Here is a 121896-nt window from a genome sequence, read left to right on the forward strand (position 1 = left end):
ATTTCCCCCAAGGGGATGAGCTCATTCCTCTATTGCGAATAATGTATCTTGATCGTACAAATTTTATGATCAAAACTGTTCAATTTCTTAATCTTCAGTTGAACACCGCTACAAAAAGTCATTTCAATCAAAGATCATATAGTCATACAAATGTATAGAACAAATTGACGATATAAGTACCAAGTAATATATTCATGGCTCATTGATACGTTTGAATGATTAAATGATCTCCAATTCGAACAATGTTTGAAGGACCAAAATGATGAGTTGGGTCAATTTAGGGATCATTTGTCATAAAAATCATGGTCATATCACTAGTTGTCTTAAAATATACAGTATTCTATTTCCTTTATCTTTTTTTCACCAATTACTATTAGACTGAACATTGTTTATAAAATAAAAGGAAAATTTATAATATTGAATATTAATGGAAAAAAGTTCACATGCATGTTTAATTTTGTAAATACATAAGTATTGTTGCCCTTAAAAATGTTTTCATTTTCTCGTCCTTTGATAGTACTCTTCTTGCTAATGATAAAAAATAAACATCTTAACCCTTTGTGGTGTTGAAATGAATATAACTTTGATTCCTTCACTTTACATGATTAAGGTGCGGTTTTAAGGGAAATTGCATTTTCTCTTTAAATAACCGATAAAGTAATTTACACTAAATTCATCTAAATCATGGAAAATAAGTAGGTTTGAACGTGGGACATAATGTTTTGGAGAGGAATGTGTTACATACGTTTATAGTTAGTAGGGCTGCTCCTCATATTGCCAAATGGTTTTATGCTGTAGTCTCAACTTATTTTTCTAACTTTAGAGAAGTTTATCTATCGTGTCCTGTTCAATTTGTGTTGTCCACGTGATGGAACCTCAACTTCCTACAGAATAATCTATCAACCAGGGCAATCCACACTTCAATTTTATTTTCTTAATTTTGTCATTGTTTTTTTTATAGTAATTTTGGTCAATGTGGTAACTAATTAGATGAAATTCAGAATTTCATTTTGAAAAGCCGTATGTTTTGGAAGCTAGTTTCCTTTCTTCTAATTGTTTGTTTTCATGATAAATTTGAATTTTAAAGATTTTAACTCTTAGTTTGGAATGACTTCATTTCTTGTTTGAAAATTAAATATTTTAGGTTATAGACATTATTTCCAACAGCTCTTGAGTAAAATTCATGAGTTAAAAAAAATGGTTGTGATTTGAAAGAAAGAAATTTTTACAATTGTGCTTAATTTGCTAACAAAACAAAACATGTAACCAAAATTTAAAAGGGTTCATTAGATATTGGTCCTAAAACATCATGATTTTTAAACATAAATCCACATATAATTAAACATCTAACAAAAACCCAAACGTCAAATAAACTGCCACATAAGAATACTAAGTAACCTACTAATACAAATTATTTACAATTTTTGCCACAACCCACACTTGAAAATTAGCTTCAATCAAGGGCCTGAAAATCTGATTAATCATCCGAACGTTTTATTTATTTATTTATTTTTAATTTCTACAACAATCTAGTGCATTACTTTAAATCATGACTACATTACAACTCGGTGTAAATTATTCTCCTTATATATAATAGTTAAACATCCCTACTTTACCTATATAAATAATATCGCCCTATAATCTGTAATTTACCTACAATATGTAAATAAAATATACCTGTATATAATATGGACACATTGTAATGGTAAATTGGAATTTTTATCTCCAATATGGTATATAAACCTTTATTTACCTGCAATTTTTATCCCCTTTAATTTATATATTTTTACTTTGACAACAAATTTTTTTATATATTTTAAAGTACAATAATTTACCTATATATAATATGGACACGTTGTAATGGTAAATTGGAATTCGAGAGCCAAACTAACCAACAAATCCCTACATTTATATGCAAAATATTATTTTTGTAAAATCATTAATTCCCCCTTACAATTTGCATAGAATTAACTGTGTACATTAAACATTCAATAAGGGTGTTTTAGGCATCCGAAAAATTTTAAATGGGTAAAGTTAAACATAATTAATGAATTTCCTTATGTAGAGTCTAGTCAATGGGTTTTATTCGAGCAAAAAATTTACGTCGGGTTTTATGTGGAGAAAATTATGTTCCAGAGGCTAAAGTCATATATTTTCAGAAATTATAATCGAGACAAAACATAATGACAGGAAAAGAATTCACCCCCAAGATAATACATTACACCAAAAGAAACACATGAAACATGAAAATGACTTCAATGTGAAAAAATAAAATAAAAAACGCAATAAAATTTACGGGCGCGCAAAAAGGAAAATCATGCATATTTCTTTATTTATTTATTTATTTTTAACAAATCATGCATTATTTCTTAAAGAAATAATTTCACATGATTTCATCGCCAAAGAAAATATGCAATAAAGTTAAGGATTTCCTTTCACACAAAAGGAAAATGTCAATTTTCGAGCTTCTAAGTCAAGAACCCTAAATACTACTGTATAGTACAAGCTGTAAAAAACATTTAGCTATTTTCTTTGGCAAATAATAATAACAAAATGTGAAAGTGCCAACACAGGTTGGGTTCAATTGGTAAGGTCCTTACTTGTTTGTCGCCCCACTAAGGTTCGAATTCCACCGTCAACAATTTTGTATTGGTGGGCGATTTTGTAAAAACAAACAAAGAGGGCACGTACCTCTCAGTAAGTTCTCAAAGAGGCTTGTGATATGCTCTAGAGATGGAGATGCGGTAGTCTCCCCTCCCCCTAAACTTTTGTTCACTAAAAAAAAAAGTGAAAATGAAATGTCTTTTACACAAGATATTTAATGGTATGAATAGTACAAGCTCAAAAAAAAAAACGAAAGGGAGTACTTCATTAATGCTTTATTCTTATTATTTCCCATTTGATGCTTGCAACCACACATGATGAACTAAATACCCTCACCAGGTTGCTATTTTCTCCTATTTACTGGTTTATATCTCCAAGGTTGAGATTGGGACTATACCAAAAATATTTAAAGTCCTGCTTCAAATTGCAAGGGGTGCATACGTATGTGCATGTTAATCAGCTAGCAAATAATACCATATTTCTTTAATTTTGGTATTTCTTTTGGCTTCTGTACTATGGTAACATATTCAATACCCTGGACAAAATATATATTAGTGATATTAGTAGATAGGAAGTTCTTGAAAGAGTTTCTTAATTTGGTTTCGAGACAAAATCTCCACCTAACTGACTTGGAATTTAAATGGGAATAACAGCTCATTTTCCCATTTCCTAGTAGTGAGGGTGACTTGCTTCGGATCTATGCTAATCTATTTATATTGGATCACATTACTGCCCAAATACTTTTGCTTACTGTAAATGTCCTTAGGATTTCTTCATATAGCTACTCTGCAAAATTATCTTTTGTTCATATGCTAATGAATGGTATATCTATTGCTTGTGTAGTATTAACAGAGTCACTGTGTCCAGTATTATTAGTGGAAAACTTGCATGAGCTATACATAAGAACCAGTGAAACAAAAGTGGCGTAATGTGATAGTTATTATGTTAACGAATTAATTAATGAATAGACATCTTCCAAAAATGCTTCAAATAATTAGTTAGAGAGATCGAATTATTTGGGCAACTTTTTCCAAGGACTTAATCTAATGAGGGATGAATGTATTGCACAAGTAAGCAACAAAAGGGCATCGTTTAGATTCTAGTGGCTTGTTCCACAAGGAAAACTATGCTCTTTAAGAACAATATTTTAAACTATCCCAATTCACAACCATAATTAAGATTGTGCTATACATTTTAGCTGATGAGCATTGTCGAGATTCCTTATTAATTTGTAATCTGACTAATTCATAAATGAATACAAAAAAATCAAAGTTACACCCTAAAATTAATTAATTTATGTACTCTGTGTAGTTTATTTTCATCCATGGAAAAGAAAAACAATATATAAAATTAAAACGCACACAGAAAAACAAACAAGTAGTGGTACTACTAGTGTTTTTCAGTAGAAGGAAACAAACAGAGACAACCGTTGTACAGTACATATTTTTCCATAAAGTTTTGCAAGAGACTGAGACAAAACACAAATCCCGACATCAAATGGTGAACAATATTTTAGCATCTTTATGATGATTTGAGTTGTATAAGTTGTATGAGATTCGTTAAGTCCACTATCAAGCTAAAATATATTCTGACCCCATATTGTGTTCTCACACATGCAATAACAGATTGATTAAAACCCATCAATCCTAACTGAATTATTGTTGAAAGAGAAAAATGAATGCTCCTCCCATGTCCAATCTTCTTCACTTGATAAAACTCTGTACATTTTACAATTACCCCACACACCTAAAACTAAGCCACCTACCATCTCTCTCTTTCTATCTGTCAATCTCTCTCAGTAATTTTTTTATGTATCTGAAATACGGACTCATGACATAATTATTTTGCTCAAATTATAATATTTAGAATTATTTTTTACTAATATACTCTAGAAGTGAAACATATCAACAATATCCTTCACTCTTCTTATAACACGTAAAATGATACACTAAGTGACTTGTGTTTCTAGCATCCATAAAAATTTCTCCGCTCTCTCGAACATAAGACTAGAGGAAAGGTACAAAAGATGGGGAAAGAAAGATGGGAGTCTAACTAGTAACTACCATCTTGATATGTCATAGCGAGGGTTGCTTCAAGGTCTCACATAGAGAGTAGCGGGGGAATTAAACATGCTTTTTCGAACGATTCGGTTTGCCATTTTAAAGCCATGAAAGTTTTGGTAGTGCTGCCTTTGAATGATGAATACTGTGATTCGAATAAGGCACAGGGAAGTGACCCATGTTTGATTCCTAGTTGTAGACCTTCCTCAACTTAGTATATACATCACTAGCCTATCATGTTATTGCTTTATTTTTGAAATGACCCCCATTCATGATTAGATATCTCATTCAATCCTACTATACCATACTGTACCCTGATTTTTCATCAGGCTAGCTAGCTCCTTTTCCCATCAGAACCACATTTCAAACTGTTGCTTATATAATCAACCAATTAGGTCCCACAAGTTCATAATCTCACATGATCAAAATCATATACATATATTATTCAGACCAAGTATATATATGTACATATATATTGCAGCTACTCCATGCATATAATTAATTTGGTTTTTTTTCTTTCAAAAAATACTTATATTATTCACTCTCATACTGTCGTCTTCCACTTCTTCTAAAGCATTTTTACGGTAATAATTTTTTAAGTGCAAAATAATAAACTGAGATGTAAATATCAATAACGTAGAAAGAAAAAAGCCCAATCAAGTAAATTTAGTGGCCTTCAGATTGCTCCTTTTGCCTGCTCAATGTCACGAATAGGGAGGTTCCCCTTTATTCATTAAGAAAAACAAGATATAATTTAAACTTTCATGGATGCATAGAGATAACTCTCTCTCTCTCTCTCTCAAATCAATGGCACTGAAAATAAGCAAGATGTATATATTAAAGTAGAGCTGCAACTGCAGTAAGCAATGCCACCTGCAAATTCCATGGATATATCATTTTCTTTCTGCATATTATGAGGCAGAAGCTGAACACTATTCATCAAACCTTATCACCTGATCGCACATACACTGAATCAGATTTCACCTATCTCATCACCCCACCTGTCTAGACCAACAAACAAATGCATTAACAAAAGCTTATGCACCCCCTAACTGATACCATATATTCCTCACGCGTGTGGCAGAAAAGTTAAAACACTAAAGGAGGAGACAAAATTGCTGTGAACCAACTTATTAGTTTGCTGCTACCATTTGTTTTCCTTTGAACGAATTAAAACGAAAATTTACATCCCAAAAATAGCGGACAGACATTGCTGTGAACCAACTTATTAGTTTGCTGCTACCATTTGTTTTCCTTTGAACGAATTAAAACGAAAATTTACATCCCAAAAATAGCGGCTTTCTTGCTCGTGACAGTGGTTTAACTTTCAGAATCAAGAATGCGTTCCCAATGCTCATAAAATTTCTCCGTACATATATTGGTCAAACTCAATAACATAATTTCACATTTGCATACTGAATCCTACTAAAAATTTTGACTAAAATTGGCCTCATTTGCATTCCAAAAGATTATCCCACCATCATCATCATGAGAATTAATTTCAACACTCAAAATCTCTCTCTAAGAATAGTAGCAATTAATTAAGTAATCAATTATTAAAATAACTATATATATATATATTGTTATTACAGATGAAGATCCAAACTCACATGATCTTGCACACTCGCCATCGACGAGTCATACACGTACCGCCCTTGATGACCACCGGACGATCCACTACCGACCACGGACGCCTTCATTTCCTCCCCGCCGGAGAACAAATTCATCGAACGGTCACGATTGGAATTAGGGTTAGTACCTTGAACGGCTGGGATCCGCCACAAGGCCAAGGGGCTCCCATTTATGGGAGCTGATTGTGTGCCGTACGTACCACCAGAGCTTCCATAAAACCTAGCATGATGATGCTGATGGTGATGAGCACTAGTTATAGTAGAGCTAGAGTTACTAATATTCCATGATGGATAGTTAGGACTGGGATGATGATGAACTGAGGAGCCAAGTCTTGTGTAGTTCATCAAGCCGTACACGTGGTGTGCGTCATGAGATAGGCCTCCGGCATGCACCATGGCCGACTGGAGGTGTTCGCGTTTCGCGTGCTGGCGCTCTCTCTTGTGCGCGTTCTGGTGTCCCCCAAGGGCTTGGGAGGTTGGGAAGTTTCGGCAGCAGTAATGGCATTCGAATCTCCTGCTGCTCTCGCTTCCGTTTTGGTTGTTGTTATTATTTTTGTTGCTGCTGTTGTTGATGATGGTGTTTGTGTTGGTGTTGGTACTGTTCCTTTTTGTGTCTTCGGACGCATTGGTGTAATCAGGGGACTCAGAGTCGTCAGTAGTGGTGTCGGCGCCAAATTCTATGCCGAAGAGCCGAATGCCCTTTTCTTTGTTGAGTGGAGGGGCGGGGCGGATGAAGGGTAGCTGAGAGAAAGACTCTACGTTCATGAAGTCCTGAGTCTCTCTCTCAACCTTGTCCATGAAAAATTGGAGAAAGGAGTAGTTGTTTTGGGTGTGGTGAGAAATTTTGAGGATCAGGAGGAGAAAATGGGGAAATTGGAAGAAGGAAAATGAGAAGGGAGGAGGAGAACGGGGTGGTGGTGGGTGGGGGTGGGGGAGGGGAGGGGAGGGGAGGGGAAGGGAAGGAGAAGGGGGGAAATGTGATGTATGTAGGGGTCATTAGGGATGATGTGGGGTCTATAAAAGTGGGGTGAGAGTCTGAATGATGATGGACAACTGGGGCTGACCCATCTGAGAGTGAAGCCTGACAAGGCCACAAGATTGAGAGTGGCTTTGGCTTCTCAAAGTACCATGCACCATTGCTTCCTTTCACTTGTTTTTTTGGTTTATTTGATGGGGGAAACTTGGGAAAGTTGTTAACATACGCAAACACTTTTTCATATTTTTATAATCCACCCATCATCCTCTGGCTATCTAATTATTCAAAGAAGGAACAAATAATATTGTCAATTTGCCATTATGTTTACCCAGTTGTGATAAAAATTAAAGATATTTCACTATCGTACTACTTACCAATTAATAAACTGATAATTAATGAGTACCAACACCATGATCGGAATGTTGATACATGATGCATCAATAAATAATCTCGTGCATAATAAATCCTTGAACTCATGAAATAAGATTAATCAAGATGTTCAAATTGATAGGCCACTGGCTAGGGTGGTAGAGCAAGAAACAAAGCTAGCTTTAGGATGGATAGTCCTGTAAGAGAAACTATCTTTCTCAAAACGTTGTTTCTCACTCTTCAAATTTAGGTGGCGTAGGTTTTTTCCTTTGAGGGTGTGTTTGTTTGGTTCCCTATCTTTCACTGGATTGGAATATTAGACTAATTATTAGTGTAGTCTTGCGTTTGTTCTGTGCTAGGACTAAGTTATAGTGAGATTAAATGGGTCTTGGTTGGACCAACTCCTTCACTAGAGAGACTTAGCGTCTTTCTCTGCTCTCTATTCTCACAAACACCGAGAGTCACCATCACCTACACTCGCCAACTCCAGAGAGATTACACCACCAGACCACCACCACTCTCTCCTCGCCCCAAACCCAAAATCACAAATCAGATCAGAGAACCCACGAACTCCGATCATATTCTCGCTCAAGTCCGCAATTACAGGTGATGACCATGGCGAACACCCCTTTCGAGTCTCCATTTGAAAAATCAATTAATAATCTTGTATCTTTATTTTTTCTGATGGTGTTTCTTCTTCGTGATCACTATCTTCATGTTCAAGTTGATCACCTTGTCTTTCTTCTTCCACAACTTTCTTACTTGGCTATGCAATCATCTTCCCCATGCTCCACCATTTGAACATCTTCCTTCAATTTCATGTGACTTTCATCGAATGCCACATCTCTACTTACTATAATCTTGTTCAATTCGGGACACCAAAGTCTGAAGCCTTTCACACCACTATTAAATCCCATAAAGACAACTTTCTTGGCTCATATGGATTCGGTTTGTTTTCCTTCACGTGAAAGTAGGCATTGCATCCAAACACTCGTAGCTTATCGTAGTCCTAAGCTGGTTCTCCAGACCACACTTTAATGGGTATTCTACCCTCCAATGTTGTTGATTGTAGTCGATTAAGCACATGACATGCATAGCTCAAAGCTTCTACCCAAAATCTCTTTGGCAGCTTAGCTTGAGATAGCATGCAACGAACTTTCTCGAGTAAGATCCTATTTAGTCTCTCTGCAATCCCATTCTGCTATAGAGTATGTCTAACACTAAAATGCCGAGTAATCCTCTCATTTTTACACACTTTGAAGAAAGGATCAGAGGTATATTCCCCTCCATTGTCACTTCTCAGTATATTAATCTTATTTCCAGTCTTGTTATCCATCATGTTCTTCTATTCTAGAAAGATGTCATGAACCTCGTCTTTTTGTTTCATCATATATATATCCATGATCTATGGGAGTAGTCATCAATAAAAGATACAAACCATCTTTTTCCACCTAAGGAATCATTCTTTGCAGGCCCCCAAACATCAAAGTGAACATAGTACAAAATCCCTTTCGTTTAATTAATAGTTGAGCCAAATTTCACCTTTGCTTGTTTGCCAAGAACGCATTGCTGACATAACTCTATCTTTCCAATTTTTGCTCTTTTTAAACACCTTTGCTTGATCAATCCTTGCAATGCTTTTTCTCCTACATGTCCCAACATCATATGCCATAATGCAGACAAGTCACTTTTATCACTTTGCACCTCATCAGCTACCATAGTCACTCCATTTTCCAAAGTGTTTCCTTGTAGCATATAGAGTAAGCCATTCTAAGGCCCTTTCATTATGACAAGTGCTCATTTAGCAACTTTGAGCACGTTGTTACCGGAGTAAAACTTGTAGCCTTGTGACTCAAGAGTGCCTAGTGAGATCAAATTTTTCTTCAGATTTGGGACGTACCTTACACTATTCAATTCTCAAATCACACCATCATGATGCTTGATCCTCATGCTTCCAATTCCTTGAGTTGTACATGGGTTATCATCTCCCATATACATAGTTCCATTCATAATTTTGAAGCTTGAAAACCAATGCCTTTGAGAAGTCATGTGATGGGTACAACCTGTGTCGAGCACCCACTATTTCATATAATCCACAGTGCTCGATGCAATTAGGCAATAGACAAATTCCTCATCCTCAACTTCAACCACATTTGCTTCTGAGTCATCATTCTTCTTTCTAGTCTTTTCTTTGATTTTAGGGCAGTCCTTATGTCTTTTTTCATGACAAAAAGCACACTCATCTTTGTCCAACAATTTCCTATTCTTTGAGACTCATGTAGTACGAGACCTACTATTTTTCCTGTTTGAATCTTTCTTTTCTTTTGATTTCCCTCTCACCATCAAAGCTGCAGAGTTATTCCTTTCTTACATGTCAATGTGTCTAACCTCATGATTCATAAGAGCACTTAAGATTTCATCATACTTAATTGTCTCTCTGCCATAAATCTAAGTAGTCACGAAAGGCTATAGGATTCAGGCAATGAGTTCATTAGGATCAAGGCCTTGTCTTCATCTTTCATTATCTCTTCAAGATTTGCTAGTTCAACTAGAAGCTTATTAAACTCTTCTAGATGGCCAATCATCTTCGTGCCCTCTTTGTACTGGAACTTATACAACTTGCTCTTGAGATGCAATCGATTCTCTGCACTCTTCTTCATATATTTTGTCTCCAATGCAGCCCACAATTCCTTTGCGGAAATTATGTTCATCACACCATACTTCTGTTGTTTTCCCAGGCATAGCCGAATTGTAGAACATGCATGAGCATTCAATATTTTCCATTCTTCTTTTTTTTTTTTCAAAAACGGCATGTCTCCTAACACAACAACCAAACCTTGTTATACCAGGACATTTCGAACCTCACACTGCCACATAGCAAAGTTGTTCATTCCATCAAATTTCTCAATTTCAAACCTAGCACTCTGAATTGTTGTCTTGGTTCCACTAGTGCCAGACTTTTCTTTAACATCATCACCACCAGTAGAATCACCAGTCTTCATCAATGCTTGATAGTCACAACCCACATAAGAACCTAAGCTCTTAATACCACTTGTTGTAAACTAAACAAAAAAACAATCAAGCAACAAATAAAATATAATGATTTCAGAGTTCCTTCAATATAAGAGTACTTCTCTAATAACGGAAGTTTTATTGGTTACCAACAAATACAAGAGAACTCACGAACACAAAGTGTTCTCAAGTATACAAACTTATGCCTCTCAAAAACTCTCACACACAAAACTCTATCCCACATCCATCTATTTATACTAATAGATGTCATGGGTTTACACAAAGTTCCTAGAATATAGGAAGCCAAATCCTATACTAAAACCAAATCCCAAACCAACTAGCAAACACAAATCCAAATATCTTGCGTCCAAGATATCCTAATCCTTGTTTGATTCTTGTTTTAGTTTAGTCATGTTGATTTAATGCCAAATCCAATAGAAGCTACAAGAAAGGGAAGGGAATGAGTGACAAAGGAAAGGAAAGGCAATGATAGAGGGAAGAGAGAGTCAGACAAGAATATTAGAAACTTTCATAGTTAAAAATAAAAAATAAATCCTAGCTAGTCTGTCAAAAGTATTTATACTGTTTTAAGCATTTATGGGATAAAACGAGCGTGTATTTGACACCTTTTGGAATTAAGCAAATAAACACATGTAAAACGCTACTATGATATTAATAATGAGTACTTGAAAGATTAAAAGCTTAATTTGTGTCAAAAGTACACAATTTTTCTATTTGGATTGTATTTGCATTGTTTTAAGCATTCATGGAATAAAATAAGCGTGTGTTTGAGATCATTTGGAACTTAAGCAAATAAGCACAGAAAATACGCTACTAAGATATTAAGAATTAGTAATCAAAGGATCAAAAGCTTATTTAGTGTCAAAAGTACACAATTTTTTTTTTCCGAGTGTATTTGCATTGTTTTAAGCATTCATAGGATAAAACAAGCGTGTATTTGACACCCTTTGGAACTTAAGCAAATAAACAAATATAATACGCTATTAAGACATTAAGAATGATTACTCGAAACATCAAAAGCTTAATTTTTGTCAAAAATACATAGTTTTTCTATTTTGAGTGTATTTGCACTGTTTTAAACATTCATAGAATAAAACAAGCATGTGTTTAACAATTCTAGTACTGCTTAGTCCTTGCCAAGCCAGTCCAACTTAGTCCCTAAAACTAATCCAATCCGAGATAATCCGGTGCAACAAGCGCAACCTGAGTGTACTTCCTTGCTCTCGTACATATTTATCTCAAATCCGAATTATCTATTTAGATAAGGACTTCTCCCACTTTGGACTAACGATCAAATCTAACAAGTTTTGGGACTAAATATGGACGACGGAGTGTACTGCTACTTATGGGTTTTCTTTTGTGGATATTTATGCGAATTTATAAGGCAATGTACGTTTTATTTCAGTTTATCATTTTAATGATTAAGAAAAACCGTACGAGTTTCCTGCCCTTTGAACTTGGGTGAAATCATTCATCTAAATTGCAATAAGGGTGGATCATATTGTTTTAGCCAAATTGATTAAGGGTTGGTTTGAGATTGAGGTGCTTTAAAATAAAATTTACAAAAAAAAACAACTTATTTAAAAATGGAACATCAAATGTGTTTGGTAAAACAAAATAAAATTTTGTTTTTTTTTTTAACTGATGTTAGTTACAGTAGAAAAGCATAGAAAAAAGAAGGTTATGAAAATTCTGAAACATCAAATGTGTTTGGTAAAACAAAACAAACAAAACAATGGCACCCCCACATATTTTACAAAACTACAATCATTACCCTTACATTATTCTCTTTGACAATTATTATATCATGTTAAATATAATATCCTTTATAGTAACATATTCGCATCAATATATATAAAAGTTTATTGAACACTAAGACACAATTTTTTTTTTCTTAAAAGCATTTTTACAAAAAAAAAATAAAAAAAATATTACCAAACACTCAACTTTATTGTGCATCTTTTTATTCTCATATCACAGCAGAAGCAATTTTTTTAAAAACACAGCAATATCAAACTAGTCATAAATCTATGTCTTTATAAAACAATCAAGTATTGAAATTTTCCATTTTTGATTTTAAAAAAAAAAAAAAAAACCTGAACAGTGAAGTTTCGAAGTGAAAAATAAATAAAAATAAAAATAAAAAGTAACCATTAATTTTAAAGATCTGAAGGTTGTAGGATGGCCCCACTTTTTTTGTTGCAAGAGTGATCTAGAACAATATATGAACATTGTTGCACTCATGCAACAATATAATTATAGGAGCAAGTAGTGAATTGTCAAGTAATTAGGGTCTTCTTTCCTAACCCATGAGTTATGGATTCAAAATTTTTTAGTGCCTCTTAGTAATTAATATTAGTATAAAATATCGCTTATATTTAAAAAATTGGTGCCGTTGCCAAGGACTGATTTCAATCCCCTCTAATTGCTTGCTTTGTAAACTCTATCTATTTTTGTCTTCTTAGTTTAGATTTTTCATTTACAATTTAGTTTGTTTTGATTTTCAGTTCGTAACCAAGATGTATGGTGAATGTCTGTTATGTGCTAAAATTGGCCATCCCCTTCAATTATGCCCAAGGAGAGATGAGTTTCCTACATTTGTTCGAGAGCACTCACACTGCATGTGTTTCTCTAACCAAGGGCCACTGTAACCATTGCCAAATACATACAGCCCCGCTTGGAGAAACTCTCATCATGACTCTTGGAACAACATACAAGCTCCAAATCAAACATTTGCACCTCCCCCACAGCAGACCCCTTTGACACTTCGCTGGAGGACACTTTGGATCTACTTGCTCAAAGCACTTCACAATTTTAACAATCAACGAGTAGCATAATTCAAGAACACTCCATTGCACTTACCAAGTTGGAAATTCAATTGGGGTAGATTATTCAAGCGTTAAATGAACAACCATGTGGTGATGGTCAAGATGTGAACGGTCAACAATAATTGGGATCTAGATGTGCTGATATACATAGAGAAGTTCTTGAATTTGAAGCTCTTTCCCAATCTTCTAATTTGCTTGAATTTTTCTCGAAAGTTATGTTGGATTCTCCCTGTTGTTTTACATCTTTACAGGTACCATCTTTGGAGTCTTTTGGAGATGATTTGCTACCATATGAAGAGAAAAACAAATTAAAGTTGGATGATGAATCATTGCTGCCCATTCACCATAAGAAAAAAGATTCGGAGCTAGGCGATGAGATTGTTGCCTTGAAAGAATTTCATTCATCCATTGAAATCATTGGTCCAGCCACACCTTCAACAATTTTCAAGGATATGTTTATTCGTAAGGATAGACGAAAACACCATCACAATCAAGTCCTTGTGGAAATTCAACACACCGTATTCAAAGTCCCTCAAAAGAAACCACTTTTTCCGACCAAGGTTCGGAGGTACCTTAACTTCCTGCCACCCTAGGTGTTCATCTATCATGGTACCATGTCTTGCCTAGACATTAAATAAAGCGCTTGTTAGGAGGCAACCTAGCTTGGTTTGTGTTCTTTCCTTTTATTTTGTGTCTTTAGTTTTTGTTTTATTTCATTCTATGCTTACTCTGCCTTCCTGCATTGCTGCATTCCATTCATTTTTTTTTACGCATCAAGGACAATGCTTAGTTTAGGTTTGGGGGTGTTGGATTGAAATTTTCTGTTTGTTTTTAGTTTTGGTTAAGTTTGCTTTTGCTTACTAATGTGAATGTATAGGAGGGCTATGTTTACAAACAAAACTTCAAAGTTGTCATGAAAAAGTTTCATATCTTATTTTCTTTTCGAAGCTGTTACTCTTGAATTATGATAGTAAAAGTATCATGCTCAAATTATAGAAGAAGAATAGTGGAGACTACCCAAGTGAGCTATTTGAGCCTATTTGCTTCTTCAATAGGGTTTAAAGGGTTTCTACTCCTATCTTTTTCTTTCAATTTCACTTTAAATGATCTCATTATTTCTCTTTGATTGAATGATAAGAATAATCCTATGTTGCAGATACCATATGGTTATTATCACCTATGAATGAACTCATTGAGACAATGTTAGGCTATGCATGTTTTTAACCACCAAATGGCTTTATTCCCAACCCTTGGTACCCTTGTTGTAGCCAAACACTTTTAACCTTATTCTTTCATCACCTACAACAAACTCTACCCATCTTAGCCCATTACAGCCATACCTTATAGTTTGGAGAATACCAAAGTGATGAAGACAAAGATAGATTGAGCTCTAGATTAAGAATGTGACGTGTACCGAGGTAACATGTGTTGGAATTGCAAAACAAGAAAGAAAAAAAAAGTTTCAAAAAAAGAAAAAAAATGAATAAAGAAGATACAATTTCCAAATCTTTCACTATCTCACGTGTGTCCTGGTAACCAAGAACAAACAACGAAGATTAATTCAAAAGGAGAGCTTGCTAGTTTCACAACAAAGACGCTTTGCTATGTCCCAGGCTCTAGTATTTCCTATCCATTCTTTTGTAGCCCCTAGACTAAGCCTTACATTACAACCTTGTGAAATACCTAGCTGATCTTTGGGGATATATCCATGGGTGCTGGTAAGTATGTGTGTTACCCATATTCTTAGTGTTTGATTCCTTTCATGAGATATATTCAGAAATTGTGCTTTTATTTCATATTCCATATGTGAGAATTTTGATTCCCTTTTACATAACTTCACTCACATATGTTTGATGAGAGACAAAACCTTAGGATCTAAGTGAAAATTCAAGTGACAATCTGTGAGAATTAGAGTTGAGGCAAATTCTATCTTCAGTATTTGAGTATGGTGCTTTTGAAGCCATGAGTCATGGAGCAATACTTTTACACTACACACATGATATGATTCTTTGAAGTGGCAATGTTTTGTTTGATGATATGACTAAGCATTCATTGGTTCTTATTAGTTTGTTTCAAGTGAGTTTTAACCAATTTATTTATCGAGTCTGTAGATGTTTGTGGGCGTCATCGCTGTAAACCCTCAGGAGACACAACTCCTCCTACTAGGGACACCTAGAGGTTTAAAGGCTTGTTGCACATGCTCAGTGCAATCGTTTAGCCAGCGAAAGTGGTCTAGTTAGATTTTTCTTTGTTTTGTTTGTTTTCAGTTTTAGTTTTGCTCGAGGACAACCAAAAACTAGGTTTGGGGGTATTTGATAACTCATATATTTCATACATTTATACCATCCATTCCTAGTCCATTTGTGATATTTTTGAGTTAAACTAGTTGCATTTTACCCTCTTTTGTGTTAGTGTTCAACTAATCGTATTTTGGAGCTCAGTTGAGGACAGATAAGGCAAAATGGTGCTAAAAGTGGAGAATTGAATAAGGATGCTATGTAGACACAGAATTAAAAGTGGAAACTGAATATGGTGATGAATATGGCTCTTTATAAGACCAATAACAGCAAAAAAAAAAAATGTGGGAATTAAATGCCCAATTACTGGGATGTATTGGCAATCTGTAATAGCCTCTTTAACCTTATAAAACCGAGAGTTTCAACCAGTTTTACACAAGCTTCCCCTTGGAGGTTGCCTAGAGCTCTCTCTCTTCTCTTTCATTAGCCTTTCTTCCAAAAACAAAACCCTTTCTCCATTCACCAACCACTGCCACTGAAGAAACCACGCAGTTGCGTTGTTCTTGGAGAAGTTCAACATCAGAATAGCTTCAAGGGGGTTTCTTCTGAACTTTAATTTCACTCATGTTGTTCTTGAAATTTATATATTCTGTAATCATGCTATGTAATTAAGTTCATAGCTGGGAATTTCGATGTAGTCTTGCAAACCTACTCTATGTTATTAAGTTAAAGTATTCAAATTACCAATATGTGTTCTTATTTCATTCACTAATTTTATAGTATAATTTGTTTGTTAATCTTAATGTTTGATCACCATTAGGGCTGCTTATGAATTATTTGATCAAGGTTATAGTACACATCATGCTTAATTTTGGTGGACATGTGAATGAATGAAGAAACTGCTATGCATACATCATGCCATGTGATTTCTTTTGTTCTTTGAAGTTTTCTTGTTCTGAATGGATTCTTATTTGCTAATCTAAGTTGAACATCACAACTAGGTTGCAAATTACGAGTACTTGATCACAACCACACATCAAATGGATGATCATAAATGAGTAAAACGAACCCTAGTTGCAGATTGGAAAGTTGAATGCGTTTTGACTTAATTTTCATGGAATTGGCTTGTAATGGTGAAATTAGTATTTATCGCATCCCGGTCCGGGCCCCCACCACATCTCGGGCTCAACTCCACCGTAGCACGATATTGTTCGCTTTGGGGCCCGACCACGCCCTCACGGTTTTGTTTCTGGGAACTCACATGAAAACTTCCCAATGGGTCACCCATCATAGAATTGCTCTTGTGCGAACTCGCTTAACTTCGGAGTTCCGATGGAACCCAAAGCCAGTGAGCTCCCAAAAGGCCTCGCTCTAGGTAGAGATGAGAATATACATATAAGGCTTAGAGGATCCACTCCCCTGGGCGATGTGGGATGTTACAATCCACCCCCCTTAGGGGCCCGACATCCTCGTCGACACACTTCTGGCCAAGGATTGGCTCTGATACCAAATTGTCACATCCCGACCCAGGCCCCCACCACATCCCGGGCTCGACTCCACTGTATCACGATATTGTCAGCTTTGGGCCCTGACCACGCCCTCACGGTTTTGTTTTTGGGAACTCACATGAGAACTTCTCAATGGGTTACTCATCATAGGATTGCTCTCGCACGAACTTGCTTAACTTCGGAGTTCCGATGAAACCTTAAGCCAATGAGCTCCCAAAAGGCCTTGTGCTAGGTAGAAATGAGAATATACATATAAGGCTTAGAGGATCCACTCCCCTGAACGATGTGGGATGTTACAATATCCCTAGTTCCATTCCCATTATTTCTGAATCAACCTATCATTTATCTTTATCTTTCTTGCATTTTTAAGTTATTTAAGTTTTCAGTTGAAAAATCTAAATCCAGTGTGCATTTTCATTGTTTAGTTTGGGTTCACATAAAGCTAGTAATTTGTAGAGGTCTAATTAGTCCTTGTGGTTCGATACCCTTACTTGTGTCATTATACTATCCTTATATTTGCACTTGAAAGGAACACAACAAAAATATAGATATTTATAGCAGTATAATGATAAATGGAAAAATAAACCAACTACATTCTGTGTGAAACTCAAAACTATATAGTTCAAGCATGCCACTCCAAATCCGAAGCAGTAAAATAGTGAGAAAAAAAAACTCTATATATATCATAAATGAACAAAAAAAGTGTAAAAAATATAGCATTTTTTTAGAACCAAAATAACTCGAAATAGTTGAAAATTATAGCACACAAAACAAACGGAACACAAAAGTACGAATATATTACTTAAATAAGTGAAAACAAAATAAACACTCAGAGTCGCTGAGAAGGTTAACTACATCTTAATAGATTAAGGAATATAAATTTTTGACCTAAAAGAAAATTAATCATTATCCTATAAAAATTCATAACATACTAATAAATCAAAAAGCTAATTAATAAACTTTTCCAACAGATCGAAGGCCACCAAATAACTTTAAGAATTTCTCTTATAGTTTTTTTCTATCTTGGGTATACGAAAGATTATTTAGAAAAAATGGGGCAACTACTTTTATTCCAGTCATTTTATACAAAGTGAAAGAAATATAATGCATGAAAAGTGGTTTTCTTAGTAGTGATTGATTGATTTATAGTTCAAGTGCGGTTAATATAAACCTCTAGTCTTCTAAGATGATATTGATTGATTGCGGTCAATATAACACAACATGTTATACTGCATGGGTTTAATTTGACATATATATTCTTATGTTATGGAGTTGAAGTCTTTTTTTTTATTTCTTTTTTTTTTGTTGACAATGAGATATAAGTTGAAAGAAAAAAAAAGATTACATAACAATATCACGATGCCACGAGATTCCAGTTGTATTTGCAATTAGTAATCGACAACAAGAATGAAAAACTTGCTCAAAAAATACTAGATTCAGATTGGATGAAAAACCCAAGCGAGTCAAAATCATCAACAACAAAAAATTCACGGTAAATATGTCAAATTTCAAAACCAACTTTAATGCATAAGAACACGACAATTCAATATTAAAGTTCCAAGAGAGTGATTATCCACTTTTGCATTTAAAATCACTTTAAAACATGTGTAATGCTCACCTAAGATCCTCATTTTGATGACCTGTGAGGTCTTCTTTCATTTAAACCCTTAGATTAGTTTGACGGTGGTTAATCAATCTTATATTATCTCTGTTACACCCTTAATGAAGAATAATCTCGATTCTAATAAAAAAACTCGCAAGTGAAACCCTTATGTCTTCTTCTACTCGTTTGTCTCCCCTCCCTCCCCCTCCCCCTCCCCCTCCTCCCTCGCACCATATGAGCTTTTTGCGTGAGGAGCAGTGCAGATATTAGTATTTAAGATTAAGAATATTATTGGCCAAACAAGGAAAGATCACCTCATTAATATTAGATTGCTTTTCAGATTCGATGATAACAAAAGCGTTGAGTGCTCAACAGCAAACGCAAAAACAATCTGTAGTTTAGTACCTAGTGATCGAAAGTCAACAAACTTTTGCATCATACAGAAGGCTGAATACCTCTCGCGTCCGACCTACAGCTCAAAACATTTGACGCGTATGGGAAAAAGACGGAAGGGGAAGGGAGAGGGAAGGGATGAAGGGAAAAGAGACAGGTAGGGGAGAGAGGGGTTCAAGATTATTATTAACACAGATAATATAAGGTTATTGATTAATCTACTGTTAGATTAATTTAAGAGTTTCAATGAAAGATGACCTCACAAATGCTCAAAATGAGGATCTTAGGGTACGCATTACGGTTAAAACATATAGTGAGAGAAGAAGAAAGAAAACACAGGTTATTCTAGTAACGTAAAAACATAGAGAATCCTAGGACCGGTTTTTGGCTGTATCGTATAGAAACATGTTTTCTTAAATTAATCATGTGTACAAAGGTCAAAAACCCCAAGACCAGTTTTTGACTAATTACAACTTATTTCTTTATATACAAGGAAATTTGAGGAGAAGAATTTGTAGATCTATGAAGGAAGTTGAGATTTCACCATAAAACCACATCAGGAAAAGAGGAATTTGAGTTCATAACTAGAGGAAGCTGAGGTTCCACCATACAACTTATTTCTTCATTGTATCAGAGCAGGTTGTTTTATGTGTGAAGCTCAACTGCCATGCGCGCTCCATGTCACCTCATTTGTGTTGTTAACGTGTTAGGCTTAAAAATTCGCCATGCATGATAGGACATGTTGAGAGTATAAACCCCACACTGGGGAAAGAAGAAACATCACATGTTATTAGAAGTAATTTGGCTATTCCCCAAATTTCTAATTGGTTTTATGAAGGAACCCAACTTTCTTCATGGTATAAGAATAAGTTGGCCACGTCGTCCAATTTTTGTTGTCCACATGTTTGACTTGAAAATCCACTACATGTGATGAGGTGTGTGAATAAATCCCACATTGATGGGAGAAAGGACCTCGCATGAGCTTACAAGGAGTTGATCCATATTGCCAATTGGCCAGTTTTATAGTAGAACCTTAGCTTTCTTCATGGTATCAGCGTAGGTTGTCCTAGTGTGAAGCCCAACGGCCACACACGTTCCACGTCATCCTATTTGTGTTGTCTATGTGTTAGGCTTGAAAATTCGCCACACGTAATGGGGTGTGTTGAGAGTATGAATCTCACATTGGAGAAAAATGAACATTGCATGTAATTAGGCTACTTCCCATTTCAATTAATTTTGTGGTGAAACCTCAACTTTCTTTAGATTCAGCTCTAGCAAATGTAATGTATATTTCTTAATACAAAAAGAAATGTAAGAAGAAGAATTCGAAGATGAGGACTGGACTGGAACACACACACGCGCTACAAAGCTCTTAAATACTATTATAGAACACTGTACAGACCCAATTTTCAGTAAACTCTTTTCTCTTCGATCTGTCTCTTCTCATCACTTGCGTGTACGTGTACCCAGTCACCATGGCACCTCCTTGTTAAGTTTATTTTGTTAAAGTGTGGAAGAGAAAGAAATGACCCTACTTTGTTGGTAACTCTCTTTCTCTCTCTCTCTCTCTCTCCAGGACCAGGTACTCGTAGTTGATGTTGGTTCTTAATAGCTTTGTTGGTTGTTTTATATATGTTGCAGGCAATGCTGTAATAGTGGTCCTCACAAAATGTTAAGAAGATTACACAAATTGAAAGAGCTATTAGAATAAATTGGTATATATGTAATTTAAGTTGACACTTATTATTCTTCCTTTCCCACTTCATAATAAAGTTTAAAATTCCGACTTTTGATTGTTTTCCACTATTGGATGTTTAATTATTTTATTTTTTTCCCTTTGTGAAAGGGAAAAAAAACAAAAAAAAAATAATTTGGCTAAATAATTTTCTATTTGAATGCTTTTAAGGTACAATCCTTCCCCGAGCCCAACATCAAGATACTGCGGATCGGATTTGAGGTGAAAATATGTCTAAAGCTAGAGTCTAGGTTTAGGATATAAGCTTTGATTTTTGTTTTTATGAAAGGCTTAGGATAGCGTTAGACTTTGCATTCGAGGTTTGGTGTTTTAGAGATTCTTTACAGAAAACAATTTTTTGTGTTGCCACAATTAATTCTATATACAAAAAGAAAAACAAATTTCAGATTATGAACAAATGAATGAGTCAATATCTTTTAAAGGAGAGAGGATATATATAGAGTTTTTAAGGTGTGAGCAGTGTTTCCATATGTTTCAACACAAATTTTTATTTTTTCTGGTTGTTGTAGTACGGATTTTTCATCCCCCCTCCCTTTAACCATTCGTTTAGCTAGGTCAAAAGTTAATGTCCCCTCTTTTCATAAGGTATTCGTGTATGCGTGTGCCTGAGAGTCACACACAGGCTTCACCTTAATTAATTCGTTGTTGTTATGGATGGTTTTAAGGGTTCTGATCAATGCCTGTGACTATAAATTTACTTGAGTTTAATCAGAAAGAGTTTTAGTGATATAATTTTGCTAGTTGCTTCTGGCTTCTTCTGCAAAAATTTCAGTCTGCTGCATTCGTGCATGGCAGCAAGCTTGACTTGATCGCGTTGCAATTATTAATTTCCAGCCCCAACTCAACTGCCTCTCTCTTCTTTCATAATTCTACCTCTTTTTGCCAATTTCCCAACACAAATCTCTCTCTCTCTTTATCTCTCTCTCTCTCTCTCTACATATATATAATAATATATTATCTTTCATTTTCTTTGTTGAGATTTTAAGTAGTGCTACTTCTCACTGTCAATTAGTTTATGATGAAATTGTAACTTTTTATGATATCAAAGCATGCTATCTACGTGTTGAGACCAAAGGTACACATGGTCATCTAATATATGTTGTTCACATGTTAAGTATAAATGATCTTGCATAGAAAGGAACGTGCTAATGATAATGTGAATCCCACATCAAGAAATTATTTAATAGACCTTACATGTTCTTATAAGCAATTTGAATCCTCATATTATCAATTAGTTTTATAGAACATCAACTTATTCTTTGATTTTTAATAACACCGATCTCAAAGAGGGACCCATCTCCAACTCAACATGTTCGAAACCCACATCTGTTCCTCTAAACCCTAATAACCACAATAAAAACAACCCTTCATTCACATAAGCTTCTTGTTTGCCATTAAAGTGATGGTCATAGAGGAAGGGGACCATGCGAGTTGAATGCAAACTGCACCACTTCTATCATGTCCCTTGTAAAGTAGATAATTCATCTGATGCCAACCCAAGCCAATTGCCTTTTTTCATTGCCCCATGATGTAGCAACGTCGCATGCGACGTATCATAAATCTAAAGGGCATTTGATAAGAATGCATTTGACAAACCCCTTCCATAACCAGCATTATGATATTTGACCTAAAATACGGTAGCAGTGTAATCAATTAAATTTGGGTGAATTTGGATAAAAGCTAGTTTCACTTCTAAGTTCTAAGTGTACTATTTAACTAAACTATTTAACCCGCTAATAATTGGGCGGCTCAGAATATATATACAGGCCTTTTAAAGAAGGGATCCCCATTTTATTCAAAAAATAGGGATTAGTTGTGCCACCCACTCTGCATCGAACTTCAACGATCCGAACCATATATTTTGTAAGTCTCGATTCATAGATCATCTTGCAAAAATTCAATTCAATCCAAAATCATTTGCCTATTTAATTATCACGATGAAATTTTAATGTTTTCTTGGAATAGAGGTGCCTCAATTATTTCTAATTTGCCTAATATTTTGTAAGGATGACCTATGAGGTGCAACTTAAAAAATAAATGGTTCGGATCGTTAAATTTCGATATGGTGTGGGCCCCACAACTAATCCCTATTTTTATAAAATAAATAAATAAAATAGGGATCCCATCCCTTAAAAGCCTCCTTATTATCTATATGCACGGCCTGATACTTTTGTTTAGGTTTAGACCATCTACGAAGGAGATAACAAATATGCTAAAGAGGACTAAGACATTCAGGTGTTCTCCAATAGATATGTCATATATGATGTGGCAGTTGAGTTATTTAATTTGACTTATTGCTTTCTAGCTGTCTTTTTCTTTATAGCAAACAAAGAATGAGTCAAATATATTTAATTTATTTTTTAATGCATGGGTCCCATTAACAACCAATAGAATAAAATCTAAAATTTAATTTAATTATTTTTTAACAGTTAATGTAACTATAGACCCAATAAAATAATAAAATAAATATTTGACACATACATTGGAAAGGACAAGGATTGTCTTCTCTCCACTTCCGGTGCCCTTCCCGTGCCCTCCTATTTTGTGTGGTCACGGTTAAGCCACGTCAACATTTTATATTGTTTTTTTATAGATATAATAAGACAAAAATGAATAGTAATATAAAATGTTGACGTGGTTTAACCGTGACCACACAAACAGGAGGGCACGGGGAGGGCACCAGAAGTGGAGGGCAGACAATCCTTGTCCCATTGGAAAAGAAGTCGATTTAACACTTGTATTCAATCTGCCACATCAGCCATCAAATAAAATTTTGACATATTATATTATATTTGACATCTCTTTTGGAGATTCTCTTAGGGTTTAGGGTTTTAGTGTAAAATAGGGAGAGTATTTTTGGAGGCAACATGTGAGGAGATGAATGGGAATTGGATTAACTATGCCCTCCGGTGATCCAAATCTAAATTTGAGGTATTCTGTTATAGATTTGAGAAAATTTTGATTTCTTACATTCATTTCCATTACACGTTATTTTATTCTCTTTTATTTTTATTTTTTTTTATCCTCTTTAATTGATAAAGAGATTTTTTTTTTTTTTGCAGGAGATTATAACATCTCATAAATGTTAATTACCCAAACGTTGTTATTAGGTTGTGTGAAATTTGACAATCAATCAACAAACCTCAGAAATGAATCTCTTTTTTCATTCTTTGATTGATACCTTAAACGAATAATATGATGGACCAAATTAACCAACAACATGTGACCATGAATGAGTCCAAATCTGGTTATTGCCACCAACAAATGGGTCACCATCCTGAGAAACCCTAATTCTCTTTAAGCAGTAAATAAGAATTGGACCGGCTTGGTGTCTTCATATTACATGAGAGCTCTCTCTCTCTCTCTCTCTCTCTACCAGCCGCGTTGTGTAAATTGTCTGTTGTGGCACAAGGAGGAAGAGAAGAGAAGGGTCACTATCCTGTTGTTCCTTATTTCTCTTTCCCATTAGGTGGCTGGAATGTGACATTGCCTGAGAACTGTACTGTCTTGGGCCTCCCAAACTTTACTCTTTCACAAATAACACCATCCAATATACATCCCAGCTCCTGCAACATATGTGTTGCCATGTATGGACCAAATGGATAGATAGAGATATCTAGAGTGGTATCATGTGTCCCTTTAACCAAGGCTTGTTTGGATGCGACATTCGTAGTTTTGGTCATTATGTTTGTAGAAAATTTGATGTTCCACACATTTAACAAAATTTGATTGTGGCATATGTGGGCATTATTGAACGTTTCAAAATAATAGATCAAGACTATTTCGGTCAATTTAGATTTTGAGTATTCAGGTGTACCCATGTATATTGATTGAAGGGTTTCGTATTTCATGTGCAATTAGCCTTAGCAATTTTCGCCGACACGTAGAACAATAATTAACAAATAAAGGTTCATCATTTGATAACCATTTTAGTATTTGGTTTTCAGCTGTTACGAAAAAGGGAAAAATATATAGGAGAATTAATTATGTGATATAGAAGAGTAAAGAAAGAATGGAGGAGAGATGTAAATGATTATACAAGGAAAGGTGTCCAATTAAAATCTAATAATCAAAGTTATTTTTGTTTTGAAGATTGTTTTCATTCATTTTTCTTTATTTCTTCTTCTTCTCACCCCTCATTTCCACATATACTTTCTCTTATCAGACTCAAAACAAAATAGTTATTCCTCATTTTCATAATATACTTTCTCCATATCAAAGCACAAAAAAAATGAAAACTAAAACTCAAAACAAAATAATTATTGAACAGGCTCTAAAATAAATAAGATGTTGATTGCTTTCAATTTTTTTCACTTTTTGCGTTGGTAATGGATGAGTTAACAGGACATATTCAAGATGATATTCCTTGGTGTATGCTTTTCGCAGACGATATAGTGTTGATAGATGAAACTCAGGAAGGGGTAAATGCAAAGCTTAACCTTTGGAGAGAAGTGTTGGAATCTAAAGGTCTTCGCCTAAGCCGATCAAAGACAGAATATATGGAGTGCAAGTTCAGTGCAAATGGAGGCCAAAACGAGTTAGGGGTGAGGATCGGAGATCAAGAAATACCAAAGAGTGACCGTTTTCGTTACCTAGGATCTATCTTGCAAAAGAACGGAGAATTAGATGGAGATCTCAACCATAGAATACAAGCTGGATGGATGAAGTGGAAGAGTGCATCCGGCGTGTTGTGTGACCGCCGTATGCCACTGAAGCTCAGGGAAAAATTTTATAAGACGGCAATAAGGTCGGCGATGCTGTATGGCACAGAATGTTGGGCGGTGAAGCATCAACACGTACACAAAATGGGTGTAGCGGAGATGAGGATGCTTCGTTGGATGTGTGGGCACACGAGAAAGGATAAGATTAGGAATGAGGATATCCGGGGTAAAGTAGGAGTAGCCGAAATTGAAGGAAAGATGAGAGAAAATCGGTTACGGTGGTTTGGACATGTGCAAAGAAGGCCTACTGACGCTCCGATTAGAAGATGCGACTATGGGACAGAGGTTCAGGGCCGAAGGGGTAGAGGAAGACCTAGGAAAACTTTGGAAGAGACCCTAAGAAAAGACTTAGAGTACTTGGATCTAACGGAGGACATGACACAGGACAGAACACAATGGCGTTCTAAGATTCAAATAGCCGATCCCACTCAGTGACTTGGATTTTCCAAGTCTCCAACCGAGAAGTTTTCCTCACTCGGGAAATTAAGGGAACACTACCTCAACCTACATGCTCCACTCACAAAGCTTCAACAAAAGAAAATTCAAAGAACTTAGCGAAGAAGGCTTTGGTGTATTTAACACAATACGTTGAAATGAAGGAAAGCTTATTTATTGATATCCCCGATAAGTTACAAATATGTACATATACTTGAGTCAAAATAAACAAACAAGAGGGAGCCTTCACAAAGGTTGCTTAGGAGAAGTCTCAGCAGTCGGTAGAGCCCCAGAAAGAGAAGGCACCGGAGGGGGATCATTCGGAGCCTCAGTACTGGACAAAACCCTAGAAGGAGGAGGCATCAGAGGTTGATCATTTGGAGCTTCATTACGCGGTACAACCCCAGAAGACGAAGGCAATAAATGCCTTTGGAACAAACCCACAAATCTCTGATGATCAAGTAAAACCTGACCATCAGATTCCTTCATCTGGTCAAGCTTCATCTTCATGTTTGTAGCATAGTCATGTGCGAGCCGGTGCAACTGTTTATTCTCATGCTTGAGCCCTTTAATCTCCTGTTTGAGACTCATCACTTCAGCCGCCAATGATTCAACTTGGCGGGTTCGAGCAAATAGGCGTTGGGCCATATTAGACACAGAACCTGCACACTGAACACTGAGAGCCAGAGAATCCTTAACAGCCAACTCATCAGACCGTTTGGAAAGTAATCTGTTATCTTTGGGAGTGAGAAGGTTCCTGGCCACTACCGCAGCGGTCATATCATTCTTCATCACGGAATCCCCAACGGTAAGAGGACCAGTAGGGGAGACGAAAGATGGGCGCCATATGTTGTCTGGAGAAGGCGGGGCTGCCTCTTCAACAAGGTTCAAGTCAAAACGACGGTCGGAGGGGCCAGACATTTTCAAAGGTGTTGAAGAGATAAGAGGTCGGACAAATCAAGATCTTAGAAGTGCAAGAATGGAGCTTCTACTGGTGGATATTCAAGTGTGCTTTGGAACTTAATGTCAGCCCCTATAAAAATCTGCACTCGACGAAGCTTCAGAAATCGAAGAGGCGCCTGCTCAGAAATCGAAGAGGCGTTTGCTTTCTCAAAAGCTGGGCTGCTCAGAGACCACGAGGGTCGATCTCAGAAATCGAAGAGGCGTTTGCTTTCTCAAAAGCTGGGCTGCTCAGAGACCACGAGGGCCGATCTCAGAAATCGAATAGGCACCTATTTTTCCAGCCTTGTCAGCACCTGTCACACGCACACTCAGCTTTGCGGAAATTATGGGCATTCTGTCGAAGATTTCTGGCGAAGTAGAAAGCATATGAATCGTACTGTTCAATCACCCACTTCCCACACGCAACAGTAACTCATAGGTACCACAGATAACTTTGCCAAAGTTCTCTGACAAAGTTGAGACACGTGAAGCTTGCAGCTCCCGCTACATCGCTCTAACCAAGAAGGGTAAAAGAATTGCAAAGAAACAACACTAACAAAGTTTAGACACATAAATTTTGAAGGTCTAGCTACCATATTATTACCCACAAGGGTAAAGGAACAGTACCACTGTTGGATAATTGGAAAGTCCCGGTGTGTCAACCTCTGTGCTTTGTGGCAAGGTAGACTAGCAAACATGCCCAACCTTTACTCACATTCGAGAAAACACTCCCAACAGGATTGCTTGCTCCAAAATCGAAGAGGCACCGCCCTCTGAATCTCGAGAGCCAGACTCCCAACATGATTACTTTCTCAAAAATCGAAGAGAGGGTAAAGGAACAGTACCACTGCTGGATAATTGGAAAGTCCCTGTGTGTCAACCTTTGTGCTTCGTGGCAAGGTAGACTAGCAAACATGTCCAACCTTTACTCACATTCGAGAAAACACTCCCAACAAGATTGCTTGCTCCAAAATCGAAGAGGCATCGCCCTCCGAATCTCGAGAGCCAGACTCCCAACATGATTACTTTCTCAAAAATCGAAGAGAGGGTAAAGGAACAGTACCACTGCTGGATAATTGGAAAGTCCCTGTGTGTCAACCTCTATGCTTCGTGGCAAGGTAGACTAGCAAACATGCCCAACCTTTACTCACATTCGAGAAAACACTCCCAACAAGATTGCTTGCTCCAAAATCGAAGAGGCACCGCCCTCCGAATCTCGAGAGCCAGACTCCCAACATGATTACTTTCTCAAAAATTGAAGAGACACCGCTCTCCGAATCTCGAGAGCCAGACCCCCAGCAGGATTGCTTTCTCAAAAATCGAAGAGGCATCGTTCTCCGAATCTCGAGAGCCAGATCCCCGACAGGAGTGCTTGTTTGAAAACCGAAGAGGCACCACTTTCCCAACTTCAAGAGCTGGATCTCCTTGGATAAAGCTTGTCTGTAATCTTCACACGCAACATCAGCTTTCCAGATACCACAGACCACTTTTTCAAAGTGCTCTGACAGAGTTAAAACATGTGAAGCTGGCAGCTCCCACTACCGTGCTATGACCAAGCAGGGTAAAGGAATAGCATTATTACTTGATGTTAGGGAGACTCCTATATATGTGGACCTCCATCCCTAACGGACAGGCAAACCTGCAAAAATGCTCAACCCTTTCTCTTATCTGAGAGGGCACTCCCAACGAAGCCTTTCGAAATATTCAGCTTTCTTTCCCCCCGATAATACCTCTGTAAACAAGCTATACTAGAGCAAGAATATCTCATATCATCAGGGTTAAAATCAAGAGTATCCCATATCATGCTTTTTCCCTGTCTTTTCCTTTGGCCTTGTTTTTACCTGCAAGACAAGGAGAAAGAGAGCAATCAGTCAGCACTTGGAATCAAGCTTCCAGCCAGGTACTGACTGCCTGGAACCCCTTACCTGATTACTTACCTGGCATTGCTCTCGAGTACTCATCTTCAACATCTTATGCTTCCAGGGAAGATACCGCATCTGCCTGAGGAACAGATAGGGCAAGTGAGAAGGATACAAGGAAGCATGTGGAGACAAGCGTAACAGCACACGTGCCGATACATCCACTACTCTGTCAAAAGCAAAAGTATCCCATATCAGCAGGGTCGAACGTACTCTAGATTTGATGGACTTATTTTGACCCTCAAATTCTTCAGTCGGCCTTATACTCTGGAGGAAACCAGAAAACCCTCCAGCCTGGTTCAAGAATAAGCCTGTGGAAAGTTACTTCTTCAAAAGCAAAAGTATCCCATATCATCTCTTCTCATTTTTCTTCTCTTTATCCTTCATGCTGCCTGCAAGATAGGGAGAATGTGAACAATCAGCCGGAGCTCTGATTGCTTACCTTGTGTGTCACATCTTTCAGCAGATCCCCTAGCCCGGCGACTTGAGGGACTCCGACTACATGGTTTGTATCGCGCTTGACCAAACCTGAAACTACAAGTAAGCTTCAAGTGAAATTGATACATTACATTGTGCACCTCCACCAGTTACAGATACCACCCCTGGATGGAGGAAGAGTACTTCCAGAGAAGATGCCACATCTACCTATGAGACAGATAAGGCAAGTCAAGACGATACCACACTCCGGTACTTAGAAGTTTCGTGGTTACGAGATCATTCTCCCACAATATTTCCTAATGTCATTTGTACTAAATCATTCACTTGTACTCACTAAAGGAGAGCTCACTAAAGGAGAGCTTGAACCTATGTACTTGTGTAAATCCTTCACAATTAATGAGAACTCCTCTATTCCATGGACGTAGCCAATCTGGGTGAACCATGTACATCTTATGTTTGCTTTCCTATCTCTATCCATTTATATACTTATCCACACTAATGACCGGAGCAATCTAGCGAAGATCACAAAAAGTGACCGTTTTCGCTACCTAGGATCTATCTTGCAAGAGAACGGAGAATTAGATGGAGATCTCAACCATAGAATACAAGCTGGATGGATGAGGTGTAAGAGTGCATCCGGCGTGTTGTGTGACCGTCGTAGGCCACTGAAGCTCAAGGGAAAATTTTATAGGACGGCAATAAGGCCAGCGATGTTGTATGGCACAGAATGTTGGGCGGTGAAGCATCAACACGTACACAAAATGGGTGTAGCGGAGATGAGGATGCTTCGTGGGATGTATGGGCACACGAGAAAGGATAAGATTGGGAATGAGGATATCCGAGGTAAAGTAGGAGTAGCCAAAATTGAAGGAAATATGAGAGAAAATCGGTTCCGATGGTTCGAACATGTGCAAAGAAGGCCTACTGACGCTCCGGTTCGAAAATGTGACTACGGGACAGAGGTTCAGGGCCGAAGAGGTAAAGGAAGACCTAGGAAAACTTTGGAAGAGACCCTAAGAAAAGACTTGAGTACTTGGATCTAACGGATGACATGACACAAAACCGAGCGCAATGGCGTTCTAGGATTCATATAGCCGACCCCACTTAGTGGGAAAAGGCTTTGTTGTTGTTGTTGTTGTTGTATGAAAGCTATGTGAAGACTGAAGAGTGACGTTCTAATTAATGCGGACCTACAATTAGAACTAATAAATTTGAAAAACATATATTGCTAGAACTTTACTAGCAATGTAATTTCATCATAATTTTTTTTTTCTCAAAGAGAAGAATAATATTAAAGACAAATAAAAATGTTTATATCATAAGCTAGAGCATTAAACAATCACTCCGGTTCTAAAAAATCCCACATATGCCAACCACATGAATGTAATTTCATCCTAATTTGGATCATCTATTTGCAAATGTTCATTATTGGCCTATTTTTAATATTTAACTTAAACTTTTAAGACTATTTGTTATTCGACGTGGTATCATAACTAGACCTGGTATTCGTGTTGTGTTTTCCGTGTTCGTGTCATACCTGATATCTTAACGGGTCATGTCGTGTAACACCCGTTAAAATAAATGGGTAAAATGACCCAACCCGATAATATTAACAGGTAATATGACCCGACCCGTTACCCGTTAAGGAAAATATATTTTAAACCAATAAATAATCAAATAAAAAACATAATACTAAATAAGTATATACATTCCATATTATCACATCCAAAACATAAAAACGCAATTTTGTTTTAAGTATATTTTCGCTTACCTAAAGTCTTTAATAGTTTTTTAATTAATGTAGAAGTGTAAAAAAATATAGAAAAAATATATATAAACACTCGTAATGACAAGCTTTATAACTTTCATGAAGAGCTTAACTTCAAAATTCACCACTATAATCATATAAATCATAGATCAAAATTTAACTGTTAATTGTTGTTTACATTTATACTTCATTGTTCTCATCAAATTTCGTTTTTTTAGATTTTCTTTTTTGAAAACATGATCTATTAGAGGGTGCAGATGTATGAATGGTTTGGATCGTTGATATTATATTTAGAGTTTTACGGTTAGTGAAAATATTGCTTGATGTTTATAAAGTTTCTACAAATTATATGACATTGACTCATATTTCAGTTAACCGTAAATATCGAAACGTGATATCATCTTCTTACTTCCGCCAGATGATCATGTTTTCAAAAAATAAAATTTTAAAAATGAAATTTAGTAAGAATAATAAAGCGTAAATGACAATCGACGATTAAATAAATTTAAGGTTTCACTACTACAAAATTATCTATTGCTGGCGATCCAAAAACTTTTTTCAACGATCCAACCGTCAAACTTATTTGTACACATTCCGAGATCGCATACGTAAAAAAAAACATTCAGAGATTACGTAATGGAACAAAAGTTTTCAACGGTTATGAACGAAAAATCACAATTTAACGGTTATTTTATCTCCGATTTTGATGATTTTTTACAGATAGACTCCTCGACCTATAAGAATGTAATGAATAAATTTGATCTTTAATTTAAAGTATTTACACTAGTGGGTACCACAAAAACTTATTTTATACTTAATAGAAGTATAATATTAACTCTAAGTGTTTGTTTAATCTACTGTTTTGACACAATATGCATTCTACAAAAAAAATTTCAACGATCCAACCGTCAAACTTATTTGTACACATTCCGAGATCGCATACGTAAAAAATCATAAAAAACAAACATTCAGAGATTACGTAACGGAACAAAAGTTTTCGATGGTTATAAACAAAAAATCACAATTTAACGGTTATTTGATCTCCGATTTTGATGATTTTTTACAGATACACTCCTCGACCCTATAAGAAAGTAATGAATAAATTTGATCTTTAATTTAAAGTATTTACACTAGTGGATACCACAAAAACTTTTTTTATACTTAATTGAAGTATAATATTAACTTTAAGTGTTTGTTTAATCTACTATTTTGACGCAATATGCATTCTACGAAACTTTTTTTAACGATCCAACCATCAAACTTATTTGTACACATTTCGAGATTGCATACGTAAAAAATCGTAAAAAATAAACATTAAGAGATTACGTAACGGAACAAAAGTTTCCGACGGTTATAAACGAAAAATCACAATTTAACGGTTATTTTAACTCTGATTTTGATGATTGTTTTACAGATACACTCCTCGACCGTATAAGAATGTAATGAATAAATTTGATCTTTAATTTAAAGTATTTACACTAGTGGATACCACAAAAACTTATTTTATACTTAATAAAAGTATAATATTAACTCCAAGTATTTGTTTAATCTATCATTTTGACGCAATATGCATTCTACAAAACGTTTTTCAACGATCCAATCGTCAAACTTATTTGTACACATTCCAAGATCGCATACGTAAAAAATTGTAAAAAACAAACATTCATAGATTACATAATGGAACAAAAGTTTTTGACGATTATAAACGAAAAATCACAATTTAGCGGTTATTTTAGCTCCGATTTTGATGATTTTTTACAGATACACTCCTCGACCCTATAAGAATGTAATGAATAAATTTGATCTTTAATTTAAAGTATTTACACTAGTGGATAACTTATTTTATACTTAATAGAAGTATAATATTAACTCTAAGTGTTTGTTTAATATACCGTTTTGACGCAATATGCATTCTACGAAACTTTTTTCAACGATCCAACCGTCAAACTTATTTGTATACATTCCGAGATTGCAAACGTAAAAAATCGTAAAAAAACAAACATTCAGAGATTACGTAACGGAACAAAAGTTTTCGACGGTTATAAATGAAAAATCACAATTTAACGGTTATTTTAGCTTCGATTTTGATGATTTTGTATATATACACTCCTCGACCCTATAAGAATGTAATGAATAAATTTGATCTTTAATTTAAAGCATTTACATTTTTTTATATATGAGTGATTGTATATATATATTTTTACATTTTTTACACTTCTACAATAATTATTATTAATTTTATTAATTTTTCCCTCAAATAAAAAACATTATTCATGAGGGTTTGAAGGATTTTAAAAATCTAAACGATAATATAAGTGTAACAATTATCTATTCGTGGAGGAATAATGATAAATCACGAGTGTTTATATATTCTTTCGCATTTTTCATACTTGTATGTATGTCTTCTTAGTTCTTGCATATACAAATACTATACTAGTATATTTTAATTTTGGACAAGAATATGTTATGTAAAATTTATCCTAGTAATGATAATAAGGAACTCTCATAATAAAAATAAATAATGATTAAAACTTTTTTTTTATATTTTTTTATAATTTATATAGAACAATAATACAAAACTATATATTTAATATAGAATATATTGTATATGTTAATATGACTATTGTATTTTATAATAAATCTTTAAGTAATTAAACTTTAAAATTATTAAAATAATTTTTTTCTTAACGGGTCGAAACGGGTTACCCACGTGTTACCCGCGTGTATACCTGTTAAGAACCCGTTATTAACGGGTCACCCGATAGTGACCCGATAAGTTATCGTGTTAACCCGAAACCCGTTATTTTCGTGTCGTGTCAAAAACTGCCAGGTCTAATCATAACCTCATTTGGAAAGTCTTAAGGCTCTGTTTGACAAAAAATTCCCTAAAAAGTTGTTTCACTTTAAATTTAATTGTTAAAAATGTTTGGTAAAAATAATAATCTTCGTACAGCAGCTTTTAAAAGGAGCATGTTCAAACTTACTTTCATAATAAGAAAAGCAGAGCCTTTAATGAATTTTAAATCTCCAGTAACCTTAAATATGGCATCATTTACTCTCTTATGTTATATTCATCGATCTATTCTCCCACCACTAGCTTCTACTACCTACCACTGCTAGCCCTATACCACCACTACCACCACTATCGCTGATGCTATCATCCCACCACCATTACCACCACCATATCATCATCTCCCCATCACCACTGGCACCACCTCTACTCCTACCACCAATGCCAGCAGCAACTCCATCAACACCACCATCTCCGCCATCACCCCTTCCACTGCACCCCCACCATTGCCACCACCATCACAACAATCACCATCACCATCTTAAACACATCTTTTCCAACTTAGTCATTATGCACAACTAATTAAACAGTTTCACATAAATTTTTATCAAACATTGTGACACTGCTTTTCACACGCTAAACACGTTTGGTCTTAAACTCTCAACTTGCCACTTCTTCGTTGACTAATATGCACAGTGTAGGTTGTTCTCTCTTTCTCTCTCAAGCTTCTTTTCGAACTCCTGTTAGAAGTGAAAGTTATGTTCATTAATTTTATCGTACATACATGGTGAGGCTGGAGAAATACAAGCAGCTTGACTATATATATAGCCTGTATTTTTTTGAACTCAATAACTTTTTTGGGGAGAAGTCGTATAATGTAGTTGTATAGTATTTAATTGTTTGTAAGTAATGTGCTATATATTTTCTAATGTATGCCACATTATTATGGGTGTTACCTGTATGCATCCCAGACCCATGTGTTACATGATCCACATGTTTATCAGATAATCTAATATGAACTTTGCTCGACTCCTTATAAGTAAGAAGTTAATTCTCCGGCCATATTTGTAAGTCATAGTTCGATAATAACTATTAAACTTGCAAAAAGAAAAAAATGTATGCATATCTCGTTTGAAAGAAATTCCTGCAGTTGACTGCAGAGGATTTGAGCTTGGGATGATGATAGAAACGAAAACGGAAAAGGTGATAGCAGACATTCCCACCTATTTTCTCTTTGATCACATGTGACTTCCACCTTATAAGCTACAAAACCAGATCTATTAATTTAATGTTTGGAAGAGATATTTAATTTGGCAGAAGCTAGCAAACAGAAGACTGGAATATATAAGAAAAACCAATGCAAGTTGGCAGTGGAAATATGAAATCAGATAACCCCACCATGCATTATTTCAATTTTCTCTTAGTTTTAAGGGTATGAAAAAAATAAATTTAAAAAAGCAAAAAACAAACAAAAAAAGGCAAGCCAGTTATGCCTGGACCATATCAAATACATATCTAACATGCATGTATGGGGATTAGTAAGTCCTATGACCATGATGGATGGTGGAATTTATTTTTTTATATTTATATTTTCTACATGTAAGAGACTTAACTGTCTTATAAGGATGCAAGCTCCTTGAACTCTTTAGAATTAAAAGCTTGATGGGTTTGATATCATTGTTGTCTGAGACTTGAGGGTTTGGACCACCAAAAGAAAGGGCATCTTTTTCAGATGTGGGGGCATCTTTTAATTATGTGATATCCTTGGTCACTTTCTCTTTTCATTTATAAATTGATATATCATGTTTGAGCTGGGATTCAGTAGGCTCAAACACAGATATCAGAAGGAACTAAAACTTAGTTAATTAGAACCCTACATCTACTTTCTGTCCAGTGAGACAACGATATATGTCTAAACTAATTATTGAGTGTGAAATAGTGATATGAATTGCATATAAACATCAATTGAATTGGTGTATATATACAATTTCTCAATAGAAATATTTTCTTGTTTTATCAATTTCCTTGTAAATCAATTAAGGTTTACCATTTTCAATACACACTGACTTATTATAAATTAAATTGGTTATTGTTTTTATCAATGGGTGGATCTTCTAACATGCGGAGAAAATAAAAAGTATGACTAGGCAAATAGCTCGTTGGTTTAGTACACAATAGAATACTATAACTATTATTTGACACAATGAAAGAATTGCAAAAAAAAAAAAACCCTGCTAATGTGAATCTGATTATGGCATGACAAACATGTCCAATTATTGCACATGGTTATATTATATATGTGTGAATCGTTGGATAATTATATTATTTTTTGTTGGTTACTAGCATTAGCATATGGATATATATACTCGATCCTCATTTTATAGGGTGTATAAGGAAGTTTGATTTAGGGATACGAGTTATAATATATTGAATTTCTAACTTCTTATTTTCTCAAATGTTGAGATTTGCTTTCATGATTTACACGCAAGGGAATATAATGAAACAGTAGCAAACAACCAAAAAACAGAAGAGCTATGGAAGAAGAAGGAAACAGAGAAATGAGAATAAGATCTTTGCTTCTTTCAATCGAGTGAATTGCAAACCGAAAACTCAATACATGTTATATAGAGATGAAGAATAACAGACTCTTTCAACAACCCTTAACAACCTTAACAGGCTTTTGATGATGTAGCAATCCTAACAAACTTCTAATGATGTGGCATTAGTCAACTATTTTCAACAATAGTCACAAAAGACCTAATACATAATTTAGGAGAGAGTTCATCAACATTATTTTTTGAATACAAGATCTTCTTCCGCTCCAGCCACAAAAGGTATATAAGTTTACCACAAAAAGGCCTTCATTAAATCATATATCATTAACATGATATAAACATAAAATTACAGGCTCGTTTAATAATTGTTTCTGTGTTTTTTTTTTAGTTATTACTTTTTTTACTTGAGATTTGAAAGAAATGTATAGTAGAAAGAAGGATGAAGAAGAGTGGAGAAATGATGACATGATGAATGTACATTGAATAAATGTATACTGAAAAATACAGAAAATGAACACAAACAATCAAAAACTATTTAAGTTGTTTTCAGATTTGTTCTTTCATTAATTTTTCTATTTCTTATTCTCTCTCCCACCATCCTTCTTCATGTATCATTTGTCTTATACGTTAGAGTATGTGTTCAATGGTCTATGATTGTGACACTTGTCACAATCTTAGTGTTTTAGTTACTTAGACTAATAGCTTTGTAACTGCCTATATAAGGCAAATTGTTGTATTACTTGCAAGCTAACAAATCATATATTCAGAAGAAAAAAAATTCTTTCCATCTCTTCCTTCTCTCTACTTTCTCTCTCTAGTTCTTGCTTTCAATACAAAGATTACAGAGGTTATGTTCTTCGATTCATAAAGATTAACATGGTATCACTCGCCTTTCTTGCTGATTCGTGATCTTCGATCCTTCTTTCTTTCGCTTCTGTCCAATTCGACTTCTTCGTCTTCGGATTCTCTGATTGGACTCACATTTCTACATTTTTCTGAGTATTGTCTAGGGTTTGGTTGTCGATCGTTCACTTTGATCGATGCTTTGTCAAATTTTGTGTGTGATTCTCACACATTCAGTGTTTGTGATAATCTCTTACTGAAATTGGACTTCTGTTTCAAGCATCTGTAATCTTGATTGAACAATGGTGATTACATCTCAGCTTCAGCTGCTTCAATCCCCAGTTAAGGCTTTTATTTCTTTGATCTCGACCTCTATCAATGTCAAGCTTGATGACTCCAACTACCATAATTGGCACTTTCAGATGCAACTCTTGCTAGAAAACAATGGCATCATGGGGTTTATGGATGGTTCGAACCCTTGTCCATCTCAACATATCTCCCAAACTGGTGAATCTGGTATCAATCCTTCTAACTCTTCTACTTATGCTGAGAATGATGAATTTGTGGTTTAGAGAATGCATGATAGAGCTATAATGCAATTGATTACTGCAACTCTATCTCCTATAGCTATGTCATGTGCTATTGATAGTCAAAGCTCGAGAGATCTTTGGACTCATTTAAAAGAGCAATTTTCCACTGTCTCTAAAACTAGTATCTTTCAAATGAAATCTAACTTGCAGACAATTAAAAAGGGGTTGTTGATGTAAAAAATCAGCGAGGATTTTGGTACAACAGAAAGTGTTAAGTTTGTGACCTTCGCTAGATTGCTACGGTCACTATTGTGGATAAGTATGTAAATGGATAGAGACAGTGAAGCAAACACAAGATGTACGTGGTTCACCCAGATTGGCTACGTCCACGAAGTAAAGGAGTTCTCATTAATTGTGAAGGGTTTACACAAGTACATAGGTTCAAGCTCTCATTTAGTGAGTACTAGTAAATGATTTAGTACAAATGACATTAGGAAATATTGTGAGAGAATGATCTCTATTTATAGAAGAGAGTTTCTAGTTTCATTCTGACATTGACATGTGTCGTGTTATGATTGGCTTCTGATGTTGACAAGTGTCGCGCTATGATTGGCTTCTGATGTCGACACGTGTTGCACTGTGATTAACCTCCTGGTTGGAGGGAAACTCTTCTGGGTCCTTGACGGTATAACGTTGACCGGTGCTCAGTAGTTTCGGGATTGGTCAAGTATGGTACAAACAGTGATCCCCTAAGTTCCCGAGTGAGGGAAGCTCCTCGGTTGGGGACTTGCAAGATCCAAGCCATTAAGTAATCACAAAACTTCTAAGTACCAAAGTGTGGTATCATTTTCACTTGCCTTATCTGTCTCATACGTAGATGTGGCATCTTTTCTGGAAGTACTTTTCCTCCATTTAGGGGTGGTATCTTTAACTGATGAAGATGCACAAGGTAATGTATCAATTTCACTTGAAGCTTACTTGTAGTTTCGGGCTTGGTCAAGTGTGATACAAAACCCTATAGTAGGAGTCCCCCAAGTCACCGAGCTAGGAAATTTTCCAAAAGAGGTAATAGACAAGGTAAGCAATCAGACTTCCAAGCAAGCAACTTGGATCGAAGGTTCGACTTCGGCTTTCGGTTGATTGTTCACATTCTCCTTGTGTCGTAAACAACAACAAGGATAAGGAGAAGCAAATGGAGAAGAGATGATATAAAATACTTTTTCTTTTGAAGAAGTAATTTTCCACATGCTTATTCCTGAACTGGGCTGGAGGATTTTCTGGTTTCCTCCAGAGTATAAGGTCGACTCAAGAATTTGAGGGTCAAAACAAGTCCATCAAATCAAGAGTGCGTTCGACCTTGATGATATGGGATACTTTTGTTGTTGACGAAGTAATAGATGAATCGACACGTGTTCTATTGCGCTTGTCTCCACATGCTTCCTTGTATCCTTCTCACTTGCCCTATCTGTTCCTCAGGCAGATGTGGTATCTTTTCTTGAAGCATAAGATGTTGAAGATGAGTACTCGAGAGCAATGTCAGGTAAGTAATCAGGCAAGGGGTTCCAGGCAGTCAGTTCCTGACTAGAAGCTTGATTCCAAGTGCTGATTGATTGCTCTTTTTCTCCTTGTCTTGCAGGTAAGAACAAGGGCAAAAGAAAAGATAGGGAAAAAGCATGATATAGAATACTCTTGCTTTTGACCCTGATGATATGAGATACTCTTGCTCTAGTGTGGCTGCTTTGCATAGGTATTATTGGGGGGGCGGGGAAGAAAGCTAAGTATTTCGAGAGGCTTCGTTGGGAGTGCCCTCTCAAATACGAGGAAAGGTTGAGCATTTTTGTAGGTATGCCTGTCTATGGAGGATGGAGGTCGACATATATAAGAGTTTCCCTAACAACAAGTAGTAATGTTATTCCTTTACCCTTCTTGGTTGTAGCAATGTAGTGGGAGCTGCAAGCTTCACGTATTTTAACTTTGTCAGAGCACTTTGAAAAAGTGGTATGTGTTATCTGGAAAGCTGATGTTGCATGTGAAGATTGCAAACAAGCTTTATCCAAAGAAATCTGGCTCTCGAAGTCCAGAGAGCGATGCCTCTTCGGTTTTCGAACAAGCAATCATGTTGGGGATTTGGCTTTCGAGATTCGGAGAACGGTGCCTCTTCGATTTTTGAAAAAGCAATCCTGTTGGGAGTTTGGCTCTTGAGATTCGGAGAGCGGTGTCTCTTCAATTTTTAAGAAAGTAATCCTGTTGGGAGTCTGGCTCTCGAGATTCGGAGGGCAGTGCATCTTCGATTTTTTAGCAACTAATCCTGTTGGGAGTGTTTTCTCAAATGTGAGTAAAGGTTGGGCATTTTTTCCAGTCTACCTTGCCACAAAGCACGGGGTTGACACACATTGGGACTTTCTAGTTATCAAGCAGTGGTGCTGTTCCTTTACCCTTGTAGGTAATAGTATGGTAGCTGGACCTTCAAAATTTATGTGTCTAAACTTTGTCAGAGATCTTTGGCAAAGTTATATGTGGTACCCGAGGAACTGATGTTGCGTGCGGAAAGTGGTGCCTGTTCGGAATCCGGAGAGTGGTGCCTCTTCGATTTTTGAACCAACGGCCCTGTTGCCCTTTCTTTTATAAGGGCACCAATTGTGTGCAAGAAGTACATTCAAAGAGTTATTGCTTGTACGAATTTTCCTCTTACTTCAGAGATTTATTGCACCTCATTTCTCCTTCATCATTTCTGAGAATGTCTGGCCCATCCGACCGTTGTTTTGACTTGAACTTTGGTGAAGAGGCAGCCATCCCTTCTCAAGACAACATATGGTGCCCATCCTTCTTATCCCATATTGGTCCTCTTACCGTTGGGGACTCTGTGATGAAGAATGATATGACTGCTGCGGTGGTGGCCAAGAACCTTCTCACTCTCAAAGATAACAGACTACTTTCCAAACGGTCTGATGAGTTGGCTGTTAAGGATTCTCTGGCTCTTAGTGTTCAGTGTGTAGGTTCTGTGTCTAATATGGCCCAACGCCTATTTGCTAAAACCCGCCAAGTTGAATCATTGGCGGCTGAAGTGATAGTCTCAAACAGGAGATTAGAGGGCTCAAGCATGAGAATAAACAGTTGCATAGACTCGCACATGACTATGCTACAAACATGAAGAGGAAGTTCGACCAGCTGCAGGAATCTGATGGTCAGATTTTACTTGATCATCAGAGGTTTGTGGGTTTGTTTCAAATGCATTTATTGCCTTCATCTTCTGGGGCTGCACCACGTAATGAAGCTCCAAATAATCAACCTTTGGTGCCTCCTCCTTCTGGGGTTCTGCCTGGTACTGAGGCTCCGAATAATCACCCTCTGGTGCCTCCTCTTTCTGGGGCTCTGCCGACTGATAAGACTTCTCCTGAGCAACCTTTATGAAGGCTCCCTCTTGTTTGTTTATTTTGATTCATGTATATGTACATATTTGTAACTTATCAGAGATATCAATAAACAAGCTTTGCTTCATTTCAACATATTGTGTTAAATACACCAAGGCCTTCTTCACTAAGTTCTTTGAATTTTTCCTTTTGTTGAAGCTTGTATGTTGAAGCTTTGTGAGTAAAGCATGTAGGTTAAGGTAGTGCTCCCTTAATTTCCCGAGTGAGGAAAACTTCTCGGTTGGAGACTTGAAAAAATCCAAGTCACTGAGTGGTCATGAGACTTCTGAGTATCAAGGTGCAGTAGCATATGGTAGGAGTCCTCCAAGTCTCCAGTCGAGGGAGTGGACGAAAGAGGTGTCTTGCTAGTAGGCAAGTTTCCAAAGTAACAAAACTTCACCATTTTCCTTTCTAAGTGTAGCCCAAAACTCCTCATTCATATATATTTGTTATGAAAGTTGTTAGGCCCAAAGAAGAGGAGGCCTAGGCAATTTTTTTTTTTTTTTTTTTTTAATTTTCGAATTTTCGAATTTCTGAATTTTTGAATTTTCGAATTTCTGAAGAAAAAAAAAAAATATATATATATATATATATATATATATATTAAGCTTTATAGGTGAAGCTTTGATGTTGAAGCTTTGTTGGGTACCATGAATTGATTTTGCTTCACACTATCTTGATCAAGATAGCGTGAAGCTTTTGTAGGTGAAGCTTTTGTGTTGAAGCTTTGTAGGTGAAGCTTTTGTGGGTGAAGCTTTTGTGGTGGGTGAAGCTTTTGTGGGTGAAGCTTTTGTGGTGGGGGAAGCTTTTGTTGGTGAAACTTTGTTGGGCACCATGAATTGATTTTGCTTCACACTATCTTGATCAAGATAGTGTGAAGCTTTTGTAGGTGAAGCTTTCGTGTTGAAACTTTGTAGGTGAAGCTTTTGTGGGTGAAGCTTTTGTAGGTCAAGCTTTTGTGGGTCAAGCTTTTGTAGGTGAAGCTTTTTTGGGTCAAGCTTTTGTGGGTAAAGCTTTTGTCGGTGAAGCTTTTGTGGGTAAAGCTTTTGTAGGTGAAGCTTTTGTGGGTCAAGCTTTTGTGGGTCAAGCTTTTGTGGGTAAAGCTTTTGTGTTGAAGCTTTTGTGTTGAAGCTTTTGTGGGTGAAGCTTTTGTTGGTGAAGCTTTTATGGGTGAAGCTTTTGTAGGTGAAGCTATTGTGGGTGAAGCTTTTGTGTTGAAGCTTTGTAGGTGAAGCTTTGGAGTTGAAGCTTTGTAGGTGAAGCTTTGGAATTGAAGCTTTTGTTGGGTACCATGAATTGATTTTGCTTCACACTATCTTGATCAAGATAGTGTGAAGTTTTTGAGAATTTGTAGTTATCCTCCATTGATGAAGCTTTGTTGAATTTCCCTTTTTTTTTTTTTCTTGGGAAACTAGAAATTTGAAAATGTGGGAGAGATAACATATACAAATTTTGCTTCCACACTGTTGAGCAAGAGATTGCGATGCAAGCCACACCTTGTAGTAGTCAAAGGTTTGGATGAACCATATAAATTGAATTTGCTTCGAACAGTCTTGATTAAGAGTGTGTGAAGCTTTCTATGAGTTTTAATTGCCCTTCATTGATGAAGCTTTTGTTGGCACCATAAATTGGTTTTGCTTCACACTGTCTTGATCAAGAGTGTGTGAAGCTTTTGAGAATTATGGTTGCCCTCCATTGATGAAGTTCTTGTTGGCACCATAAATTGGTTTTGCTTCACACTGTCTTGATCAAGAGTGTGTGAAGCTTTTGAGAATTGTGGTTGAACTCCTTTGATGAAGCTCTTGTTGGCACCATAAATTGGTTTTGCTTCACATTGTCTTGATCAAAAGTGTGTGAAGCTTTTGAGAATTATGGTTGAACTCCTTTGATGAAGCTCTTGTTGGCACCATAAATTAGTTTTGCTTCACACTGTCTTGATCAAGAGTGTGTGAAGCTTTTGAGAATTGTGGTTGCCCTTCATTGATGAAGCTCTTGTTGGCACCATAAATTGGTTTTGCTTCACACTATCTTGATCAAGAGTGTGTGAAGCGTTTGAGAATTTTGATTGCCCTCCATTGATGAAGCTCTTGTTGGCATCATAAATTGGCTTTGCTTCACACTGTCTTGATCAAGAGTGTGTGAAGCTTTTGTACGAGTTGTGGTTGAACTCCTTTGATGAAGCTCTTGTTGGCACCATAAATTGGTTTTGCTTCACACTGTCTTGATCAAGAGTGTGTGAAGCTTTGTACGAGTTGTAGTGTTTGCATTGTTACAGTGGGGAAATGTCTGAAGCAGATGCAAAAGGGCTGAATAGCTTGATCTTTATATGCCATGCACTGAAGTTGTTGTTGGCTTGCAATAAGACTTTGTTGGTGACTATAAATCTTGTTGGGCATAAGTGCTCCCCTAGTTGAGTTGTCAAGCTTGAGGGTTTTTTATTATTTGTGAATGTTAGGAGTTCACATGTACAAGTTGTACCACTCGTATTCTGATAGGTGGAATGAACGGTGAGTTGCTTTCATCACTTGGTTGGTGGTACGAAAGTGAGTTCCTTCATCACCTTTCATCACATTTCATCACCTGGTTGGTGGCACGAGGATGAGTTCTTTCTTCACCTGGTTGGTGGCATGAATGGCAAGTTGCCAAATGATATTAGAGTACGGGTTGTACATTTCATCACCTGGTTGGTGGCATGAAGATGAGTTCCTTCTTCACCTGGTTAGTGGCATGAATGGAAAGTTGTCAAATGATATTAGAGTACTGGTTGTACATTTCATCACCTGGTTGGTGGCATGAAGGAGAGTACGAGTTGTACATTTCATCACCTGGTTGGTGGCATGAAGGAGAGTACGGGTTGTACATGAAGGAAATTTTGTGAAAAACATGTTCATTTAAGCAACATCTATGGCATGCAATTAACATTTAAAGGCGGAATCATGCTTGTATGCACTCAAAAACAAAACATTACCCATGAAATTCAAAGCCTAGTAGAAAGGTGAATCAAGACTCAACTCAAGAACAAAGTGAGTTGAGAGATTTTATACCTTTGTTGATTCCTCTTTGCATAAGCAAAGGCTAATCACCCAAGGAGATGGCCTTCATTCTTTGCTTCTTAGATCCATGGATTTCTTAGATGAGGATGGTTGAAGGATTCTCCAAGTTCCCAAAGTTGAGAACCTCTAATTTTTCCACACCAAGGATGGACTTGAAGAAGAGATAAGTGACCTAGAGGAAGTAAGATTGCTAGCTAAAATCCTCTAGGGTGGCCGGCCTCTTAGAAAGAAAGGGAGAGACATGTGTTCTCATCTTTTCTCTAAAAGAAAACCCTAATGAAGAAAAGGCTATAAAGTCATATTTATACCCACCTTCATTGGAGTGGCAAACTTGTAATAAGTCCAAAACCCACTCCTTTATCAATATGGCCGGCCATAGGGTGTTATTGGGCTGTTTGGGCCTTTGTGAATATTTAGTCATTAAGTTGTCATACAACTTAAGTCAATGGGCTTGACGTTCAAAGCCCAAAACTAACCCGAGGTCTTTAACGAACTTTATTCGTTTGATTAATTAACATATTAATTAATCCTTGCCATAAATAATTAAACCATTTAATTATCCTTACTCATCTCCGTTGTTTCTTCAATTTCTACCTTACACGGTGTACGATCCATTAGGTTCCTTTTAGCGAGGCAGTGGGCGTTTAGAACTCTTTCAAATCAATTGTGAATTGAAACTTACTTTCAATTCTCCCTTTAGTGTTTATACACGTTTAGGGCTTCCACAAACCATGAGTGACACCTAGCAGTATGTCATGGTTACCCAAGCTAATCAGAAGAGGTGGAGAACTTATTCAGTTCAGGATTACAATGCAATACGGTATTTCTCTAATACAATACTTTTGACCACATTGTTTGGTTTAATAGTTTAATCATGTCTACTATCCAATGTGATTCATTTACTTATATGATTACCTTGAATGTGATTTGGAACGACTTCCTAAATCTCATTCATACTCTAGCTAGAGATTCTTAATCATATAATAGAGTATTCTCCCTCAAACGGTTTGAAGGTTAGAGATCCCTTGTTGCGCATTCACTTGCCTTCATGGCTAGGTGACTTAACCCCAATTATGCCGTGGACACCCTCTGACAGAGTGACTTTGACATAGTCAAAGATCAAGGACCTAACCACAAGACAACTATGATGCCTTAGGTCAAATGACTACTTTGCATTATCCCAACCATGAGTTCTCATGTGACATGAGTATGAGAACTCCTCGTTGATCGTGTTCAGTGGACTCATTCTCTATTGAGCACCTACATGCTTGTCTTGGTGTCAATCACACCAATGACTCGAGACCAATCACTCTCCCTGAGAGAAGACACAACACGTACTGATCTTAACGGACTGTCAATGCCCAATTGGCAATCCTATGATCAGGAACGTTTAGGATATGTATACGAAAGAGAATGGTCTCATGAATCTAACTTCTTTAAATTACATATTCCTTGGACTTATCGTTTAAGCATATAACATTTATATGAGACGGCTTAAAACAATAATCTTTGCCCTTTAAATTAAACTATATTAGTTTAACATGTGAAATGTCCGTGAAGTATCATCATATGATTGGTTTTAGGGCACATTTCTAACAGTACATTTCATCACCTGGTTAATGGCATGAAGATGAATGCCTTCTTCTCATTTCATCACCTGGTTGGTGAGAATAAAGGCAAGGTGTCTAAGCACATCGTAGCAAGTGTCGAATGACACAAGGTATGTTGAACCCTTTCGAAACACAGTTGGCTTATGTATGGATGTGTTAGAATGTATGATGTTTATGTATGAATGTGTTGGAATGTATAATGTTTATGTATGAATGTGTTGAAATGTATGATGTTTATGTTGATTGATATGAGTGATGCTTATGAATGTTTTCCTATGCATGAAGGGATCCTTGCTTTTGATATGTGAACCATGTTGGTTGTAACACTTAGTATCACATACTTTGTGTCAGAGTACACATGTTGAAGCTCTGAGTTGGAGTATAAGGGTAGGTCAGCGTAGACTAAGTGTTCCAGTGCTAGGAACGCAAAAGACTCAGAAGAAGTTGTCTGAATTCCTTTTTCTTTAAATATTTGCCGAATGGCTTGTGTGACAAAAGATCTCAAGTGGTTAAGAGTCAAAACATCTGTAATGTGTATGCCTTCTTATAATAGCATTTCCTTCAATACCTAGTCCTCCACTTTGAAAGAGTGAGGCTTGGCCCCATAGTCATAATAGTCGACGGTACGTTCACCCCTGGTTGTCTTGATACGAACTTTTATCCTTCTTGTTGTAATGGGCTTATTGAGAGTAAAAATCCTTCCTCTTACCAAGAGACAGATACGTTTAGTGATTTAGTGAGTAGCTAAATGAGGCAGAAGATTATGCAATAGGTGTCTGAATGGCCAATATATCCTCACTTGGTAGAACTTGACTTCCACTTCCCACTTATTGATAGGGGTTAACCATATGGGGGTTCCCTTGGTATGTCCTTGCTTCGGCAGAGGCGTGGTTGTAAGCATGTGTCATCACCTCAGAGTAAGTCTTCCAAGTGTTGGCATTGATCATGTACTTCAAGAAATAATCACGTAGGCTTGCCGTGAAGGCCTTGAGGACGGTCTTGTCATCTGCCTCAGCGCAGCGAGAATACTCATGGCTGGAACAACCGGCATCCTCTTGTAGTGACTCATCCGGCTTCTGGCGAATAGTGTACAAGTCATCTGCAGAATACAAGCGATTAGTCTGGAAGATGTGTTGAAAGACAAACAGTTTCCTCAGTTCCTTAAATGGGTCTACTGTCTCAAGTGGAAGACGACAATACCAGTTTAAAGCTCCACTAAAGAGGGTGGAGGGGAAGAGAAAACATCACTCTTCGTCGGTGTGCATCCGATATGCCATGGTGGACTCAAAGAGGTTAAGGTGTTCAATTGGGTTCTCTCTTCCAGTATAGAGTTGCAAACCAAGCTTTTGTTTTATCTTCGCTTGAAATGGGGTGTCGAGGATCCTCCTTGTGAGAGGGCCAGGCCTGGGTTAGTTCTAGTCAGGTATCTCGGCCTGACGTTCGGCCTTCAACTTGTTTACTTCCTCAATGAGCTGTAGGACAAGGGGGTCTTGAGTGAAGTCATGTACCACTAGAATTTTCTTTCGTAAGTCTCTATCGCCTCTTGGAAGTAGGAAAGTTTGAGCAAGGGCATGTGATTTTTCCTTGGACTCGCCGTACTGACTTCTAGGGCGAGTCTGTTGGAATACCTCAGAGTCCCCTGTACCTTCATGTTCCTCTAGGACCTGTCATTCCTTCCCTAAATTGGCAGCTGGCCTAGGTCGTGGGAGGGGACCGAGTCTTTCAGAAACCCTTGGGTCATTGATCTTCGAGCATATGTGGATGAGATTCTCTCGACGTTGCTTTAGGAAGTTTTAGCAGTCACGATAAATGGCTTTCGATCCTTCCAACCCTTCTGCAAGGAGGTGTCTTCCTCCACTTCTCCTGCTTCAGGTCGAATCAGCTGGGTTGAGAGAAGTCTCATGTTGATCAATGTTTTGATGATTAGCTCGCTCCTCATCAGGGATACCCATGTCGAAAGAAGGTGACCCTCCGTGTTGGGGGGCACCCAGATGATGGTTGATGTCCACATGGGCAACGAGCTCGCGTGTTTGAGTACGCCTAGTTTCATGAAGCATCTCAAAGAGCTTCTCATACTGCTCCTGGAGGACCTCATTCTTCATTGCTATCTTGTTGTTCTGAGCTTCTAGCTCATCGACTTTAGCTTGAAGAGCAACCCTTTTTCCTTCATTCTTTCGTTGCTTCGCACTAGGTGCAAGATGGGTGTCATTCTGTGTGTTGTGGCTTCCTTCGCTCCCCATGTTGGATAGGGATGCCTGGTCAAAAGAGAGTGTACAAATGGTGGAAACCAGCTTGGCAAAGCTTAAGATAATGGGAATAAGTGTCGTTCCCACAGACGGCGCCAAATGTTGATGCACAAAATCAGCGAGGACTTTGGTACAACAGAAAGTGTTAAGTTTGTGACCTTCGCTAGATTGCTCCGGTCACTAGTGTGGATAAATATGTAAATGGATAGGAATAGGGAAGTAAACACAAGATGTACGTGGTTCACCCAGATTGGCTACGTCCACGGAGTAGATGAGTTCTCATTAATTGTGAAGGGTTTACACAAGTACATAAGTTCAAGCTCTCCTTTAGTGAGTACTAGTGAATGATTTAGTACAAATGACATTAGGAAATATTGTAAGAGAATGATCTCTATTTATAGAAGAGAGTTTCTAGTTTCATTCTGACATTGACACTGTCGTGTTGTGATTGGCTTCTGATGTTGACAAGTGTCGCGCTATGATTGACTTCTGATGTTGACAAGTGTCACGCTGTGATTGGCCTCCTGGTTGGAGGGAAACTCTTCTGTGTCTTTGACGGTATAACGTTGATCGGTGCTCAATAGTTTCAGGATTGGTCAAGTATGGTACAAACAGGGGTCATATTCTATTTCTCTATATCTGCACAGAATTAAAGAAGCTAGGGACTATTTGTCTGTTGTTGGAGTGTTCTTTCAAGATGAGGATATTGTCATACTAGCACTTAATGGTTTGCCTGTTGAATACAACATTTTCAAACGTGTCATAAGAGGTCATGAGAGTTTGATTTCTTTGAAAGATTTTCGGGCACAATTACTTGTTGAGGAAGCTATTGTTGAGAAGTCTTCTAATGCATCTTTCATGACTACCATGGTTGCTAGTTTTAATTCTAAAAGTTCATCACACTCACCACAATTTTATGGTAACACTCATGGTCAATCACAATTTTCTTCTGGAGGTTACAAACCTTATCATGGGAATAAAAATAAGGGTAAAGGCAAGTATCAGAGACCAGGATATTACAATCCCACACTTGTGTACTCGAATCAAGCACATGTTTTTCCTACTCCTGCACCTGGAATACTTGGTCATCCTCATATGACTCAAGTTGGTCAGTCATCCACACCTTTGATTCCTACTTGCTAATTATGTAACAGTGAAGGTCACACTGCTCCATTTTGTGGTGCAAAACCTCCAGATAGGAAAAATTGTAAGATTTGTGGTAAAACTAATCATGTGACTTAGTTCTATTTCTACAATGACAAAGGGCCTAACTACATTGGTTTTGCTAGTTCATCACATTCTCAGGTTTCTCATCAGGCATATGGGTTTCTCTCTGCACCTCTAAATTTTCACATGCAGCCTTCTCAGTCTCAGTTTTCATATCAAGGGTTACCACAGCAATCTGCATATCAGTTACAGCAATCTCTCATGCATGTTACGCACACTGTGTTTAATCCTGCACCTCAATCTGTAACTGCATCAGCACCTCCACAAGTTTAGTTAACTGATTCTGGAGCAACCAATCACATGATTGCTTACATGAGCAATTTATCTTCAGCATCACCTTATCCTACCAATGAGACTATACAAACTACTAATGGTGACAGTCTACAACTCTTTCATGTTGAAAATTTCATCATTCATACTCCAGCACATCTAATCAAATTGAATTATGTGTTATATGTTCCCAAGTTAACACAAAAATTATTGTCAGTACATAGGATTTGCCTTGATAATTAATGTTGTCTTATCTTTGATGCATTTTGTTTTGGATTCATGACAAGGCCACAGGGAGAATTCTCTACAAAGGATTGTGCAGTAATGGACTATACCATATTCATTCCCTTGCCTATGCCAAGCCTGGAACTTTACAAAGTCAATAACCTGCGAAAGCTTTTCTTGGACAGCTTGTTCAATCTCAAATTTGGCATCATAGGTTAGGTCATCCAACTAACAATGTTGTTTCCCTTATGTTAAATAAATTTAATGTGTCTAGTAACAACTCTCAGTCATATGTGTTATGTCATCATTGCCTTGAAGGAAAATTTAGCAAACTGTCATTTCCAACCCATGTCAATAAGTCTATTAAGCCTTTTGAAATTGTACATAGTGACTTGTAGGGTTTTGCACCTTGTCTATCTGTTGATGGTTACAAATATTATATAATCTTCATTGATGAATATAACACTGTTGGATTTTTCCATTGGTCAATAAATCCAATTTGTACTATACCTTTATTGCATTCTACTTCTTCATACTTAATCAATTCTATACTACAATTAAGATTTTGCAGAGTGATAGAGGTGGTGAATACATTAGTCATATGCTTCAATCTTTTCTAATGGAAACATAGGCATACTATTGAAACTGCCTTCTTGTATGGTATTTTGGAAGAAGAAGTATACATGGCTCAACCACCTAGGTTTTAGGATCCTATTCATCCCAATCTAGTGTGCAAACTTCACAAATCACTCTATGGCTTGAAGCAAGCTCCTAGAGCCTGGAATGATATATTCACTAAGTTTTTGCCTGAGTTGGGATTTGTCAATACATATTAAGATTTCTTTTTGTTTGTCAAATATGTTGATAATGAGATTGTGATTCTTCTGTTATATGTGGATGATATAATCATCACTAGGAATGCTACAAGTTCCATTCAACAAGTTATCAATGCTCTTACTTCTGAATTGATATCAAAGATTTGGGTCCACTACACTTTTTCTTTGAAATTCATATTACCAAGACTGGAAGTGGCTTGTTTCTATGTCAGACAAAGTATATTTAGGATTTATTGGTGAAAACTGAAATGCTTGAAGCCAAAGTCTATGATACACCCTGCCTTCCCTATAATAGACTTATTAAAGATGATGGAGATCCTTATGCAAATCCTGGTGCATATCGGAGTATTGTAGGAGGCTTACAGTAACTCACTTTTATTAGGCCTGACATTGCATTTTCAGTGCATCAAGTATGCCAATTTATGCAGAATCCTATGGTGGCTCATTATACTGCTATAAAACGGATTCTCAGGTACTTAAAAGGAACTTTGAATGTTCGTAAAGGAGATTTACAACTCAAGGTCTTTAGTGATGCTAATTGAACAGGGGATCCCAATGACAGGAGGTCCACTACTGGGTTAGTTGTGTTTTTAGGTAACAATCTCATCTCGTGGTCATCAAAGAAATAATAAACTATGTCTAGATCCTCTGCTGAAGCTCAATATAGAGCTATCTCTACAACTTCTGCTGAATTGGATTTGATTCAACAACTTCTTGCATTTCTACACATTCCCATGCCTGCAACTCTTGTTATGTTCTATGATAACTTGTTTACCATTGCATTGTCATTTAATCTAGTTCAACATCAAAAGACTAAGCATATTTAGATCGATGTGCATTTTGTTCGAGAAAGGGTAGCTCAGAAACAATTGTCAGTGCAATTTGTTTCCTCAAAAGAACAGTTTGTTGATATATTGACCAAAGGCTTAAGTGGTCCTTTATTTCAAACACATTGTATTAATCTCATGCTTGGTTGCTCAAAGCATGAGCTTGAGATGTTAGAGTATGTGTTCAATGGTCTATGATTGTGACACTTGTCATAATCTTAGTGTTTTAGTTAGTTAGACTAATAGCTTGGTAACTGCCTATATAAGGCAGATTGTTGTATTACTTACAAGCTAAGAAATCATATATTCAGAAAAAATCTTCTTTTCCACTCTTCCTTCTCTCTAATTTCTATCTCTAGTTCTTGCTTTCAATACAAAGATTACAGAGTTTATATTCTTTGATTCATGAAGATTAACATTATATACTTTCCCATATATCTGACACAAAAAATTAAAATTACAAGCTATAAAAACTAAATGTATATAACACAATCAATTAAACTAAAACCAACCAATTAATCGATTATGACACACATTAAACCATACTTAAAGAACTGGATGCAAATAGTCCAACCCAGTGTCTACACAACTTACCTAACCTTTCAAGGAAATGAAGTACAAAGGTTACAATCATTTTCATTTGCTAAAACTTATGTCTCGTAATTATACGTACAAGTCATAACTGTTTGGGTTTCCTTGTCTGAAAAATACACAACTTATAAATTCATACATAATTAGAGATGATCCAACAAAAAAGAAAAAAGAACTGTAGGAGCTTGCTAGGTTATATTTTTTTCAAATTTATATATGTTGTTTGAGTTGAGTTTGACATTAACTTTCCACAGCCATGAATAATGTTCCCTACATTTACTTCAATCACCGAAAAATTGGTCCATATCTTTAAATTAAAAGTGAAGTCATAATAGAAATTTACGGCTTAATTTTCATGTATTGCATAATTTGGTTTATAAGTACATACAATCTTTGTTCTCAAAGGAAAACAAAAAAAAGGACACAAGAGATATCCTTCCTAATAAAGAACTCTAATATTTACACAATATTTACATTCGTATTTCTAAAGATTACTCACGGCAACACTCCCCCTCAAGTTGGAGCATAGATGTCACACATGCCCAACTTGGCAAGTGAGGCGCTAAAAAACTTACTGCACACGGCATAAGTAAGAATATCCGCAAGTTGTTCTTTCAAGTTCACAAACGGTATTGACACAATCTTCTTCTCAAGCTTTTCCTTAATGAAGTGTCGATCAACCTCTACATGCTTCGTTCTGTCATGCTATACCGGGTTCTCTGCAATCTCTCATGCCAACTTATTGTCACAGTACAAATTTGTAGCCTTCTTCGGTTTGAAACCAAGACCCCAAAGCAACTTACGTAACCAAATAACTTCACACACTTCATACACCATACCTTTGATTTCGGCCTCCGCAGAAGACCTAGACACCACCTTTTGTTTCTTGCTCCTCCAAGTAACTAAATTTCCACCAACGAACCTAAAGTATCCAGAAGTATAACACATATCCATCACATTATCTGCCCAATCAGCATCCGTAAACTCCTCAATTTTTAAATGATCGGAATTTTTATATAAAATTCCTTTCCCCAGGGTCGACTTCAAATAAGCTAAAATCCACAAATCCACATAACAGCAGCCATATGATCCACCCTTGGTGACAAGGGCGGAGCTACCTAAGGCCAAGAGGGGGCATCCGCCCCCACTTAGATTTTTGGGCGATGAAAAAAATTGTCATGACAATTAAATTTTTGATTTTGGTTCCGAATATTCCACGTTTTCTAACCTAAATCAAACTCAATTGAACTGGAGGTTTCATAAATAGATTGGATTCAACTGATGAAGTATCATAACTTGATATAAAAAATTTACTCTGCAAAGTATTTTATATGAATTTACTTCATCCATTCGTTTGTGGCATTACAATTTAAAATTTAACTTTTTAATTTAGAGATTTTTCATTGTACCTGACCCTCAACAACTTTTTACTTGGTTGTTTTAGGACGCCCCCAATCAAAAATATTTCTAGCTCCGTCCTTGCTTGGTGAGTGCATAAATTGACTCACCACACTTAATGCATAGGCTATATCCGGACAGGTATGAGCTAAATAAATTAGTCTTGCTACCAATCTCTGATATCTGCCTTTATCTACTAGTTCCTGATCCGAATAAATTCCCAAGTGATGTTACTCCACAATATGAGTATCCACATGTTTACACCCAAGCATACATGTTTCCTTTAACAAATCAAGAACATATTTCCGTTGAGACAAGAAAATACCTTTGGATGAACGAGCAACCTCGACTCCAAAAAAATACTTTAAAGCACCCAAATTTTTCATCTTAAACTCGGCAGCAAGGTTTTTTTCCATTTTGACAATCTCATCTGAATCATCACTAGTTATTATCATATCATCCACATAAATAATTAAGGTTGTTACTTGACCATTTCTTCATTTCACAAATAGAGTATGATCAGAATGACTTTGATAATATCCATGCTTCCTCATGGCCTGAGTGAATCTCCCAAACCATGCACGAGGTGATTCCTTAAGCCCATAAAGTGACTTCCGTAATCAGTACACTCCTGTTTTTCCTCCAGTATCATATCCTAGAGGAAAATCCATATACACTTCCTCCTCCAGATGTCCATGAAGAAACGCATTTTTTACATCAAACTATTTCAATGGCCAATCCAAATTTGCAGCTAATGAGATAAGAACTCGTATCGTATTCATCTTAGTTACTGGATAAAACGTTTCCTGATAATCAACATCATACGTTTGAGTATATCCTTTTGCTACCAACCTTGCTTTGTACATGTCGAGTGATCCGTCAGCTTTGTATTTAACTGTAAAAACTCATTGGCACCCAACTGGTTTTTTCCCTTTCAGCAGCTCCACTACTTCCCATGTATTATTTTTCTGTAGTGCTCTCATCTCTTCATCCATTGCTTCAACCCATTCTCGATTCTTCAAACATCCTCCACTCGAGTTGGTACTTGAATAAACTCTACATTGTTCACCCAAGCTTGACGTTCAGGTGAAAGATTTTTACATGACACATAATTGGCTATTGCATACTTCACTTTTTCTTCCAGAGAAAACCTGTCAGGGGGTATACCACGATTTTTCCTTGGTGGCAACTTATATGTACTTATAACATCATTAGTTACATAAGCATCAATAGTACTTACCTCATGGATATTCAAAGAAGACGTATTGGACAACGACACTATCGAGTTAGAGAGGGGGGAAGCATCTTCGGCACATATCTCGGGACTGCTAGCTTCGGCAGTAGCTAGCTGAACACCAGCACAGGGACTCTCAGCACACCTTTCTTTGGCAATTAATGGTTGAACCCCTACAAATCGAGGCTCTGCTACATTAATTGGCAGGGCATTTTTAGTATCACGGTGCACTCCCTCTAAAGTAATTACGTCTTGTACATCCAACCACCCAAAAACACCATTAAGATCACAAATACTAGCATTTTCCCCCTTGTGATCGAAAGGTGACAATGCTGGAATATAAAAATATTCTGATTCAGAAAAGGTCTCATCCATAGTTACATACATGTGGCAGGTTTCAGGGTGGTAGCACTTATAACCTTTCTGTTGGGATGCAAATCCAACAAAGACACACTGAAAAGCACAAGGATCCAATTTAATGCGATTAATCCTATGGATATGAACATAAACAACACATCCAAACACCCAAGGAGTAAAAGTGTTGCTAGAGACAACAGGAACATGTTCCGTCATACTTGGAGTGGAGTACGGAATTCTACAACCCGTGATGGCATGCGATTAATTACATACACCACATAAGTGACAAGGTCCGGCCAAAAACTATTAGGTACGGACACACCAATAAGCAATGCATGAGCAGTTTCCAAAATATGATGATTTTTTCTCTCAACAACCCTATTTTGTTGTGGGGTATGAGGACAAGTTGTCTCATGGAGGATTCCTTGATCACGCAAAAACGAAGATAGCTCAGAGTTAACATATTCACCCCTATTATCATAACGGAGAACCTTAATAATGGAGGAATATTGTATAGCCACCATCTGAGAAAAAAGACCAAATAATCATACTAACATCACTTTTATGTTTCAACACATATACCCATGGCATACGAGTGCAATCATCAACAAAGTAACAAACCACTTAACCCTTGAAACGGTATTAACTGGCGAACGCCCCCAAACATTTGAATGCACAAGCTCAAACGGAAGCAATCTTTCATTCATACTAGGAGAAAAAGAAGCATGATGGCTCTTAGCAAGAATTCATACTTCACAATGTAAGTCTGATTCTTTTATTTCATGAAACAAACTAGGCAACATACGCCCTAAATAACCAAAAGAAGCATGTCTTAACCGACAATGCAACAACCAAACTTCTTTTAGATTACTTATACGGGATGCTCAAACTGCATTAGCACTACCAAGAACGACGTCATCAACATAATACAACCCTTCTCTCTTAGTGCCACGACCAATTATCTCCTTGGTTTGAATATCCCGAAGTAAACAAAAAAACAGATACATAAGTACAACACAATCCAATTGCTTAGTAACTTAGGGAATAAATAATAAATGATGAGACAATGATGAAACAAGCAAGCAGTGGTGAAGAGAGAGACGGCGTGAGGTTTACCGTGCCAGCCCCAATCACCACAGTAGTGATGCCATTCGTAATTGCCACACACTTTTGATAAGTCATTGCCATACATGAAAATAACTTTTTATCGAATGTAATATGATCAGTTGCACCATAGTCCATAATCCAACCTATATGGTGCTCAGTACTGGAGGCTAAAAGAACACGTCCAACAGTACCTATATTGGACGAGGATTCACTAGGATTGGTCCTAGTCAACAAAGTTTGACTCGGATCCCCTTGAGTATGCACGGCCTCCTTGTTACCAAGTGTTGCAGCTGCTGCGGATGCATGACTCCCACTGGCTCCATTAGTAGCACACTCCTTTGCATGTAATTTTTTCTTCAATTCCAGGAACCATTCAGGTTCTCCATGTTTTTTAAAACATGTATCTTCTGCATGATAGGTTTGCCCACAGAAAGTACACTTCAAATCATCTTTTTTTTCTCAAGTAAATGGGCGAGAATTTGTTGATGACGACGAGCTATAGGACCGGCTAGATGATGGTGGTCGTGACACCATAGCCACGGCGAGTGTTCCTCCTTGATTTCCCAACTGCACTACCTCCCATCATAGTAGCCTAGCATTGTGCTTCCCTCCTAGCAACAGAAAACACTTCCTCGACTGATGGTAAAGGTTGAGTTCTCAAAATATCACTACGCATTTTATCAAATATATCATCAAGTCCTGCTAGAAAAGCATACACACGGTCCAGTTGGATTTCTTCTCAAAGTTTCTTCAAGTCAATAGCACATTCCATCTTGATTGGTCTTCTTTGATTCAGTTCTTGGCAGACCGCTTTGAGATCGGCATAGTATACACCAATAGGCAGCCCCTCTTGTCCAAGTCGGAATGACTTTACCTTCAACTCATAAATCTGAGAGATATCAGACCCATCATAATACGTTCGAGCAACTTCTTCCCATACTTCTTTAGCGGTACGAAGATGGATGAAAATCCCCATGATGGTAGGATCCATGGAATTAATGAACCACCCTTTCACAATTGCATTCCCAGTCTCCCAAGTTTCATACTCAACACTATCTTCCTTGGGCTCTTTAATACTCCCTGTCACAAACCCTTTCTTACCACGCCCAGTGATTTGCATCTCCAATACTTTAGACCAAAGAGGATAATTTGATCCATTGAGTTTTACGGTATTTGGTACGTTTGAAGCATCACTCTGAATTACAACCGGACTCAAAATTGAATTGTTGGCCGAGCCATGCGACCCACCCTCCAATTTTAGCCCTGATCCTTCCTTAACACTTGCCATGGATCACACATAGTTACACCTGCAGAGCACAACATGCAATACTCCTGCAGCTTTCGGTTTGCTGCAACAAACGCAGCAAGAACACAAGTCTGCAATCTTGAACACGCAACAGCAGTAGCATGATAGAACTTTTTTAGGGTTACGGTTAGGCTCCGATGCCAAATAGAAATTTACGGCTTAATTTTCATGTATTGCATAATTTGGTATATAAGTACATATTATCCTTGTTCTCAAAGGAAAACAAAAAAATAGGACACAAGAGATATCCTTTCTAATAAAGGACTCTAATATTTACACAATATTTACATTCCTATTTTTAAAGATTACTCACGGCATCAGTCATTGATTCAAAAATTATTCGGGGACAACCATTCACTGTGTGCAAAACTTTGTAACAATGCTGCTTTCTTAATGTCCTCATTAGTGGTGATAAACTTATGAACTTAAATTATCCTTTCTATATCTAAACAAACAAGAACCCGCAACTTAAATTATCCCTGCTATATCTAACAGTAGATAAACTTATAAACTTAAATTTCCCCTTCGTTCTTCTAGAAGAACACATATTTTGGCCTCTTAAAGGTGGGATAGGAAAAGCACTATGTCCAGATAGAAGCATGACTTTTTTTTTATCCCACAATTTATTATTGTGAGAGGTTTCGTCTGGAGTCTCGCAACATTTGTGATTATTGTTTTGTAGTTTTATATTTTTGTTTGCAAGTATCCTCTTCTTGGGGTCATATTCTTAATCTGATTGTAATATTTTTCCCTTTTATACATGAAATATGTCGTTTCCTTCATAAGGTTAAAAATATATTTAATCGGGTGCAACACATTTGTGTGGTTAAAACATGCATATAGTTATACTATAAACAAGTAACAGCACCGACAAAAATGAGACATCGAAGAAGTTTAAGGACTAAAAAAATACAAAAACCAAATTTCGAGACTAAAGTAAATTGGGTAATAATTCAAGAAATATTGCTCCAATTCACTCCCCTCTACATTATTGTTTCAAGCTTTGTCGAAACTCTCTCATTCACTTGGAATCTAACATGGGCCACTTGACTTTTTTTTCCTTGGTGTTTGCAAGTGTTCAAGGACTCGTGTACTTATTTGAGAATACCAAAAATGTAGATGAGAGAAAAGTTTAAGTCCATGCATTTTTAGTAGGCCATAGTACTTGGCTTAATTGATCAAAACCAAGTCCTCTATCTCTCTCTCTCTCTCTCTCTCTCTCTCTCTCTCTCTCTCTCTCTCTCTCTCTCTCTCTCTCTCTCTCTCTCTCTCTCCTCTCTCAGGTGGTCCTAATAAACATGTACTCTCCTATTCCATGTCTTGTGTCTTTATCTTCTTTTGCTCCACTTCCTCCACACATAAACCTGCTTGACTTTTCCTTCCAATCGTTAAACACTGTTGGGGTTGTGTGGCCTTTGACGGGTGCATTCTGCTGAGACAACATGCTTTGCTACCCAAATATACATAACACAAACAAAATATGAAACATTTGAATCAAATCAAAGAAAACAGTTATAACTAGTTATAGAAACATATGGTTTACCTATATTAGCACTAGTGTTTGAGGACTGTTTTTAGCTTGTTTACTCCAAAAGGGAAGGAATAAATGTTGCCATTTCAATTTGCATATTCCCATCTGGCCTTTATCTATCTACCTGGGAAGTAATTCTATCAAATGAGGGAGCTAGCTAGGGTTACGGAGGGAAATTTGTGTGGGTTTTGCATAAGTATTCCCTTGCAAAAAACAACTTAGATAACATCTTATATGAAACAAATTTACGGCCACGCTGACGTCCTTGCTCTAGCAATGCAATCTCATGTGAAGAGAAACTCACATGTGGCATTGTATAATAGGACCGAGACGTTAAGATAACAATGAATTTTTCCCATGTAAGCTTTTCTCCTTAAGGCAGGTTTATCTAGGAAATAGTCTAATGCCTAGGCATATATAATACAAATGGCGTGCCCCTTGAGCACAAACCGAACCGATAGGTGCTTGAAAGGCCAATATACTCAACCAGATGGTATTTCACATACTCATTAAAAAATGTAACTATTCAGTGGATTACAGGAATGATACATTTTTCTTTTCTGGAATGAATTATAAAACTAGAAGAAAGATATTACATGATATTTTTCCTTTTTGTAAACGGATAACTGAAAATAATTACGTAGTACTTTCGAGGAGTTCTGAAAACTTGTAACGCACTCAGTATTTACGGCACCATTCAGTTGTCCTAGCCATGCTATGAAAAACTTCAAGCAGCAATGGATGAGCCCCTCTCGTTGAGAATGCGGTAGTATGTGTCGTGATCTGATGTGTCTCTGAATCCAGGAATGAAATCCGAAAAGAATCTGAGGACTGCAGCTAAATGTTGCGAATCGTTGGAGGTAAATGCTGACTCGAGAAACAGCGAAGGTCGGATGGTACTGACCTGAAGATTTCAAATTACAGTGTTAAGCATTATCAAAGTGCATAAAGTCAGGAAAAGCGCTTTCATAAAATAAAATAAAAAATTAAAATATGCAGTCGGGAAAATATGGCACATAAAGAATTATATCAAAGAATTGCTAGATTGATATGCCGAATCTTGATATTTTGGGATATCACTAAAAAAATTCAATAATTGAAAAAGAAAAAGAAAAAAGGGAAATTCAATAAAGAATGGAAAAGGATACAGCAATGACAGTTGAAGAAAACATCTTCGGGTCTAAACAAAGGAAATTCGCAACGCTAATCACTGAACACAACATAATAGGTTCAGTAGTCTCAACAGCAAGAGGCTAAGCACTAGGGAGTGGCGATTGACGTTAAAACAAAGCAAAATTTAAAGAGATGCAAAACCAACAGGAAAATGTATTGGCAATCTGATTGAGAATATACACATAAATCCTTTCTTTCCTCAGATTCCAAGGTAGGAATTACCTTGTACTTCCGTGCATAGCGTAATGCTTCAAGGTAATATCCATCTTGCACTAGTAACAGCACATAGTCATGATGTAAAGAAAGCTCCCTCAGCATATCTAAACCCAACTTCCTTGTTCGAGAGTTCTGACAGCCAGACTCTAGGAGTTGCATTGCTACTTCTTTAGAAGGTTCAAGAATCTGTTGAGAAACAGTTTTCACCGCGAATATCAGATCAAACATAAGCAGCATACTGTCGCAAGCATACATTTCTAATAGGCTGTTCATATACCTTGTTTAAGACAAACTGCCCAAGTTCTGCATATCGCTCACTGTGTGATAGCAATTGTATGGTCAGGACATAGAGATTAGGATGGACGTCAACCTTTTCCAGATTAGCACTGCAAAAATAGCAAATAAATTGAGTAAAGAACTGTGATCATTGCCTTTTACATTCAAAATTAAAGTATTTAATTTCACACCCATCACAGGAAACTTAATATTCTGGAGACATTTTTAAAGTAGGTACGGGTCTAGGTAGTCTAGCCCCTCAGGCTGAACCGATAAAGCAAATGATAACTTGATATCACCAGGTTCACAAACATCAATGTTTTCTATTGGAGAGGAGGAGAAAAAAGAATTACAAAAGGGGGCAACTACGGTTCAATATCCAATAATCAAGCCTGCCAAAGGAGTAGTAATAGCGAAAATAATAAGTTTACTTCAAGCCGGAGAGAAAAATCGGTCGGCTTAAGATCGTCAATATCCAAAAATAAAAAATAAAAAATTATCCATAGGATATGCGCCTTTGTAGGCAATTTACAGTTGTACAACATCCACCTGTTTTAGTAAAAACAATCAACAACAACAACAACAACAACAAAGCCTTTTCCCACTAAGTGGGGTCGGCTATATGAATCCTAGAACGCCATTGCGCTCGGTTTTGTGTCATGTCCTCCGTTAGATCCAAGTACTCTAAGTCTTTTCTTAGAGTCTCTTCCAAAGTTTTCCTAGGTCTTCCTCTACCCCTTCGGCCCTGAACCTCTGTCCCGTAGTCACATCTTCGAACCGGAGCGTCAGTCGGCCTTCTTTGCACATGTCCAAATCACCGGAGCTGATTTTCTCTCATCTTTCCTACAATTTCGGTTACTCCTACTTTACCTCGGATATCCTCATTCCCAATCTTATCCTTTCTCGTGTGCCCACACATCCCACGAAGCATCCTCATCTCCGCTACACCCATTTTGTGTACGTGTTGATGCTTCACCGCCCAACATTCTTTGCCATACAACATCGCTGGCCTTATTGCCGTCCTATAAAATTTTCCCTTGAGCTTCAGTGGCCTACAACGGTCACACAACACGCCGGATGCACTCTTACACTTCATCCATCCAGCTCGTATTCTATGGTTGAGATCTCCATCTAATTCTCCGTTCTCTTGCAAGATAGATCCTAGGTAGCGAAAACGGTCGCTTTTTGTGATCTTCGCTAGATTGCTCCGGTCATTAGTGTGGATAAGTATATAAATGGATAGAGATAGGAAAGCAAACACAAGATGTACGTGGTTCACCCAGATTGGCTACGTCCACGGAATAGAAGAGTTCTCATTAATTGTGAAGGGTTTACACAAGTACATAGGTTCAAGCTCTCCTTTAGTGAGTACAAGTGAATGATTTAGTACAAATGACATTAGGAAATATTGTGGGAGAATGATCTCGTAATCACGAAACTTCTAAGTATCGGAGTGTGGTGTCGTCTTGACTTGCCTTATCTGTCTCATAGGTAGATGTGGCATCTTCTCTGGAAGTACTCTTCCTCCATCCAGGGGTGGTATCTTTAACTGGTGGAGATGCACAAGGTAATGTATCAATTTCACTTGAAGCTTACTTGTAGTTTCAGGCTTGGTCAAGCGCGATACAAACCATGTAGTAGGAGTCCCCCAAGTCGCCGAGATAGGGGGTCTGCTGAAAGAGGTGACAGACAAGGTAAGCAATCAGAGCTCCGACTGATTGTTCACCTTCTCCCCATCTTGCAGCAGCATGAAGGATAAAGAGAAGAAAAATGAGAAGAGATGATATGAGATACTTTTGCTTTTGAAGAAGTAACTTTCCACAGGCTTATTCTTGAACTGAGCTGGAGGGTTTTCTGGTTTCCTCCAGAGTATAAGGCCGACTGAAGAATTTGAGGGTCAAAACAAGTCCATCAAATCTAGAGTACGTTCCACCCTGCTGATATGGGATACTTTTGCTTTTGACAGAGTAATGGATGTATCGGCACGTGTGCTGTTACGCTTGTCTCCACATGCTTCCTTGTATCCTTCGCACTTGCCCTATCTGTTCCTCAAGCAGATGCGGAATCTTCCCTGGAAACATAAGATGTTGAAGATGAGTACTCGAGAGCAATACCAGGTAAGTAATCAGGTAAGGGGTTCCAGGCAGTCAGTTCCTGGCTGGAAGCTTGATTCCAAGTGCTGACTGATTGCTCTCTTTCTCCTTGTCTTGCAGGTAAAAACAAGGCCAAAGGAAAAGACAGGGAAAAAGCATGATATGGGATACTCTTGCTTTTAACCCTGATGATATGAGATATTCTTGCTCTAGTATAGCTTGTTTGCAGAGGTATTATCGGGGGGAAAGAAAGCTGAATATTTCGAAAGGCTTCGTTGGGAGTGCCCTCTCAGATATGATGAAGGGTTGAGCATTTTTGCAGGTCTGCCTGTCCGTTGGGGATGGAGGTCGACATATATAGGAGTCTCCATAACAACAAGTAGTAATGCTATTCCTTTACCCTGCTTGGTCATAGCACGGTAGTGGGAGCTGCCAGTTTCACATGTTTTAACTCTGTCAGAGCACTTTGAAAAAGTGGTCTGTGGTATCTGGCTCTCGAGATTCGGAGAACGATGCCTCTTCGATTTTTGATAAAGCAATCATGCTGGGGGTCTGGCTCTCGAGATTCGGAGAGCAGTGTCTCTTCGATTTTTGAGGAAGTAATCATGTTGAGAGTCTGGCTCTCGAGATTCGGAGGGCGGTGCCTCTTCGATTTTGGAGCAAGCAATCCTGTTGGGAGTGTTGTCTCGAATGTGAGTAAAGGTTGGGCATGTTTGCTAGTCTACCTTGCCACGAAGCACAAAGGTTGACACACAGGGACTTTCCAATTATCCAGCAATGGTACTGTTCCTTTACCCTCTCTTCGCTTTTGAGAAAGTAGTCATGTTGGGAGTCTGGCTCTCGAGATTCGGAGGATGGTGCCTCTTCGATTTTGGAGCAAGCAATCTTGTTGGGAGTGGTTTCTCGAATGTGAGTAAAGGTTGGGCATGTTTGCTAGTCTACCTTGCCACGAAGCACAAAGGTTAACACACAGGGACTTTCCAATTATCCAGCAGTGGTACTGTTCCTTTACCCTTGTGGGTAATAATATGGTAGCTAGACCTTCAAAATTTATGTGTCTAAACTTTGTTAGTGCTGTTTCTTTGCTATTCTTTTACCTTTCTTGGTCAGAGCGATGTAGTGGGAGCTGCAAGCTTCACGTGCTCAACTTTGGCAGAGAACTTTGGCAAAGTTATCTGTGGTACCCATGAGCTATTGTTGCGTGTGGGAAGTGGGTGATTGAACAGTAAGATTCATGTGCTTTCTACTTCACCAGAAGTCTTCGACAGAATGCCCATAATTTCTGCAAAGCTAAGTGTGCGTGTGACAGGTGCTGACAAGGCTAGAAAAGTAGGTGCCTCTTCGATTTCTGAGATCGGCCCTCGTGGTCTCTGAGCAGCCCAGCTTTTGAGAAAGCGAGCGCCTCTTCGATTGATTCGGAGAACGATGCCTCATCGATTTTTGAGAAAGCAATCATGCTGGGGGTCTGGCTCTCGAAGATTCGGGGAGCAGTGTCTCTTCGATTTTTAAGAAAGTAATCATGTTGGGAGTCTGGCTCTCGAGATTCGGAGGGCGGTGCCTCTTCGATTTTGGAGCAAGCAATCTTGTTGGGAGTGTTTTCTCGAATGTGAGTAAAGGTTGGGCATGTTTGCTAGTCTACCTTGCCACGAAGCACAGAGGTTGACACACAGGGACTTTCCAATTATCCAGCAATGGTACTGTTCCTTTACCCTCTCTTCGATTTTTAAGAAAGTAGTCATGTTGGGAGTCTGGCTCTCGAGATTCGGAGGACGGTGCCTCTTCGATTTTGGAGCAAGCAATCTTATTGGGAGTGTTTTCTCGAATGTGAGTAAAGATTGGGCATGTTTGCTAGTCTACCTTGCCACGAAGCACAGAGGTTGACACACAGGGACTTTCCAATTATCCAGCAGTGGTACTGTTCCTTTACCCTTGTGGGTAATAATATGGTAGCTAGACCTTCAAAATTTATGGGTCTAAACTTTGTTAGTGCTGTTTCTTTGCTATTCTTTTACCCTTCTTGGTCAGAGCGATGTAGTGGGAGCTGCAAGCTTCACGTGCTCAACTTTGGCAGAGAACTTTGACAAAGTTATCTGTGGTACCCATGAGCTATTGTTGCGTGTGGGAAGTGGGTGATTGAACAGTAAGATTCATGTGTTTTCTACTTCCCCAGAAGTCTTCGACAGAATGCCCATAATTTCCGCAAAGCTGAGTGTGCGTGTGACAGGTGCTGACAAGGCTGGAAAAGTAGGTGCCTCTTCGATTTCTGAGATCGGCCCTCGTGGTCTCTGGGGAGCCCAGCTTTTGAGAAAGCGAGCGCCTCTTCGATTTCTGAGATCGGCATTCGTGGTCTTTGAGCAGCCCAACTTTTGAGAAAGCAAACGCCTCTTCGATTTCTGAGATCAACCCTCGTGATCTCTAAGCAGCCCAGCTTTTGAGAAAGCAAACGCCTCTTCGATTTCTGAGCAGGCGCCTCTTCGATTTCTGAAGCTCTGTCGAGTGCAGATTTTTATAGGGGCTGGCATTAAGTTCCAAAGCACACTTGAATCTCCACCAGTAGAAGCTTCATTCTTGCACTTCTTAGATCTTGATTTGTCCGACCTCTTCTCTCTTCAACACCTTTGAAAATGTCTGGCCCCTCCGACCGTCGTTTTGACTTGAACCTTGTTGAAGAGGCAGCCCCGCCTTCTCCAGACAACATATGGCGCCCATCCTTCGTCTCCCCTACTGGTCCTCTTACCGTTGGGGATTCCGTGATGAAGAATGATATGACCGCTGCGGTGGTGGCCAGGAACCTTCTCACTCCCAAAGATAACAGACTACTTTCCAAACGGTCTGATGAGTTAGCTGTTAAGGATTCGCTGGCCCTCAGTGTTCAGTGTGCAGGTTCTGTGTCTAATATGGCCCAACGCCTATTTGCTCGAACCCGCCAAGTTGAATCATTGGCGGCTGAAGTGATGAGTCTCAAACAGGAGATTAGAGGGCTCAAGCATGAGAATAAACAGTTGCACCGGCTCGCACATGACTATGCTACAAACATGAAGAGGAAGCTTGACCAGATGAAGGAAATTGATGGTCAGGTTTTACTTGATCATCAGAGATTTGTGGGTTTGTTCCAAAGGCATTTATTGCCTTCGTCTTCTGGGGCTGTACCGCGTAATGAAGCTCCGAATGATCAACCTCTGATGCCTCCTCCTTCTAGGGTTCTGTCCAGTACTGAGGCTCCAAATGATCCCCCTCTGGTGCCTTCTCTTTCTGGGGCTCTATCGACTGCTGAGACTTCTCCTAAGCTACCTTTGTGAAGGCTCCCTCTTGTGTGTTTATTTTGACTCATGTATATGTACATATTTGTAGCTTATCGGGGATATCAATAAATAAGCTTTCCTTCATTTCAACGTATTGTGTTAAATACACCAAAGCCTTCTTCACTAAGTTCTTTGAATTTTCTTTTGTTGAAGCTTATATGTTGAAGCTTTCTGAGTGGAGCATGTAGGTTGGGGTAGTGTTCCCTTAATTTCCCGAGTGAGGAAAACTTCTCGGTTGGAGACTTGGAAAATCCAAGTCACTGAGTGGGATCGGCTATATGAATCTTAGAACGCCATTGTGCTCGATCCTGTGTCATGTCCTTCGTTAGATCCAAGTACTCTAAGTCTTTTCTTAGTCTCTTCCAAAGTTTTCCTAGGTCTTCCTCTACCCCTTCGGCCCTGAACCTCTGTCCCATAGTCGCATCTTCTAATCGGAGCGTCAGTAGGCCTTCTTTGCACATGTCCAAACCACCGTAACCGATTTTCTCTCATCTTTCCTTGAATTTCGGCTACTCCTACTTTACCCCGGATATCCTCATTCCTAATCTTATCATTTCTCGTGTGCCCACACATCCAACGAAGCATCCTCATCTCCGTTACACCCATTTTGTGTACGTGTTGATGTTTCACCGCCCAACATTCTGTGCCATACAGCATCGCCGGCCTTATTGCCGTCCTATAAAATTTTCCCTTGAGCTTCAGTGGCATACGGCGGTCACACAACACGCCGGATGCACTCTTCCACTTCATCCATCCAGCTTGTATTCTATGGTTGAGATCTCCATCTAATTCTCCGTTCTTTTGCAAGATAGATCCTAGGTAACGAAAACGGTCGCTCTTTGGTATTTCTTGATCTCCGATCCTCACCCCTAACTCGTTTTGGCCTCCATTTGCACTGAACTTGCACTCCATATATTCTGTCTTTGATCGGCTTAGGCGAAGACCTTTAGATTCCAACACTTCTCTCCAAAGGTTAAGCTTTGCATTTACCCCTTCCTGAGTTTCATCTATCAACACTATATCGTCTGCGAAAAGCATACACCAAGGAATATCATCTTGAATATGTCCTGTTAACTCATCCATTACCAACGCAAAAAGGTAAGGACTTAAGGATGAGCCTTGATGTAATCCTACAGTTATGGGAAAGCTTTCGGTTTGTCCTTCATGAGTTCTTACGGCAGTCTTTGCTCCTTCATACATATCCTTTATAGCTTTGATATATGCTACTCGTACTCCTTTCTTCTCTAAAATCCTCCAAAGAATGTCTCTTGGGACCCTATCATACGCTTTTTCCAAATCTATAAAGACCATGTGTAAATCCTTTTTCCCATCTCTATATCTTTCCATCAATCTTCGTAAGAGATAGATTGCCTCCATGGTTGAGCGCCCTGGCATGAACCCGAATTGGTTGTCCGAAACCCGTGTCTCTTGCCTCAATCTATGCTCAATGACTCTCTCCCAGAGCTTCATTGTATGACTCATTAGCTTAATACCCCTATAGTTCATGCAATTTTGTACGTCGCCCTTATTCTTGTAGATAGGCACCAAAGTGCTCGTTCGCCACTCATTTGGCATCTTCTTCGTTTTCAAAATCCTATTGAAAAGGTCAGTGAGCCATGTTATACCTGTCTCTCCCAAAAGTTTCCACACTTCGATTGGTATATTGTCTGGGCCTATTGCTTTTTTATGCTTCATCTTCTTCAAAGCTACAACCACTTCTTCCTTCCGGATTCGACGATAAAAAGAGTAGTTTCTACACTCTTCTGAGTTACTCAACTCCCCTAAAGAAGCACTCATTTCATGTCCTTCATTGAAAAGATTATGAAAATAACCTCTCCATCTGTCTTTAACCGCGTTCTCTGTAGCAAGAACCTTTCCATCCTCATCCTTGATGCACCTCACTTGGTTTAGCGCGATTTTGTTCTGGATTCATTTTCATAAGGATTCGACGTGATCATGGAGTGCCGGCTGTCGACTACCTGACGCCCTCCCCCTCCTCCTTTATCCGGGCTTGGGACCGGCCATGTAAGACATAGGCGGAGTTAGTAAAAACAATCAACCAACTAGTCAAACCCCAGGTGCTTTACTCCTCAGATATGAAATATGCATATTAGCTGTGTAGTGCAAATACAACTCATGAAGAGCCTTTGCTAAAACTGTGCAGTGCAGAGAATAAATGTCAGGCTAAAACTCTGTACCTAAGCCCATGCATTCAAGGCCCTCACTGAAAGATTCATAAATATATGTCATACCTGCGAAGAAACTCAACAATGATGGCAACCAAGTACGAAGGTTCTCCAATAATCTCTTCTTCAACAGGTGCAAACACAAAACTGTACATTTCATCAGGTGAAATTGCTGGAGAGGTCGGTTGGGACTCTTGCTGCTCTGAACCATTAGCATCCAATGAGCTGTTGCCTGATCTAAGAACCTGATATTGCAAAGATGAAGACCGAACTTCACCGCTAGAAGTTTCAGCACCGGTTAACTTCCCCATGTCCACTTTACCATCGAACAACTGAGAGTTATTTGAAGTGGCCTTTGGTGCTTCAAAGCTTGCATTATCTTCAGAGTCGGAATTTGAATCGGTTAAAAATCTATTAGGTGATTCACTGTCCAATCCAGCAGCAGATTCATATTTAACGGATTTCCCAACTGCATCTACTCTTCTAGAAGATACATCAGCACTAGATCTAGGGCCACTTGTCTGTGGCTCACCAGAAGCTGATGTTTTTGCAGAATTTATTCCCTTTAGATAGGTGCCTGTCTTAACAGAGTGGGAGTACGAGGAAACTAAAACATCTAATGCCCAGGAAACTGTAGACACAGGTCCCCGTTCTAGAATAACAGTGCGTGCTATTGACAAGCACAGTTGTTTAGCCTGAAAAGGAAATGGAACAAAGTTATCGCCAACAGTCATTAAGCAGTTCGACTGGAAAAAAGGCAATGAAACACCATCTTGGATGGTACAATGGTTTTGAAATAATGAGCGAACCAAAATACACACTTAAAAAAATCATATAATTGCATGCTGTAAGCAGCTGACCTTTACAAAGAAGAGACAAAAATCTAGCAAAGGGTGAGCATACCGAAACCAAATTCTACCTTATTGGCTTCTAACTTCCGCCGTTGCAAGAATTCAAGTACCGATGGTACTTCTGAGCTACTGGCAGAAATTGCCTAGAAACAGGGAGAAAGAGAGGTTAATGCAAGAAAAGAACCCTTTTACTTTTCTTATTCAATGGAAGAAAATAAATCTTGTCACTAGATTAAACAAAAGGAAATTAATGGAAACTTACCTCCAAATCTAAATGAATCTTCCACAAAAGTTGATTAGCAACATCACAGATGAGGTCAGGAACAAGAAAAGTCCAATTATCTCCGTAGACAATTGCTTCATGATCACTTAAAACATTAACTTCTGAACTTTCGTTATCGTCTCTATTGGATCTCAGGGAAGAAGAATTAGACCTGGGGAAACCCCTGAATAATAGAGGAAGTGGGGCGGATATGGGTGCTTGGGAATCTGCAAATATGTCATACAGTATAACAACCTTCGCATCAACTTGATGCACAAGCAGTACATTATCAACCACACTCACAGCAACCTTGCTTGAATAAATTGGCAAAGAACCCTGAAAAATTTAGGCAAACATCATTTGTGTAGAATGAGTAGATGTAAATAGTGACCACATGAAGCCAAGGTTTACGCATAAATGCACTCAAATTAAACCGATCACATGAAGCCATTATTTACTCATTAATGCACCGAAACTCTCTCTCACATATATCTCCCACCAACAAGATCCACATTTACCAAGAATTTTTTTTCATATCCATAAATATAAGATATGCAGGACCCTTTTATTTATTTATGCTGAAAATTGAGAAGTAAAACCAAAAAATGATACTGACAAGGAAGCCAGCCCCAATTACACAAGTAGCCTAAAAAGCAGGATTTCTAAGGATTGGCAGTTTACTCTCCAGTAATTTGTCTATTCATTTAAATGTAATTTAGTCGTGCTGGTATCCTTGGAAACACCAACAAATTTAGATATATCACTAGAGTATCTCAGATGCATCAGTGGAATATATATATATATATATATAATGCCCTCGCATAACATACTCATGTTACATAGCCTGCAAACAATTGGTTGACATTTTTTTGGTTATCAGAGCATCTCCAATGGGAGATGCAAAATATCTTGAAATGTGTATTTTACATTTTTGGTTTGCCAGAAAACTCTCCAATGGAGAGATGTAAAATATCCATCTTTAGCAGAAGATGTAAATAAACCCTAAGTTTAATCTTTTTTCATCTTTTGGTTTGGTGGTGGGTCCCGCCAATCAAAGAAAGAAAATTAAATGGGACTCATATTCACATCTCTCCCATTCAAGTAGAACTCCCATTTACATCTCCTGGAAATGCAAAATGGAATGTAAATATGGTTTTTGCATCTCAAATTTGCATCTTCCCATTGGAGATGCTCTCATAAAGGGAATCAAAGCCTTCATCTAGCTAAATCCCAACCCATTTCACCCAACCTCATCACTAGGGCCAATTGGTTGACATTTCAAATTAAAGTGGATCAAAACATTTTAACAGAGTTTGAACACAAAATTACCTGTTGTACAACCACATCACGTTAAAACCTGTAAGAATGGAGGAGCATTGCAATCCTATCAACTTGCAGACAGTATATTCTGCCATAGCTGAACAAAGAAAGACTATATAAGACTTGATTTTGGTTGGCCAATAAAAAGGGGCAAAAAAAAAAGGACAGGAACCTACACAGTGACTATAAAAACATCTTCAGCAGCAAGGACAGGTTTATTGTTAGCTTCGGATTTAGCCATTGCCATCTTAAACTTTGGCAGACGAATAATGCCTGCAGACGAGAGCTACCCAGAAGAAGTAGCACATGTGTCAAGACTAAAATTATAGAAATACATGCATATAAATGAATAACTATGCTAATAAAGATAATTACAATGGGATTACAAGACAGAAAACTATCTTATGAATAACTCTTTTACATCTCCTTAACAACGAAATACAACAACAACAACGACAAAACCTTTTCCCACTAAAGATTTAACATCGAAATGAAATTAAAAAATACTGCCACGTGTTACAGCAACAATTGTTCATGGAAGCAATTTCCTGATCCATTTTTCTTAATGCCAAGACCGCAAACTTAAAGATTTAAACGAAAACATAATCAGATTTACACAAACCTGAAAACCATTGAAGGTTTTGCACTGCATTCCTGAAGCAAGAAGAACCATACGACTTTCATGTGTGTAAACATACCAACTCACATTCAATTTCCTCGTCTCAACCAATTGGAGTGATTTTGACTCAGAATTGCAAGCAAACAAGTCCAGTCCACTGAAATTGAAATCCATGTTAGAAAAATGAATTAAAGGCAAAACCTTGGGGTATAGCAAATGAGGGTGAGAGAACAATAAGAAAAAAATTGGTATTGTAAAGACGATTCCCTAGAAACATTTCACAAAACATGCTCTATCTGCTCTAAATTCAAGATTTGGTACAACACCAGACCCTCCACCTAGAAATCCTTTGCATGGAACCACAACAAAGACAAAGTTTCTTGACCATGTAACTGAATGGCCATATTATATGCGAAAAGCATGGCATGTTTTGAGTGGGAAAATGCAATTCTATCCAAATAACCAAGAAAGCACCCATTAAATATAGTACTTTAAAAAAAGAAATTAAAAAAAACCCTCCAGCAATGACCCAATTATAATCTTTTATGGCAACTATAATACTACTTGATTAATAATGCTTCTTGAAACGTAGCAGTCTAACTTCTTCTTGATGACCAGACATCCTTTACCATGTGAGACAAGTGGAGGAAAGATTGGGCATAACAATAACCTGCTCTCTCTACTTGCAGCACAACAGTCCTTCACCTCCAAGCTATAAAAAAACCATTACCCTGTGTTGGTCCTACTTAACACAGAATCCGGACAAAATACAATGCACATTTGTCAAATATCCTTTGCGTATCCAAACTTAACCAATACACATTTGGATATGCATGCAGCCGGGGTGCATCCATATCCAATAGTCCATATCTTAATTTTTGGAATGTATGTGCTTTATAGAAACTCCGCCTGTGTAAGTTTATCTTACATTGCCGGTCCCAAGCCCGGATAAAGGAGGAGGGGGAGGGCGTCAGGTAGTCGACAGCCGGCACTCCATGATCACGTCGAATCCTTATGAAAATGAATCCAGAACGAAATCGCGCTAAAGCTAGGGCGTCACCCGTAAGTGGCGCGCTGTGTGGCCCGAGCACAGTGATAAGTGAGCAAGGGTCGCTGTATCTCCATCGGCACCTGGATGCAGTGTTAAATGAGCAAGGGGGCCATAGAAACTTCTTTTCGAACGACTCCACTCAAAGTTGTTTGGGAGCATATGCTCCTATCAACTTTACACGGGACACACAAAAGAAGTACTTTGATCCTATTAGACGGGGGAGGGTGAAGAAGCTAGGACAGAAGGGTAGAGTTCAAGAGAGCAAAATGTGTTTAGGAACGTGGAATATAGGAACCTTAACGGGAAAATCTATGGAAGTAGTGGAAGTTATGGTGAGGAGACGGATAAATATTATGTGCGTACAAGAAACTAAGTGGGTTGGTCGTAAGGCAAAGGATCTAGAAAACTCAGGGTTTAAACTTTGGTATTCGGGCACAAATAGAACGAGAAACGGTGTTGGCATCATCGTGGACAAGACCTTGACACAAGATGTTGTAGATGTCAAGAGGGTAGGAGATAGAATCATGGCAATCAAGATTGTAATAGGACAAGAACTTATCAATGTGATTAGTCCGTACGCACCTCAAGTAGGGTTGGATATGAGTTCGAAGGAGAAATTTTGGGAAGACCTTGGAGACTTGGTGCAAGGAATTGCTCAGACGGAGAAGTTATTTATAGGAGAAGATTTAAATGGACACGTGGGCAGGGAGACAGGCAACTATGGAGGTTTTCATGGTGGCCATGGTTTTGGGGAGAGAAACGAGGATGGGGAAGCTATCTTGGATTTTGCAATGGCATATGATCTCTTCTTAGCCAACACCTTTAAGAAGAGAGAAGAACATGTGATCACCTACAAGAGTGGGTCGTCAAAAACACAAATAGATTTTCTTCTAATGAGGAAAGGGGATCGTATAACTTGTAAGGATTGCAAAGTTATACCAGGAGAGAGCGTGGCTAATCAACATCGCTTGTTGGTGATGGATGTACATATCAAAAGAGTGAGAAAAAAGGACAAGACTTGGAAGTGCCCAAGGACTAGATGGTGGAATCTAAAAGAAGAAAAACAAACCATTTTCAAAGAGAAAGTAATCACCCAGTGTGTCTGGGATAGAGAGGGGGAAGCTAGCCAAATGTGGGATTCCATGGCTAGTTGTATCCGAAAAGTAGCAAAAGAGGTATTAGGAGAGTCCAAGGGCTTTGCCCCACACCAAAAGGAATCTTGGTGGTGGAATGAGGAGGTACAAACAAAGGTGAAGGCTAAGAAGGAATGTTGTAAAGCCTTGTACAAGGATAGGACCGATGAAAATGGTGAAAGGTATAGAAAAGCGAAGCAAGAGGCGAAGAAAGCTGTGAGAGAAGCTAAGTTAGCGGCTTATAACGATATGTATAAGCGACTAGATACCAAAGAAGGAGAGTTGGATATCTATAAACTAGCTAGAGCAAGGGAAAAGAAGACAAGGGACCTAAACCAAGTGAGGTGCATCAAGGATAAGGATGGAAAGGTTCTTGCTACAGAGAACGCGGTTAAAGACAGTTGGAGAGGTTATTTTCATAATCTTTTCAATGAAGGACATGAAAGGAGTGCTTCTTTAGGGGAGTTGAGTAACTCAGAAGAGTGTAGAAACTACTCTTTTTATCGTCGAATCCGGAAGGAAGAAGTGGTTGTAGCTTTGAAGAAGATGAAGCATAGAAAAACAGTAGGCCCAGACGATATACCAATCGAAGTGTGGAAAGTTTTGGGAGAGACAGGTATAACATGGCTCACTGACCTTTTCAATAGGATTTTGAAAACGAAGAAGATGCCAAATGAGTGGCGAACGAGCACTTTGGTGCCTATCTACAAGAATAAGGGCGACGTACAAATTGCATGAACTATAGGGGTATTAAGCTAATAAGTCATACAATGAAGCTCTGGGAGAGAGTCATTGAGCATAGATTGAGGCAAGAGACACGGGTTTCGGACAACCAATTCGGGTTCATGCCAGGGCGCTCAACCATGGAGGCAATCTATCTCTTACGAAGATTGATGGAAAGATATAGACATGGGAAAAAGGATTTACACATGGTCTTTATAGATTTGGAAAAAGCGTATGATAGGGTCCCAAGAGACATTCTTTGGAGGATTTTAGAGAAGAAAGGAGTACGAGTAGCATATATCCAAGCTATAAAGGATATGTATGAAGGAGCAAAGACTGCCGTAAGAACTCATGAAGGACAAACCGAAAGCTTTCCCATAACTGTAGGATTACATCAAGGTTCATCCTTAAGTCCTTACCTTTTTGCATTGGTTATGGATGAGTTAACAGGACATATTCAAGATGATATTCCTTGGTGTATGCTTTTCGCAGACGATATAGTGTTGATAGATGAAACTCAGGAAGGGGTAAATGCAAAGCTTAACCTTTGGAGAGAAGTGTTGGAATCTAAAGGTCTTCGCCTAAACCGATCAAAGACAGAATATATGGAGTGCAAGTTCAGTGCAAATGGAGGCCAAAACGAGTTAGGGGTGAGGATCGGAGATCAAGAAATACCTAAGAGCGACCGTTTTCGTTACCTAGGATCTATCTTGCAAAAGAACGGAGAATTAGATGGAGATCTCAACCATAGAATACAAGCTGGATGGATGAAGTGGAAGAGTGCATCCGGCGTGTTGTGTGACCGCCATATGCCACTGAAGCTCAAGGGAAAATTTTATAGGACGGCAATGCTGTATGGCACAGAATGTTGGGCGGTGAAGCATCAACACGTACACAAAATGGGTGTAACGGAGATGAGGATACTTCGTTGGATGTGTGGGCACACAAGAAAGGATAAGATTAGGAATGAGGATATCCGGGGTAAAGTAGGAGTAGCCGAAATTGAAGGAAAGATGAGAGAAAATCGGTTACGGTGGTTTGGACATATGCAAAGAAGGCCTACTGACGCTCCGATTAGAAGATGCGACTATGGGACAGAGGTTCAGGGCCGAAGGGGTAGAGGAAGACCTAGGAAAACTTTGGAAGAGACTCTAAGAAAAGACTTAGAGTACTTGGATCTAACGGAGGACATGACACAGGACCGAGCACAATGTCGTTCAAAGATTCATATAGCCGATCCCACTCAGTGACTTGGATTTTCCAAGTCTCCAACCGAGAAGTTTTCCTCACTCGGGAAATTAAGGGAATACTACCTCAACCTACATGCTCCATTCACAAAGCTTCAACATACAACCTTCAACAAAAGAAAATTCAAAGAACTTAGCGAAGAAGGCTTTGGTGTATTTAACACAATACGTTGAAATGAAAGAAAGCTATTTATTGATATCCCCGATAAGTTACAAATATGTACATATATATGAGTCAAAATAAACAAACAAGAGGGAGCCTTCACAAAGGTTGCTTAGGAGAAGTCTCAGCAGTCGGTAGAGCCCCAGAAAGAGCAGGCACTGGAGGGGGATCATTTGGAGCCTCAGTACTGGTCAGAACCCTAGAAGGAGGAGGCAGCAGAGGTTGATCATTTGGAGCTTCATTACGCGGTACAGCCCCAGAAGACGAAGGTAATAAATGCCTTTGGAACAAACCCACAAATCTCTGATGATCAAGTAAAACTTGACCATCAGATTCCTTCATCTGGTCAAGCTTCCTCTTCATGTTTGTAGCATAGTCATGTGCGAGCCGGTGCAACTGTTTATTCTCATGCTTGAGCCCTCTAATCTCCTGTTTGAGACTTATCACTTCAGCCGCCAATGATTCAACTTGGCGGGTTCGAGCAAATAGGCGTTGGGCCATGTCAGACACAGAACCTGCACACTGAACACTGAGAGCCAGAGAATCCTTAACAGCCAACTCATCAGACCGTTTGGAAAGTAGTCTATTATCTTTGGGAGTGAGAATGTTCCTGGCCACTACCGCAGCTGTCATATCATTCTTCATCACGGAATCCCTAATGGTAAGAGGACCAGTAGGGGAGACGAAGGATGGGCGCCATATGTTGTCTGGAGAAGGCGTGGCTGCCTCTTCAACAAGGTTCAAGTCAAAACGACGGTCGGAGGGGCCAGACATTTTCAAAGGTGTTGAAGAGAGAAGAGGTCGGACAAATCAAGATCTTAGAAGTGCAAGAATGGAGCTTCTACTGGTGGAGATTCAAGTGTGCTTTGGAACTTAATGTCAGCATCTATAAAAATCTGCACTCGACGGAGCTTCAGAAATCGAAGAGGCGTTTGCTTTCTCAAAAGCTGGGCTGCTCAGAGACCACGAGGGTCAATCTCAGAAATCGAAGAGACGTTTGCTTTCTCAAAAGTTGGGCTACTCAAAGACCACGAAGGCCGATCTCAGAAATCGAAGAGGCGCTTGCTTTCTCAAAAGCTGGGCTGCTCAGAGACCACGAGGGTCGATCCCAGAAATCGAAGAGGCACCTACTTTTCCAGCCTTGTCAGCACCTGTCACACGCACACTCAGCTTTGCGGAAATTATGGGCATTATGTCGAAGATTTCTGGTGAAGTAGAAAGCACATGAATCTTACTGTTCAATCACCCACTTCCCACACGCAACATTAGCTCATGGGTACCACAGATAACTTTGCCAAAGTTCTCTGACAAAGTTGAGACACGTGAAGCTTGCAGCTCCCACTACATCGCTCTGACCAAGAAGGGTAAAAGAATAGCAAAGAAACAGCACTAACAAAGTTTAGACACATAAATTTTGAAGGTCTAGCTACCATATTATTACCCACAAAGGTAAAGGAACAGTAAGAATAGCAAAGAAACAGCACTAACAAAGTTTAGACACATAAATTTTGAAGGTCTAGCTACCATATTATTACCCACAAGGGTAAAGGAACAGTACCACTGCTGGATAATTGGAAAGTCCCCGTGTGTCAACCTCTGTGCTTCGTGGCAAGGTAGACTAGCAAACATGCCCAACCTTTTCTCACATTCGAGAAAACACTCCCAACAAGATTGCCTGCTCAAAAATCGAAGAGGCACCGTCCTCCAAATCTCAAGAGCCAGTCTCCCAACATGATTACATTCTCAAAAATCGAAGAGACACCGCTCTCCGAATATCGAGAGCCATACCCCTAGCAGGATTGCTTTCTCAAAAATCGAAAAGGCATCGTTCTCCGAATCTCGAGAGCCAGATCTCCGACAGGATTGCTTGTTCGAAAACCGAAGAGGCACCACTTTCCCAACTTCAAGAGCCGGATCTCCTTGGATAAAGCTTGTTTGTAATCTTCACACGCAACATCAGCTTTCCAGATACCACAGACCACTTTTTCAAAATGCTCTGACAGAGTTAAATCATATGAAGCTGGCAGCTCCCACTACCGTGCTATGACCAAGCAGGGTAAAGGAATAGCATTACTACTTGTTGTTAGGGAGACTCCTATATATGTCGACCTCCATCCCCAACGGACAGGCAGACCTGCAAAAATGCTCAACCCTTCCTCATATCTGAGAGGGCACTCCCAACGAAGCCTTTCGAAATATTCAGCTTTCTTTCTCCCCGATAATACCTCTACAAACAAGCTATACTAGAGCAAGAATATCTCATATCATCAGGGTTAAAAGCAAGAGTATCCCATATCATGCTTTTTCCCTGTCTTTTCCTTTGGCCTTGTTCTTACCTGCAAGACAAGGAGAAAAAGAGCAATCAGTCAGCACTTGGAATCAAGCTTCCACCCCTTACTTGATTACTTACCTGGCATTGCTCTCGAGTACTCATCTTCAACATCTTATGCTTCCAGGGAAGATACCGCATCTGCCTGAGGAACAGATAGGGCAAGTAAGAAGGATACAAGGAAGCATGTGGAGACAAGCGTAACAGCACACGTGCCGATTCATCCACTACTCTGTCAAAAGCAAAAGTATCCCATATCAGCAGGGTCGAACGTACTATAGATTTGATGGACTTGTTTTGACCCTCAAATTCTTCAGTCGGCCTTATACTCTGGAAGAAACCAGAAAACCCTCCAGCCCAGTTCAAGAATAAGCTTGTGGAAAGTTACTTTTTCAAAAGCAAAAGTATCCCATATAATCTCTTCTCATTTTTCTTCTCTTTATCCTTCATGCTGCCTGCAAGATAGGGAGAATGTGAACAATCAGCCGGAACTCGAAATCAAAGTTCTGATCTGGGACTGATTGCTTGGAGCTCTGATTGCTTACCTTGTCTGTCACCTCTTTCAGCAGATCCCCTAGCTTGGCGACTTGGGGGACGCCTACTACATGGTTTGTATCGCGCTTGACCAAGCCTGAAACTACAAGTAAGCTTCAAGTGAAATTGATACATTACCTTGTGCATCTCCACCAGTTAAAGATACCACCCCTGGATGGAGAAAGAGTACTTCCAGAGAAGATGCCACATCTACCTACGAGACAAATAAGGCCAGTCAAGACGATACCACACTCCGGTCCTTAGAAGTTTCGTGATTACGAGATCATTCTCCCACAATATTTCCTAATGTCATTTGTACTAAATCATTCATTTGTACTCACTAAAGGAGAGCTTGAACCTATGTACTTGTGTAAACCCTTCACAATTAATGAGAACTCCTCTATTCCGTGGACGTAGCCAATATGGGTGAACCACGTACATCTTTTGTTTGCTCTCCTATCTCTATCCATTTATATACTTATCCACACTAATGACCAGAGCAATCTAGCGAAGATCACAAAAAGCGACCGTTTTCGCTACCTATGATCTATCTTGCAAGAGAACGGAGAATTAGATGAAGATCTCAACCATAGAATACAAGCTAGATGGATGAAGTGTAAGAGTGCATCCGGCGTGTTGTGTGACCGTCGTAGACCACTGAAGCTCAAGGGAAAATTTTATAGGACGGCAATAAGGCCAACGATGTTGTATGGCACAGAATGTTGGGCGGTGAAGCATCAACACGTACACAAAATGGGTGTAGCGGAGATAAGGATGCTTCGTGGGATGTGTGGGCACACGAGAAAGGATAAGATTGGGAATAAGGATATCCGAGGTAAAGTAGGAGTAGCCGAAGTTGAAGGAAAGATGAGAGAAAATCGGTTACGGTGGTTTGGACATGTGCAAAGAATGCCTACTGACGCTCCGGTTCGAAGATGTGACTACGGGACAGAGGTTCGGGGCCGAAGGGGTAGAGGAAGACCTAGGAAAACTTTGGAAGAAACCCTAAGAAAAGACTTAGAGTACTTGGATCTAACGGAGGACATGACACAAAACCGAGCGCAATGGCGTTCTAGGATTCATATAGCCGACCCCACTTAGTGGGAAAAGGCTTTGTTGTTGTTGTTGTTGTATGTGCTTTATAGAGTATGACAGCAGAGAAACATATGTCCAGCCCTTTTGCATTAACACTTTTCGCTTCCCAAAGAACCATATGTCCAATCAAAAACTACATAGATAATGAATATACGAATAATCCAGAATTCAAGTAATAAATTGTATCAGTAATATTCATATAAAATGTGAGGAAACGTATCCTTACCTGGTCTTTACAAATACAATATCACACAATGGGCAATCTGTCCAAAAAAATCCCAGTATGCTCTCAGACTCTAACTTGCACCTCTGACTAAAAGTTTCCCCACTTCCTCTATCGCAAAACTGTATCTCATTATCAGATCTTTGGATTGCTATAAACTTTGCATCTAAGGAATACCGAATAGATAAGATGGGCCCTTCAGTTATTGAATCAGACGTAGGAGTAACCACAGGATCAAAAGGAACAGTCTTCCAACTGAAGACCTATTGCCAAGAAAAAAAGAGGAAAAGAAACACACCATCTGGATCAAATTGGAATTAAAGACTTAAAGAATTGGAACCATTCAAATACAAATATCATATTACCTGATCTGGTGTTGGGGAAAGCAGCAACTTATTGCCATCATCATAAAATAAACCCCTTGATCCAGCTACGCTGCTTCTTAGGGGCAAATACGGAATATAAACATGTGATAGAGCACCAGACCCACTCAAACCGGTACTAGACTGTGAACTTGATGCTTTTCGAGACATCTTGTTTAATTGATTTTCAGGCTTTTGAATAGTTATTGTGGGATTAGCAAGTACTGCTACATATAATCCTCAACCAGGCTCAGCGCTGAAAAACAAAAACAAAAAATTGTATAAGGTACAGGAAGAAAGAGACGAACTAGATACTGTAAAGGATCAAGTTAGTGGAACAGTATGAAAGTTAATGAAAATTTTCTGGAAGCATGAAGCACCTTTTTCAGAATGCTTCCAACTACTATCTCCAAGCACAGAAGGTCACACTTGCTGGCTCAAGGCTTTTTTCACAGCTATTCAGAGGCAAAAAAGCGCACTCAAAAACAATTTGTCTAGAAGATTACAAGTACAGAGCTTCCATACAATATGACATATGTACTATTAATAATGAAAATGGTACCACATTTTGCATGCAACTCTTTAATGCGAGAAATTCTTTCAAGCACATATCCCGTTCAACCTGTGGAACCTTTGCTGCAACACAACCCCCGTATTCTTTTGCCTACATGGAAGAGATATATTAAAAATATTGCACAATACACCATACAGATCTAAGGTTTTGTATATGACCAGCTCCTAGAATATATCAGTTTAAAATAAAAACTTTGTTCTCCAAACTGTCTGTTTTTAATGTTTTTTAAACTGTACAATGTAACCAAAAGGACACAAAAGATTAATTTAAGAAGCTATTATACTTCTTCCTTTCCACATAATCTCTCTTCTACCACCTGAACATGATGTCAATGTTTATGATAAATAGATATACTCAATCTTAAAATGCTTATTCGATTCCACAACATAATTTTTTTTCCTGCCTATATTCCACTCCACTCTCGGACAATTTCATATTTCTGGATTAAGTAAAACTCTACATAATATTTAACATTTTAAACATGCATCACACTCTATTGTTCATGCAAAGCTTCAAACTTCACAACAACAACAACAACAAAGCCTTTTCCCACTAAGTGGGGTCGGCAACAACAAAGCTTCAAACTTCACAACAACCAAAAATTTCTCGTGCATCAAAAATTTAAGGCCGCATCTTTTCAACCGAAATTTAAAACCTTGACTAAATGCCCTGGTATTAAAAGTCTCTGTGCAGCTTCTCCTAATCCCTTGGCACCTTAAAATAAAATTAAATATTCCAAAATCAACAAATTCGACAGCAAAACCGCCCAAAACAAGAAGAAAAAAATCTTCTTGGATCAAAATGTATTCATTCACGTATAATTAATATAATCAATACTTTAAAAAAAGGAGAGACATTTACATACCTGAGCAGTACAAGTCACTAAAATTCGCTTAAGCGTGGAAGTAGAGTTCCTTTCTTTCATATCCCCCTAACTGTGAAAGAAATAGCAAAATAAATAAATAAACAAATTATTATAAATTACATGAGCTCTGCTAACAATGTCAGCTACAAAACGGTAAAAAAATCCCTCAATCAAACCCTAACTACAATTTGTTCAAATTCCTCCTATTTTCTCACAATTTACGCACAATTCCACAACGCGGAAGAGAGGGAGAGAGAGAGAGAGAGAGGAAGTTACCAGATGAATTGACAATCGGAAGTTTTGGGACGATCACAGTAGAGAGGGCGAACATCTCAGAGACTCGGACAGTGGTAATGGTCGGGGACGGAAAGGACTAACCGAAGAACCTAACAGTCGTGTCAGGCGTCAACGACCTGCCACGTTACCGGTGGGCTACATCTTATGGCTTATGGATGTAATTAGGTGGGCCTTTGATTTGATGCTTAGAGCTTCACCAACTGGCCCAGTAATCAACTGGACTTTCCCGCTTGTGTATATTACAGCTCTTGAGTCTTGTTCTTTCGGTCTGCTAGTGACCAAGGATTTATAATCACTCACGCCTTTTTTCCTCAATAAGGGATCACCTGTTGACTTGGCCACAATCGAACTCAGGACGTGCCATGTGAAATACGAGTTTAGAATTCGTCTCTACCCACTAAAACACCCCATAATAGTTATAATCACTCAAGCTTAGATTTGATTTTAAAGGTTGATTAAAATAACAAAAGCACATTTATTTATTCTCCGTACTTAATAACAAAATTTGAGTTGACGACCATACATTCTTTGATCACTTAGTGATCCAGAGAACATCATTATTACATTGCATACTCCAAATTGTTAGAGAGTATGGCACATATGTCTAATTTTCGTTCAAAACTCCGTAATATATGATCATTAACTATTTAGGAGTATTGATCTCTTGGTATTTGGTGACTAAAGCTATATCCAGTGGCAAAACCAAAATGAGGTCATTGGCTGCTCATGACTCCAATAGCTTCATAATCCTAATTTTTTTTTATGTATAATTGTATATTACTATATACACAACTACAACAAACTAAAAGAATGAGTCAAAATTTCTAAATTACAACTTGCTACTTCCTTTGTGCAACCCTATGTATAGTTTGTTGATTTTATTCTTTTTTTTTTTCTTTTGTCTTTCTTATCCTACTTCTTGTGTGTGACATATGGTTTGTAACAAGTGTTTGATAAAATACCTCACTCGACAGGCTTTGTAAATTTCGATAAAACGCGGCATAACTTGGCAGGTACTCAGTAGGAGCTCGACGAAGTACTCAAATGGAGTTATTTTGGCCAAAATTATGACCATATTATTATAAAATTATGACTTCGTCATTGATTATATCACTATACAACATCATTCTCTCTCTGTTTTTTATTTCTCTTTTGTTTAAAAAGTGAAAATTCTCACAAATTTTTTTTTCCCTTTTTGCTGTCTTGATGAATATACTCTCTCTATATCGATTATAATGAAAAGTAGCTTTCAACAGAAAAGATAAAGAAATATCTTAATCTCCTTGTTTATGTCATTGGCCCGACATGAAGTGGAGCTTCCAACAACAAAATAAAGCTGTTTCCTAAAATAGAAGATCAAAAGTTGGACTGCTTTCTCTTTTTGGCAATTTTTTAGGACACGGAAACATAGTTTAATAAAAAGATTCCTATATGGTGAAAAGAAAACAAAATCTTTATTTTTAAAAATGTTAAGTTTCCAAGACAAAAATAACACTTTAGTGATAATGAAATGATGGTTGGTGGACATTGGACAGGCTTTTGGGAGTAGATAAGAATATACAATTACAAAGATTTTCTTTCAAGGAATTGGATCCTCCCCGAGGCAAAGTTTCGGAATCCTCCTGATCCATTAACACGGATCGTTGAATTTTGATCTAACGGTTATAATTATTATAATTTTAAATTAGCCTCTATTTGTAATCGTTAGATCAAAATTCAATGGTCCGTATTGTTAGGTCAAGAGAATCCCAAGGCTTTGCCTAGGAGAGGATCAAATTCCTTCTTTCAAGCCATATAAAATTCCCAACGTACCTTCCATCAGCGCATCATCTTGATCTCTAGGAAGTCTGGTTTTGATCATTTTTTATGGTGATCCGGGGATTTAGGGGTTTGAATTTTGGGGTTGAAGCTTTTTCTAGATAGAAACCAAGTGTGAAGCAGGGCAAAGAAAAATAAGTTTATTTATTCAGGCATTTTGTCAAATAGTTTGTATGTTTGTTGTTGTTAATCAAATTATTTTGCGCATATATCAACAGATATCGATATATACAAAAACAATCATATAGATGTTGTCGATAATATTTGTTGAATGATGCCTAAATATGTCTAGTTATTATTTCTTGATTTTCGAGTGATTCTAATTAGGTCTGGCATTTTGGACCCAACCCGTTAACCCTACCCAACCCGTTAATATTTGTATTTGGATGGATGCTTAACGGGTCGGGTCGCTAACGGGTGAACTCGTTAACAACCCGTTAAATAACGGGTCACTTTGGGTCAACCCGTTAGACCCATTAGGACCCGTTAACACCCGTTAGTTGAGGATATTTTAGTAATTTTAGTAAAGTCTTATTAACAAAAAATAAACTTTATGCAAAAAAATAATAATAATAATTGTTAACGGGTGACCCGTTAGCTTAACGGGTCAGGTTCGGGTGATCCGTTAGCTTAACGGGTTGAGTTCGGGTGACACGTTAACTTAATACATCACCCTTCACTCCAAAGTATTTGATATATAAAAGTTTTAATCATTGCGAGATTTTCTATTGGTTAACCGTTTGATTCCATGATATTTTATGGTAAAGTATATTTTAAGTATCGTATTGTGATGGGGGAAAAGGACTAGTGGCTAGGTCACTCTGTGAACTCCACTCATCATGTTAGCTGATAAAAAAAATAAGAGTTGAGTGACTTAAAAATGGATAAGGATTGTCTGCCCTTTATTTCTGGTGTCCTTTCTGTGCCTTTTTGTTTTGTGTGGTCACAGTTAAGTTATGTTAACATTTTATATTGTTTTTTTTTATAAATATAATAAGACAAAAATGAATAGTAATATAAAATGTTGACTTGGCTTAATCGTGACCACACAAACAGGAGGGCACGGAGAAAGCACCGGAAGTGGAAGGCAAACAATCATTGTCCCTTAAAAATAGGTAAGCTTAGACTAAATTTGACTTTTTTGTTTGTTTTTGTTTTCGTTTTGTAAAGCTTTGATTAGACTGCAAGATGGAAGCTTGACCACGTTTTACATCGAGTGCATGGTGCACCAAGTCATGAAAGAATTTATGGGTGGGCATAAAAACCGTCAAATTGGAAAACCAAATCGAACCGTAACAAAAAACAACGTTGACAAATAAAGTCAAAATCGGAACAAAAACTGAACCGAACCGTTTCAAACGGTTCCAGTTCGGGTTTGAAAATATTAAGAACCGAATGAACTGGACCAAACCGCTTTTAATATAAATTATTGTTTTATTATTATTTTTATATAAATAAGACATTTTTCCAAAAAGACCATGTGCATAAGCCTAATATTTTTCTTCACTTCTCTCCCCCTCCTTTGTTGTTTTATCACTTTCTCCCCTACATTATTTTTCTCCATTCTTTTCCAGTATATTATGCATTATGTACATTTTAGTTTTAGTTTTAGTTTAAGATATACACTTTGGTTTTGATATGAGCCTTTCTATCTTTTGATTTATATTTATAAGCACACTTTATGTCACAAATCTTGTAGATCTAGTAGTGGAAATTCAAATTTACTTGAATTTGTGGTTGAAATATGTGTTTGGTATTAGAAGTAGAAAATTAGAAAAAAACATATATATAATTTTGGTTAAAACTGTAAACCGACATGAACCGAACTGGAATCGTCATGAACCGAACCGTACAATTTTAGTAATAAATTTAAGCGGAATCGCACCGAACTAAACCGTTGAAATTTTCCTGTTCCGGTTTCTTTTTAAGGGTGGAACCGGGCCGAACTAGACTGTGCCCATCCCTAAAAGAATTAGTACTTTTGAACGCTTTCGTGTGTGTGTGTGTGTGTTTTTTTTTTTAATCAAACCGAATGTTGATGACATTTTTTTAGAGTAAATTAATGCAATGGTTCCTTAATTTATTAATACGTGTAATTATGATTTTTTTCGTCAACTCTGTTAGAACTTCTGTCACAATGAGTCACGTGTCATGCACGTGAGGCTAAATCAATGGGCAAATATGGAAAATTAAATAAGAGAAATTGTATCAACAGTCCCTCAACTTTAATTCAACTGGAAAAATAGTGCCTCAACTTTAACCCAGTTGAAGCAATTGTCCCTCAACTTTAATTCAATTGTAGTAATGGTCCTTCCAACATAACTCATTTTGACATAATTCTAACGGAGTTGATGAAAAAGATCATAACTACACGTTTTGATGAATTGAGGGGTTAATGGTAATAGATTTTTAGTTGAGAGATCATTGATCAAATTTAACTAAAATTAAGAGATCATTGCTATAATTTACTCTTTTTTTTAATCACAAGAGACAGTAAAATTCAAACTTTTGACGTTTTTAATATTGTGAAGAAAAACTACTAAAGACCAAATAGTTAGCTTTGGGTATTGGTCCACTTCACACTATTAAATGATGTCTCAAATTCGAATCTTTTCCATATCTATTGATAAAAAGTGTCTCTACAAAGCTCAACTTAGGACTAGTTTTGAACAATGCAAAAGCCTTCATATATCTTTCGCGCAGGCCAAATTTCAACATGTGAAACGGGAGGCTAATGCCTAATGGTGTTGCTAATAAACTTGTACACTTCAATATATCGACTGAGAATGATAAGTTTGGTTTGAAAAAACCCCTAACCTGATTGTTGACTTTTTAGTTGAGGATCGCCTTTGATTTGTAAACTTGGTGTGCAAGACACTATTTTTCAATAAGACCTGGTTGAAATCTCCAACAAAATTCGAGACTCATATAAATGCATCATATCCTTCTGGTGTACGTATTCATTTTTTTCGTCAATGACTATTGTAACTTTCTCAAAAATAAAATAAATTAGAGTGCATATAATTTTTATATTAGTAAATCAAACACAATTGGTCTATATCGCAACCTACCTTATAAACAAACTTATTTACTTCGTATTATAAAGTGATTTTTACACACCTTTAGCTTCTCACACCTCTTTTTATTTATGATCATCAAATTAAATAAATCAAACGGAATCAATGATCAATATTAAAGAATGATGTGTAAGAGGCTAAACAGGGTGTGCAAAAATCACTTCTCATACACTATAAATGAGTTGTTTCAAGCAATCACGTTCATGCATAACAACCTACATTACTTGATAGTGTAATAGCCTAATATGAGTTTCACAATGTTATTATGTGTTATGAGCTTTAACCTCGTCATTAGTATATGAGACGATACTGTAAATTTTGACAATTATAATTGCATTCCTTGTAGCATTATAAAATAAATAAATAAATAAAGAGAAGTATCCTTTTTATCATTAACAACCCCAATTTAACATACCAATTTAACACACCGATTCTCAATCGGTAGCTGCATGGGTATAATTCTCATTAAGAACTGATGACAGTCTCCTTTATAGTCACGAAAGACTGATCACTATTAGGTGCGACCATTTTTGTTGTAGTTTAATCGTGTTGTACGACTGTTAACGTGTAGACGTAAAATATAAAAGTAAATACATAATCGGTAATTTCTTGACGTTCATTAAACAAAACAAAATAATCGAGTACCCTTTTTGTTTTTTTTAAAAGATTTTATATGTAAAATTTGAGGATAACTGCAATCGCATGAATGCATTCTATATGATTCGATTAATCATAAAAGATGGAATAACTTTTGAGCACACCAAGACTTCTCATACACTCATCCAATATATAATAATCTTTATATATAAAGTCAACAACTTCTTTTGGGGTCACAAACTTCACCAAAATTTTTTGAACAAAAATTCCTCGAAAACAAAAAATTTCAAAAGCAACCCAAAATAATGCACCAAATAATGTAGGGTTATTTTCATCATTTTAATAGTTTTTTTTTAATAATTAATTCTTTTTGTACAGTTTTTTTTAATTAGTACATCACAATAAGCTAGCAATAACGTGATTCAATCAGTTGTTCATTAAATATAGTTTTCTCTATTTTTAAACGCGTTCAAAACATCTTAAGAGACATGTAATGCTAGTTATAAAAATAGGTCTTTCGCACGTGCATAATAATGTGATTAAATTAGTTGTCAAATGATTTTTTTTGTTTTTGAACAAACGATTTATCTACACTAAAGCAGAAGGGTGGGCTTAGCCTGATAATGAGCTAGTAATAACGTGATTTAATCAGTTGTTTATTAAATATCATTTTCTCTATTCTTAATGTAAATTCAATAGAATGTAGATGGAAATTGAAGACCGGTTTTATTATGCGAATTCAGTTGCTTTGATTGTTTTGTGAGGGATTTTTTCTAGCATGATCTAAGATTATTCATTTACTTCAAATATTTGACTTCCTTTTGTCCATTCACGCATATAAATACATTTAAGACATGTAAGTAGTGTGTAGCATGCTGTGATTCAAAAAATGTCTTTTGCACGCACGTGAGCGCTTGCATGAAGGCTAGTCATCAATAATGGCAACTAATTATTTCTTAATTTGCTGCCATCATAAAAAGTTGCAGGCATATTCATTTTATTAACCATAACCACTTCCTAATTATTAAAAGGGAATTGTTATTGGCACTCCAAAATTCTCATTTTGCACTTCAAACTTTCTATATTTATTTTTGAGGAGTGCAAAATGAGATTTTTGGAGTACCAATAACAGTTTCCTATTAAAAAATTAGACTTTGTGTTAACTTTAATTGTTTTGTTGTAAGAAGATGGTTGACATGTCGTTTTATTGACACATAATTCTTTTTGGATAGTGTTATTCAAATATTCATTTTTATTTCTCACACTCTTATTAACTTTAGACATTGATCTTTTCAATTCATTAGATCTGATATGGCCAGAAATTAGGAGAAGTAGTAAAAATTAGTGTGTGGATAACATAACTCTTTTTTTTTGTCAATTATTATTTAAAGTATTTTTTATGAAACTATTTAATATTTTCTTTTTCTATGGACCAATAGCCAGCTCATGAACATCTTCTGTTGTAGGCCAAAACAAAGGAACATATTTTGTTGGTTTCCCAGACTAGTCTTTCTCAACTGGTCGCGACAAAGATTTACTTACCCTTTTTCTTCTATGTTTGCGGATATAATGCTTTTATTTTTTTAATTTGGCTAAATAGCCAAATGATCTCTAAGATTTGCATAATCAATAGAAATGGTCCCTGAAATTAAAAATAAATAGAAATGGTCCCTGAGATTGTCCATCATCCATGATTTTGATCCCTCCGTTAAAAACTCTTTGGGCAAATTTCAAAACTTCGTAACTTAATCGTTTCTTAACCAAATTCGACCCATAATATGTCAAAATGAAGATAGTAAAGTGTAGAACAAGATTATACCTACTTGGAAGCCCAATGGTTGCCAGAGTTGGCCAAAAAATAGCCTGAAAGGTGAATGGTCCGCGGGAAAACTGGAAAACTCGTCGGAAACTAGGTAATGTTTAAACGTTCATAACTTCTTAAATACTCAACGAAATCAAGTGATTCAAAAATGAAAATCATACTTCTTGACGAGACGAAGATAATGGTACCTTTCTCGATGGCTAATTTGTGAAAATCATACTTCAAGGGAGGCCTCTCTTTCGTCGCTGAGGACCTCTTCATCCTGCTCGAACTCGGACGAGATGGCGATTGAGATGGCTTTGGGGGTGTAAAAGGCTAGGGTTTTGGGGGAGAGAGAAGGAAGCAGTGGACGCAATCATGGTTGAGAGAGCCAATATAAGGCAGAAGAAGTGGGTATACTGAGTAACTATAAACGAGCCAATTCGGGTACCCATTTTTCTGTACTTCTGGAACCGGCCCGCCCCTAAAATTTCAAAGCCCCACCTCGCCCCGCCTTGTTTTTCCTTTTTAAAATTAGGAACCGACTTGTACTCGCCCTGAACCTTGATTACCCGGCCCGACCCGCGGTTCCTATACCCGTTTGCCCACCCCTAGCTTGTATTTTATGGTTGAGATCTCTATCCAATTCATCCAACAAGTTAGGTCCAAGATAATGAAAGGCATTCACTCTTTGGTACTTTCTGATCTCCAATCTTCACCCTTCGCTCATTTGAACCCTATTCCCACTTAAATTGCACTGTATATAGTTTCTCTTTGACCTACTTAGGCGAAGACCTTTAGATTCCAACATGTCCCACCAAAGGTTAAGCTTCACATTTGGTCCCTTTTGCATTTCATCTATCAGCACTATATCATTTACGAAAAATATACACCAAAACCAAGGGATATCAAGCAATCACGAAATTTGACAACAAGCAATTCTAGCTTCAATTTGTCCAAGAAAAAAATTATAACTTCTATTTTCTTTTTAGAAACTGGTGATAATATTTGAGCTCAATTTATGAATTTTTTTTTCTATTCAATAAAGCAAAACATAATTATTAAATTTTTAACCTAAGTGTTGCAGTCATATTTAGAATAGGAATGTGATTGTGTAAATCCTAGGGAATCTGGGAATGTATCTTATATTCCTATTAGGAGTAGATTATCTATTAAATGTTGTAATCCTAATTAAAGGGAAAGGTTTTTACCTCTCTTACTACTATAAATAAAGGCACAATGAGGTGAATCAAACACACCTCACAATTAATCACTCTCTCTTCTCCCTTAATATTGTTAGCCCCCTTTCTCTTTCTAAACCTTAGATCGTTCAATCAAATAGGCCTTCAAAACGTTATCAGCACGCTCTTGCTAGAAGCTGAGGAATTGACGCATCGTATGAGGAGGCTATCATCCACCAAATTCAAAGGTTTATTCGTTTTCTGCTAATCAGGTACGCTTAAAATAAAAGAAGATATTTGAAACGTCCACGAAACATGAAAACATTCCCCAGGATGCATGAACCCCTCTATGTTTATATTTTCCTTCCGATATATATATTGTATATGTTCATATATTTGTCAATATATATATATATATATGTATATATATTTGTTTCATGCATTGCATAATTAAATTGTTATGTGGAATATGTGAGTCAAATTATACAAAATAAATTAGAAGCATATTTAGGGTTTTCGTAACCCTAGGGGATTTCAAAAAACAACAAAGGGGAAAATACACATTACCGTGGCACCTTGCTGACAACTAGGCCATGTGCCTGGTTTGGGTTTTCTCACCACGGGCCTGCAGCCCTACCCACACTAGTGTCGGCAAGCTTTTATGCCTGCATGGGCATCGCTGTTGCCCCGACCCGCAGCCGCTCCCACCAGCCCAGTTGGCTGGGTTCTTTTTCCCACGGCCCGCGTCATCCAGCCCACGGGATTGGACTTTGTCCTTGCGCACAGCCTTGTAAGCCAGCTTTTGCTGAACCTGACCCATGCCCCATTTGGCTTAGACTAGAAACCTAGCTATTACTAGGGTTTTCCCCACCCCGTAGGCTTTTGGGCCTGCCCCTGTCCCTAGACCCATGGCCTACAACCACCCGAGCCTTCTTGCTCACGGCACCCAACCCTTCTTTGGGCTATGCTATTTTTCGACCCAATAATATTATTTTAATATTATTTAGCTTCTACAATCAACCCCGTATGGTCCGATTTATTGAATTAATTAAAAGTGACCTGCAGTCCATTAATCTGATAATGAATCCAAAATTATTAACTTGAAGATCATTTTTGGACATTAATGATTCAATAATTTATTTTCGTACTTTGAACCGTCACATACTTTCGTAGTAACGAAGCTCTCACACTTAAGTTCTCAAAGAACCTCAAGTCCACTATATTCAAATTAGTACAATGCATTCTATGTTTCTTGCAGGAATTTCTCATTATGAACTAATTGTTCATAAAACTAAATTGAACCTGTAGTTTCAAATTTAGTGTCTTTGAAACCGAAGTTTTCATTTAAAACATACCATATGAAACCTGTAGTTTTCATGCATAAATTAAACCAATACATGTCTATAGAACCTATATGTTCTACAATATATGTCTATGGCTTACCATATGACCACTCATATTTTCCCTCTGTTTTAGGGACATGTCGAACTTGAACAAGCTCGATTTCTCCACTCTAGAAGTCTCTGGAAGAAGCTATCTGAAGTGGGTTCAAGACGTGAAACTCTATCTTACTGCAAAAGGGCATTAGAGCCACTATCGAGACATCTATTATCGACAAACCTGTTGACGAAACTCAGAAGGCTATTGCAATGATCTTCATTCGAAGACACATCCATGATGCACTGCAGACTGAGTATCTCGCTGAGGATGACCCACGCACACTCTGAATTGCTCTGGCTAACTGTTTCAATCACCAAGAAGACATATACTTACTTGAAGCAAGACACGAATAGCAGCATCTTCGCTCCCAGGACTTTAAGTTCATGAATGAATACAATTTTGAAGTTTGTAGAATCCGTTCATTGTTGAAATTCTGCAAAGTGGAACTAACCAAATCAGATCTCCTGTAAAAGATCTATTCAACCTTCCATGCCACCAATATTGTCCTGCAGCAACAATATAGGGCACAAAAATTCACCAAGTTTTTAGATTTGGTCTCTGTTTTACCATCAATCACGACCCACTGGCTCGAACGCCGCTCTTGAAGTGCATGTGACCTATTCTAACAGCTATAAATGATGAAATAATCGTCATGGTCGTGGCAATAGGCAACAAGCCCAACCACGGGCCCAAGGTCAACAGAGTGCCGCACCTAAGGGAAAAAATGTGACGTAGCAACGTCCACTACTCGCCCCTAAGGCCCTAAACTTTAAGAACAAGGGCAAAGCTCCTGTTCAGCCCGCTTATACTGAACTGGACATTTGCTATCGTTGTGGATTAAGGGATCATTGGTCACACGTATGCCGAGCTTCCCCTGAGGCTATTGCCAAGTATCATTCTCGTCCCGAGTTTCACTTTGCACATGTGGATCATCTGGAAGATGCAACTACATCAATGGAGATATCAGATTTTCAAGAGGCGTCAACGCCTATGGATGAATAAATTAGACATGTTTTTAGGGTGTTTACCCCTAGTGGTCGAACCCACTAGGAGTGGCCGGCCCTACCCCTCTATTTTCTAGGTTTATGGTTTAATTTTGAATAATTTTTCTAAGTATTTGGAATAATTTGTTTGGTTTTGGTTTGTTTTTTTAATGGATATTATTTTCTCGAATTGCTTAATTGAATGAATGGACTTATATTTATACATGTGACCAATTCAATCAATTTATTTCTATGTATGTCTAGTAGGGAAGTTAGTTATCCGGGACATTTGTGGACTTGTCCAACCAACCTGCGAACCATTTAGATACTTTATGGTGTTGGTTAATGCATCGACAACATGGTCACATGTTTGCCTGTTGTCTATACTCAACACCACGTTTGCTAAACTCCTAGCTTAAATCATTAAGCTAAGGGCTCACCACCTTGATTATCTAATTAAGTCAATTCGACTAGATAACGCTGGAGAGTTTACGTCAAAGACTTTGGACGATTATTGCATGTTAGTAGGGATTGATGTGGAACATCTTGTACCCCAAATTCACACCCAAAAAGCCTTGGCAGAAACTTTCATAAAACGCATTCGATTAATCGCTCGGACTTTGGTTATGAGAACCAAATTGCCGGTATCTGCCTAGGGCTATGTAATATTGCAATGCAGCTATGTTAGTTCGCCTGACGCCCACCATTACTCAACCATATTCACCGTTACAGTTGGTCACTGGATACGAGCCTGACATCTCTCATTTACGGGTGTTTAGGTGTGCCATTTATATGCCAATAGCGCCACTGCTACGCACCAAAATGGGTCATCAGAGAAAAATTGGAATCTATGTCGGTTATGATTTGCCATCAATTGTTCGCTACTTAGAACCCTTGACAAGAGATCTCTTTACCACACGTTTTACGGACTGTCAATTTGATGAGACAATCTTCCCGTCATTAGGGGGAGATAAACATGCTAACGTTCTCGTAGAACGTCGCGAATTGTCGTGGTACTCCCATTATGTCTCATTTAGATCATCGCACTGTCCAGTCTGAAACTGAGGTGCGTCGAATTATAGATCTTCAAAGCATTGCTCAAAGAATGTCGGATGCTTTTAATGATCTAGCAAAGGTGATAAGATCACATATACCCGTTGCAAACACACTTGCAAGGATAGATGTACCCCGCGTACATCAACAATCCACCTGGGAAGACTGGACCGTCCCCGAAGGTGGGGAGGCCGCACCCTCCACGTGGCAAAGTATATTGACGGCTAGCCAATCACCTGCTCCGACCCTAAAGTATAGCATACCCCTTGGTTCAAAGGATTCACAACCCTGGAAGAGGAAAATGGCACCAACTAGTGACCCTAGTTTGAATCCGACCATCGCTCACTCATTTATTCCAACGTATGAGGTTATTTTAGATTATGATGATGCTTCAGATGAAACATGCCAGCCTCTCGAGATTCACGAGATTTCGGTTCTCTACGTAGTATTGGATGAGGTTTGGAATAGGAATGAGATGATCGTTGACGATGCATTCGCGTACTCAGTAGCTACTGACATCATGATTAGTGATGACATTGAACCACATTCCGTCAATGAATATCGACGTAGAACCGATTGGTCAAACTGGAAACAAGAAATCCAGGTCGAACTTGATTCGCTTGTGAAACATAAAGTGTTTGGACCTATCGTTCCTACACCACCACATGTGAAGCCTGTTGGCTACAAGTGGGTTTTCGTGAAGAAGCGTAATGAGAATAATGAAATAGTGCGATACAAAGCACCCCTCATAGCGGAAGGCTTCTCTCAGTGCCTTGGGATTGATTACGAGGAGACGTATTCCCCCATAATGGATGTTGTAATGTTTCACTACCTAATTAGTTTGGTAGTTTTCGAAAAACTGAATATGCAGCTTATGGATGTGGTAACCGCGTATCTTTATGGGGATCTAGATACAAAAACTTACATGAAAGTTCCAGAAGGACTTCTATTGACTGGTTCAAATAGTTCTAGACCACGGAACACTCTCTCAATTAGGTTAAGGAGTTCACTTTACGGATTAAAACAATCTGGGCGGATGTGGTATAACCATCTGAGTGAATATTTGACAAGTTAGAGTTATGTGAACAACAAATTATGCACATGCGTGTTCATAAAGAATTCATATTCCGAATTTGCAATCGTTGCAGTTTATGTTGATGCCATGAACCTCATTGGGACTCCCGCAGAGCCTGAGGAAATTGCTGCACACTTGAAATCGGAATTTGAGATGAAGGATCTTGGGAAAACTCGATATTGTCTTGGCCTGGAAATCGAGCATTATTTAGATGGAATCTTAGTACATCAATCGAACTACACCCAAAAGATGTTGCGTCGTTTTAATGAGGATAAAGTGAAGCCTTCGAGTACACCTATGGTCGTTCGAACTCTAGATTCTAAACGAGATCCCTTCCGTCCAAAGGAGGATGATGAAGAGATTTTGGAACCCGAAGTTCCTTACCTAAGTGCAATTGGGGCTTTATTGTACTTGACTCAGTGCACTAGACCTGACATCTCATTCGTTGTGAATCTTTTGGCAAGATACAACAATGCACCTACACGCAGACACTAGAATGGTGTTAAAGATATTTTCCGCTACATCAAAGGTACAACAAATTTGGGCTTGTTCTATACCCACGAATCTCCGAGTGTTGCCGCCCCCTATGGTCCTCGGATTGATTCTGGCCTTGTTGGTTACGAGATGTTGGATATCTGTCTGACCCACATAAAGCACTTTCTCAAACGAGTTATGTCTTTACTGTTGGAGACACCAATATATCTTGGAGGTCTGCCAAGCAAACGCTAGTTGCAACTTCGTCTAACCATGCTGAGATTCTCATCCTGCATGAAGCATCGCGTGAATGCTTCTGGTTGAGAGAAGTTATGGGACATATTCAAAACACTAGTGGTCTTACATTAGTTGTTGACTTTTCTACGACGATCTTTTAAAAGAATGCGGCATGTATCGAGCAGTTGAAGAAATATACATCAAAAGAGACAACACCAAGCACATTGCGCCGAAGTTCTTTTACTCACACCACCAGCAGCAGTATCAGAACATTGAAGTCAAGCAAATCCATTCCCAGGATAACTTGGCCGATCTTTTCACTAAGTCATTGCCCAAGTTTGCATTTCAGAAGCTCGTCTAAGGAATCGGTATGCGTAAATTATTTGAGTTGAATCGCTTGTAGTTCTCTTATTTAGAAGTTATGTCTAACTCAAGCGGAGTATTTAGAAGCATACTCACATGATACTCTTTTTTCTACCATTAGGAGCATTTTTCCCACTGGGTTTTTGCTACCTAACGAGGTTTTAATGAGACGCCCATCTTAGGATGATCATACTCCATTGAGTTCACTACTTTCGTCCTATTTGACATTTGTTTTAGACATTATGCATACTTCTCACTTTTTTCCTTAGTATATGGGTTTTCCCATGCCTTGGGTTTTACCATAGTGAAGTTTTTGTGAGTTTTACTACAAATGCATACTTCACTTAAATTTAAGACTCGCGATCACCCGTTGTGCTGATGACTTCATCAACTATTCTACCTTATCTGCTAATGATCTGATGCGATGGTTTGTTGAGTATTTACACACTTAAGGGTGGAGTGTTGCAGTCATATTTAGAATAGGAATGTGATTGTGTAAATCCTAGGGAATCTAGGAATGTATCTTATATTCCTATTAGGAGTAGATTACCTATTAAATGTTGTATTCCTAAAGGGAAAAGTTTTTACCTCTCATACTACTATAAATAAAGGCACAATAGGGTGAATCAAACACACCTCACAATTAAATCACTCTCTCTTCTCCCTTAATATTGCCACCCCCTCTCTCTAAACCTGAGATTGTTCAATCAAATAAGCCTACAACACTAAGAAGTTTTTATTTAATTTTTTAATTTTTATAAATTTCCAGAGAGGGGAAATTTTAGTTGTTTACAATCTAAAGTGTACTTTATTTGATTCATAAAAAATTAGGCAAGTTAAATTACACCAACTAACCATAAAATCTATACTAGTCACCATTCAGAGCAATTAAAAGAAAGAAGTCATTCAATAAAATATCCCTGTTCACCTTTAAACCCAAACCAAAAACCCTAATTGTTCCAATTACAACATTCCACAATGAATATCGATGATATTTACTGATTCACTACATAATTTTTGCCAAACCCCATTACAAATTTTGAACTTTTAAATTTTTTTGAGAAAATTTTCTCTAATTTCCACTAAATCTGAATGAATTGATATACCAATCCCATTGCAAATTTCCTAATTGTTCCAATTACAGCATGCCTTTTTTCGAGCTTTAAAATACTGATTGAGACCAATATACCCATAATACGAGTCAAAGTAAAGGAAAGTTCATGTGGAATCCGCAAGTAGAAGGTTTACCTTCCCCGTTGGAATACACAATTATATATATATATATATATTACTTTAAGTTAAAAATGTGAGGCTTAGCTTAGTCTATGTTTTCTCTTAAGGTAGATAATATTATTTGTTAAAAAAATTGTAAAAATTTCCATAATACAATAGTTATAATAAATTGATATTCAATTCTTTTTTAGCGAGATTTAACCCTAAAATCATCTGCTAAGAGAAAAAGATGTGACTAGTTATAAAATAAAAAAAGAATTAATTAGATTTAAAAATTAGAAAAATAGAAGAAAATCCCCACCATTTTCCAGCCAGGCTTTCACGGAGCTACAGCTACTGTACCAAATTCACTTTCTTTCTCTTTTCTTGGTTAGCATTTTCTCTCTCTACAGGTCTATAACGGGTGGTGCGTAAATTTATGTATGAGTCTCTCCTACTCTCTCTCTCTCTCTCTCTCTCTGCAGAAAAGGATTCGATTGAGAAATGCTGATTGTTTTCCATTGATCGAAAAAGGCGTCGCTTCCAAGGCAAGCAAAAAAAGCTCAGCTATCTCTCTCTCTCTCTCTCCTCTTTCACTTTCTCTCACTCACTCACTTGCAGCAGCTTATCTCAGATCGGTCTCTCTGCGGCTTCAGAGACGATCTCTGTGATTAATAAAGCTCGCTTTCTTTCGACTTTTCTCCGTTTGGTGCATGCAATTCGCAATGCTCGTCTGATTGCGTTTACAGGTGAGGCTAAAAAGCTTTGGAATTTTTTATTTTTATATAAATGCTCTGTTTAGTTAATTGTGGTTTGGAAATCGGGAGCTGAAAATAAGGGAGGTGTAATAAAACTGGGTTAAGAAATTGTAATCAGCAGCAATTTTATGTGGGATTTTCTTTGTCTTTGTTTAATTTGTGTTTGGTTGCTGAGAAAATGAAGGAAAGTGGATAACATAGAGTTTTGGAATTTGCATTTATGTTATATGTGGTGAGGTAGACTTAAGCTAATTCAAGAAAGAGTTGGTTTTTCGTATCGACAATGCGTCCATATGCCACAATCATCTTTGCCTTACAGTTTTCTTGGCAACCAAAAACAGTTTGTCTTTTAGAGGATGGTAACTAGTGGAAGTACTCAAAACTTGAACTTTCGACTTCAATTCAGTTGCTTTTTGAACGTTGAGGTCACTTCTGTGGCCAGAGTTATAGTGTGGCATCAGAACAAGCCTAAGAAAGTGTTAACATGTTGAAGAGCTCAGAAGTTGAATTTGTTGTTGATTGATGCTGAAGTGGAATTTGTTGTCATTGTTTAGAAGGGGATTGACTTCCAGTGGTAATGGCGTCAAAATATGGATCAAAATCAAAAAAATTAGGTTCGAGCAGTTCAAAGGCTGCTAATTCCCCTGCATCTTCGACTACAACGTCTTCAAAACAATATTTGGAAACATCTATTGAATGCCAGAGTTCTCCTGCGTCTTCTTCGGCTCGAAGTAAGCCACAGTACTTGTACTTGGAAAGTTTACCGCAAGATGTGGAAAAATCCAAAGAAAACGTCACTGTGACGGTCCGCTTTCGTCCACTCAGGTTCATTTTCACTAGTATGAATTGTGCTGTACTTGTAGAAGTTTCATGAGTACTTAGTAAGTTGGCTGTTGGTTTTCGTCTTTGTTTGGTATAGCCCGAGGGAAATTCGCCAAGAAGAAGAAATTGCATGGTATGCAGATGGCGACACCATTGTGCGAAATGAGCATAATCCATCAATAGCTTATGCATATGGTATTTTATCTACTTTCCATCAAACAAATAATACTGCATTCTCATTATTTGATGCACTTGTGCGGAGGAAGAAAATAGTAAGCCTAAGCTTAATGATGTTGGGATACTTGAATTGAACTTACAAAACAATACGTGCATGTCAGCATGAATAGCTGATATTCATTGAGATCTCACTCACTTTGCTTCTTAGTCGTCCATATATAAAAACAAGTCCACACTTGGTAGAGAATATGATAACGGCTGTCGAACGTTACAAGTCAGTGCAGAGTTTACCCTTAATTCAATAGGAGTTTAAAGTTTCCTATAAAGAAAGAATGTTATACCTCCATATCTTGTTTAGTGGAATTTGTTTTATCAAATGCATCGATCATAAAACTCAGATAAGTTCATTTTGGTTTGACTTGTTTTTTTTTCCCTTCATTGTTTGGTTCTAGATCGGGTATTCGGCCCAACCACCACAACGCGCCATGTCTATGATGTTGCTGCTCAGCATGTTATTAGTGGTGCTATGGAAGGCGTCAATGGTAAATTTCTTTGACTTCTTGGTTTGATGAACTGAAATTTCTAAATTGTTTTTAGCTTGATTATATGTCCAAAAAATCTTAACGGTAGCTTGATCAGCATTTCCATTTTTTTTCCCGGTTATAAAAGACTGTGAATGCAAATGTGTTTTCCAACTAGTACGCAAACCAAAAATTGTTATCTAACTACAAATAGAAGTTCTATTTTTCAGAATATGTTGTGTGAGTGGCAACCTGAACCAGTGCTCTTGATGGCTAAATTTTGGATTAGTTTAGGGAAAATTGCATATATTCCCTGCGCTTTTGTTTCCTTTACATTATCATGTTAATTAGAGCACCTAACTTTTGGTTGCAATTTCGATGATTGGTCCTGTAGACTGCCAGTTATGAAATCCATTTGACCATTTTGTGCTTTTCTCGTTATATTTTTTTGCATGGCAAGAAGTGATATAATCGTTGCATACATAAGGCGATGAAATTGTAAATTAATTTGGGAACTTGCAATTCTCACCTCAATCATTCATTTCAACAACATTCGTAGGAATTCCAGCTTCCATCCTAAATTCTTCTTCACTAGGTTGCTGGATTCTGCTGGACGCGGCTATATGTTTGAGAGTTGATTGTTAACTCCCATTGGCTGAAGTATAGTTGTAATTTGGTCTTGTAGTGAATGAAGAAAGTAGAGAATCTTGGGACCTAATGGTCTGTTGCATTGGGAAAAGCTGGGACCAATAGTTTTTTGGTGAACTATTGGAATCATAAGATGATTAATCTTTTCCGGTTCTTGGCCTACAAAGTTTTGTTGACCATCTAGAAAATTTTTGGATCTTCTCTTTGTAAAGCTTTATGAATCTGAGTAGAGAACCTATTCGGCTGAACAGTGAACACACCATCTCAATTCTGCCATCAGTTTTGTTTCCTAGGTACCTAATGCATTGCCTGTCAAGGCTGACAACTTCGGCCTGGCAAGGGTAACTGGGGCACTGGTGGTTTGGATAGTTTAAGCAACTTGTTGCTCAACCGATTAAAGTTATTTGCAGTTTGCACTAAAATTTAATTGAGTAAAACTCTTCTTGGTATTCAGATATATCTAAGTTGTAGATATGGCATAATGTATTATTGTTTATTTAGCTTATGATTTCCTTCCATGACAGGTACAATATTTGCGTATGGGGTGACCAGCAGCGGGAAGACTCACACTATGCATGTGAGATAACCTATTTATTCTCACCATTTTATTCTACAGAGTATAGCTGACTAACATGCATTGATCAGTCACCTCTATATATCCATAGTTTCTCATAGAAGTAACATTTATTCTGCTATCTAGTAGTGGATAAAGTATTAATGTGCTTGGATCTATTATGATTGTCAATGTGCTTATATTGGTCCTACTAATTTCAGGGTGATCAAAGGTCGCCTGGAATTATACCACTGGCTGTGAAGGATGCTTTTAGCATCATCCAAGAGGTACTTTAAACGAGGTTCTAAGTTCTTTAGCTTTTCTTATTGGAGAAACTACATATTAAAATATCTGTCTATTCTCCAGACTCCAAATCGAGAGTATCTTCTTCGTGTGTCATACTTGGAAATCTATAATGAGGTAATTGTTCCCTTCCTATTTCTCTCCAGCTTACTTATGATGCTCTGATTATATGGTTGTTGCTGTTTGTAGACCATTGTAAATTAAAGTTTTCTGGATGTAATGTTGAACTTTATACTTCAGTGGTGATTTTTTATTTTATTTTATTTTATTTATCATTTAAGGTTTCTTTCATTTCAGGTTGTAAATGACTTGTTGAATCCAGCAGGACAGAATTTACGAATTAGAGAAGATGCCCAGGTGCTTTATTAGTTTTGCAATCTTTGTTTGAGTTGCAATTATCTTCATAAATTACTGTTCTGCAAATAAAGATGGTTGCTGTCAGTTTATAAAAATCTTCTGTCAAGTCATTACTTCTTTCACGTTAAGAATTCTTGTTAATTGTTTAATTGATGGCTATAGGGCACCTTTGTTGAAGGAATAAAGGAAGAAGTTGTACTGTCCCCAGCTCACGCCCTTTCACTTATAGCAGCTGGAGAAGGTACAAGAACATTAATCATATTGCGATTGTGATGAATTTTTTATATTTTATTATTATAGTAAATCTTGTTTATTTGTTTAGTTGACCAGATGATATAGGTTTTTGTCATTTTAAATTGTGTTGTTTCTTTCCTGAATCTTGTTTCACTTTGTGATTGAGTTTTCATTTTGCCAACAGAGCACAGGCATGTTGGCTCAACAAATTTCAATCTATTGTTTTTGTCATTTTAAATCATGTTGTTTCTTTCATGAATCTTGTTTCACTTTGTGATTGAGTTTTCATTTTACCAACAGAGCACAGGCATGTTGGCTCAACAAATTTCAATCTATTCAGTAGCAGGAGCCACACGATATTTACGCTGGTGAATATCTTAACATAGCATCTTGTAATCTTACATTTGATTTTTCTTTTAATGTTCCTTGACACTGACACACCTATTCATTGATTGATGGTAAATAGTGACATGAATTGAATCCTTGATATCTATTTGGACCATCAGTTTATTTATTTTGGCTCGATTGATGAATTTATATATTTGTATGACTACTTTGTCAACAGACAATAGAGAGTAGTCCATGTGGGGAAAATTGTGAAGGTGAAGCTGTAAGTCTGTCACAATTGGTATGTATTCAACACTACGGACTGAGACCAATTACTTGTTTGTTATCTTCCTTGATTAATCGTAATCTATTCAGTATTTTTTGTATTCGATATTTAGGGTTTCTTATGAATCTATCATATCTAACTTATATGTGCAGAACCTCATCGATCTGGCAGGTTCTGAGAGCTCGAAAGCTGAAACTACTGGTGTCAGACGGAAAGAAGGATCCTATATTAATAGAAGTTTGCTTACTCTAGGAACTGTGAGGCCTCAATATTGTTTTAAACAAAGAAGTTTGAAATATTTTTTAGATTGTCCTTTGAGTACTTTGAGTCATTGTTCATCTTACATGGTATACGTATTTCAGACTATTTTTAACTTCTATTGTAGGTTATATCAAAGTTGACCGATATGAGGGCTACTCATATACCATACCGGGATTCTAAATTGACAAGACTTCTTCAATCTTCCCTAAGTGGACATGGGCGTGTATCTGTAAGGCTTCTCCTGTTGTCATGGTTTCACCTCTGTTCCACTTATCTGGATATTATTCCAATACATCTTTCTGGCAAGAACCAATACTGCTAGCAAAGAAAGTTTTGCAATTGATTTATTTACTTATATTGTCCACTATTACAGCTCATCTGCACTGTTACTCCTTCATCAAGCAGTTCCGAAGAGACGCATAATACATTGAAATTTGCACATCGGGCAAAACACATTGAAATTCAAGCAGCACAAAACAAGGTATGCTTGCTTTATCTCTTTTTTCTTAAACTGATAATGTTTTCCTTTGTTTCTCACCTCACATAATTTTTTGTACCCGCAGATTATTGATGAGAAGTCGCTCATTAAGAAATATCAAAATGAGATACGTAGTTTAAAGGAAGAGTTAGAAGAGTTGAAGAGGGGTATAGTCACAATTCCTCAACTAAAAGATGCTGGGGAAGATGATATTCTGCTCCTTAAACAAAAGGTGCTTCCAAATTCCTCTACTGGATTGGTCTCAGGGTTATTTCTGGGTCTGTAACTATTTTTTTATTCTTGCTTTCGACAAAATCAAACTTGAATTAAATGCTAAAACATTACTAAAACTAGTTCAGAGCCAAATGGAGCCGGACAAACTATATATTGAAGTGTGAGTGTTGACTGGTTTGGGATTTTGGTTTTGATTTTCTGTTAATTCTGGATTCTCTTAAATAACTGTTATGGATCAACTGTAAAGCCACCTTGGGCCCCATCCTTGATAAATGGGTTCAATCCTCTGTATTATTAACAGACCTTTTGTCATTCAGTTGCTGCACGGTTTCCTCTAGTAAAAATTGCATAAATATATTTCTGAATAGTCATTGTTGTGTGACTTGAACTGCTTCTTTTGCTGTGGTGTGATGTGTAAAGTTAGAAGATGGCAAATACAAACTGCAATCAAGATTGGAACAAGAAGAAGAAGCCAAAGCTGCTTTGTTGGGAAGAATCCAAAGGCTGACAAAATTGATTTTGGTCTCAACAAAAGGAACACAATTTTCAAGGTTTTCTCACCGACCTGGTGTTAGAAGAAGACATTCCTTTGGTGAAGAGGAGGTTGGACTGAGTTCTCCCATATTTTCTCTCTGCTAGATGAATAAACGAGTTTTGTTTTCTTATTTTCTTTGTGAAAATTACAGCTTGCATACCTACCATACAAAAGGCGGGACTTGATTTTGGATGATGAAAGTGTTGAATTGTTTGTTCCTCCTCTTGAGGGGAGTACTGAAATGACTGATGACACACTGAAGGGGGAGAAGAAGACTCGGAAGCATGGACTTCTAAACTGGTTAAAGATACGGGTATGTGCCATTTGGTTTGTAGAAATCTGTCGTCCTTTCTTAAGGTTGTATGTACATTTTAAACTCACGTTGATAAAAAAAATCACCAATAGTAAATGTAGAAGATGCGGCATTTGGCCTAGGTTTCATCCACCTTCCTGTGTCAGCTACTTTATCCAGTATCCAGAGTGACGTTTTGTTTCACTCATCTGTGGTTTCTTCCTTTATCCAGTCATTAATATTGTTAATAATGTATAGAAGCTGCATTGATTTTGAGCAATTGTCTAATGTGAAATTTAGGGTTATTAGTATGGATGCTGAAGGTGTTTGTTCCAGTAGTTTTATATCTCTTACAGTGGGTGGTATTCTTGATGCTGATATAACTTACAGCTTTAGTAGCTTTATCTTGTTATTTCTTGGGCTTATTTTTCTGTTTCGGATTCTTTTATGGCCATAAATGCTGCTAATATCAACTGTTTCTCAAATTTCATGGGCAATCATAAACATGGAATTCTGGAAACATTGTTTTTCCTCCTTAGAGAAATGTAATTGTAAGAAAATCCCTTTGGTTTTCTGAATTTCCAATTATAAAATGAATGAACTAGGGACTCCTTGGTATGGTCTGAACCTTCAGCTTTTCTGAAGGAACTGGTTACTCTAAAGAATCAAACTTTTTTGCTCCGTGTGCCTGACAGCCTAAAATTTCTATCATTGCAGCAGATTTTTTTGTACTTTTTGTTGATTTATTTTCCATCTTGTTTCCATTCTTGGTCAGAAACGTGATAGTGGTACAGGGACGTTGACAAGCACAAGTGATAGATCCAGTGGAATAAAATCTACTATTACACCGTCAACACCTCAAGCAGAAAGCGGTAATTTTCATGTAGAATCCAGACTTTCACATTCAGCTCTTACAGAAAACTCTCCATTGGCTGATCTTTTGTTTGAGGCTAGAGAGGACAGAGAAGTTCGTCAGGAAAATTTCCTGGGACGAGAGACACCTCTGGTATGTGAATGTTCTGCATAAAGGATGTTAACTTGTATTTGAGCCTGCATGCCCCCAATGAACATTACTGCCATCTCAGTATGATTGTATCAAATATTGCTCATTATGTCCATATACTAAAGAGAAGGGACAGATGTAATGCAGGTTTTGAAGCTGTAGTGTTATTTATGACATTAAACTGAACCTAAAAAAGAAAAAGAAATAAAGGCGAAAAAGAGTCAAAAGCATGTATTTTGTATCTAAGAAACAGCGTTTCATATTGATATAATGTGGTTGGGAAATGGAAATGAACACTAGTTCTGGCCAAAAAATTTGTCATGTGCTGTTTGTGACATCATACTTTCCTTCCCTTGTCTGCATATCATTTGAGCCATTTTGTGTCTTCTTTTTCCCTTTTTTTTTTTTTTTTTTTTTTGAGCCTGAGTTTATTAAACATACAGGCTGATAACTTACTTGACGTATATACTAAGTTACTAAGTATGGACCAAATGATTAAATTTCCATGCTTCAACTAGTTTATTTCTCTATTTCTTGATTCATTCATCGCTCATTTATTTGTTTATCCTGTCAGACTAGCATGAAGTCAATTGATCGGATTGATCTTTTAAGGGAGCAGCGAAAAATCTTGTCTGATGAGGTAGCACTCCGTTCAAGTGCTCTGAAGCGGTTGTCTGAGGAGGCTTCAAGACACTCCAAGAAGGATGAAATTAAGATGGAGATGCGAAAGTTCAAAGATGAAATCAAGGCGAAGAATGAACAAATAGCTTTGGTGGAAAAGAAAATTGCAGAGTCCTTTTCACACAACAAAATGAGTCAACTGGAAGCATCCCAAGTAAGTCCGGGATTCCTTACTGTTGTCAGCTGGTATCCTTTGCTTTTTCTTCAAAAAAAAAAAAGTATGCCCTTATATTATGAGTTGTTTTCATTTTTGTTTTTAAACTCAAACCTTACGTTGTTTCTGGTTTATGCTGCAGTCTATTGCTGAAGTGATGGAGCAATTGAATGAGAAGTCCTTTGAACTTGAGGTGATAAATAATAACTTTGTACATTTTGATATGAGAAAATATAGCACAGTAAATTCTGAACTATAAAATAGTTCATATGGAGAATCATGTAGGCCTTCTGCATGCGGAGTGTCGTGTTGACCTTACAATCATGTAGATTTTTATTGTAAAACATTTTTTTTGATAATTAATGTTGCAGCCAAGGGACTAACATAATATGCCATTTGACACACCATAGAAGCATTTGAGTTCCATGGAATGTCCAAAAACCCATCTTTCATTTATCCACTTGCATTTGAGTATCTGTGTTAGTTTTACTTCAGTTTCCAGTGTGCAAGACTTTTGGATATTATGCAAATTGCAACTACAATAGCGAAGAAAAGGAGAAATGAAATGAAATTTTCAAGGGCCTCAACTCCAAGTCTATTCCGTTGACTGCTGTATCTTTTTTGTGCCAGGTTAAAGCTGCTGATAATCGTATCATCCAAGAACAGCTGGAACAAAAGGTACAGGAACTACTTTACTAAAATTTATTTGTTCTGTTCATCTTTAGACGAGACTACAGAATTCAGAACCTCATATGACTTTATATTACGTTGTTACCAGATTGGTGAATGCAAAGGATTGCAGGAAACAGTCGCCTCCTTGAAGCAGCAGCTTTCTGAGGCACTAGAGTTTAGAAATTTGAGCCCAATAGTCACTTCTCGAATTGGTTCAAAAAATTTGCATGAGGAACCGGGCACAGAGAAAGATAATGCGGTGTTGAATGACAAAAATGACGTTTTCCTTCTACGGAAGCAGGTTTTTCTCCTCTGGTGGCATCTAAGTATTTGTTTAGTTGGAAAATTCAAGTTTCGTATTATTCCCAACAAAAGTACCACCGATGAATTTCATGAGCCTATTATGTCTCCATTTATTTATATTTTAACTTTAGCAATTTTAACACTGTCAAGCAGCATCTTATTAAATTATTGTTTTTCAACCCTTAATTAGGTTGAAGAACTGAAGCAGAAGGTGGCTGAACTGACGGAGTCAAAGGAACAGTTAGAAGTTCGGAACAAGAAATTGGTGGAGGAGAGCTTGTACGCCAAAGGTCTAGCCTCAGCTGCTGCTGTTGAGCTCAAGGCATTATCAGAAGAAGTTTCCAAACTCATGAACCAAAATGAAAAACAAGCTGCTGAGCTAGCCGCATCTAAGAGCTCTCCAACTCTGCGTCGAAATAGTAGCACAATCCGAAATGGTCGGAGAGATAGTCACATCAAACAGGACCAAAGCGGGCTTATCTCAGAAATGAAGAGTGAACTGGCAGTGAGCAAGGAGAGAGAGCATTCATACGAGGCTGCTCTTATGGAGAAGGATAAAAGAGAGGCTGATCTTCAAAGAAGGGTTGAGGAATCCAAGCAAAGAGAAGCATACCTGGAAAATGAACTCGCCAACATGTGGGTTCTCGTGGCGAAATTAAAAAAATCCCACGGAACTGAAACTGATTCTTCGGACTCAACAAAAGAGACCCGACAAACTGATGGTTATGGGGGATGGTAACGTGACGAGTGTTCAAGATGATCCGGCAAGATTGAGCTTTCGATAAGATTGGTTTGAGAGAGCTGTAAAAATGTGTGTTTTGTATGGTAAGGGCTTATTGTATGTGAATAATACAAGTTAGGGTTTTTTGGTCTTCTTTTTGGGGTTTCTTGACAAGGGGGTTATTGTTTGTTCGTAACGATTTAGGGCTTCTTTTCGAGTTCACAGTGCTGATTCAAATGTATTCCACAAATACACGATCTGGGGTTCTCTATTTTTCACAGGTTTGTATTTGTCGATGCAATATATTGAAATACAATAATATTAGTTTAACATGCGGCCAGTCATGCAAAAAAAGAGGTCATATTGTTATAAATTTCTTATTTAAGTGTGATTGTATAAATTCTAGATTAGATTTGATTCTAGTTATTTTTCCTTATTATGACTTGTATTTCTTGGAGGAGAATGATTTCTTCTCCATCTTATTACCATAAATAAATGAATTGCGGGGAATAACACATCCTCTACACAACCTTACGAACATATCTTTCTCTATATTTTCTCTGTGCCGCCGTCCCGCCTTGTAAGTTAAATATAGGCCACAACACGTTATCAGCACGCTCCTACTGTTGCACTTAGAAATCCAATGCAAAAATTATTTGTCTTCAATTAGGGGAGTATTACGTTTCAATTATTTTTAATTGATTAAATTTTGATTTTATTGATTCATATACTTTTATTGATTCAATTTAAATTTTTTGTGTTGAACGTGATACAAGCTTTGGAGATGGAAAGCCGAAATTGAAGAAAAATTTTCTGCATCAAACCAGTTTATCAATATCATCACGCAATCAGATTCTTTCAAAACAATGGTTTTTATCCCTATATTTTTGCAGCCCTGATAGCATGAACATTCACCATAATGCATGACCCAACTTTATGTTTTTTCAAATTTTAGATTTTACATCAATTGTGTATGCATTATATCCATAATTGTTGAATTATGTGAATTGATGTTGCCATGAATTGCATCAAATATATGTCCATGCATTGAATTATTTAATTGAATATGCATTGAATTAATCTGGAAGTTGAAAAAAATATAAATTTTTTTATTTAGGGTTTGTCGAATTCAAAACCCGAGCTCACATGAGCCTTCTTGAGCCGCGATGCACTAGAGCAAAACCTCCAATGCTTCATTAGAGAAGACGACGTCGTTTCGGCATCGAACCTTAGGTTTCATCCAAAACTAGGGTTCCAATTGAACCACTTTGCATCGTCGTGCCATGACCGACCGAGGGAAGTCACTTGAAGCAACGTTGGTTTGAATCCCACACCCAGTGTCGCTGGGGTGTTATGGATTTCTCGACCCGAGCCCTAGTAGGGCTCGAACCCCCGGGCTTGATTCGCACCACACCCTTTTTTTGGGCTAATAGTTGTCTTTACTGCCATGACCCAAATCCAAACAGCCTATTGGGTTGAACTAAACCCTCGGCCCGCGAACGACACCAGCTCAATTGGGCTTTGATGTCTCTGTGCACGACACTACACACGATCCCAGTTTGTTGCTGGAGAATTGGCCCATGTTTTTAGGCCCCAAGCTTAATTGTTTAATTTTTTTAGACAATTTGGGTTTTATAATTTTTCACCCACACTTTAATTTTAGCCCGAAGTCTAAATAATTAATCTAATTATTATCAAGACCTGAAGATCTATTTGCATATTTCCTTGTTGCGTATATATATATATACAGAGAGCTTAAGGGGAGGGATCCCCATTTTTTGAAAAAAATGGGGATTAGGTGTGGGGCCCACTTCACATCTAATTTCAACGATCCGAACCGTCTATTTTGTTAGTCTCGATTCATAGATCATCCTTGCAAAATATTAGCTAAATTGGAAATGTTTAAGACATCTAATTGGGTTCAAGGAAATGAACGAATACTTTGTTATATAAGAAAATATGAAATTTTATATTGATAATTAAATAGGCAAATGATTTCGGATTGAATTGAATTTTTTCAAGGATGATCTATGAATCGAGACTAACAAAATAGACGGTTCGGATCGTTGCAATTAGATGTGAAGTGAGCCCCACACCTAATCCCCATTTTTTTCAAAAAATGGGGATCCCTCCCCTTAAGCTCTCTGTATATATATATATATATATATATATATATATATATATATATTTGTGTTTGTCTGAATATGAACTGGAAGTTCATAATTATTTTGAAACCTGAAGTTTCTAGAAACATGCCTTGTTTGAAAACCTGAAGTTTTCCTTAAAAACATCACCCATGAAAACCCGAAGTTTTTTCATGTAAATTTAAACCAATACATGTCTATTAGAACCTGTATGTTATACTCTTATGTGAATGGATTGATTTTTTTCTTCATTACACCAACCACATCTTGTCCATTTATTTTGTGATAGGAACATGTCGAATTTAAACAAACTCAACTTCACTGCTTTGGAGGTCTATGGAAGAAACTACCTCAAGTGGTTCCAAGATGTGAAGCTCCACCTCACCGTAAAGAATTTGCGTCCCATCATTGAAGATGAGACGAACAACCCGATTGGTGAAGTTGAGAAAGCCACTGCCATGATCTTCATCCGAAGACACATTCATGATGCACTGCAAACTGAGTACCTTGCTGAGGAAGATCCATGAGCACTGTAAGTCCATTGAAGATGAGAAAGACAACCCAGTTGAAGAAGCTGAGAAAGCCACTGCCATGATCTTCATCCGAAGACACATTCATGATATACTGCAAATCGAGTACCTTGCTGAGGAAGATCCATGAGCACTTTGTCATTTTGGCTGATCGTTTTGATCACCTAAAGGAAATCTTCTTGCCTAAAGCAAGACATGGCTGGTAGCATTTGCGCTTCTAAGATTTAAGTCTGTGAATGAATATAATTCTGAAGTTTGTCAAATCCGATCACTTCTCAAGTTCCGTAATGAGACCTTGATCGAAAAGGATCTCCGGGAGAACCTATTCGACCTTCTCTGTTACTAATATTGTCCTGTAGCAACAATATAGGGCTCATAAGTTCACTAAGTTTTCAGATTTGATCTTTGTTTTACTTCTTGCTGAAAAGTAGAATAATTTGTTGATGAAAAATCATCAAGCTTGACCTATTGGGGCTACTATTGTGCTTGAAGCACATTATATCACGAACCAACACCCAAAATGCCAACATAGGCATGTTAGGGGTAACCAGAAGCCACCTCGTCAAGGTCAATAGAGCCAAGGCCCACCTAAAGGAGGAAACCGAGCCCAGAAGTGCCCCAACCTCGCTTCCAAGATCCTAAACTTCAAGAATAAGGGCAAATCACCTGAAACCATGGATGCAGACATGTGCTACCACTGTGGTTCAAATAACCATTGGTCCCATGTTTGCCGTGCTCACCAAAAGGTTGTAGCTGAATATCATTCTCGTCGTAAGAAGTTTGAATCAAACTTTGTGCAAATGGATGAACCGGAAAGTACCAAGATGAAGGTTTCTAACTTTCAGGAGGATACCAACCCTACGGAAGACTAGAATCTTAGACATGAACTACTTTTAGTTGAATTTAGAACCATGGGGGCCGAATTCCACCTATTGATTGAACCCCTCCTTGTTTTTGGTTTAATTTTTAACAATTTCCTTTATGTTTTGATTATTTGTTGGTGATCTATTTTTGGATATTAAGTTTTTATTAATTACCGTCCTTGAATACTTAAATTATTTTGAATGGATATTTGTTTTTAGAACTTTTATGCATGTGACCGATTCAAATTAATTTTTATTTTTAGGTATGACTAGTGAGAAAGTTAGTTGTCTGGCAGATAGTACAACCACGCACACCGTTTTGTGTGAACGCATCTATTGCACTAACTTCATACCTAAGAATGAACCCCTGACAACCTTCTTAGGATCATCTAACCTAATCGAAGAATACGGTAAGACACGTATAATGCTGTCCAATGGTACAATTTTGACCATTGATGAGGCACTTTATTCTTTAAGTTCTGGAAGAATGTTGTTGAGTTTCAAAGACATTAGACATAATAATTACCACGCTGAAACCTATGTAGAAAACAGAGTTGAATTTTTGTGCATCACTTCCTACTAATATGGTCAGAAACATATTCTAGAGAAGATGAAGTGTATCTCGAGTGGTCTGCATAATACAATCATATGCCCTATAGAGAGCCACTATGTGGTCAGCCCTACCTCTGGGACGGCGAACGAAATTACACTTTGGCATATCGTTTGGGACACCTTGGACAAATAGCGATGTGCCATATTGTCAAATCTTCGCACGGGCATCCACTAACTCGAAGTTTAGGTTCGATTCAAGGAATCGCATGTCAAACCTGTTCTATGGGAACATTTACTATTAAGCCTTCTTATAACAAGATTTGCTCGAATCCTCATATTTTTTTTCTATAAAGGATTCAGGGGGACATTTGTAGACTGATTCAACCTTCTTACAGACCATTTAGATATTTTATGATTTTTGTTAACGCTTCCACATGTTGTCACACATGTGCTTGTTATTCATAAGGAACGCTATATTCTTCAAACTGTTGGCTCATGTTATCAAGCTCAGGGCTTACCACCATGATTATCCGATCAAATTTATTCGATTGGATAATGCTTGAGAATTCACATCTAAAACTTTTGTTGATTATTGCATGTCAGTTGGGGTTGAAGTTGAACATCCAGTACCCCAAATTTATACCTAGAATGGCCTGGCAGAGGCATTCATTAAGCGCTTACAAATAATTGCTCTATCGTTGGTCATGTGTACCAAGCTCCCGATCGCTCCTTGGGGCCATGCAATATTGCACGTAGCCATGTTGGTTCGCATAAAGCTTGTTGCAACCCAACCATATAACGCCCTTTAGTTTGTTACCAGATACGAACCCAACATATCACATTTGTGCATTTTTGGTTATGTGGTCTATGTGCCGATTTCACCGCCTTTACGTATAAAATTGGGACCTCAGTGAAGGATGAGAATCTGTGTTAGATATGATTCTCATTCAATCATTCGTTACTTAGATACTTTGACAGGCGATCTATTTACTGTTTGTTTTGCAGATTGTCAATTCTATGAGATAATTTTTTCGTCGTTAAGGGGAGATAAGAACACCAACGTTCCTGAAGAACGACACGAATTATCGTGGATGACTCCTACTTTGTCTCATTTATATTCTCGCACTGCTCAGTCTCAGACTGAAGTACAACGCATATTAGATCTTAAGAGCGTAGCTCAAAGCATGCTAGATGTTTTCACCGATCTAGCACGAGTGACAATATCACATATTCCAGCTATGAATGTGCCTGCAAAGATGGATGTACCAAATGTATGGCAGACTTCCCTCCTGGAGGCCCGAGAAGCCACTTTGACTGATCCACGTACATTAGCGGCTAGCCAATCATCTGCGCCTATACAAAAGCGTGGCAGACCTATTGGTTCAAAGGATTCACACCCTGGAAGAGGAAACCTACGACACAGGCCCCTGAAGAACCTACCATGAATCCGACTGTCGCCTACTTATTTTATCCAACTTATGAGGAAATTCTAGATTATGGGAGCGTCCTTGAAGAGACGAATCCACCTTCTGAGAATCATGAGATTTCGGTCCATTATGCTAACTTGGATGATGTTTGGTGTAGAAATAAGATGATCGTCGATGATGCATTAGCATATGCAGTAACTACTGAGATCATGTTGAGCGATGACATTGAACTTCGTTCTGTTGATGAATATCGATGTAGAACCGAATTGGTCAAATTGGAAATAAGCAATCCAAGTCGAACTTGATTTGCTTGCGAAACATAAAGTGTTTGGACTTATAACTCCTACTCCTCCACATGTGAAGCTCGTTGGCTAGAAGTGGGTTTTTGTTTGGAAGCATAATGAGAAGAACAAAATTGTGCATTACAAAGCTCATCTTGTTGCACAAGGCTTCTCACAACGTCTCGGGATTGACTATGACCAAACTTATTCACCCATTATGGATGTGATTACTTTTCGCTACCTTATCAATTTGGTAGTTTCCAACAAATTGAGCATGCAGCTGATGGACGTAGTAACTGTGTATCTCTATAGGGATCCTAATACAAAAATTTATATGAAAGTTCCTGAAGGACTTACATGGACTGTATCAAATATTTCTCAACCCCGGAACATGCTCTTAATTCGGCTGAGGCGTTCACTCTACGGTTTGAAGCAATCCAGAAGAATGTGGTATAATCGTTTGAGTAAGTATTTGACTAGTCAGAGATACGTGAACAACAAACTATGCCCTTGTGTGTTCATTAAGAAGTCACATTCCAGTTTTGCGATAGTTGCAGTTTATGTCGAAGACATATATCTCATTGGAATTCCTGAAGAGCTCGAGAGAACTGCCGTGCACCTGAAATCGAAATTTGAGATGAAAGATCTAGGAAAGACTCGATACTATTTTGATCTTGAGATAGAGCATCGTTCAGTTGGAATCTTAGTACATTAATCGAACTACACCCAGAAGGTGTTGTCGCTTTAACGAGGATAAAGCAAAGCCTTTGAGTACTCCTATGTCGTTCGATCGTTAGATGCAAAACAAGATCCCTTCCATCCGAAGGACAATGATGAAAAGATTTTGGAGCCTGAAGTTCCTTATCTAAGTGCGATAGATGTTTTATTGTACTTAGCTTAATGTACTAGACTCAACATCTCCTTCGCTGCTAATCTTTTGGTAAGATACAATAATGCACCAACAATCAGACGCTGGATCGGTGTTAAGGACATATTCCTATACCTTATGGGTACTACGGATCTGGGCTTGTTCTATCCCTACATATCTTCGAGTGATGCCGTACCCCCTTATCTAGAGTCGATTCTCGCCTTGTTGGTTATGCCGATGCAGGATATTTATTTGATCCTCACAACGCGCGTTCTTAAATGGGTTATGTCTTTACCATTGGAGGCACTGCAATCTCTTGGAGGTTAACTAAACAGACCTTAGTTGCCACTTCGTCTAACCATGCTGAAATTCTCACCCTACACGAAGCAACTTGGGAATGCTTCTGGTTAAGAGCAGTTGTGGGCCATATTCGAAGCTCTTGCGATCTTTACCCTATCGTTGACGTCTCGACAACGATCTATGAAGACAACGTAACATGCATTGAACAGCTCAAGAAGGGTTACATATAAGGAGACAACACCAAGCACATTGCGTCGAAGTTCTTATTCTCACATCAAAAGCAAGAGCATCAGAATATTGAAGTCACGCAAATCCGTTCACAAGACAATCTGATTGACCTCTTCACCAAATCACTATTGAAGGCAACATTTCATAAGCTTGTTCAAGGAATTAGTATGCGTATAACTTTTTGAGTTGTAACATTGTTAGTTCTCTTTGGAATTATGTCAAACTCAGGGGGAGTATCCTGAAGTATACTTGCTCGATCTTAATGTACTCTTTTTTTCCTATGATAAGGAGCATTTTTCTCACTGTGTTTTTGCTACCTAACAAGGTTTTGACGAGGCACCCATAACGTCCCATAGACATTTCATTTGGCTTTGTTTTCTCATGCATTTTTGGTTAGACTATGGATTTTGTCCCTACTTGGGTTTTTACCATAGCCTTAGGGTTTTTTCGTGAGACTTACTTACTTATGCAAGTTCCTACCTTATTTGAATAGCATGTTTCCAGAATCAATGCTGACAAGTCGACTTCCTCAACTCTACATGATGTCGAATGTACTTGAGTATTTACACACTCAAGGGGGAGTGTGATAAACTTCTTATTTAAGTGTGATTGTGTAAATCCTAGATTAGATTTGATTCTAATTATTATTCCCTATTAGGACTTGTATTCCTTGGAGGAGAATGATTTCTTCTTCCCCTTATTACTATAAATAAAGGCACTGCGTAGGGGGAATAACACATCCTTTATACAACCCTACAAACACATCTCTCTCTATATTTTCTCTGTGCCGCCAACCTCTCTTTCTTTGTTAGTTAAATATAGGTCACAACATCTACTGATTTATAATGGATCTTAGAAGGACCCTGCATTAACAAACGTCATGATCTAACGTCGGTAAATTTTAATTGGTAATTCTATGACGTCCACTTATAATCTCTCTTGTAATATGGCCGCTGACTATTTCTGTCTCACGTTCTGTTTAGGGGTACTTTCTGTTTTCATCTATTTAGTGTCCTGTTATTCAATCCAAGCACAAAATTAAAAAGAGAAGTGAAAAATGAATAAAATGATGTGTGGCAATCAAATTGTACAAAATCACGTGAATAATCCTAGTCTTTTATAATTTTTTTTATAAAAAAAACAGTACTTTTGCTTTGATTGCTAATGGGTTCACATCTTTTTTTTTAATTAATTAATTAATTATTATTTTTTTAAGGATAAGTATGATATTTTTGAATTTTAAAGAAAACAATCGTTAAGAGAAAAATTTGTATCCTAAGTGAATTCAGAAGGTTGCACCATATATTTGAACGAAATCTAAATGGATTTTCTTATTCTGCTGATTAACTATTTCATTCTCTTTGACTTTGCATATGGCAAACACTACTACAAAAGAGGCTATCACTGGCGGTGTAAAAATCAACAAGAAATCCTAATTACTGTCGGATTTTTGGTAAAAATCCGACATCAAATCATGCTATGTCGGATAGGAAAACCGACACCTTTCCTAGCGTCATGAAAGGGTATTGATGTCCGTTAGTCTCCTTAATTTGCCACCAAGTAGCATCGGTTAAAAGTGACATCAAGACTCACGTCGGTTACAAGTGACATTAAGTATTGACAAAGACTGGCAGATGGAACAAACTGGTGTTGGTCTAACCGAGACTACCTAACAATTTGAAAAATATAATAACTAATATAATGTCGCCCATAAGCGACACCACAAACTATTAATAATAAAAAAATGAACATCTGTCTCAGTTATTAATAATAATTACCAAAAGTTATATATATATATATAAACGGAATATTTTAGATCTGAGAAATGTGGATCAGGAAATCACCCCGGTGGCGAGGTATTTGAGGACCGCGGCGAGGTAAATGGGAGCGCTGGTACAGGTATGTTAGGCGTAGCGTCCTTTTTCAAGGAAACGAGCGATACGGCCGACGGGGAATTGGAGGCCGGCTTTAACTGATTTGGACACTGATTTCTTCCTCTCTCCGCCTCTTCTTCCGTCGGCGCCCTTGGTGGCTTTCGTGGCTTCCTTTCTCTTTGAGTTTTTGGGGAAATGAAAACAATTCGTTTATGAGGGAAAGAAAATTGTTATTCCCTCAAAATTCAAAAAGTCACTTCTGTTTTCCTACATTTTCCAATCTAAGCATAGAGATCTCCAAATCACACTAATTTTCTCACTGGTTTCGCATCCAAAACACATCGAAATGAACAAAACCCACATTCATTTTTTCAACCACAGTGTAGGTTCTAAGATTACGTGCAAGCTCGAAACAAAGCTAGAAAATGGAAACTGAAATGAGAGGGAGTAGTATGGAGGCTTACCAAGTCGAGAGCTCGAGAACTAGTTAGGGTACGCGATGAGCAGTGGTGGAACCCACTATGCAGAACTAAGCTTGGCTTGGTGTCCTTAGCAGATTTAGAAGCTCTATTCGTGGAAACGGAGAAGTGCGTTGGCGGGATAGAGGGAGATGTGCAGTGGAGAGATAGAGGAAGGGATAAAACTTGGCTGATTTGTAGGCTAAAGGGAGATGTTTGCAGTGTTTTGATTTGTGGATTTTCAGGAGGGATGGGAAATGGAGAAGTCAAGGAAAAAGAGAGAGAATAGGAAAGAGAGAAAGGGATGAAAGATGGTTGAGTGGGTGGGTACAGAATGAGACGTGAGGGAGATGGAAAAGAGAGGGGGTGAAGAAGAACCGGTTAGAAAAAAAAAGAACAAGAAAAGAAAGGAAGTGAGAGAAATGAGGCATGTGTATCAGAGAGAGAGAGAGAGAGAGAAAGAGAGAGAAAGAAACCCATGCGAGGGAACCGGCCAAAGAGAAGGAAAGCAAAAATGATGCGATGTGTGTGTAAGAGAGAGAATCATGTGAAGTAATGGGAGGATAAGGATAGTGTATTAAAAAAGGGAAATGTCTGATAGATGTTGACAAAAGTGGGTTTTAAAACCTAAATAAAACATTCCAATCCCTAATGCAATTATTAGTGTAGGCTAGAACCGACACCGGGTTTTAAAATATTTAAAAATAATTATTAATGTCAGGTAAAAGCGACACAATTCTTTTTTTAACCGACACTAACTTTATATCGGTTAAAAGCAACTCGGTTTTCTTTTTATACGACACCGCCATTTAAAAAGATTAAAAGCTATGTCGGTTATAAGCGGCATTAATAGTCTATGTCAGTTATAAGCGACATAGATATTTTATGTCAGTTATACCCGACAGTAATTTCGACACCATGTAAAGAGAGTGTCGGAAATGTCTTATCTGCTAGTATATTATATAAAACCGACATCAACCAGCGACATAATAAGCCATTTTTGTAGTATGAGAAATAATGCCTACACATCCTGGCGCGGAATCCCGATCAATTCTCTTTCTCTTAACATTTAAAAATTTAACCTACTAACGTTATCGTTTATCCAAAAAAAAAAAAGAAAAAAAAAATTTCCAATGATTATATTTAACAAAATTACTAGCGATTCCAACTTTATGTAGCCTACAATCCGAACTAAGGATGGATTTTTCGTGACCCAACATAAGCAAGCAATTCTTCGTGTATCGGAACAAAACCTCGTGAATTGATATTTACTGCGCTTCTTCTATCAATGAAATTTGTTCATACAAATTTGGGCCCCAATGACCTAAACGTCTACCTATCTTCTCAAATGGTTGTCATGGCTCTGAATTTAATGGGTTGAAGATGTAATTTGCTTAGACTTTTGCTCCTAAATAGCATAGTGAACAGAAACTAACAATAAATGATGTGTAGAAACATCAAACAAACTATCAATTTAGCATAAAATTAAGGAATTGCTATTAGCATTCCACAAATCTCCTCTCACTCTTTTGATTTGGTGTTGATGATCTTATAGGGGATTTGGAAGGTTAGAAATGATTTATTGTGGAATGGTAAACACAAATCAACACAGGAGATATTTGTGGGTGTTGAGGAATGGTTGGCTGCTTATCGTAGTTGCCATCAGCCCCAAAGGACAACAGTGATAAAGTTTGTTTGTTTAGGTGTTTTTGGTTAGTTTGTTTGGATTAGTTTCTTTTGGTTAAACTTGACAGAGAATGGAGAGGACTTTTGGAGTGTGTTTTACGGCTTCAAATGCTATGTTAAATGCAGCAGCCATAACTTCATTAAGTAGAGGAAATCTTGAAGGGTATAATGCATTGCCATGACCCATACTTGCTTAAGGAGTGATTGACAAGAGACTTAAACAACTCTTTTATCCTTACTACTCTAGATTAAATCATAGCCCTTAATTTGGATTTTAAGTGATCTAATCTGGAATGTATATTTGTCACTCACACACTTACACATATATTTAAATTGAAAAACTACCCGTTGGAGGCTAAAACCCTTTCTTCTTATTTCTTCTTCGATGCAGATAGAAGCCATGCTTGGGAGCTTTTTGCTGCATTTGATGCTTCGACTTCAGAAGTTGTTTAGCTTTCAACACTCCCTTCTAAACTGCTTATGGGAGTCATTCCAAGCAATCCCCTCAGGTAATTGAATATCTCATTCGGTAATGCTTTTGTAAAAATATCTGCGATCAGATCTTCTGTGCTGTAATAGATTAGCTTGATTGTGTTGTCCTGTAATGCCTTTCTGATGAAATGATATCTTCTTTTGATGTGCTTTGTTCTTTGATGAAATACTGGGTTTTTGGCCAATGCAATTGCAGAGGTGTTGTCACACAGAAGTGGTGTGGCTTCAACCTGCAATTCGCCAAACTCTTTGAGTATAAACTTTAGCCAAATAGCTTGAGCCGTTGCTTCTGATGAACTCACGTACTCTGCCTTGGTTGTGGACAGTGCAACACTTTGTTGCTTCACAGAGGCCCATGAAAAAACCTCTGAACCAAAAGTGAAAGCATAGCCCGATGTCTTTCTGCTATCATCTTCACTGCCACCCCAGTCACTGTCACAAAATCCAATTAGGATTTCATACTTGATACCATAATCAAGTGTTCCTTGCACATATCTTAGAACTCTCTTTGTTGTCCCCATGTGTATCTTGCTAGGATTCTGCATAACCTAGAGAGTAGGCTTGCTAAGAACAGTAGATCCGACCTTATTATAGTTAGGTACAATAGACTGCCAACAATGCTTTTGTAGAGACTAGCATCCGTAGGTTCACTTCCATCATCCTTCTTAAGTTTCTCATTTGCAATTAGAGGTGTAGAAACCGGTTTGCAACCCTTCAAACCAAACCTTTCAAGCAAGGTTTCAACATGCTTGATGAATGAAAATGTTGTTTGCCTCTTGAATTACCCCGATGCCAAGAAAATGATGCAAGAGGCCTAGGTCAGTCATTTAATACCTCTTCATCATTTCTTCTTTGAACTCTTCAATCATTGCAACATCATTTCTAGTGTAGACAACATCATTCATATAGATTGAGACAATGAATGTCTTGTTGTTGCTTTCTGTCTTGGTGTAGAGTGTAGCTTCACTAGGACTTTTCTGAAATCTTTTCTCAGTGAAATAAGAATCAATCTCATTGTACCAAGCCCTTGGAGTTTGTTTTAGGCCATAAAGAGCCTTCATTAACTTGTACACCTTATCTGGAAACTCTTGACTTGTGAACCCTTGAGGTTGTTCCACAAACACCTCATCCTTTAGCACTCCATTTAGAAATGCAGATTTGACATCCAATTGATGCAACTTCCAACCTTTCTTGGCTGCTAGGGCTATCAAGGTCCTTATGGTGTCTAACCTTGCTATTGGAGCAAATGTTTTATTGAAGTCTACACCCGGCTTTTATGAGTAGCCTTTAGCTACCAATCTGGCCTTGTTCTTCTGCATAGAACCATCTAGGTTGAGCTTCACTTTGTACACCCATTTCACACTAATCACAAGCTTGTGAATTGGTCGATTTACAAGTTCCTAAGTATCATTCTTCTCAATCATTTCAAGTTCTTTCTTCATTGCTTTCTTCCAATCTTTGTCTTTCTCAGCTTTTTTATATGATTATGGTTCCACTACACAGTAGTTACATGTAGAATATATCTTATCCAAGCTTCTTAAACCCACTAGAGTTGAACTTGGAGTTGTTATCTGTGATTGACTCGGTTATGGACTCATGCTTACTTGCTGTGGAGTCCCTTGTATATCACCATTCTTTGTGACTTCTTCTTGAACTGAGGTCTCCATAGGCTCCCTTATTTGCGTTTTGTTGAGGTCAAGTTGTAGAGAGGCACTGTCATTTTCTTCTACACTTGTTTCCTAATTCCATGTTGAGTCTTCATCAAAGATAACATCCTTTGATAAGATTATCTTCTGAGTTGATAGATTGTAAACTCTGTACCCTTTCTCACTGGTTCCATAACCAATAAAACACCCTTGTTGCTTGATTTCTCCAACTTGTGTCTTAGTTGTTAAGGGATGTGAGTGTAGCACACTAAGCCAAACACTTTCAGATGCTTCACAGAAGGCTTCATTCCACTAAACACTTCAAATGGAGTCTTCTTGTCCAATGTTTTAGCAGGGCACCTATTCAATAGGTACACTGAGGTGTTCACAGCTTCACCCCAAAATGTATAGGGCATGTTCTTCTCATGCATCATAGACTTAGCCATTTCAACTATAGTCATATTCTTCATTTCTGCAATGCCATTCTGTTGTGGTGAATATGCCACTATGAGTTGCTTCTCCAATCCCACATCTTCACAGAATGCATTGAACTCAAGATAGGTGTACTCTCCTTTTTTTATCACTTTTTAGTATTTTGATTTGGTATCCACTTTGCAATTCCACCATTGCTTTGAACTTCTTGAATATTGTGAATACCTTAGACTTGAACCTCATGAAATACACCCAACACATCTGTGAGTAGTCATCAATGAAGGTTAGGCAATACCTGTTTCCACTGATTGTTGTTGTTTACATTGGTCCACACACATTCGTGTGAATCCATTCGAGTGGTTTTGTTACCCTTCAAGCCTTGCCAGCTTCAAATTGACCTTTGTGATGCTTTCCCAACACAC

At 37.7% G+C, this 121896-nt stretch overlaps 5 protein-coding genes across 9 annotated transcripts; 3 read left to right on the forward strand and 2 right to left on the reverse strand.

Annotated features, from left to right (window-relative positions):
- Positions 1-5325: 5325 nt before the first annotated feature.
- On the reverse strand, positions 5326-7242 carry LOC126599222 (zinc finger protein 8-like). 4 transcript variants are annotated; one of them, XM_050265562.1, is made up of 3 exons: positions 6275-7242; positions 5618-5665; positions 5326-5537 (listed from the first exon to the last, which is right to left on the reverse strand). In XM_050265562.1, exons 1-2 carry the CDS (start codon positions 7091-7093, stop codon positions 5657-5659), a joined length of 828 nt encoding a protein of 275 aa, XP_050121519.1. In that variant the 5' UTR covers positions 7094-7242; the 3' UTR covers positions 5326-5537; positions 5618-5656. The 4 variants fall into 4 exon arrangements, with proteins under 4 accessions (XP_050121519.1, XP_050121517.1, XP_050121518.1 ...); XM_050265560.1 differs by having other exon boundaries at positions 5618-5669; XM_050265561.1 differs by having other exon boundaries at positions 5326-5665.
- Positions 7243-25334: 18092 nt separating this feature from the next.
- On the forward strand, positions 25335-30592 carry LOC126599224 (uncharacterized). The gene is made up of 2 exons (XM_050265563.1): positions 25335-25664; positions 30076-30592. The coding sequence occupies exons 1-2, from the start codon at positions 25372-25374 to the stop codon at positions 30494-30496; spliced, it is 714 nt and encodes a 237-aa protein (XP_050121520.1). The 5' UTR covers positions 25335-25371; the 3' UTR covers positions 30497-30592.
- A 29055-nt stretch (positions 30593-59647) lies between these two features.
- LOC126599221 (uncharacterized) lies at positions 59648-82247 on the reverse strand. Its single transcript, XM_050265558.1, has 14 exons — positions 82042-82247; positions 81766-81835; positions 80889-80990; positions 80707-80781; positions 80330-80582; positions 79968-80227; positions 72137-72178; positions 71470-71623; positions 69528-69863; positions 69334-69408; positions 68481-69109; positions 60835-60943; positions 60564-60743; positions 59648-60072 (listed from the first exon to the last, which is right to left on the reverse strand). The coding sequence occupies exons 5-14, from the start codon at positions 80495-80497 to the stop codon at positions 59896-59898; spliced, it is 2130 nt and encodes a 709-aa protein (XP_050121515.1). The 5' UTR covers positions 80498-80582; positions 80707-80781; positions 80889-80990; positions 81766-81835; positions 82042-82247; the 3' UTR covers positions 59648-59895.
- On the forward strand, positions 78877-79870 carry LOC126599225 (uncharacterized). The gene has a single exon (XM_050265565.1). It carries the CDS (start codon positions 79256-79258, stop codon positions 79745-79747), a length of 492 nt encoding a protein of 163 aa, XP_050121522.1. The 5' UTR covers positions 78877-79255; the 3' UTR covers positions 79748-79870.
- A 15510-nt stretch (positions 82248-97757) lies between the features above and the next one.
- LOC126599220 (kinesin-like protein KIN-7K, chloroplastic) lies at positions 97758-108023 on the forward strand. Of its 2 annotated transcripts, none has more exons than XM_050265556.1 (23): positions 97758-98122; positions 98686-98956; positions 99051-99148; positions 99583-99672; positions 100824-100876; positions 101074-101139; positions 101219-101272; positions 101453-101512; positions 101675-101753; positions 102047-102114; positions 102312-102374; positions 102512-102616; positions 102745-102849; positions 102994-103101; positions 103184-103330; positions 103753-103935; positions 104019-104180; positions 104935-105165; positions 105737-105997; positions 106140-106190; positions 106628-106675; positions 106776-106970; positions 107163-108023. In XM_050265556.1, the coding sequence occupies exons 2-23, from the start codon at positions 98709-98711 to the stop codon at positions 107709-107711; spliced, it is 3024 nt and encodes a 1007-aa protein (XP_050121513.1). In that variant the 5' UTR covers positions 97758-98122; positions 98686-98708; the 3' UTR covers positions 107712-108023. The 2 variants fall into 2 exon arrangements, with proteins under 2 accessions (XP_050121513.1, XP_050121514.1); XM_050265557.1 differs by having other exon boundaries at positions 98689-98956.
- The last annotated feature ends 13873 nt before the right edge of the window (positions 108024-121896 follow it).

This window comes from Malus sylvestris, chromosome 14 (assembly GCF_916048215.2).
Source record: "Malus sylvestris chromosome 14, drMalSylv7.2, whole genome shotgun sequence".
NCBI classification, from domain to species: domain Eukaryota; kingdom Viridiplantae; phylum Streptophyta; class Magnoliopsida; order Rosales; family Rosaceae; genus Malus; species Malus sylvestris.

Bases quoted from the DNA above. Each gene is read 5' to 3' on its own strand.
- LOC126599222 (XM_050265560.1), bottom strand. From the start codon at position 7,093: ATGGACAAGGTTGAGAGAGAGACTCAGGACTTCATGAACGTAGAGTCT. The intron at 5,670-6,274 runs GTGAGTTTGGAT...TTGTTGGTCTAG, and splicing joins TGGCGAGTGTGCAAGATCAT to ACAGGTGGGGTGATGAGATA.
- LOC126599224 (XM_050265563.1), top strand. From the start codon at position 25,372: ATGCTTTTCGCAGACGATATAGTGTTGATAGATGAAACTCAGGAAGGG. The intron at 25,665-30,075 runs GTGGAAGAGTGC...TGGATGGATGAG, and splicing joins ATACAAGCTGGATGGATGAA to GTGTAAGAGTGCATCCGGCG.
- LOC126599225 (XM_050265565.1), top strand. From the start codon at position 79,256: ATGAAGTGTAAGAGTGCATCCGGCGTGTTGTGTGACCGTCGTAGACCA.
- LOC126599221 (XM_050265558.1), bottom strand. From the start codon at position 80,497: ATGTCTCGAAAAGCATCAAGTTCACAGTCTAGTACCGGTTTGAGTGGG. The intron at 69,110-69,333 runs GTAGAATTTGGT...TTTCCTTTTCAG, and splicing joins GGAAGTTAGAAGCCAATAAG to GCTAAACAACTGTGCTTGTC. The intron at 60,944-68,480 runs GTATGACATATA...CTATTTTTGCAG, and splicing joins ATTGTTGAGTTTCTTCGCAG to TGCTAATCTGGAAAAGGTTG.
- LOC126599220 (XM_050265556.1), top strand. From the start codon at position 98,709: ATGGCGTCAAAATATGGATCAAAATCAAAAAAATTAGGTTCGAGCAGT. The intron at 104,181-104,934 runs GTATGTGCCATT...ATTCTTGGTCAG, and splicing joins TAAACTGGTTAAAGATACGG to AAACGTGATAGTGGTACAGG. The intron at 106,191-106,627 runs GTGATAAATAAT...TTTTTGTGCCAG, and splicing joins AGAAGTCCTTTGAACTTGAG to GTTAAAGCTGCTGATAATCG.